This window comes from Prunus mume, linkage group LG8, assembly GCF_029339155.1.
Source record: "Prunus mume cultivar Tortuosa linkage group LG8, ASM2933915v1, whole genome shotgun sequence".
NCBI lineage: Eukaryota > Viridiplantae > Streptophyta > Magnoliopsida > Rosales > Rosaceae > Prunus > Prunus mume.
The window spans coordinates 16,973,055-17,117,233 of record NC_142705.1 but is presented as its reverse complement, the minus strand read 5'-3'; the positions used below and the strand labels follow the sequence as shown (position 1 = coordinate 17,117,233).

The 144,179-nt window shown below is 37.0% G+C and overlaps 7 protein-coding genes, 1 long non-coding RNA gene and 1 pseudogene across 14 annotated transcripts; 5 read left to right on the top strand and 4 right to left on the bottom strand.

Moving 5' to 3' along the window:
- The first annotated feature begins 8,597 nt into the window (after window positions 1-8,597).
- SIB2 (VQ motif-containing protein) lies at window positions 8,598-12,980 on the top strand. 3 transcript variants are annotated; one of them, XM_089043635.1, is made up of 3 exons: window positions 8,598-9,268; window positions 11,677-11,823; window positions 12,523-12,980. In XM_089043635.1, exon 1 carries the CDS (start codon window positions 8,734-8,736, stop codon window positions 9,199-9,201), a length of 468 nt encoding a protein of 155 aa, XP_088899761.1. In that variant the 5' UTR covers window positions 8,598-8,733; the 3' UTR covers window positions 9,202-9,268; window positions 11,677-11,823; window positions 12,523-12,980. The 3 variants fall into 3 exon arrangements, with proteins under 3 accessions (XP_088899761.1, XP_088899760.1, XP_088899759.1); XM_089043634.1 differs by having other exon boundaries at window positions 11,677-12,656; window positions 12,816-12,980; XM_089043633.1 differs by having other exon boundaries at window positions 11,677-12,980.
- Window positions 12,981-28,790: 15,810 nt separating this feature from the next.
- LOC148914879 (uncharacterized) lies at window positions 28,791-31,400 on the bottom strand. 2 transcript variants are annotated; one of them, XR_016122493.1, is made up of 3 exons: window positions 30,964-31,261; window positions 29,238-29,660; window positions 28,791-29,112 (listed from the first exon to the last, which is right to left on the bottom strand). It is a non-coding gene; the product is annotated as an uncharacterized LOC148914879 (long non-coding RNA). The 2 variants fall into 2 exon arrangements; XR_016122492.1 differs by having other exon boundaries at window positions 28,791-29,660; window positions 30,964-31,400.
- Window positions 31,401-44,080: 12,680 nt separating this feature from the next.
- Window positions 44,081-44,689, bottom strand: LOC148914878 (uncharacterized; annotated as a pseudogene).
- A 2,539-nt stretch (window positions 44,690-47,228) lies between these two features.
- LOC103341385 (nudix hydrolase 16, mitochondrial-like) lies at window positions 47,229-52,645 on the bottom strand. 2 transcript variants are annotated; one of them, XR_001678433.2, is made up of 6 exons: window positions 52,154-52,645; window positions 50,957-51,071; window positions 49,198-49,281; window positions 48,157-48,420; window positions 47,924-48,065; window positions 47,229-47,735 (listed from the first exon to the last, which is right to left on the bottom strand). XR_001678433.2 is itself a non-coding variant. In XM_008244896.2 (5 exons), exons 1-5 carry the CDS (start codon window positions 52,222-52,224, stop codon window positions 48,006-48,008), a joined length of 594 nt encoding a protein of 197 aa, XP_008243118.2. In that variant the 5' UTR covers window positions 52,225-52,644; the 3' UTR covers window positions 47,229-48,005. The 2 variants fall into 2 exon arrangements, 1 of the variants encoding a protein (XP_008243118.2); XM_008244896.2 differs by having other exon boundaries at window positions 47,229-48,065; window positions 52,154-52,644.
- A 10,570-nt stretch (window positions 52,646-63,215) lies between these two features.
- LOC103341386 (Transmembrane amino acid transporter family protein) lies at window positions 63,216-68,524 on the bottom strand. Its single transcript, XM_089043533.1, has 12 exons — window positions 68,164-68,524; window positions 67,037-67,323; window positions 66,580-66,794; window positions 66,231-66,254; window positions 65,956-66,136; window positions 65,626-65,845; window positions 65,400-65,535; window positions 65,293-65,310; window positions 65,031-65,178; window positions 64,720-64,763; window positions 63,911-63,973; window positions 63,216-63,584 (listed from the first exon to the last, which is right to left on the bottom strand). The coding sequence occupies exons 1-12, from the start codon at window positions 68,346-68,348 to the stop codon at window positions 63,492-63,494; spliced, it is 1,614 nt and encodes a 537-aa protein (XP_088899659.1). The 5' UTR covers window positions 68,349-68,524; the 3' UTR covers window positions 63,216-63,491.
- A 1,615-nt stretch (window positions 68,525-70,139) lies between these two features.
- LOC103341387 (uncharacterized) lies at window positions 70,140-72,269 on the top strand. Of its 2 annotated transcripts, XM_008244898.2 has the most exons (5): window positions 70,140-70,282; window positions 70,794-70,920; window positions 71,023-71,095; window positions 71,627-71,692; window positions 71,776-72,269. In XM_008244898.2, exons 1-5 carry the CDS (start codon window positions 70,252-70,254, stop codon window positions 72,025-72,027), a joined length of 549 nt encoding a protein of 182 aa, XP_008243120.1. In that variant the 5' UTR covers window positions 70,140-70,251; the 3' UTR covers window positions 72,028-72,269. The 2 variants fall into 2 exon arrangements, with proteins under 2 accessions (XP_008243120.1, XP_008243121.1); XM_008244899.2 differs by lacking the exon at window positions 71,627-71,692.
- Window positions 72,270-79,304: 7,035 nt separating this feature from the next.
- Window positions 79,305-84,185, top strand: LOC103341388 (coiled-coil protein). Of its 2 annotated transcripts, XM_089043453.1 has the most exons (7): window positions 79,305-79,644; window positions 79,893-79,941; window positions 80,393-80,485; window positions 80,594-80,836; window positions 81,176-81,337; window positions 82,311-82,400; window positions 83,846-84,185. In XM_089043453.1, the coding sequence occupies exons 3-7, from the start codon at window positions 80,398-80,400 to the stop codon at window positions 84,040-84,042; spliced, it is 780 nt and encodes a 259-aa protein (XP_088899579.1). In that variant the 5' UTR covers window positions 79,305-79,644; window positions 79,893-79,941; window positions 80,393-80,397; the 3' UTR covers window positions 84,043-84,185. The 2 variants fall into 2 exon arrangements, with proteins under 2 accessions (XP_088899579.1, XP_008243122.2); XM_008244900.3 differs by lacking the exon at window positions 79,893-79,941 and having other exon boundaries at window positions 79,306-79,644.
- Window positions 84,186-84,322: 137 nt separating this feature from the next.
- On the top strand, window positions 84,323-90,202 carry PIP5K5 (phosphatidylinositol- 4-phosphate 5-kinase 5). The gene is made up of 8 exons (XM_008244901.3): window positions 84,323-87,667; window positions 87,953-88,120; window positions 88,284-88,449; window positions 88,547-88,666; window positions 88,791-88,984; window positions 89,099-89,229; window positions 89,328-89,400; window positions 89,564-90,202. The coding sequence occupies exons 1-8, from the start codon at window positions 86,472-86,474 to the stop codon at window positions 89,853-89,855; spliced, it is 2,340 nt and encodes a 779-aa protein (XP_008243123.2). The 5' UTR covers window positions 84,323-86,471; the 3' UTR covers window positions 89,856-90,202.
- A 4,842-nt stretch (window positions 90,203-95,044) lies between these two features.
- Window positions 95,045-117,736, top strand: GLU2 (glutamate synthase 2). The gene is given in 34 exon segments (XM_089043323.1): window positions 95,045-95,579; window positions 97,162-97,474; window positions 98,994-99,125; window positions 99,128-99,435; window positions 99,539-99,670; window positions 100,826-100,924; window positions 101,659-101,729; window positions 103,012-103,108; window positions 104,051-104,143; window positions 104,880-105,025; window positions 105,899-106,058; window positions 107,474-107,584; window positions 107,722-107,937; window positions 108,339-108,496; window positions 108,956-109,085; window positions 109,490-109,548; window positions 109,736-109,841; window positions 110,637-110,733; window positions 111,016-111,131; window positions 111,260-111,457; window positions 111,583-111,693; window positions 111,968-112,207; window positions 112,301-112,399; window positions 113,159-113,254; window positions 113,359-113,556; window positions 113,873-113,947; window positions 114,151-114,279; window positions 114,368-114,466; window positions 115,482-115,624; window positions 115,726-115,819; window positions 116,210-116,448; window positions 116,546-116,624; window positions 117,374-117,463; window positions 117,572-117,736. Coding segments are annotated over 34 exon segments (4,881 nt in total). The 5' UTR covers window positions 95,045-95,297.
- The last annotated feature ends 26,443 nt before the right edge of the window (window positions 117,737-144,179 follow it).

Below are 144,179 nucleotides of genomic sequence, written 5' to 3'. Positions count from 1 at the left end.
ACTTTCTCCCATTTTAGGGAAATGTATTTATAAATATTCACTTATATTATAACACGTGTATAAGATAAATACATAAGGTGAAAATGGATTCAATGGCAGACCCATAAATTTTTCAGCAAAAGTGCAATTTTTAAAGGCACAAGAGTTGATCAATGAATAAATTTTTATAAGGATTTGGAAATCTCATCCAAAAAAAAAAAAAAAAAAAAAAAAAGAAAGAAAGACTTAGTGTGGCCAAGGACTGACCATGACTGTCAATGGTTTAGTTGGGAGTTGAGGGATATTAGCAAATTGCTGACACTTATCGCACTTCTGGGTGAAGGCTTGGGCATCAGTGTGAAGTGAGGGCCAAAAGTATCCTTGCCTAATGGCCTTGTGCGCTAGTGAGCGAGCGCCTGAGTCATTTCCGCAGATGCCTTCATGAATTTCCCGAATGACATAATTACCTTCTTCTGGGGTCAGGCACCGTAGGAAGGGGAGGCTGAAGCCATGTTTGTATAGGGCCCCATTGATGATCAAGTATTGAGAAGAGCTATAGTGAACACGTCTTACTTCAGCAGGATCCTCGGGTAGTGTTTGGTTCTGTAAGAACTGAGTGATGGGGTCCATCCATGTAGGGTTATGATCAATGGCACATATAAGTGGTGTTTGTGTGCTGGGCTAATCTAAGAACTTGATGTGGATGTTGCGTCCTATGCCTTGCTCCAAAGCCGAGGCAAGCCTGGCCAATGCATCAGTATGACTGTTCACAGAGCGTGGTACTTGGCTTATAAGATGTGCGTCGAAAGTTGCAAGCAAGTGGTGGGTATGCTGGAGGTAGGCTATCATAGAGATGTCCTTGGCCGTGAAGTCCTGGTTGACTTGATGGACAATGAGCTATAAATCGCTGAATGTCCTGGATTTGCTTGAGCCCATTTTCTTGGCGAGCCAAGGTCGACTAAAAGTGCTTCGTATTCGCCTCATTATTGAATGCGTGGAATTTGAAGCGGAGAGCGTACTCAAGAACAACCTTGTCTGGGGAGATGAGAACGAGGTCGGCCCTACATCCTTGGGCATTGGAGGAGCCATCTACCTATAAGGTCCATAAGGGTTGGGTCAAGTCTAGGGTGCCATTGCTGGCGGCGTTGTCCTGGCTTGAAAAAAGATTAGGTTCGGTTATGATCCTGGGTAGTAGCCAAACTTGTCAATGAATTCTGAAATGAAGTCAACAATGGCCTGGCCCTTTGTAGCTGGGTGGGGTTTGTAGTGGATATCAAACTAGTTCAATGGCCCATTTAACCAACCTCCCAGAAGTCTCTGGTTTCTGCAACATTTGCCTGAATGGTTGGTTGGTTAAGACATGGATGGTGTGAGCTTGGAAGTATGGTCTGAGGCGTCTAGCCGAAACTATAAGGGCGAATGCTAGTTTCTCAATGTCTGGGTATCTGAACCTTGGCATCTTGTAATGTTTTGCTAACATAATGTACTGGGTGCTCAGACTTTCCTTCGGCCTGATGAGCACAGAGCTAATCGTCGAGCGAGATAGAGAGATACATTGTGAGGTGTCTCCAAGCTCAGGGTTGATAAATAAAGGGTCTGCTCATATACTCCTTGAGCTCGTTGAAAGCCTTGTCACATTCAGCAGTCCTGTAATGCTTTTCTTGCTACCCTTAAGTGTTTTGAAGAATAGGGTGCAGCGATCATGGCCTTATAGATAATCTGGTCGGCTACAACGCGCCCAAAGACTCTGGATGTCATTGACTATCTTAGGTATGGTCATATCTAAGATGACTTGGATCTTCTCTGGATTGGCTTCAATACCTCTCTAGTTGATCATAAAATCAAGGAATTTTCCTAAAGCCATGCCAAAGGCACATTTTGTGGGATTGAGCCTCATCTTATACTGCTTCAGGATGGTGAACATAGCGGATAGGTTGAAGATGTGCTAGCCAGCAATGCGACTCTTGACTAGCATGTCATCAACATAAACTTCCATGGTGCTGCAATTAGTAAGGCAAAGATGCTGCTCACCAAACGCTTATACGTAGCCCCAGCGTTCTTGAGGCCAAAGGGCATAACTTTGTAGCAGTAAAGGCCATGGTTAGTGATGAAGGATGTATGAGCTTGGCCATCAAAGTGCATGAAGATCTGATTGTATCTCGAGTAAAGCATCCATGAAGCTGAGGAGGGCGTGGCGGCCAGGCATCAACAAGCTGGTCGATTCATGGTAAAGGGAAGCTATCCTTCAGACAAGCTCGATTGAGGTTAGGGTAGTCCACGCACATGCGCAACCTTTCTTGAGTTTACGGACCATCACCACATTGGCTAGCCAGGTGGGTAGTCCACCTCTTTGATGAATCCAATGCTACTCAACTTATCCACCTCCGCCTTTATGGCCTCATACCTCTCTAGGTCATAGGCACAACACTTGTGCCGAACGGGTCGGATGACAGAATTAATGCTTAGCTTATGGAAGATGATATCAGGTGATATGCCGCATATCGCTGTAAGACTGTGCAAAGACCTCGAGTTGAGGCGAGGAAGGCCATGAGGTCGAGCGAAGCTCCTATGAGATGGGGTGCCGATTCGACCTGCCGATCCGGGATGTCATCCCGAGGTCGACAAGCTCAAGATCTTCCATAGGTTCGGCCTGCTAGGTGACAAATTCTTCCTTAGGGTATTCAGTCATTCAAGCCAGCGAGGAGGGTTGGAGCCTTGGTTACTACGAGGGCCTTACCCTTTGTTGTCGATTGGTGGATTTCACTGCTGAAGCATAGCAATGGGCACTAAGTTGGTCGCCGCAAGACCATGCTTTGTGGGGTTGGGAACTTCAAAGAGAACATATGTCTGGAAATGAAGACCTTCATTTGTGCAATGGTTAGGCACCCAAGGATGACATTGTAGGTGTGGGACAATCAACAAGGAAGTGAGTGGTGACCGTCGCCCGCTAAGGCACTGCTCCAATAGAGATGAGGAGATGGATGCTTCCAATAGGCTAGACAACCTCACCAGAGAAGCTCACAAGGGGTGTGATGCTTCGGTCGAGCAAGTGAGACGGACCTTGAGCTAGTTAAAGCATCAGCAAACATCACACTAGTCGAGCTGCTAGTGTCCACCTGAATACTCCCAACATCAAAGTTAGAGATGTCCGCATGGATAATGAGTGGGTCATCATGAGGGAGAATGACACCACGTTCTTCCTCCTGCAGAAGGTAATGGGGCCCAATCTGATTTTTGCATCTTCGACAAGCGTCCCTGCTCGGTAAGACCTAGTGTGCATAGGTGGAGTGGACATAATGTTTGATGGAGTTGTTGGAGGTTCCAGCCATTGTAGGACCTCCATTGATGGTTGAGATCATTTTGATCTGCTGTTGGTGAGGGTTAGGTGGAGGGGGTGGGAGATGGGGCACATATTTCTCCAGCTGTTCTCACGGATGAGGCCTTCAATAATGTTGTAAGGCAACACAAAATTCGTATCGTGGCCACCAAACTGATGAAAGCTATAGAAGACACTGTGTTGGGCATAGGCTTGCTGCCTGGTCTCTTGAGAGGAGATTTGGGTATGATAGGTGCTTCATGCACTAGACATTCTAATATGTGGTGTTAAGAGTGGTGAAGACCTCGAACTTAGGCTTGGGTGTGAAGGGAAGTGGGGCCCGATCACTTGTCATGGGAAGGTTGCTTCCACTAGACTGTGGTCTGCCTGCTTGTTATTACCGGCTATGCCGTAGTTATTATTCTTTTTATTGCGGGTACCTGGTGCTTAAGGTGGAAGAATCGAGATGGGGCTAGGTGCATCAAGGTGGAGAATCAAGGTGCTACGCACGGTGGCTAGGCCACGCTTGAAATTGAAGTATTCACCTTGGTGAATCGTCGCTTATTAGCTCTACATATATGTTCCAACTGCTGCTATGAACTAGGTAGCGGAAGTTGACTCATGGAGGCCACTCTTGAAAGCACCAAAGGCGGCGATCGCCGATGTCCGGGCAGCGGAGTACTTGTGGCTGAACCGGCCACATACTCGAATGAGTTCGCCTCGCCTTGCCGGCATGTACAGTCGCTCATGAGTATAGGCGATCGGTCCAATCATGAAGTGATCTAGAAGGTCCGTCAAACTCAAATGAGTTGATGGTGCGGGGTTTAGCTCAGATAACCAATTCGTGGTCATGCCACCGAGAATGGAAGGGAAGAAGAGGCACGCCATCATCACTAAGGCCATTGCACCCGAGGGCAAACCGAAGGAGTGGAATGTGGGTGAGAGGATCCTCTATGCCGCAGAAGGCTATACGAGAGGCCGGATGTCCTTCTCCCGTGATAATTGAGGATGCGTTCGATAAAGGGCCCAGGTCGTGGCTTTGCCAAATGGGGGGTGGCTACGCCATCGCCGCTCTCCAGCGCGAACCTTCTCGAAGAGAAGCCTCATGGCGCAGGTAGGCATGAGGGAGAGTCTCGAGTGCAAAGGCCCGAGGGTGGGGAACAGAGCTGGGAAGGTTCTCGTTCTTCAAACGCTTGTGATAAAATTCTCAATCTTCAGGTCATAGAAGTCCCTTATCCGAGTCCCCTACACCTTCTCCACTTGGTAGGTGTGTGGGCTTCAATAAGGGACCTAGTGTGTCACCCTTGGGTTCCTAAGTTTAACAGGATAGGTATATGTTCTGTCTGATGGTCCAAGAGACGGTCCCTACAATCCTTGTAGACCTTCGTCGGTTCATGGGGCTGGTCCTTCGGTGGAGTGATGTGAAAGAGCCGCGGCTTAGTTGTCTCTGGGTAAAGAGGGCCTTTACCCTTGCTGAGCCTAGATTGGACCGGGCGCTATGGTGATAGGGCACGGGCTGGTTCGGTTGGATATGCTCCACATCTTGGGTAACGCCATGCTAGGAGCCTTGGGCCTAAGACTTTTCCCTAGTTATGCTTCAAGGTGCGGTAGTCATGCTTCACTCAACGCTCCGTATGAAGATGTTCATATTTCTGACATCTTGGCGACACTAGCTCGAGGCGCTCTACCGCCTAAAGATTGATATCACAAGGTTTCTTTTGGGAGGTGTCCCGCAGGGGTATGGTGATGAGTATCTTGGCTATCCTGGTCGGCATAGCCGAGCGTGGGGTGAAGAAGAGGCGAAGGGCTTGATTGGAGAATGAGCCGAATTTGGTAGAGAGAAATAAGATTTAAGTATCGATTCCACAGACGGACGCCAAACTGTTGATGCTCCTTTTGAAAGGTCAACTTAGAAAGCAAGTGGATTGTCTTTAGCAGTGGAGAAGGTTTAGGGTTTAGGTTTAGAGTTAATATGCTATATGCTCGATTGATTATGGTAAACATTATATTGCCGCTTGTGTCTTGTCTTTGATATATATATATATATATATCCATTAATTTTATTTGAGGTACCTACAATCTTTTTAATGATCCAAACTATCTTCTTTAGGTATTCATTCATAGATCATCCTTACAAAAATTAGACATCCAATTGTGTCCTACAAAATCAATGAACACGCTTCAAGAAAGATTAAAATTTCTATAACTCAATTGAGTGATTAAATGATATCGGATTTAGTGATTTTTTGTAGAAATGATCTTTGAATGAATATCTATAAAATATATCTATGATCCTCAATTGATATATATATATATATATATATATATATATATATCTTCTATTGAGGGATTCTTCAAATAATTTATAAAGTTTTTTATTTATTTATTTATAAAAATCAACAATTACATATTTTTGTTATTTTTAAAGTGGTTTATAATTTTTAAAAATTATTTTTATAAACTTTGTGAAATATAGTGATTAAATTAGCTAAATTTGAAACGCAATGATAAACTATATTTCGGGCATAAAGACATTGACCAAAAAGGTATTGAACTCACCCAAAAAACACAGCCAAGAGTATGGCTGCAGATATTTGAAATTTGACTTGAGGCTCATAATATTCAGGTGGTCATTTCATTTGGTACTCAATGAAATTATTATGGGGAGTGAGGACCATGCACAAGTGGCGGACACCGAGCAAAGTGGTAGGGGAAGAAGCTGCACTTGAACTAAGGGAAAACTCGTTTGGCTTTTTCTAGGAAAAATACAAGATTTGGAAACCCCCCAAAAGCCATGGATTTTAACGTTTTCTGCTTTTTCACATTCATATATAACTCTTTTAGGGGGCATTTCCTATAAATAGAACTTTCATATTGTGTTCCATGTATGTTGTCAAATTCATTAGTGCAGTATAACTAAAAAAGCATATTGTACAGTAATGCAGTGATTTTTACACTCCACGTTTATTCTCATGCACTCTTTCTTCCTTTTAAAAGTATTTTTATATCATTTTCTTGTTTACATTCTCATTTATGCTTTTTAAAAAAAAAAATTTAAACTAATCATTTTTACGTTGATTGGGTTATTGCAGTGAGATGTGAGACTACCATCGGACTCAGGGTGTGGTTGGGTAATTTTTATGCAGTCACAAGTAGAGTGCATAAGGATAACATAGGAGTGTACCAATGAGGTATTAGTTGGATTGGGCAATGCCTTTGGTTTGATCCCAAATGGATGAGAAAAACTCTCATAGAACGAGAATAGCACTTTTTGCTATATTTGGCCAATAACGCAATAACACGTAGGATAACTTTTCCACATATCATTGTGTCATTAGCCGAGGATAGCAATATAGTGTTATCCCTATTATAGGTAAGTTTTTTCCCAAGTGGACGTTGGTTCAAGTCCCTATGGTACCCGTGCATACGGCTTTCTCCTCACATTCCTAACTTTGACCTCAAAAAAAGAAAGTAAAATGATAACAAAATTAAAGGATAAAATTGGTAAGACAAGCTACAAAAACAATTAATTCGAGTTTGGTGGTCTTAGGGGAGTCTTCATTTATTAACATTATCTGGCTAGAAAAAAGAAAATTTGAGTTTGTAGAAATTGATAATTAGATAAATTTATTTTGAAAGTGAACTTTATTGTATCTCAAAATTAGAAATTATGGGATTGGCTAAATTAATGAAGTGTCAAAGTTTTTTTTTTTTTTTTTTTTTTTTCCATTGGAGCTTGGCTAAAGTTGAGCATTGTGGATGAGAAACCATCTCATTCATTGCATTTGCAAGCCTAGGACGAGTTAGGAGGTTCAGGAGGTCCCCCACCCTCCTTGTCGCCCATGCTTTCTTGGTATTTAATTCCTTCTACCATACGGCAGATGATATCTTTTTACTGTAGAGCGGCGGCTTTTTAGTCTGTCTCTGCAACTTGGCTTCACACTCAATAATGAAACATCACTTTAAAAAATGAAAAAGAAAAGCCAACTCTAAATAATTATGTTTAATATATATCCATCAACAGTCACAGTCATTTCACATCAAGGGCGAAGCCATAGAAGTGCAAGGAGGTGCAATACAGCTGCATTCTTTACTCATCCAAAAAACCCTTGGAGGTGTCAGAATTTGCTCCTTTGCTAGTGCCTACTAACTGTTCGAGTAAACGCCTCATCAAACATCTTCTTTTGTTGCTCACAATACGAGATCCCTCAAATAAGTGAGGGACACCCTTATAGGCGCTCACTCCACATTGTATTTTACTAATCCAAACTATCTACTTTTTAGATCATTTCTGTAAAAAACAAAAAAAAAAATCATTTGAATTCGATATCATTTAACCACTCAATTGATTTATTGAAATTTTAGTACTTTCTTGAAATACCGTGTTCATTAATTTTGTAGCATATAATTGAATGTATAAAAGATTTTCGATTTGTCTAATTTTTTGCGAAGATGATCTATGAATATAGATTTAAAAAATAGATTATTTGGATTATTGATATTTTTTTTGTAGGGGACCTTAAATGGTGTTTCCTCAAATAAACACTATTTGAGAGATTGGGAGCTCAGCCGTTGGATCTCGAGGTATGATCAATTATGATTTGTTTGTTTAATTGATAATTTGATATGCATTTTGATTAAATTAATTGATATTAATTTTCGTTAGATGAATTGATATTGATTTTTGTTACATTGAAAATCCTTAAATGAGGGGCGCGGTATACACACACACCCATACAACCTGTGGATCCGCCATTGCTTCACACAAGCTCTTGGCTTAATGGTGAAAAATGGTCGAAGCTCGAATTTTCGTTTTTCAATAAAAAATTATAATAATAAGTAAAGAAAACACCAAAAATTTGAAATCACATGACGAACTTTGGATCAGTACCTCGAGCCAACTCGGCAAGTTCTGGAAGCCGAGCCGAGTGAAGCCGACGGACCAGTGCAAAATCTGCTGGTTATTAACTCTCACTCATGTGACGTCATCGTGTCAGGAGTCGATGAGGTCACGACATCTAACCGGGGACTTGGATGATGCCACGTGGTCGAATTATTGGCACACTTATGGCACCGAAATCCCGCGCAAGTGAACGTTTCCCACGCTCTCCTAAGCGCGTGTTGTTGTTACATTTTCCAAGGCATCTGTGAGAAAATTGTTTCAAACGCGCATGGGGCGATTGGGGCAAGTACCAATTTGGCACCCCCTATGATTTTTTGGTTAGTTTCCAATTGAATACGTCCATCAAAACGTCCACTTGATTTTTATTTTAATTTTCCTTTTAATTGTCCTTCACTTTCTCTCTATTTATCCATCCAAACACTTTCTTTCCGGGAAAGTCCAGGAAAATAATAACCTACTTAACCCCTCTCATCATAATCACCAACTTATACACACACAAAACTCTTTTTAGCTGAAGCCCTTTTGTCCACTAGAAATGAACAACAATTCTACCCAACAAAGCAATGGCCATGGCCACCAAATTTCCAAGCCCAAAAAAAAAGGCAAAACCAAGAAGCAGGGGATCAAAGTGGTTTACATCTCCAACCCAATGAAGGTGAGGACGAGTGCCTCAGAATTCAGGGCTCTGGTTCAAGAGCTCACTGGCCAAGACTCTGAGCTCCCGGACCCAGCTAGGTTTTTGGAGCACTCATCTGCAGAAGACAACAATTCGACGGCCCAGATTGTTGGACATCATCATCTTCTTCGTCATCATGATGCATTGGATCTAGTGGTGGCTGATGCTGCTTCTCCTCCTGCCCAAGAGCAGCCTGCTGAGAGTTCAAGCTCAAATGTGAACACCCAATACCCTGATGATGAGCTTTATGATGATCTTTTTGTGCCTGAAATGATGGATAGCTTTGGGGGGTTTTTGCCCTCCAGTGTCTTGTATGGATCCTCTTAACTGCTCCTTTTGCTTAATGTTGATGTGTGTGCTTCAAAATTAAGCCACCCATATGCAATGTAATTTGGTAAGTTTTTCTTTTTCTTTTTCTTTTTCTTTCTCTTTTATTAAGCTTATTTATAACTCTTGTGCTGTTTGTTGAATCTTAATTCTGCTAATTAATTATTTAATTGTCTCTCATATATATATATCTATAGTTCTACCTGTCTTTTTTTTTAATTGAATCTAAATATATCCATGTATATGTTGATAATGATAGTTTGTGGGTTTTTGTTAGAATTTAAACAAAAGAACTAGGGGTTCAATAAATCACTTAGCTAGGTCTCAAATAAAAGTTTCACAGCCCTTCCAGTGCTGGCATGAAGATCAACGCTGGAACTCACTCACTCAGATATACATACATGTATACATATACACACACACATATATATATATATATATATATATATATAATATTGCAGTGCTTGGCTACTTGCATTCGTGTGGTGATGGGTATAAAGGTACTACTAGCCTGTGAGTTTACGATATATATTTGTCCTTTACATATACTTTCCAAGGGTTCCTTTTCTACTTTTGGCTTGTTGTGTGATGATATGGTTTATCAGCCTTAATCAGTGCTTTTAATTTATGTACTATAAGGATGTTTTACATCATGAGCAGGAACCATGAAATTGATGCACCAACGCACACGCATGAAAGAAAATGTCTCTCTAATTAATCAGCAGAAAAGACAACTAATTTTGATTTCAGTTCATAGATTAGAAACCACAGATTAGGATGTAAATGGTCAAAAAGGATAAAAAAATCAAAAACATCATGCCCAAAAAGTATCAAAAATTCAAGTCTGAGGGTAACCATCGCGATAATTAGATGAGAGTCGTGTCTGATGTGACTATGAGACAAAATCAAACACATCATGCCCAAAAAAAGTATAAAAAATTCCTCTTCATCATGCCTTTTATCTGCACATTTTTCACCTCTTTGTAGTGATCCAGCCGAGTTCATAGAAAGTAAAACATGAGGAGAGAGAGAGGTCGTTCTGTATCTTGTGCCCCAAGATGCAAATATATAAGATTCTGCCCTAGGGAGGATATTATTAACACAGAGATTTCTCCATTGGATGGAAGCGTAAGCAACTTGAATTTCAAGTAATAATGGTAATTCTCCTAAAGGTAAAAAGGATTTATTTAATCTTTATTCTCACTTTCATGGAAGTTTTGCACATATCAATAACGAACTATATGAGTTTCTCCAATTGCATTTTCTTTTAAAAAAACTGAATCCAACTATTAGAAGACAAATTGATTACAGAAGGCTGAGGCGGTTTACATGGTATTAGATAATTTACTTTCTATTTCTGTTAGAATAATTTGGTTTACTAATGCAAAGCCTTGGGTCGTCGTTTTATAGCGAGCATAGATTGGTGTTATCAGCATTGATCTATACTAATCATATATGTTGCAGGATTTTTCTAAGCTTAAACCTATGTAGATCCTAGAAAGGAATGCTTAAAATAGAGAATGGACGCAAGCATGAGAGAGAGAGAGAGAGAGAGAGAGAGAGAGAGAGAGAGCTTTTCAAATCCTAGGGGAAACAATGTTCTTTGATTTTTGGTAGATCTATGTCAATCTGCTCATGTTCATTATTAAAGAGAACTCCATCAACTTAAAAAAAAAGGCACATACTGAAATAAACCAGAAATATCTCTAAGAATGTGATAATAAACCAAAAAATTAGCGCAATATTTCCTCTTCGCCTCCCAAGGCATCTCGTCCTATTCGACTTAAGAGTGCAACTATGCTCATTTTAGGGCATTTACGTCATTTTTGAGGTCCGTCGTCATTTTGATTTTGGACTTTATCTGCATTTCTTTTGGGCTCTAGCTCTCAAACTTTGGACCCTTATGAGTACTGTCTTAGGGAGAGTTTATTCAAGCAAATATTTCTTCAATACGTAAGAGTTAGGTTATTCTTGTAAACTCTTTGTGAATTGAACATCCAAGACTTTTTACCTAAATTGACCTTGGTGCCTTCATGAATTCATGTCATATGTAAAAATTTGTTTTATGTAAAAATATTGGCAAGTATAAAAAAATGGTTTTTCGGAACAATCATTTTCTCAAGTTAATTTTTGGCTGCTTTTATTCCTTGCAGATAAAAAAAGAAAACTTGATTTTATGAGATTTTAGTATGAAGTATATATTGACTTAATGGGCCATAAATTTTAGCCTAAATCGCATTTTGCGCTAAAACCGATTTTTCATATTTTGATTTGGTGAGAATTTGATTTTCTAGTATTTTTATTTGAATCCAATTTTTTTTTGGGGGGGGGGGGGTATACTTCCTTATTTACCTTATTTAACTTAAGTAAATGGAGTAATATATAAATAAATGAAAGTAAAAAGACAAAGACATTTACTTAAATGCTGAAAATGGAAATAAGGTAATCTGTACAATGTCGTTGTCTTGACATCAGGAAAACAAAAACAAAGGAAGCACTGAGCGAAAGCAGCCCGCACCTGCCTGTTGTGCTACGCCCTCTGGAGCATTTCATCAAGCAATTTGTGGGCAATTTGCAGGGGTCAACATCTTCGCCTCCAAAGGTGGATTTGGGTCTTGAAAGGTCAATTAACCCCTCGTGCCTCTATGTGGATTTGCCACTGCACACACACACACACACACACACACACACACAATATATATATATATATACACACACATACATGTGAAAAAAGTTTGGGGGCCATGTGCCACTCACACCCCAGGGTTGGGAGAAACACTTGTGTGGAACTAGGATAACACTATTTTGCTATTCCTAGCCAATTATCGTGTCGAATGAAAAAATTATCACTCATTACATGTCTTGATTGATCGTATTTGGCTAGGGAAAAGAAAATCCGAGTTTGTAGAAATTGATAATTAGATAAATTTGTTTTGAGCGTGAACTTTGTTGTATCTCATAATTAGAAATTATAGAAATGATGGGATCCGCTAAATTAATGAAGTGTCTGTATATTTAATTTTGTACCATTGGAGCATTGTGGATGAGAAACCATCTCATTCATTGCAATTGCAAGCCTTAGGACGAGTTAGGAGGCCCCCCACCCTTCTTGTCGCCCGTGCCTTCTTGGTATTTAGTTCCTTCCACTATACGGCAGATGATATCTTTTTTCTGTAGAGCGGCGGCTTCTTAGTCTGTCTATGCAACTTGGCTTCACACACAATATTGAAACATCACTTAAAAAATGAAAAAGAAGAACCAACTCTGAATAATTTGCTTCCCTCTAATGTTAATTTATGTTTAATTTATATCCATCAATAGTCACAATCACTTCACACCAATGGCGAAGCCATAGACGTGCAAGGACGTGCAATGTAGTTGCACTCTCTCTTCGTTGAAAAAAGCTTTGGAGGTGTCGGAATTTGCTCCTCCATTAGTGCCCGCCAATTGTTCGAGTAAACACCTCATCAAACATCTTCTTTTGTTGTGCAAAACGCGCTTATATATATAGGGAGCCTCAGTTTAGGGATCCCTCAAATAAGCTTATTTGAGGAACACCCTTATAAGGCTCACTCCGTATTATATTTCACTAATCCAAATTGTCTATTTTGTAGGACCACTCAATTGAATTATTGAAAATTTAGTACTTTCTTGAAGTACCGTGTTCATTGATTTTGGAGGATACAATTGGATATCGAAACGGTTTCCAATTTGTCTAGTTTTTTGTGAGGACGATATATGAATGTAGACTTATAAAATAGATGATTTGGATTGTTGAATTTTTGTTTGTAAGGGACCCTTAAGGGTGTCCTTTAAATAAAATTATTTGAGGGATCCCTCAAATAGTGTTATTTGAGGAATGGAGCTCTCAATCATTGGATCTTGAGGTATGATTAATTATGATTTATTTGTTTAATTGATAATTTTATATGAATTTTGATTAGATTAATTCATATTAATTTTCGTTAGATGAATTTATATTGATTTTCGTTATATTGAAAATCCTTAAATGAAGGGGGCGATAAACTCACACACAAATGCACATACTAGGCTTCGAATCCAAGACCAACTTGGGGGGAGTCAATTGCCCCAAATCACTACATTAATGAGGCACCGATTAGCCCTTTTCAATTTGGCCTTATCCTAAAAAAGTTGTGGATCCGCCATTGCTTCACACTCTTGGCTTAATGGTGAAAAATGGTCGAAGCTCGAATTTTTATTTTCTCAATAAAAAAATTATAATAATAAGTAAAGAAAACACTGAAATTATGAAATCACATGATGAACATTGGATTAGTACCAGGGGGAAAACAATGTTCTTTGATTTTTGCCGGATCTATGTCAATTTGCTCTTCTTTGGCAGTTGTTTTTTCTCTGCCACTAATCTGGGCTGGTTTTGATTGTGCCTCATTTTGTTGTTGTTTGGTTATGGTATATTTACTATTCATTAGTGCATTGGGGCCATGGAATAAATAGGTAGCACTCTCTATGTCACGTCATTGAGAAAGATTAGAGGCGGTTGTTATTCATTTTGTTTAGTTTTTTAGTTTTGGTCTAGTTTGTTCAGTCAAGTCTAGAAATTTTATGAGTTATTTGTATTTTTTTTCTTTCATAATTCCAGAAACTTGGTTAAGTTTGTTGAGTGTTAGTAGTCTCTTTAAGAGAGTCATGCCGATTAGTGATCGGTTTATCCTTGATGTAATTGGACTAAATATGGGGAAACTGCGGCAGATGTGAACCTTGAGTCCAACAATAGAAAAGGGGTATAGAAAAGTTATTTTTTAGAGTGATTCTCTCCAAATCATTTCAGTTGTTGACTTAGGTCACTTGGAAAGGTTTTACATATGTTCACTATATAGTAAATGAGATAGCTCCCTTTACAATCTTTGTCATTTGTACTATTTTTTCCTGTTGATCAAATGAATTTTTCTCGCCTTTTCTCTCACCTTTATAAATAAAATAAAATAAAAATAAAAAGCAAAGTTGCAGCTATCTACGGGTATACTAGGAAGTATGTTGCGCATTTAACAAATATATATATATATATATATATGTGAAAACAGTTTGGGGACCTGTGTTGTGGCATCACTCACAACTCGTGCTAGGAGAAATACTTGTGTGGAACGAGGATAGTACTGTTTTGCTATTCTTGGCCAATTACGATGCGAAGTAGAAAAATTATCACTCGTAGCATACCGTGATTGACCGAAGACAGCAAAATAGTACCATCCTCATCTTACACAAGTATATATAGGCTAGGTGGTAGCCATATTTCTCTTTAAAGAAAGATGCCTCAAGTTTTAGTTTCCCTATAATACTTAACTAATCATTATATAAACAATACTTAACTAATCATTATATAAACAACAAAAACTGACAAATTGTATTCGATAAATTCAAGGTTTGACATGATGAAAACCCATTAAATCAAATTAGATATCCTAAAAGAGAAGGGTTAAATCCTAAAACTTATGATTGAACAAAAAAAAGAGTATTTTTTTTTAAGTTTTAATGTAGTGTTCAGATCGATGGAGGAACCAAACCATGTCACGTTTGGATGAAGTATATGTATCACCCATGTTTGCAATAGTTTTTTCTTCTTATTATTTTCTAAGCTGTCCACGCAGATCAAATTTCTATATTCATGTTTGTTGTTCTATACGATTATAGAGACACATAATAGAGGTGTTTTTATGTTATTTTGTTTGGGAGGTGCAGTGGTACTCTTTTTCCTAGACTGAATTTTCCTCCTATGGGCATTTTTTATGACAAAATTTGAACAAGGCCAAATTGTCGGCCTCCATTTGTTGTAAACACTTCTTGTTTGTAGTTGACAATTATGAATGAAAGCCTTCTATTTTCATTATATATAAAAAATTAGTAGTTGTTTAGCATATATGTCAAGTCACGATTTATTAAGGGGGATGTATACAAATTAGTAGTTCTTTAGAATAACAAATTAAGGGGAATGTATTTAATTAAGATTTTAAATGATTTCAAATGAGTTATAAAGTTTATGGAGTTTAATTGAGTTTGACCGTATTTCATAAACTCCACATAAATTTTGACTGAATTCGTGTATAAATTTTAATTCAGTTTTTTAGACTAGTATTATTGATTTTAATGGAGTTTATAGCATTCAAAAAATAAAATATTTGTAAAACAAATAATGCAATTATTTAAGGAAAAAAAAAAAAACTTGGTGACAACGGCGGTAGTGGTGGTGGCGGGGAGGGTGGTGGTGGAGCTAGTGGCGCTAGGGGTGGGGGCGGTGGTGGTGGCAATGTCAATTGTGGTGGAGGTGGTTGTGACGATGGTATAGTGGTGGTGGTGACATTGGTGAGGGTGGTGGTGCTGGTGGTTGTGGCTGTGGCGGTGGTGGTAGTAGAGGTGGTGAAATAATATTTTGACAATAACAATAATATATCTATCAAAATCTCTTCGGGGAAACAAAGATTTATCATGACCTAAAATTAGTTTAGAATCAAACGAAATCCGCCACTTTTTGTATTTCCTTAAAAATCAATGAGTTTTTGCATACACTAAAACTTTTATTGAGTCTTTTAAAATCATGATTGAATACATAAAAATTTGGATGAAGTTTAAAATGTCTAAATTGAATACACCTATAACTTTTTAGACTTTTATAAAATCGTGATTGAATACATCTCGACTTTTAAATTTCGTTAAAATGTTTTAAACTTTCAATTGAATACACCCCCTAAATTTATGTTCTAAAACATATTTTTTCCTTAGTAAAAGTACCAATAGTTCTTCAATCTTCTCTAATTAGATTTTATTTTGTATGTAAATTACTTTACCTATATATATTTTAAAAAATATAAAATCTAACACATCAATTTTGTTAAACAAATTTACTTAGGTGGATCCTAGTCATCAAACTTAAACTAAAAAAAATAAATGATTCATATGGGTATGGACTTCCCATGTAGAGGAAATTTCATACTCTTGAATAAGGCTAACCGTTTTAGACAGAAAAACGGCCAAACCGGCTATAGCAGATTCGAACCCACATCCTCCAACTTCTCAACTCTTCAACATATCGCTACAGTAAGACATTTACTCGTGTTATGGTTTTCTGATTAACATATTCATTGCTTCTCCCCTAAACTTTTCAAAAATTATTAGCAGCCGCCCACTCTCTCTCTCTCTCTCTCTCTCTCTCTCTCTCTCTCTCTCTCTCTCCCCGCACGCTTTATCTTCATCTTTTCTCATTATTTCCTCTGCACTCGCTCCTACCCTTTCCTTCTCATGCGGCTCTCCTTTTCCTCCTTTTTTCCTCATCTCTCCCTTAGCTCTCAGATCAGTGGCGGATCTAGAACTCTCAAGTAATAGGGTCATAGTGTAAAAATGTCGAAATTTTTTTAGGACAAATTGTTGAGGCATTTTTTTAGGACAAAAGAGTCATTTCCTATCCAATTATTTAAAACTAATGTAAAACTAATAATAATTTTTTTTTTTAAAATACAGGCAAACACGCACATTAATACTCTACCATCAATCCCAACCTACCCTAGAAACCCTCTATCTAATACCCGAAAGAAGAAGGGGTTTTGAAGACTTTATGCATATTTGCTGGGATTTCATTGTGCATATTTACAGCTTGCACGGAGGTAGAACAGGTGTGAAAACTAGAGTGTGGAAACAAAATATTTTTCATGTGTTGTTTCCTGATTTGAAGAAGGAGTAGGGGATAAATTCAAATATGTTGAAGCTTCATGAATCGATGGGAACTCCATTTTTGATTGATTTATGCTTATGTTTTCTCTCTAGTTTGCTTTTATTTTCAGATTGAAGGACATCCTGGTTTAAATGGTAAGGAAAGCATCAGACAACGTCCTTGAATAATGAAAGCATGTTGGGATCTCATCCCTTGTTCCTCGCACCCATGTTTTCTAGCTTTCCACTTCGAGCCACTTAATTATAAAAAAAGAAAGAAAAAAGAAAGAAGAAAAAGAAAGAAAAAAGAAAAATATAACAATATCAATTAACAACAATAAAAATATAACAAATTTTTTTTTGGGGGGTTTTAGAAGATACGTTAGGCATTTGTTGTTTTGTTTTGTTTTTTCAAACTTGACCAAAAACGACGTGTTTTGGCCAGGTCATTTTAAAAAATTTCCCTTGCTTTGAAAAAAAAAAAAAAAGGACAGCGCTATGCTGCGCACAGACCTTCTCCTTTAGCCAATTCATCGAGCACTTGGTATACTGCTTCAAGAGGTCGCACCAGCAGCTCAAGGGACCTCCAAGCCTATTTCCATGGCTTCCAAGAGGTTGTGCAACCCCACCGTGGCTCTGCCACTTCCCAGATATGCTCAATGGTGAGAAAGCGTTGCCGCCAAGATTGCGTGGCTAGATCTTACGATCTACTCTCACTCCTCTCCTTATCATTCTCTCTATGTCTGGTGCGAAGCTATCAACATCCAAAACAGGAATCGAGCCGCACCGAACTATTCGTTTGGTGAACCGGCGGCCTCGCTTTGAGGCGTGGTGGTTCGACATCGGCTTTGAGTTTCCCTCTACCGAGGAGATCAATTCAGCATACGATTTTTGCTCAAGACCAAACCAAACCAAATGAGCCCACCCATACTTGGCTCACCTTCGGAAATTTTTTCCCCCCACTTGGGAAAACATTTAATGCAGTTTGTTTTTAACTAACTTAACCATGTTATTATTTTTAAATATCACTTTTGACCCTTAAAAAACTTTTCATGCTAATAATTTTAATAATAATAAAACAAGGGTATTGCTAAAAAAAATTGAACTTTTCATTCCTAATACTGCAGTAACCAAATGGGAGAAAATAACATTTCCTAGTCTTCATTTCTGAGTGTTTCCAAACATGAGAATAAATATATCCTTCATTCCCATATCATAGGATTAGAAATGGGAAGTTTATTCCCAAGAAGTTCAATCCGCGAACTAAACATACTAGTGCATATAAGAAATAAAGAAGAGAAAACTCGCAAAAGGCTTGTAGCTTAAGTGATCAAGAACATTTATCCATACATCCTAGATTCTATGTTTAATTTCCCCATCCCAATGTCGCTTTGTATAAATAAACAAATAAAACTCAAATTTTCTCTCTTAATATGAGGATCCCAAGGAGCATTAAAGAAACTTCTCTCTTTCTCTTAATATTTGGATCTCAAGTGAATCTCAGTCCAGTACTAATTAACTCTGGTACGTTTGAATTCAGAAATCCACCCAATTGTGTATTTATTTGTCCATTTAATAAATTGTCAGAAAAACCTAACAACAAAACTAAAGCTGGCTATAAAGCTGTTGCCTTATGTCTTGTTCTGGGCTTTAACCCCCTTTGGTTTAACACACTCGTTTATTCAACGACAACAAAAAGTACAGCTGACATCAGCCGAAAAAAAAATAATGTCAGCAGTATGAAAAGTACTCTAATAGCAGTGGCTGCGAATTGGAACCACACCTTAGGTTTGGGCTTGTGTAATAAGCTTTTTATCACAAAAACGTTCTTAAGGTCTGTGAAATTATCAGATTACGTTTTTGATATATATATTTTTTTGTGTTATTTATGATCCTTAAGGTTAATATGTGCTCATAAATAGTACTTGTTGTCCTGATCCATCCAAAAATATGTTAAATTAATGACATGGTACACATGTGAGTCTCACATATCTAATAATATAACGCCACGTGGATTAAATACAAAAATATTTTTTGAAAATTATAAACCATTAAAAAAAACTTTAAAGAAAAGAAAAAACATTAAAAAATAAAAATAAAATCACCACATCCTCCATTGCACCAAACCCCCCCATTTACGTGGCATCATATCATTAGATATGTGAGACTTATATGTGTGTTACATCATTATTTTAACAAATTTTTTAGATGGAACCTGATGACAATGACTATTTGTGAGCACACATGTTAACCTAAAGACCACAACAAATGATTAAAAAAAACATAAAAGACCCAACGCAATAATTTCACAAACCTCAAAAATATTTTGTGATAAATAGCTTATGTGATATGATATTATATGAGATGCTTTCTTTGTCTTTGATATTTTAAATGGATTGCTTCTTTTGTCCATAACCATCTTCTTCAGGAACAGTTTTGACGTGACCCAAATCCAATTACAATATAAGTCACTATCTATACATAAATTATTTAATTGGAAAAAAAAAAAAACACAAATTAGCTAACACGTGACACGTCTACTGGTGGGAATTTGATCTGATGAAAAAACTCTGTACGTACGGACTATACCGAACAGATTATTTGGTTTGATTTCGTCAAATTATTTTTTTTTAATTAAATTTTTTTCCAATACATACCAAACAAAAATTTAAAAATAAGGTTAAATATTTTTTTGGTTACTAAGAAAAAAATTTAGCCAAATTAGTCACTATGTTTTCCAAAATTTAGAATTTATAGACATTCTGGTAAGTATAGTTTTTATTTTAATTTTTTTAGGAAGCACGTTCAATTTCTTCCTCCCTCTAACTTAATGAGTTAGGGTATTGTGCTATTAGGGTTTAACAAATTAGGGGAAATCTTATGTTGAAATCAAAATTGTAAGGTATAATGTTACATATTGGATGCTATATTGAAGCCTAAATCGATCGAGTAAGAACCATATTGTGGCTTCGGATGGTAAGGAGACGTAATCAAGGTGATAGAGCACCAAAATATGTTGGTAATTTGTTGATTTCATTTTAAATTGGTTTGGCTTTTTGATTTCGTACAATTTTTTAGGCCATAATAGCACAATATACTCTAATTCGTTGAGTTAGAAGAAGACTGAAGATGCTTTCTATAAAAATAAAAATAAAAACTGTACTTAAGAAAAAATAACGAAATGTCTATAAATTGTAAACTTTGGGAAACAAAGTGACTAATTTGGCTAAAATTTTTTCTCAGTGACCAAATTGAATTTTTGGGTGAAACCCTGTGACAAAAAAAAAAGTATTTAACACTAAACAAATATGGTAAATACCTTTTTGGTCACTGCGTTTTACACGACAATTCAATTTGGTCACTAAGAAATTTTTTTAGCAAAATTTGTCACTATATTACCCAAAGTTTACAATTTATAGACATTCTATTATCTTCCGTTAACTTCTTTTAAGTGCAGTTTTTATTTTTTATGTTTTTATGAGGTGGGGTATATTGTGTTTTATGGTTTAACATATTGGGGAAAATTTTGGGTTGAAATAAGAATTGTGAGGTACAAGGTCATAGATTGGATGCTATATTGAAACTTGAATCAATTGAGTGAAAAGTATATTGTGACTTCATATGGCAATGAGACGTAATCAAGGTGATAGAGCACCAAAATATATTGGAAAGTTGTTGATTTCATTTTAATTTGATTAGCCCTTTTTATTTTCCTTATACCTCAAAATTTCAATTTCAACCCAAGATTTCTCTCAATATTTTAACCCCTAATAGCACAATATACCCTAACTCGTTGAGTTAGAGGAAGAAATCTAAAGGTGCTTCATAAAAAAATAAAAATAAAAACTATATTTAACGGAAGATAATGGAATGTCTATAAATTGTAAACTTTGGAAAACAGTCACTAATGAGAGATAAATGTTTTTCTCGGTGACCTAATTGAATTTCCATGTAAAACTCATAGACCAAAAAAATATTTAACCCTTAAAAAAATATTATATTTTTAATTTTAGTATATGTGTCAACATATTTAATTGGTTGCACGAGGAGCCATTAGTGGGCCATAACACAAAAGATTATCCCACAACCCTCCTTGTCCCTTTTTTCTATCACATAAATAAGTACTTAATATGTTTTTTTTTCTCCTTTTGACAAACGAAAGGGAGATTGCATTCATAAATCATGCCACAAAGGCAACACAAATACAATAACCACAATGACCCGGACAACTACCCACAAAGGGTTTCAACCAATACAGATATATTCAATGACAAAATTGAACTCATATGGCAACCTTAACTTAGGGTTATAACCAATAACCAATACAGAGGGATCCAACAGCAATATCAAACTCATACGGTATATCTCCACTCAAAGTCACACATAACCAAAGACAGGAGTTAATGCACTTATTACAACACAAACAACTCCCACCCTCACAAGTCTAGTCAAAAAATAGAGAAGGGTAGAAATAATTAATGCACTTATTTTTATAAGAGAAGTTTATTTGAACTCATTTTTCAGCCCCTTATTTATTACACACTATACGCGGGATTTCTACTCTATCTCGGAGGGCATGACCGCACTTCACAGGTCGTGGTTATTAACGGATATGTTTTGCACATCATGTTGTTTTAGTGCTTTTATTATTAAATTACTCATCATAACCAAAATTAGTCTTATTCAACCAATAAATAAAATTTTAAAAAATGGGCTGGTAAAAATTCTATACCCCTAATAAAAATATAAGGGTGTTGAGGCCCAAAATATTCACGGTTCGGCCCAAATAAATTCTCGGCCCAATGCGATGCTTTACCAAGAAGAAACCCAATTTGGGCATGTGAAAGTTCATCATATGCGCTTGCACACATGCCACGCCAAACGACACACCACGCTAAGCAAGGAATTATCATTCCGCACCTAATCATGCCACAAGCTTAAGTGGGCCCCAACCCACTCAAATACCCGGGGCTTGCTTGAGTAGGTTGTGGTATGAATGGTAATAAATTGTCATGAGGCCCATTGATGGACCAAGAAGTGGAGGTTCCGGGTTACTTGGGAGCCTCGGAACCCAAGCCCATTTCTTAGGCCCAAACATGTGGGTGAGCACAAAAGAGAAAGTAGCCCAACCAAAATAGCCCATTACTCCAACCAAAATAGCCCATCACTTCAACCAAACTAGCCCAATACTTGATGAAGTTAGCCCATGTACTTGATAAACCAACTTATTGTCATAGAAGGCCCAAGCAACCCAAAAAAATATATCTGCAAATCTTCAGCACCTAGCTGAAAACAAAAGCCACGTTGAAAGCCAAAATATCCATGTGTGAAAGCTGCTGGAAAGCTCCAGCACATGGGAGAAACAAGTTTCAAGCAAAAACTTCCAAATTACCAAGGGATATTGGAGCGCAGATCACCATTTGAACCAGCATGCATACCCATTCCTTCCCTCATCAGACCTAGCCTTGGAAAAGGAGAGAAAAGAAGGAAGAAAGATGGCTGAAAATAGAAGTCTGAAACAGCCGCAGGAAAGAGGGCTTTGAGGTCCCAAAAATCCCTGATTTTATGCAAATGGGTAGAGTGGATTTCACCAAAAAGGGATGATTGAAGAGATGAAGGGAGAAAGGAAGGAAAAGCTTAGCCAAAATGGGTAGAAGCCATTAGGTTTTCTTGGAAAATATCAGCTTCCAGCGGCTATAAATTAGGGCCTCTTCTACCCAATAAAGATCATCCACAACTAGAGAGCAAGCTTCCTCTCATACTTGCAAAAACCAGCAATTTCGTGCACTGTTCATCTTCCTCCATTTTCTTCTTCTGACAAGCTGCCAGAAGAACATAGTTCTTCCCTTTTCTCTTCCTAGCCACATATGCTTGAAAACCTCTTCTTCCTCACCTTAAACACTCCCTTTTCTCCCTAGGAAGCCATATTTCCTTTTTGGTGCTCAACTCATGCTAATTTTGCTCCCATGCCACAAGCCCCTCATGCCAAACTCAAAAGTTTATCTGTAAGCATGAAGAAATTACCTGTAAGCTGCCATTATTTTGGTTGGTGAAGATAACCAAAATACTTCCTAAGGCTCTACTGCCTTTTCGAGGTATTTTGGGGCTTAATTTTCGAACTCAGGCTCAAGGGGCAATTTCTTCCATTTTGCCCTTTACGGCAGTCAGGCCCATAGTAGCTGCCGGAAGAAAAAAACCCTACATAAATTGGCGACTCTGCTGGGATTAAGCCACTATCTGCACTAATGCCTCCAAAGAAGAATACTGAAGAAACCGGAGGAAATAAAGAGATAAGAGCATTCCCTCTTTCTTTTTCTTTTTCCTTTCGTTGGCTATCTACTTTGTAGAACAAACATAATATAGATTACTCACATGCTCCCTTTGCTTGTGTCTTAGATCTCCATTCTCAAGCAAAACAAGATCTTGTAAGAGGACTGGGGGCTTCAGCCAACGTGCAAGCCGCTGACCACCGTCGTCAATTGTTGAGGCTAGCTCTGCCGTTCACCTCTCCGCCATGATACATCATCAACAAGTCTAGCCATCACCGTAAATCACTTTCATAGCAGCCCTCACCTCTCTAGAGTTGTGAAAACACGGTGAGAGAGGGAGAAGGAACACTTGCTCAATGCTCTCAGCCTCATCTCTGCGAATGGCTTCACCAAGATAAGATTTTTATTATCATGCCTTGTTGATCTCAATATAGTATATATATTTGTTTGTTGTTTTAAGATATCCATAAAATTTATGTTTCATTGAACAATCTCAAGCATGGACAAAGGCATGTGCATTCAAGTCCAAAAAAAAAAGATTGGTTGATTTGTTGTTATTCATATGGTACACCAGCTTGCATCATTTTCTTGTTATGTATTAAACCACCTTTCAATTTTGCATCTCCAACAAAATTTCTCAAGGCCTTATTCCACGCACTATTCACTTATCTTACTTCTTATCATTTCGTATCGATCCACCTTTGTGTTAATCAATCCAAGTTACACATTGCAATGTAGATGCCAACTATGCATGCTCAGTACTAAAATCATACCTGCCCAGCATGCTTATGTCAATTATGTTAGTCATTTGCAAGCTACAATGCTTATATTATTTTTATGCTTTGGTCATGCAGCATTATATCGGTCATGTGCAAGGGAACCAAGCCTCCAAACAACAAACAAGAAAACAAATGCTTTCATGTTTCCTACCCAACATCTCAACACACTGTCATTATCATCTATTCCTTAGACAAATCTCTCTCTATACTTCCAGTCATAGAGGTTCAAGCACCACTGAAAGAGCCGCTAGAAGGGTGGAAGAAGAACAAAGCCAGTCAAAATCCAAACACCACTGCTGGAAGAGTCGCTGCCAGAAGCACATGCTACCACCGAATCATGCCAAACTGTCACCGTTGCAACAAAGGGATATCCCAAGTTCATCATGCCATGCAATAACCCAAACAAATACTAAGAAGGCCATGTTGCAAGAGTTTTTGTAGCCTATGCCCATCAAATCCTTTTCTTATGATTATGGTGCACTTGGGGGCTGAGGAAGGAATTCATTGCAATCACCACAGCAGTGATTCCAAAACCCCAAATGAGCTTAAAAATCCATTATTACCAAAACCACTATTCCCAGACCAAAAATCTCCTTGAAATCCCAATTATGTTACTATGACCTCCTAAGTTCGCCATCACTTGTTGTTGTAACCCAACACATTTGCTGCAGTGACCACATACAAAGCTCAAGCTTCAATAGCCAAGTCCAAGCTTTTGGTTCCTAAAACATGTTCACAATAGCTGCAACAAACAATACCTAAGTTGCCATAACTGATATGCTTCAATGCCTCAAGCACTTTCTAAGCCTTGACCATTCCAATGACCAAGTTTAGGAGTCAAAACCAAAAGGCTATCGGGATGTCTCAATTGCCACAATTCCATAATCAAGCATCATCAAGCCCCGAGCCTTAGTCAAGAAATCCAAGCACTATGCTTTACTCAAGAAGGAAAACATCTCAATTCATGGCAAATGAAAGGAAAATATTGTGAAGGTAGTAATATGATACTGCTGGAAGAACCTAAATGCTGTCAAGATGAAGTTTATTTTACCAAGCAATTAGAATTTTTGAAGCGATGTCAAGCTTTCAAGGAAAGGGGTGCTGGAAGCGTATTTTCCTATATTCATCCATTCTTCACTTGCAACATCTACCACTGCTTGCCATACTCTAAGGAAGATCTTACACGCCAAGATACATGACAAAACTCTAAGAGGCAAGCTATTGACAATGACCCCTTGCCAAAACGAAGGGGAAAGTAGATGGCTACTGTCATTACGTGCTTTGATGACTTGCTCGACGACGACGTATTGTGCCACCTGTGGAAGAATGACCCAAAGCCACCGGAGGCTATGTGGGAACCTTGTGGAAATATGAAGAAGGCCAACTTGAGCAAATATTCAAAATCTGCAAGCTATAACACCCCATGGCTACTTGCTAATTGATGGGAGAATGGTTCCAGCAAGCGAAGTATTCACATTGGACATGCTGGAAGAAAGCCATTCGGAGGCTTCATTTGGTCATCAAGATTATCAAGAAGCAGCTGTTGTAACCTCTCATAACTTCACAGAGGTTGAAGAAAGTACAATGGGTTAGGAGCTGCAAATCACTCTTTGATTAGTTGGGTTATGAGCTACAGGCAAGCAAAGCAGCAACTGTGGCTCTGTTAAATATCTCTACAGAGCATGGCATCTTAGTACAACACATGCCAAATACATACCAACCTAAGCCACAAGCTTTCATGCTATTGCAAGTCATGCACAACCTTGGGCCCTTTCATATTTGGGGGCTTGATTTGATTGGAGTATTCATCAATGCAAAGTGGCTTAAGGTCTTATTATTGCTGAATTGCTTTTGCACCTATCATTTTGTTTTTGGCTTTTCAAATTTATTTCAAAAATGAACTCCTTATGTATTTTCACCCTATGCTTTCACAACTTTTTTAAAATGCACCACCATTATAGCATGCCGAGTGTAAGACAATATTTGCAATGAGAATGGAGTATTTTGGAAGAGGAAAAAGCCTCTAGAATTCTTCCTTGCTTTTACCTTATTCTGTTTTACAAAACATGTTCTTTAAAAAAAAAATTAGACAAACAAACTTTTCATTAAAAGGCTAAGCCTCTCAGCAGTAACTATACCAAGCAAAGCCACTTAGATGGGGTCCCGAACTGAAACAAGCATCAAGCCTAAGCAAAACGATGTGGGGTATGCAAAGTCAAGCTATTACAAAGAAACAAGCAGTAAAAGTGTATTTTGAGGCGCTAGAATAACGAAACCGTTGACTCCCAATCGGAATGCTTAAAAAACTTCACAACATCAGGCAATTCTTACAGGAGCCTTCGTGCATGCATACAGTGGCCTGACCCTTTTTAAGGCACGGAAAGAGGGTGCATTTTAGGCCAAATGAGTAGACGAGCCTTGCAAAAGTTTTAAAGAGCAATGCATCGAAGATTTAGCTTAAAGGTCCTGTCAAAATTTTGGGCAGCATATACCTTGTTTTTAAGGCTTGCCAACTCGTCAGAAAATTTCAAGAAGTTCACAAGAGCAAGTTCTCCCAACCAAGCAATATATATATAAGATGTACGAATTACAACATGCCTCAAGCATTCAGAAATTAATGCAAGTTCCAGTGGTTCAGTAGTACATTACAAAGTCATAATGACATAGTCGTTAGATTATTTGAAAAGTACACAGCCATCACAAAAACAAGGTTACACATGCTGGAGATTAGTACATCCTATGGTATCAAGAAAGATGGAAGCTGTGCACCGAGCCAATCTGACCCCAAGCCAAAGAAAACAACTGTGAAATAAAAAGAGCGACGCTGGAAGATGCAAGGCGCCGTAGCTATGCCGCATGTTCGAGAAGAGGATGAGTAGGAGGCAGCACTACCGGAAGGTGCAGGCGCGGCAGCTATGTTGGATGTTCCGAGAAGAGGAGAAGTAGAAGGCAGCACTGGAATATGCAAGGCAGCGCCGGCAGCTATGTCGCATGTTACGAGAAGAGGATGAGTAGGAGGCAAGATCGCGGAAGGTGCAGGCGCGCGGCAGCTATGTTGGATGTTCGAGAAGAGGAGAAGTAGAAGGCAGCACGTTGGAAGATGCAAGGCAGCGCCGGCAGCTATGTCGCATGTTACGAGAAGAGAATGAGTAGGAGGCAGATCTTCTTTGGAAGGTGCAGGCGGCAGCTATGTTGGATGTTCAGAAAAGGATGAGTATGAGGCAGACTTTGCTAGAAGGAGCAAGGCATTGTGTACCCCTACATGGGATGTCCCAAGAACATGGGGGCTATGGGAATCATGCCGCCATCCGCTATTGCTAAAGCCAAGGAGAACACCTGCGCATGCAGACAATCTTGGGAAAAGTCACAGAGCAGTAATTTCCCGAGCCATAATGATACAAACGCAGAAGACGACACTGGCTCTTCGCCTACTGCAACATCTTCACAAGCATTCTTGAGAAATGGAGGGGCCTTCCCCTCTTCAATTTATCATCCGTTGAATAAAGGTGGCCACTAATAATTGACGACGGGTTAGTGGATGCCATGGCAAGTCTTGACAAGCGATGAATCCCTGCAAGAATTGCCAACAAAGAATACCTGAAAAAACGGCAAAGCATAAAGCTAGTTCTCTATGTTAAAGCCAAGCAATCTCCACACTAGCATGCAAGCCATATGAACTTTACAAGCCAAGCAAAGCAAGCTATCTCATGCCAAGCGAAATGCATAAACAAAAAAAATATTTTTGAAGTATCATGCAATCTATTACTCGAGCTCATGATAAGCAAATTTCCCATTCCATGCTCAATCAATCATTCCAGCAGACCCTTTTTCACAAAGCAAGTGCTACAAACTGAGCACTATTTACCTCATAGTAACCTTTTTCACAAAAACAAAATACCTACGAGTTACACAGCATCCTTGCAAACCCATCATACACATGTTTATGTCTATCCCTATAAAGCCAAAAAAATAAAAAGTTATCCATGACCAAATTCTAAGCTCATAAAGAAAAAAAAAAACCAATGGTGCTTTTCTCAAAGCTTTCAATAGCCTATAATCCTATGCATTAATCATACGATTACAAGCATGCGCTCGTGATGCATATAGTTCAACAACGAAAAAGCGGGTCAAGAACGCAGCACACGCAAAATATACGCCAAGCAGGGCAAGTCAAGCTCAGGCCAAAGGAAACACTTAAGCAAATACCCAAGCAGCATACAATTTATCCATGGCAAGCGAAATTTTCAAGCAATTCCCATGACAAGCAAATTCTTCCTCAAAATGCAAAAGGATTCAAGCATTGCAGAGCATGCACTCTATCAATTTCTATTTCCACAACATGGGAGAAAAGTCCAAATTTATTCAAGCATGCGAAAAACAAGCCTAGGCCAAGATATCAGTCTATATCTATTCCTACAGAGTTAAAAAGAAGGACCTGAGATTCCAGTGAACGAGCAAAGCCCATGGGCATGAAGAGCCCATCAAGCCCCTCGATAGATTCAAGAAATTGCAATGAGGAAAGGGCATACCTTATCAATCACCTCAAAGGACGACCTCAAATGCACCAAGAAAGAAGGGAGGTTGGTGCTGGAAGAAGGGTAGTAGGTGCCGGGAGAAGGGTAGTTGGTGCTAAAAGAATATCGTATCTTCTTTTCACATTACCATCTCCTTCATCACCATTGTTGATCTCATTATTTATGCAACCAGCTGACCCATCATTGCAATTGTCCCCATGTTTTTCTGCGCAGACTTTGGCACCATCATTATTTTCAGGCATACTTAAGAATTGGTCTTTCTGAAGATGGATACTTCGGCAACTAATACTTGCAAGAACTTCTTCTCATGGCTATACGACAACTCCTGAAAAATCACAAGCTTTATTCATGCAATTGCACTACAGCAAAATTTAAAGCTTTTCAGACAAAACATCTTGCGAAAGGCTTATGGGGGCTTAAGAGAATCCATCATAGCAAATAGCACATGCAAACTCCAAATGACTTGGGAGCTTCATGCCAAGCAAAAGAGAGAGACAAGAATCCTGAAGCTGTTGTAAATTTCAGTTTTCCTCTTGGAGGAAAGTAAACTGTTTGTTACTTATCTGGAGGAAAACAAGCTGTATGAATCTCTTCCAGCAACTCGCTTAGCCTCTTCCTTCTCATCTTCAGTCTACTTCTTCCAAAGATCTTCTTTGAAGCAAGTTGCCAAAAAAATAAAAAAATAAAAAATTTTACAAGCAGGCCTCTACTTTGTTTCTCGACCCTGAGTAAGCCAAAGAGAATATAACCCAACTCTGCAACCAATTGCTGACCTCAACAAGCTGACTTGAGGGCTTCATGCCAAGCAAATTCAAGGAAGTACACCATGCCATTCAAACAAGCAAACCCATCTACCTTTTTTCCACACAGTATAAATCATCTCTTTGATTACAACAAGCCTAGATAATCTTGCATTATGGTGAGAAACAGTTTTCTATTTCCCCTTTTTGAAACAAGCCAAGTTACATTCTTCTAGCACCTACTCCATAAGCAAAGAATTTTTATCACCTACCCTATTTCAAACATCCTTCCAGTACATGCCTAATTTCAAACATTCTGCCAGTTTCAAATCTTCCAAAAGCCTTCATATCGCAAGTCAAGGTGCAAGCAACCAAAACTCACCTTCATGCTACCAAATTCCTTGCAAATTAGTAAGAAGATGGCATTTCTCATGCTGTGGAATCTCTCAATCAAGCCTGAAAAATAAATAAGAGAGTACGTTGGTCAGATCAGGTGCTGGAAGGAACTTGTAAACAGAAAGGGGGTGCCGGAAGTAGAATCGCTATTAAAGCATAATGTTTTCCAAAGACAAGTTGCAAGAGACCAAGACTCACTTTCATGCTATCAAATTAGACTTCTCATGCTTTATCATGCTTTCGAGCTTTTAAAACAAGAGAATATGTTAGCCGAAATCAGACACCGGAAAGGTACTCATACACAAACGGATGTGCCGGAAGCATAATTTTCTCAAAGTGCAAGCAAACTCATCTATCAAGCATTTGACAAAATTCACAAGGTGTGATACCAATTCACATGCCAAGAAATTTCATTTCATTCAAGCATTTCAAGCAATTCGGGCATCTCAAAGCAAATTGAAGAATTCATGCTCTTACAACAATACCATTCCACTTCAAGCTCTCACGACAATATTGCTCAAGAACATGCTTTAGCAATACTCAGATCGGCACTCAATGCCAACAGAAAAGACATGCTAAATTCCCAAGCAAAAGCAACATGCCAAGCAAAACTTATACACAAGCTTTCCAACCATCCCAGCTAGAATATCCCACCTTTAGAAAATCACTATAAATCAAGATTACAACCAACAAATCCCAGACTTTCCAGATTAGAACTAGACATATCAAGCTTCATTTTCCCAAAATTTCGTTGCATTTCGAGCTAGGGAAGCATGTCAAACAGATTTCTAAACAGCCCATGCAGCAGAAACTGTACAGCTCCAGCACCTTAACCCTTACTTTGAAATTCCACCGAAAATTCATTTTTTCTTCAAGTGATGCAAGACCAATTCCAACATAACCATTGAGAAGTCCATTTTTATGTCTCAAAAGCTCCAACTCAGATTCGAAAAGAAACATTTCAAAAGTTCAAAAAACAGCCAGCAAGCTACTTTGAGATATTTTGACAAACACTTGGCATGCATACCCAAGTGAGCTTGTATAACTCTTGTTTATTACCAAGCTAGAGTCCTAAATCAAAAGCTCAACCTTAGAATTCGATTTCTAGTTCACAAATTCTGGGAAATACAGAGGAACTCAAGCATTCAAGCATAGAAGACAAGCATGCAACAAAGGCATCAACATCAACTCATGAACATACTTTAGAAAAATGGAGGCAGAGAGCACCAGAATGGGTGGATGATCCTCAATTTTGGATTTGTTATAAACAACATAATTTCAAGCAAATTTCGTGAAGCAAGTGCAATCATACGAGCATCATAAGTTAAAGACACATGCAGAAGAAAAATCTGCAAAAACTCACCAACCATGGATGAATGCAGAAGTTGCAAACCAGCTTTGAGGTATCAGAAAAATTCAAAAAATTCTGAAAAGTTTACTGGCTATAGTAATCGAGCAGATGAACAACTTTGATCAAGGAAGTTTTCTGATCCGAGCTTCCGAAATATGACTTATGTACTGATGCACAATACCCACGGGTTTGGGTCTTGAAGAAGAAGAAAGAAGAGAATGAGAGAAAATCATACAATAAAGCATGCCATGCCAAATGAAAGGAAAAGAGGGTAGACACTTGCAAATAATAAAAAATTCAAAGGGAAGGGGCAACAAAATTTTGCTCATCTGAAGGCCAAGCCAGCAAGGAGACAACGTGCCCAGCTCTCTTATGCTCTCTCAAACTCATATCTCTTCTTCCACCCATCAATACAAGCATTTGTGAATCAATCCACGCAAACCATGCAACTCAAGCATTTCACTTAGATGCAATCATTTCAAGCAAACTAAACCAAATATCACAATATCAAGCTTTTCAAGCAATACAGTCATCATAAAAATGGCAATGTTAGAACTTGGCAGTTCTAGTTGTTGGAAGCGCATAGAAGAAGTCATGCTATCATGCCAAATTGTCCTCATTGCAACAAAGGGGTATCGTTTTTCCAAAACACCAATATTCATGCTACCGGAAGAGTGAACCCTCATGCCAGATCAAGCTATATCTTGATTCAACTCAACCATTAGATTATCCAAGTCCAAGCTAATCATGCCAAGCCAAGTCACATTTTTTCCAGCACTTGTTATATTCCAAATATCCTTCCAGCACATACCCTATTTCAAACATTCTACCAGCACATGCCCTATTTCAAATATCCTTCCAGCACTTGTTATATTTCAAATATCCTTCCAGCACATGCCCTATTTCAAACATCCTTCCAGCACATGCCCTATTTAAAGCATTCTTCCAATATCTAGCCATCATGTCGCACGATATCACCTTCATTGAAGTTTTGTCCTCTAAATTCAAAGTGTTCGGAGGCTAGTGCTGTAAAATCAAACACAATGGTGAATCCAAGCTTATTGCATCCGCAACTCTAAGATTGGATCCCCACTATCCACTAGCACGTCCGGCTACTGTCAAATGACATCCACCATGCTAAATGTCCCAAAAGCCATATTAAACCATGCTACCTTAGCCAAAACCAAGCATCCAAGCATGCAAGCCAAAATCAAGCATACACGCCAATACCAAGTATTAAGCCAAAATCAAGCATACATGCCAATGCTAAGCATCAAGCCAAATACCAAATATACAAGTCAAAGCAAAACATGCAAGCCAAAATCAAGCATACATAACTAATATTAGATACACAAGTCAATGCAACTCTTGCAAACCACAATCATGCAAAATCAAGCCTCTCTAGTCACTCAAGCAAATAAATCATGCGAGCTAAGTAGTTATCTTGAGCTAATCCACCAAGCATTTTCTTCTATATCATGCCACAAAATAAGGTCAACTCTTGGTAACTCTAGCAAGTGACCTCCAAAATTACAGTGTCTAGGAAAGTTCTTCAAGGAAACACCCTCGGTGTTTAAGAAGGATTGGGTTTTAAGCGGGACCATTGTGACCCCTCCAACCTTCCCGGAAAAGACCTGGCTGTAATTTCAGAGACTCTTAAGCTGTTATCCTTGAGTTGCTCCTAAACCCATGCCATGCCATGTCACGGTAATTTATTTTGGGCTGAAAATTGATTATTCGGACCATTTCAATACACATTCATGGCCCCAATAATCAAGGGGGCTAATGTTGGGGCCCAAAATATTCACGGTTCGGCCCAAATAAATTCTCGGCCCAATGCGATGCTTTACCAAGAAGAAACCCAATTTGGGCATGCGAAAGTTCATCATATGCGCTTGCACACATGCCACGCCAAATGACACGCCACGCTAAGCAAGGAATTATCATTCCGCACCTAATCACGCCACAAGCTTAAGTGGGCCCCAACCCACTCAAATACCCGGGGCTTGCTTGAGTGGGTTGTGGTATGGATGGTAATAAATTGTCATGAGGCCCATTGATGGACCAAGAAGTGGAGGTTCCGGGTTACTTGGGAGCCTCGGAACCCAAGCTCATTTCTTAGGCCCAAACATGTGGGTGAGCACAAAAGAGAAAGTAGCCCAACCAAAATAGCCCATCACTTCAAACAAACTAGCCCAATACTTGATGAAGTTAGCCCATGTACTTGATAAACCAACTTATTGTCATAGAAGGCCCAAGCAACCCAAAAAAATATATCTGCAAATCTTCAGCACCTAGCTGAAAACAAAAGCCACGTTGAAAGCCAAAATATCCATGTGTGAAAGCTGCTGGAAAGCTCCAGCACATGGGAGAAACAAGTTTCAAGCAAAAACTTCCAAATTACCAAGGGATATTGGAGCGCAGATCACCATTTGAACCAGCATGCATACCCATTCCTTCCCTCATCAGACCTAGCCTTGGAAAAGGAGAGAAAAGAAGGAAGAAAGATGGCTGAAAATAGAAGTCTGAAACAGCCGCAGGAAAGAGGGCTTTGAGGTCCCAAAAATCCCTGATTTTATGCAAATGGGTAGAGTGGATTTCACCAAAAAGGGATGATTGAAAAGATGAAGGGAGAAAGGAAGGAAAAGCTTAGCCAAAATGGGTAGAAGCCATTAGGTTTTCTTGGAAAATATCAGCTTCCAGCGGCTATAAATTAGGGCATCTTCTACCCAACAAAGATCATCCACAACTAGAGAGCAAGCTTCCTCTCATACTTGCAAAAACCAGCAATTTCGTGCACTGTTCATCTTCCTCCATTTTCTTCTTCTGACAAGCTGCCAGAAGAACATAGTTCTTCCCTTTTCTCTTCCTAGCCACATATGCTTGAAAACCTCTTCTTCCTCACCTTAAACACTCCCTTTTCTCCCTAGGAAGCCATATTTCCTTTTTGGTGCTCAACTCATGCTAATTTTGCTCCCATGCCACAAGCCCCTCATGCCAAACTCAAAAGTTTATCTGTAAGCATGAAGAAATTACCTGTAAGCTGCCATTATTTTGGTTGGTGAAGATAACCAAAATACTTCCTAAGGCTCTACTGCATTTTCGAGGTATTTTGGGGCTTAATTTTCGAACTCAGGCTCAAGGGGCAATTTCTTCCATTTTGCCCTTTACGGCAATCAGGCCCGTAGTAGCTGCCGGAAGAAAAAAAACCCCTACAAAGGGTAATGCTAGGAACACCAAATTCGTGCACCAAATTATGTGTATGCACCAAATTTGGATCCCAAATTATGTGGCATCATATTCCGCCTCATCAAATAGGCAAAGTATGAAAGTACCATTGAATATTATGGTCGAATTTTCTCTTGTGGTTTTACACTGATAGAATTTTCTCTCTCCGATAAAGCTTTCTAACTCTTAGATTTCTCTCTCTCTTTTCTCTTCAGATTAGTTTGTCTCAAAGCCTGAAGATTGTCTCTATTTATAGGCAGATGATATATGATTTACAACCAGAGCATTCACTCTACAACATTAACTCATAATTGTTTCTTACTATTTGTAAATAGTGACTAAGCCTATAAGTCTTCAACTCTCCGTAAAACATGGTATTTCACTCAATATTTCTCCTCATTTTCAACATGTGGGTCATCCATCATTCACAACACTCCCCCTTGGATGTCTACAAGTCTCTTGATTGGTTGCCTCATTAAATCCTTGCTCGGAAAAACTCAGTGGGAAAAAACCTAAGCGAAGGGAAAAGAGTACAACTTCATTTGAGACATTAGAACTATGTTGAATGCACTCATGTTGCCTCATTAAAACCTTGCTAGGAAAACCAAGTGGGAAAAATCCTAGTCAAAAGAAAAAGATTACAACGCGCATATGTCCTGTGTTAGAGGACTCTCGAATGCTCCCCTTGATTTTGCATGCTTCAATTTGGTTGCTTGCAGAGTCGACGTAATCTGATACCATGTGCTAGCTTTTGGATATACATTTAGGCAAAGATTTGGTGAATAGGTCTGCTAGGTATCGCTTGAACGGATTTTTCTGACTTTGATTTCTTGACTCTTTTGAAGCTCGTGTGTGTAGAAAAACTTTAGTGATATGTGCTTGGTCTTGTCACCCTTGATGTATCCTCTTTTTATCTAAGCAATGCAAGTTGCATTGTCTTCATTCAGGATGGTTGGAGTCTCTATTGCTGAAGGTAGGGCAGATGTGCTCTAGATGTAATGGATCACTGACCTTAACCAAACATATTCACGACTGACTTCATGGAAGGCAAGTATTTCTGAGTGATTGGAAGATGTAGGGACCAACGTTTGTTTTATTGAGCGCCATGAGATTGCAGTACCTCCACATATAAACACATACCTAGTTTGTGAGCGACCTTTATGCTAATCAAAGAGGTATCCTGCATCAACATATCCAACAAAACTCGGGGTATTGGTCCATTCACTGGAATATAATAAGCCCATGTTTGTTGTCCCATGAAGATATCGTAGAATATGTTTGATGCCTTTCCAATGTCGGCTTATTAGGACGGAGTTGTATCTTGCAAACAAATTTATTGAAAATGATATGTCTAGTCTGGTACATTGTGCTAAGTACAATAAAGCACCTATTGCACTAAGGTATGGCACTTCTGGACTAAGGACTATTTCATCATCCCCTTTTGGAAGATATGGATCTTTCTTAGTGTCAAGGGACCGAACGACCATTAGAGTGCTAAGTGGATGAGCCTTGTCCATGCCAAATCACTTCAATACTTTTTTAGTATAAGTTGATTGATGGACCAAAATCCCACTAGCACTATGCTCAATCTGCAAGCCGAGACAATATTTTGTCTTCCCAAGGTCTTTCATCTCAAATTTACATTTGATATAATCAGTAGTTTTTTGGAGCTCTTCAAGAGTTCCGGCTAGATTCATGTCAGCGACATATACTACCATCATCGCAAATTCAGACTTTGATTTCTTAATAAACACACATGGGCAAATAGGATCATTTTCGTATCCTTCCTTAAGTAAATATTTACTGAGATGATTATACCACTGTGGGGGGTCTTTTTGTTCCAGCAGCCTGACGAATGGGCTTGGGCTGCCGTAAGAAGAAAACGAACAGAAATTCCCCAAGTATCTGAGTTCAGAAACCAAGCTCCTGAAAGAGTTTTTGAAAGTTTTGATGAAACCTTAGAAAAATACCCTCAGGTTCTTTTCACCAATAGCCAAATAAACATGATAGATTGATTAATGGCTTAGCATGAGGAGCTTGTGGCATGGGAGCAAAACCATCATGAGTTTAGCATGAACAGAGAGAGATAAGCATGACTTTCTTACAGTGAACAAAGGGTTAAAGTGGAACAGAGGAAGATTAGACAGATTTCTTTCCCAAGGGGGAAGAGAACGAACGAAGAAGAGAATTGGGTGGCTTGAGTAAAATTTCCAGTTTGCTTGACAAAGCGTGCTCAGGCCTTGGATGAGTTTGTTTTCTGGGTAGCTGAGGCTCTCTTTTATAGCCACAAAGAACCCTAATTTCATCTTAACTTTTCCTCCCCTTTTTCATTGCTCATTTCCACTTTATCTTCTTTGGTGAATTTCTCTCATCCAAGGAGCATGGGTAAGGAACCCTTTGTGGTTCCAAGAGTTTGACGCAGCTAGACCTTCCCATAAGGGGGAGCTTTCCTTATGGGTTTTCAAGATGGAGCTTGCAGAGGAAAGGAGAGATGGAGGGAGTTCTTTGTCCGATGGGTACTCGTCCTTCACGTCACGGATTTTCGGTTCCTGCCATGGCTCTTTGTTTGACTGTCTTGGAGTCCTAATCAGAATAGAGCACGACGCCAGGCTTTTCATAAGGCTTTGGGCTGGGCTTGTATGTACAATGTTGGGTCTTTAGCTTGTTACTTCTATCGTTTGAGGTTTTCGTCAAGCTGGAAGCAGTTTGCTGTTGCATTTTTAACAAAGTATTTGGATGCTCTAACTAACATAGGGTTTCCTAAGCAAACTACTGTATTCTCTAAGGCATTGGGTCATGTTCTCTCTCTCATGCTAGCCCATGTGTTTGAGCTCAAGAAATGGGCTTGAGTTTTGGGGCTCCCAAGCAGCCCAAAATTTCCATTTCTTGGCTCATTAATGAGCCTCATGAAAACTTGTTACCATCCATAACACAATCCACTCAAGCAAGCCCCGGGCATTTGCCTGGCTTGGGCCCACTTAAACTTATAGCATGGTTGGGTGTGAAATAATAATTTCCTGCTTAGCATGACATGTCAATCGATGTGTCTTAATTTTATCATCCTTAAATAGAGGCATGATGCTTGACGAGGTAATTAGCATGGGCTCGTAGAGTTAGTGCTTATTTCAACTCTTAGCATGAGAGATTGCATATTTATTTGGCATGGCATGTGGTCGTGGCTTGTGCAAGCATAAATGTGGAATTTTGCATGCTCTGAACTGAGCCTTTTTCTTAATAAGGCATTATGTTGGGCCGAGAATTTATTTGGGCCCAACCCTGGATTTTTGGGCCTCAACAACCACATTCCCAGATTGCTTTAGCCCATACAATGATCGTCTCAATTTAATTGAGAACATGCCTCGTGGTTTATTCCTCGCTGCTTTAGGTAACTTAAGTCCTTCTACTTTCATGTATATATCTGTATCCAATTCTCCATACAGATATGCAGTAATGAAATCCATAAGTCTCATGTCAAGTTTGTTGATGCTCTTTTTGGGAGGTCAACTTAGAGAGAAGTGGATAGTCTTCAGCAGGGGAGAAGGTAAGAACCTTCAGCAAGGAAAGAGCCTGCATAAGATAAAGTAGGACAAGCAGTCATTAAGCTTCGGACACCGGTGTGGTGCCGACCGAAGACTCTCCAATGCTTAAGTCAGTTATGAGTGGTAAAATTGGTAGAGTAACAGTAAGAGAGATGGAGAGGTTACCCTTTTTACTTGGGTACTATTCCCTATTTATAGGGAAGTGAAAGTGAGAGTTTTGCACAAAGTTTCGATGTGGGACTTTGTGCGAGTCGCTATGGTGGTGACACGTATCTTGGAGATTAGGTTCGGCAATCGGGAGCTTCGCAGTGTCCGCACCTTGGAAGAGTGTCTTCCTTTGGCAGTGAAGAAGGCGTGTTTGCCTTGGTGTTAGTCGCTTTGAGGCTGGATATGCTTAGTTGATTATGGTGTAAACAGTAGTCCCTCAAGTTCGCGGTCGAGAAGTAACTTCCAGTTTGGAAACTTGTAAGTTTTTTGTGCAATCATGACTGAGCATTCCAGATTCGGTGGAAGTCGTAGGGCATTCCCTAATCCCCCAAGTTGGTAAGCTAGAAGTTACGTTAATACTTGGAAGGTATGGCCTAGGTGCTAGGTTGAGCGAGAATCGCAGAGGTCATGCCACTTAACTAGGCTTCTGGTAAGAAGGAAGAAGGATGTGTAAGCTTCTAGGACCTTTCTGTAGTTGAGCACTTGGGCATTTGGCAAGGTGGCTAGGTCTATGATCTATGCTTGGCTTGGAAGAAGGAGAAGACCCAAGGAGAGTCGGTGTGGCCCTTGCCATTTGGCAAGGGTGACGTGGAAAAGATTCCTCTCGAGCCTTCTTGTTTCGGCAACACAGGCCTTGCTTTTTGGCAGGGCTGATCATGGGTATATTTGTGAGCCCGCTTTCCTCTTTTATGGGCCTTATTGTTCGGTGAGGCACCCTTCTTTTGTTTTTTTTTTTGGGCACGTTTTGGGGAGCAAGAGTTGCATATGAGTGCCTGGGATAAATCGGCATGACCCTTGCCGTTCGGCAAGGGGTTGAGAACCTCACTTTTTGGGCTTGGCTCTTCGCCCTGGTCCTCTTTATGTAGAACCTAAGATGTTTCGGCCCAGTGCTTGTCTTCGGTGAGGACTGGTTTTGGGCCTTCGGCATGGTGGGCTTTAGCAATTGTAAAGTGCTATGGTTTTTAGAGGAAGCTAAAAATTCGGCCAATATGCTTGGGAAACTATAACTTGCGCCGTCTACAGCTTCGGTAGGTTGGTGGCATCGGGTTCTGGTATTTGAGAAAGGGACTTGGCGTGCATTCATGCATTCCTAACTGGTTTTGAAAGAGGCATCTGTGTATTCCCGTTTCAGCAAGGTCTTTGCCGATCGGTAAAGATGTAGGGGGTTTTGTGAGCTTGGGAAGCTTTCGGTTAGGTTGGTCCGCAAGCTTTCAATTTTTTCAGCTCAGCCCTTGCCGTTCGACAAGGGTGAGTTTTTCTTGAGGGAGGGCTTTTTACCGATTAGCAAGTTTTCAGAAGGGGCTCATTGGAGACTTGGTGCTCGGTGAGGGAGAATTGAGCATGGGCCCGTAACGGCAAGGATAAATCTTGGCATCGGCAAATAGTGGGTCTAGGTACCTGGTTCTCGCGATGACTTAGAGCTGGGTCCTTGGCGTCGTGATCTCGTGGATTTCCCTATTAGGCAAGGGTGATTGGAGGTTATGAGAGGTCCAGTGGTGTCTTTTGTGAGCACAAGAAGAGTATGAATGACATCGTACAATTATTGACATTTGGTAGGGGTTGAACAAGTCGTTGTTTGAGGTCTCGGAGAGTGAAGCTATGTTCGCCAAGAGTGGAGCCGGGGCTAGATCGGTTATGGTAGCACCGCTTCGAGTTCGCTCGATTTCAACAGGTATTTTCATGATCCCAAATTTTTTTTGGGCCTTGCCGTTCTGCAAGGCCTACTTGTGCGTTTGGTATGATGATGATAATGATGATGTGGTTGCATAAACCTTCAACACGATTTTTTCACAAGTTAGGCTCCACGAGTTGGCCATTCGGTGTGGTTCTCTAGTGGTACGGCTGAAGCAGAGTTTTGTGGTGAGCCCCCTCAAAAAAAAAATTCATGGGCCTTGCCGTTCGACAAGGCCAACTTGTGTATGCCAAAATGATAATAACTCTTTTTGTGGCCGTTAGGAACTGGGTTTCAGAGCTAAGCCTTCGGCAAAGTTGGGTTTTGGGAGCTGGACCATCTTGAATCTTTCGGCAAGATTGGTTTGTTATCTTTGTTGCCTATTTTATTTTTTTAGCCAGGAACTTGAGCTGGGTTCGGCAAGACGACAAGGAAGCAGGGATTGGAGCCGGGTTTTGTGAAAGTAAGGAGGAAATAAGTTTATGAGCCTCCAAAATAAGTTTATGTGTCGAACCTTCTCAAAGAGAAGCCTCATGGCCGAGTTGGCATGAGGGAGGGTCTTGGGTGTTGAAGGCTCGGGGTGTGGATTGGCAGGGGCTGAGTAAGTTTCCCAATCCTCTAACACCTCGGTGTGATAATTTTCCCAGTCTTCAATGATAATTTTCCCGTCCAATCCCTACACATTCTCCAATGGGTAGCCGGGTAGGCTTCGATGGGGCCTAGGTGTGTCACCCTTGGGTCTTGGAGGTTAACGGGGATAGGAATAGGGTCTCGCTGACGGTCCAAGAGACAATCTTTGCAATCTTTGTAGACCTTCATCGTTCATGGGGCCGGTCCTTGGTGGGGAGATATGAAGGAGCCGCACTTAGTCGTCTCCGGACGGAGAGGGCCTTTACCCTTCTTGAGCCTAGATCGGACTGAGGCACTATGCTTGGAGTGCCCTGCTAGTTTGGTTGGGTATGCTCAGATCCCGGTAAAGTCACGTTGGGAGCCCCAGGCCCGAGTCCTCTCGATTATGCTTGAGTCTTTGTAGTCATGCTCGACTTGATGTTTTTGGTATGGAGATGTTCGTATTTATCGGACATCTTGGAGACAGCGCAAAGAAGCTCTACCTCTGCACAAGATTAGCATCTGAAGGTTTCTTCGGGAGGTACCTCGGCGGGGGTATGATATCGAGTATCGTGGCTATCCTCGATCAGCATAGTAGAGTGCGGGGTGTAGAAGAGGCAATAAGGCCTGATGGGAGAAGGAGGGGTGGTAGAGAAAAATGGGATTGATGAGTCGATTCCCACTGCGACACCAAACTGTTGATGCTCTTTTTGGGAGGTCAACTTAGAGAGAAGTTGATAGTCTTCAACAGGGGAGAAGGTGAGGACCTTCAGCAAGGAAAGAGCCTGCATAAGACAAAGTAGGAGAAGCAGTCGTTAAGCTTCGGACACCAGTGTGGTGCCGGCCGAAGGCTCTCCGATGCTTAAGTCAGCTATGAGTGGTAAAATTGGCAGAGTAACAATAAGAGAGATGGAGAGGTTACCATCTTTACTTGGGTACCATTCCCTATTTATAGGGAAGTGAAAGTGAAAGGTTTGCACAAAATTTTGATGTGGGACTTTGTGCGAGTCGCTGTGGTGGTGACACGTGTCTTGGAGATTAGGTTCGGCAGCTGGTAGCTTCGGCAAGTGTCTGGCATCTTGAAAGACTATCTTCCTTCGGCAGTGGAGCAGGCGTGTTTGCCTTGGTGTTAGTCGCTTTGAGGCTGGATATGCTTGGTTGATTATGGTGTAAACAAAGTTTTTTTAAAACCGCCAAACTTATTAAGTAACGAATGTAATTGCATCCATTACAGGAGAGTATGTTTCTTCATAATCCATCTTAGGACTTTGTGAAAAACTTTACTCAAAGCGTCGCACTTTATACCTTGCGATCTCATTTTTCTCATTGCCCTTCTTGTAAATACCCATTTGTAACCTATAGGGTTCACATTGGGTGGAGTTGTTGCAATAGGTCCAAAAACACTCATTTTTTCAAAAGAATTAATTCTGCCTGGATTGCATCTTTCCACTTGGGCCAATCTTGTCTCTGTATACATTCATCAACAGAGCGAGGCTTAATATCGCCATCTTTTGTGATCTTAGTAGCCATTGAGAATGAAAATATATCATCAATGGTCATCTCATTTCTATTCCACAATTCATTAGTTGATGTATAATTTATGGAGATTTCTTGACTTTCAGGTACCACTTCAGCTTCAAAAGCATTTGTCTCACCAAAGACATTTTCCTTTTCAGGAAGTACCTATGCCTCTTCGGGGGCATTTGAATCATGAATTGTGGGTTCTCCATTCATTTCATTTGAATTCAATTTGGCCATCGAGTTCCTCTTTTGAGGAATTGAATCCTTTGACCTAGTGGCCTGCCACGCTTTAGGCGTGCGATAGATGAATCATTTGCTGGCACATTGTTTTGCCCATTATGGACATCAATCCTTGCAAGTGCATTTATAGTTGGGATATGTGATTTTGTCACTAATGCATTTGGCATTTGATTGGCAATACTTTGAAGATGAACGATCCTCCTCACTTTGTTTTCGCATTGAGCGATACGAGGATCGAGATGAGACAAAGTGGGTATATCCCACGATAATTCACATCGTTCTTCAGGAATGAATTTGCCTTGTTGTTCTTCAAAAGCATATTTTTCTTCCCCTAATGGTGGGAAAATGGTCTAATCAAAATAACATTCAGCAAACCGTACAGTAAATATATCACCATTCAGGGGCTCCAGATATCGAATGATAGATGGTGAATTAAAACCAACGTAAATTCCCAATTTGCGTTCAGGACCCATCTTAGTATGTTGTGGTGGTACAATAGGCACATAAACCGCACAACCAAAAACTCTTAAATGTGAAATGTTTGGTTGATTATCAAACACGAGTTGTACTGGAGAATATTGATTGTAGGGAATGGACCTCAATTGCACCAATGATGCTGCATGTAAAATGACATATCCCCAAATAGAAATTGGCAACTTTGTCTTCATGAGCAAAGTGCGAGTTATCAATTGAAGACGCTTAGTCAAAGCTTCTACCAAACTATTTTGAATATGAACATGAGGAATAGGATGTTCAATGTCATTGTCTATTGACATGAAGTAGTCATCAAAAGTCTGAGATGTAAATTCACCAGCATTATTGAGTTGAATTGACTTAGTGGGATAATTTGGAAATTGGGCTTGTAATTTAATTATCTAAGCCAAGAGCCTAGCAAATGCCATATTCCGAGTGGACAAAAGGAAAACATGTGATCATCGTATAGATGCATCAGCCAAGACCATAATGTACCGAAATGGTCCACAAGGAGGATGAGTAGGCCCACAAATGTCCCCTTGGATACTTTGTAAAAATTATGGGGATTCAACATCAATCTTTCGTTGAGATGACCGGATTACCAAATTCCTTTGTGAACAAGCTTGGCAAGAGATATCACTTGACAACATCATGTGTTTAGTCAACAATGGATGTCCTTTAGAATTGATAATTATCCTACGCATCATGGTGGATCCAAGATAACCCAACCGGTCATGCCAAAGCTTAAAAGCATTTGAGTTAATGAACTTCTAGTCCATGACATTATGTGCCTCAATTGTCCGTATGGTTGTATAGTACAACCCTGATGAGAGTGCACAAAGCTTTTCCAATATACGCTTCTAGGTATCATTGGAGGTAATGCAAAGATATTCCACATTTCTCTTTTTTTTTTCTTTTTTTTTTCAATGTGGTAGCCATTCAAACTTATATCTTTAAAACTCAATAGATTCCTTTTGGAGTTAGATGAATATAAAACATCTTGAATGAACAATACTGTTCCATTGGTAACATAACTTGGGTTGTTCCTGAGCCTTCAATCAGATTTGTAAGGTCTGATATGGTTGTTACCTTTGCTTTTGTAAGCATCAAGTTTGAGAAATACTTTCTATCTCAAAGGATCATGTGAGTAGTTGCACTATCTGCAAGACAAATATCTTTGCTAGTGTTCTCATTTTGGGAACATCCATAATTTATATCCATGCCTTTAAATAAATAAAATAAGGTGAATCAATAAACAATTATTCAATGTAAAGGAAAAACACTGCCACTTTTATTAGGGGATTTAATCTAATTTCGACCCATAAACTTCATTCCCCCTTTTAATGATAAAGTCGGAAATATCCAGATGCATCATGTCTAACTGATGCGATATTTCCAATGGGTCATGTGTGGTTGGTGGATCTGATATATTCATTGAATCAACATGATCAATATAATTTGTCTCCACTTTCTTATCCTTCGACGTACTACAGGTACACGCCCAATGTCACTTCAAGCCACATATGTGACAAGTGCCCTTAACATTTCTAGGCATACAGCTTGTCTGAGCTTTCTAAGCTTTCCCCTTATTCCAGGATGCAAATGGACACCATGGTATTTTATATTCCCTTGACAGCAGTCACGCCTGTCCTCGCCCATGTATGTCACGAGAGGAGGTGGCATTCACTTTAGAGAATGGTGTTGAGCCTATTGGGCGACATTGGTGATTTTTCAAAAGAAACTCATTATTTTGCTTGGCCAATAAGAGGCAAGATACCAATTTTGAGTACTTAGTAAAACCACTATGTCTATATTGCTGTTGCATGAGCACATTTGAGGTATGAAAATTACTGAGGATTTTTTCAACCATTTCCTCCTCAGATATATTCTCCCCACATAACTTCATTAGGGAGGTAATTATGTGCATCACGGATTTGTACTCAGACACTAACTTGAAATCTTGGAATCTCAAATGTGTCCACTCATATCTGGCTCTTGGGAGGATCACCGTCTTTTGATGATTGTACCTTTCGCATAAGGCTTTCCATAAAACCAGTGGGTTATCAACCGCCATGTATTCGCTTTTTAGCGCTTCATGGATGTGACGGCGAAGAAAGATCATGGTCTTTGCGTTTTCTTCTGGGGATGCATCACTTTCATCCACAATGGTTTTTCCAAGGCTATTGGCCTACAAATGGATCTTGGCATCTAGGACCCATGATAGATAGTTGTTCCCAGATATGTCCATTCCAGCTTTGCTAAGTTTGCCATCTTCAAAAGAAAATGTGATGTATCAGAATTTGCAATGATCTGTTTGCACTTTGTTAGAACTTTAGGTTCTCAACAAGATTTTATTTTTGAATTTTATGCCAAAAATATTTTTGATTTAACCGAAACTTCAGGTCAGAGATATGGGACATTAAGCCATTTCTTAACAAGAACTTCAGGTCCTTTAATTGTTTGAGGAACTTCAAACCCCCATTGTTCATATATATTAACTAACGAATTTTTTTTCCATAAAAATAAAGTATAGTAAAATAAAATAAAAAATGGCATATTAATAAAATATTGTATATTGGGTTTACCACATCACGCATTGGTATTTACAAACGCTTAATTGCATCATCCAAGTTGAGTATATCATTGTGGCATTTATATATTTAGTAAAGAATAAGTTATATATTATGGGCACTATAATTGCGCCACTAAGATATAATAAGATAGGTTTTAAAATCACCACTCTTTTTATTACAATAATATATGTTACAACGTGATGGGGAATGGAACTACACCACCATAAAATACTAGAATGGGGGATAAAACAGCGCCGTTCCAAATTACAGTACGAAAAAATAAATTAAACAAACATGAATGAAACAACATAAAAATTGTGTGAATACAAAAAAGAAAGTTTACATGTTCTCGTAGTAGTAAAGTGAGAGTAGACATATGACAGAGAGGAGACAGAGAAATAACCACATAGTGTTTAGCTGGAAAAATTTAGAGGTAAAGAAAAGAGACTATTGTGCTAATAACGTGTTGTAAAATAGGCAGAGTATGAAAATACCAATGAATATTAGGATGGAATTGTATTTGCTCTTTTGGTTTTACATTGATAGAATTTTCTCTTTCATATAAAGCTTTCTAACTCTCAAATCTCTCTCTCTCTTTTTTCTTCGAATTGGTGTGTCTCAAAGCCTGAAAATTGCCACTATTTATAGACAAATGATATATGCTTTACAAGCAAAGCATTTACTCTACAACATTAACTCATAATTGCTTCTTACTATTTGTAAATAATGACTAAGCCTAAGTCTTCAACTTTCGGTAAAACATGGAATTTCATTCAATGTTGCTCCTCATTTTCAACATGTGGGCCATCTATCATTTACAACAGAATCTAATTAGTTAATTTATTTTATGGACAAAATAAAAAAACTTAAAACTTAAACAGAAAAAATAAAAGGCTTATTATCACAAAAAGTCTCTAAGGTTTACGAAACTATCGTATTGCATCCTTAATGTTTTTTTGTGTCACTTATGGCCCTCAAGGTAAGTATGTGCAATCACAAATGGTCCTCGCCGTTAGGTTCACAAAACTCATTAGTTTTGACGTGACATACATATATATCACAAAATATCCCTGAGGTTTACACACTTGTCACAAATAGTCCCTACGAATTTTTTTTTAATTTTTTAATTTAAAATTCATAAAATTTTGGTTTTCTTTTTAAAATTATTTATAAATGAAAAAACCATTTATAGAAGGATTTTAATCTTGAGGACCATTTATGAACCCTAAACCTTCAGTTTTTTTTAATTTTTTAATTTTATGAATTTTAAATAATTTTTTAAAAACTTCATTAGTTTGTTGATGTGGCATATATATGGAGCCCATATCTACAATAATATAGTGTCACATATATTTAAAATTTAATACATATTTTAAAATAATTATAATTCATAAAATTTTAAAAAGAAAACAAACATTTTATGAATTTTAAATTTAAAAATTTTAAAAATTTCGTAAGGACCATTTGTGATAGGTGTGTGAACCTCAATGATGTTTTATGATATATATATATATATATATATGCCACGTTAGCAAACTAGTGGAGTTTTTTACTGAACCTAACGGCAGGAATTATTTGTGATCATGCATACTAACCTCGAGGACCACGAATGACCAAAAAAAAAAACATTAAGGATGCAATCTAATAGTTTCGTAAACTTTAGGAACGTTTTGTGATAATAAGCCAAAAGATAAAAATTTGCAGTCCCGTTCTTGAAACCATTGCCGTCGTCATACTCACACCGACATACAACAGCCAAAGCTTTGCGTCTTTTGCTTGGGATTATTTTCAGGCTAAAGCACAGCAACCAAAGTTCTTCGTACAGCAGCCAAAGCTCTTCGCTGGGACTATTTACGTCTTCTCCTTCTCCTCCTGGAAATTTATTATTTCTTTCTGAAAAAATCAACTTAGGCTCAAGAAACGACTCATTAATTCTTTCTGGAAATTTATTCTATGTTTTTGCAGTCAGATCGTACTATTTCTTCTCTGTTTTTGCCATTGGATTGCACCATGTTCTCCCTTATCCTTGAAGGAGAAAGAGAAGATGCAAATAATCCCAAAGAAGAGCTTTGGCTGCTGTAGTTTTGGGTGTTGTACATGGGTATGATGACGGCTAGGGTTTCAAGAACGTGGCTGCAGATTTTAATTTTTTTTACGGTTTAAATTTTAAGTTTTTTTTTTTTTTTCAATTTTGCCCGTAAAATAAATTAACTAATTAGAATCCAAGTTGGAATAAGTTCATTAATTATTGATAAGGTCGCATATGCCACATCATTCAGAATCCAAGTTTGGTGCACAAATTTAGTGTCCCTAGTATTATTAAAAATAAACAAATCAAAAATTGGCCAACGCATGGGGTACATGAAAACCTTACCCCTTAAAAAAACAAATAAAAAATACTTCAACCAAAAACCAGACAACTGAAAACTCAACGAAGGCACTCCGAAGTTGGCCAACGCATCAACCACTCTATTACCCCCACGATAGATATAAGAGAACACAGAATCTAATATGCCACAAGCAATGCAGAATAAATCTCTAACCAAATATCGTGCCACTCCCGGATCTAAGCAACCCAAACTGCCTCAATCACGGCTAGGACCTCAACAGCCACAGAGCTTGGCAAATTACAGCAAAAGCACCCAAAACAAAACCAGCATAGTCTTGATGAGTTTACCAAAACCCACCCCCAAAGTGCTCCCAAGAACCGTCCATATTGACCTGGATCCAACACAGCATGGGAGGATGCCATGTCACTTTGGGATAAATTCAGGAGATGATGCCAAAAGGGGGGAGATACCCCACAAAGAAAAAATAGGCCACAAAGAAGGTGGGCGGGAAGGAAACAGAGAGGTAGATTCCCTAAAACAAGATTAAGTAGAAACCGAGTCAAATGCGAAAATTCTTACTATCACACCAAACTGCTAGCTGGTTTCCAATCTCTTTTTTCGCATATTAGTAGGACATGTACATTTGCTAGTCGAGCTTGTATTAGCTCCTCCGACTTGTTTCTCTAAGGTGGCCGTCAAAGCTTTGGGGTATGCCTGAACCCTGAAAACGGAAAGGAAACGGCACTGAAATCAGTTTCAGTCAGGTGACTTCATAGTTAATCCTGGTGTGCAGATGTGTCAGGCGAAATTACATGGTTCTCTTTCTTTGGGTTGCTCAGCATCTGATCTGCATACCACCTTGAGAAGGCCTCAAGAGCCTCTTTCATCCATTGATGCCTGCAAAGTCCTAAAGCCTCAGGAATAGTAAGCCAACTTCTTTGACGAGTATTCTGTTCTGGCCAAAACTGGAGCTCTTCCTTCACAAGCAAAGGGAACATGGCAGCTTTGCACAAACCTTCAGGACTCAACTCGTCTTGCAGAGTCTTGCTTTTAAAAAAGTAGTGCCCCAAAAAATCCTGAAACAGACAAATAATCAAAGATTGAAAGATAAGGAACTGTTGTCAGAAAGAAGTCCCTTTCTGACCATAAGGCATAAAGTCATCTTTGCAAGCAATAATTATATTCAGTCCAGAAGCAGTTTTGGGAGTGGGAAGGGAAAGGGCAATCAAAATCAGAGAACAAATTTTCATATATCTTCCAAAGACACCCAAGAAAAAATGTTTAGCCCAATATCTATCTCACAATACTTTGTTGGCCATTACTTACTAGGAATGGTGGCAGGAAGAAAGGAATCCAGTATTACACTTTCAAAAGTCAGAAAAGCAGGGAAATAATACTGAAGAGTAAATAACACTTTCAAAACTCATGCTATGCTAGTCTATCTTCAAAAAATCTACATGCGCATAGATAAACCTATTTATTAATTTAGAAACAGTACATGCTAAACTTGGACAATAAAATGGCATCAATCACATCGAGCTCATAATTCTATCCATGATCATTTCTTCATTGACTGCGTGGTCATATTTCCATGAATACAATAGCTCATTACATTGTTTATCATCTATTTCATCCATTATAGACATCGTAATGATCATATAAAGTCTTTGCTCAATCAAGAAAGTGAATGCAAAACTGACAAACACATAACTGAAACATTCATGGTGTTCGATGACTTTACTGGCAGTACTAACATTAACTCATACTCACAGACAGGACAACACTATCCAATAACAAATATCCACACGGAAGAACTTAACCATGCACATATGAAAGAAAGAGGCAGTTCTTACCATTATATCCCCTCGTACACCAGCTTCTTCTACAGCTTCACGTATTGCTGCTTCCTCAACGGTTTCATCATTTTCCCATCCACCCTATGATTTAAAATATATGTCATAATTGCAGGTATGACATATATAAATGATAGCTGATTCAAGTATTACCACTCATGCATCAAAATTGAACTCAATAGCAACCCTAGATTTCAGGCTTTGAATATATCACTGATGTCAGTGACATAATTTAAAAGGACAAAACCTGTGCACAGCAGCAGAAAAATAAATTTTAGCCTATATTAAACAGAAGAAAACTGAAGTTACATGATAAATTGTTATGTAGGTGAGAAACAGAGATGCCTTTTAGATCAGAGTTGGATGGAGCTTTTCCATTATCAACAAATGGTAGGGAGAAGAGAAGGCCTTATCACGTGAAGTCACTCAAAAAGTAAATGCAGGCTAGCATTGAATTGGTTTCTTTTGGAATGAATTATGTGTGGATTCACTCTAAACGGAAGGTATAGTTTTAAGATTTGTAAGTAATGGCTTCCTTTAAAGAATTTAAAGTGTGTAGCAGATAAAATTGAGGAGTCATACAAATTCACAAATTATAATACATCTAAGAAATTTCAATCATTAATCGATGGCAGCTAAAAAAATGTTGGAAAGGTATCTTGGGAGAGCAGTTCAAAGTGGTAATACATCTGAGATAGCTAGTTTTCCTTAACATCTTTGATTTGAAGTCTTTTTTCTGGGCAGGAGCCAGAAGGGACTGGAAAATGGAAATTCCAACGAAACAAATCACAGGTTTCACAGCTTTTTTTTTTCCTAGGTGACTCATTTCACATGGAAAGCTCTAATGAAAAATACTCATCCTAGATTTCCATGCTTGAGAAAATATAGAAAATTTCTATAGTCATTTATATCCTTATCCACAGCAATTAAGACTCGTGTTTTTACAATTTTGGTGCTAGTTGGGTATGAAAATGAGTAAGCAGAAATTCGCATTTTCCCTGCCCCATACAAGAAAAAGTTCTTACACATTTCCAGTCATCTATAATAGAGAGAGAGCGAGAGAGAGAGAGAGAGAGAGAGAGAGAGAGAGAGATCAAATCTAAATGTTTTTTTTGAAGTTTCTTGTAGAAAGAGAAATGAAAGAAGGATCCTAGTGTTTCTTTCACTAAGGTTGTTAGCATTTTTAAGTGCTTCTAGGTACTGGCATTGTTACCTTTTGGGGCGGTCTTCATTTTCTACATCAGATGTAGTGGGGTTCCTTCATTTTTAAGTAAGATAAAACATTACTGCTGAAGGAGACATGTTGTGAGTTAAATTCCATCTTCTGTGCATTCACAACAGCTGAATGGAAACTCCAAAATAAAAACAGAAATATGGCAGTCATACAGTCAAGAGTGGTCAAATATTATTGTTTTAAATTAAACAGCCATACAGTTAAGAGTGGTCATATATTATTGTTTTATATGCCTTTTACACATTCGATAGCCTTGAATATCGTATTAAGCTAGTAAATTTGTTCATAGATATTTGTGGCCAATATGGTTCCAGATCTATTTAATATGTGTGACACGCACACATAAATATAGATGAGAAACACATAAATATACGTATAGATGAGAAACACATAAATATAAGTACAGATGAGAAACACATAAATATAGATGAGAAACAAAGGACACCTCTTTAGCATGAAGTTATTAATATGTTTACACAAATTGTATATGTAAAAGAATTAACAATGAAAGGAAATAAATTCTACCTTTGGAAAGACTAGCCCAGGTCCACTAGTTGAGTTGATCATTAGAACTTTGACAACCTTCTCATGTGTCCCATCACTATTTTCAACAAGATTTGTATACTTGAAGGGAATACACCTGTAAACAACTGAAATTAGATGAAGAGACATAAATAAACATATGCTCTCGATATAATTTGTGATATATGCTTGGCAGGGTAAGTTCTAAAAGAAATACATAAATGTATATGACAAGATACAAAAGTTTGTCAACTCTTAAAGTAGCATAATCTGATATAGAATAGTTCTGAAAAAAGCTGATGCACAAAATAACTAGTTGTTAGCAACAAATTATGTACAGTACAGACACTGGCAAGGTCAACTGCAGTAACAATTACATACAGTACAGAAAGCATACATTTACCAACTCAGAACTCACCAAGTCCCAGCATTTGAGGGTCTGTAAGCATCAACCGTCTACAGAATGACAGATGATTGTGGCATGATCCAGTGTTGTTTAAAGATAATTGTGACATTTGAGAGTCTCTCTTTTCCTTTAGTTAGACAAATAACAAAAAAAATAAAAATCTCTCAACGGGCGCTAAGGTTCTCATAAATTAACGATCCAGTCTCGTCTAAAGACTAATTCAAAATTTTGCGAAAAACCCACAAGCCAACCATAAGTGGTTTAATAGAACTGCAATCCCTGGTTCTAAATTAGGAAAAATACCACTTTTCTTTTTAGTTTTATAAGTAAAAAATTTGATAACACGTTAAGGAATAAGCAGAGTTCCAGGAGCAGCAGTGATGCTTCTTATTAACAACAACCCAGTCTCACACTCACTCTCACTGTTATGAAATTTGGTTTTTATGGGTAAGAAATTTGGCAACGGGTGGAGGAATGAGCAGAGTTAGAAAGACCAGAATGCCTAATCTATAAAGGCTAGAATGCATATATCTATATATATATATATATATATATATATATATATATATATATCGAACACCCTAACAAAAGCAACACCTTGGAACTTAGCAGCTGCGAATTGAAACATAAAATACACACAAACTCAGAACAACGAGACAGGAAGAGGCAGTGGTTACAATGCCATTGTCATCACAATCTTGGGTTTTCCAAACCCAACCAAGAAGACAGGCATAAAATTACATTACCATGTTCACAAAAATTACCAGCATCAGTGAATCTAACGAGAAACATACCCCGAAACGAGGCGGTGACCGCCCTCGTACCGCTGCTGATGGCGGCCAGTGCGAGCCACCAAGGCTGACATTTGGCGCCCTCAAAAAGCCCAATTCGCTTCTGCTTGGGTTCTGGTGGTTGCGTGTGGCTATGGGGTTCGAGGTGCTTGGTGCTATAACCATAAGCTTCCAATTCCAAGCTGCAATTGAACCATTGTTGTTTTGTGTGTTGGGCTGATATTCCTATGCCACCAAATCCAAATATGCAAAAATGCCCAGCGAATGCCTTGCTGTCTTTCTGTCTTTATCTTTTTTTTCTTGAATAAATCTGCTGAGATATGTGAATGATGATGTGCTGTGGTTTCTCTCTACTTCTTCTCTTGTTCTTCAACCGCATCATCATCACTCTGCCATTGCACCGCCGTCAACCGACATAGACCCTCTTTTTCCTATTTATGTCGGTTGTTTTTGGGTCGCTTGGAGCTAGTCGGTTAAAAAGAGGCTCTATTTCTCTCTCGATTTCTCTCGTACAAATAACCGCTTAATTACACCAATGTAACCTAAAATTCGATTAAATCTCACTTTACTCTTTCAAACTAAAATTTGTCGACTTTCATCCTTTTACCTAGATTTGGTTACCTACTTTGCCCCTGTCGTCAACTTCATCTAAAAATCTGTTAACTTTGATGACATGACTAAGGTATTTGTGTAATAGGAGCTTTACTAATATATCCAAAATAGGAGCTGAATTTATAATAAAAAATTCATATAGAATGCACTTTAGAAACACACCCAAAATCCATTTACTATATAACAAATTGGTGTTGAAGTTCCTATAAATTATAGGACTGCAACTGATCAAGCCCAACAGAAAAAAAAAAACAAAAAAACAAAACTCAAAAAGCACCCAAAACAACCCCATCCCATTTTTATAAAAAAACCCAAACATTATTTTTTTTCGGTTACAAAAAGCCCAAACATTTTACCATATCGAGAATCGTAACTTAACTTCAAGCAAGCGGCTTCATTAAACCCTCTGTTCATTTCACCGTCTTCATCAAAGCGTCTTCAGCATCTATGCAGACCGAAACTCCATAACCACCACCAAGCTTGATGTACTTTCAAAAACAAACATCACATACTGATCTCCACCTACAAAACCAACACAAAATTTCAGAGAACAATTTCAACAAGAAAACACTTCAAAGGTAAGACATTTACAAACCAAACCTTAACTGTAATGTTGATTAATAGCTATAAAATTCCAATTTAGGGTAATAACAGTATTTTAGATTCAAATCAAGGATAAAATCTTGAAACTATATTGAATTTTCACTATTGGACTGACTGCATAGGACCATAAAATAGTCGGTTTTCAGCAACTCAAAAAAGAAAGAGATATTTAGTCATATATCCATTCTTACCACTGCTAGTTTATTATCATGTTGATTAATGGTTGTAAAGTTTCAGTATAAGTTAATAACACTGCTTGTTTCCTATGAAATTTTATTTCTAATGCATGTCTATCGCTATAAAGTTACAGTCTAGGGTAATTACAGTATTTTAGATTCGAATCCATGACAAAATCTTGAAACTATAATGGATTTTCACTATTGGACTGATTGCATAGGACTATAAAATAGTCGGCTTTCAACAACTCAAAAAAGCAAGAGATACTTAGTCATATACCCATTTTTACCACTGCTAGTTTACTGTCATGTTGATTAATGACTATAAAGTTCCAGTATATAGTAACAACACTGATTGTTTCCTATGAAATTCTATTTCTGATGCATGTCTACCACTGTGAAGTTCCAGTATAGGGTAATAACATTGCTAGATTCCTATGAAATCTTATTTCTAATGCATGTCTATCACTATAAAGTTACAGTCTAGGGTAATTACAGTATTTTAGATTCGAATCCATGACAAAATCTTGAAACTATAATGGATTTTCACTATTGGACTAATTGCATAGGACTATAAAATAGTCGGCTTTCAACAACTCAAAAAAGAAAGAGATACTTAGTCATATACTCATTCTTACCACTGCTAGTTTACTGTCATGTTGATTAATGACTATAAAGTTCCAGTATATAGTAATAACACTGATTGTTTCCTATGAAATCCTATTTCTGATGCATGTCTACCACTGTGAAGTTCCAGTATAGGGTAATAACACTGCTAGATTCCTATGAAATCCTATTTCTAATGCATGTCTACCCCCTATAAAGTTCCAGTATAAGGTCATAACATTGCTAGTTCCCTATGAATCCTATTTCTAATGCATTTCTACCACTGTAAAGTTCCAGTATAGGGTATTAACACTACTACTTTATTGTCGTGTCGATTCATGGCTGTCATGTTGCTATTTCTAATGCAGGTATACCAAAGAAATGATGAAGAAAAAACAAACCAGACCAATCTCCAAACCAAAAGACAAATAGTCATCATCCAAAACAAAAACAAACAAGAAGCCAAACAAATGGGATGGCTCAAACTATGTGCAGATCAAGAGCAATGTGCTCACTTTTGCAATAACAATTGACAACATCAGAGACAGAGAGACAGACTTGAACAACAGAACAATGTCTTGACACTGCTATCGAAGACACCTTTTTGGACACTAATAGAAGCATATATCCAGAAAAGGTTAACAAAGGTAGAATGCATGAAGTCTAATTATGACATTGTGAGACTCATACAAGACTATGACACAAAGACGAGGAAGTTCAAGTTTAATGATGGTGACAGTGAGATGAAAAGCCAAGATGTGGCTGAAATTTTTGGCTTGCCAAACAGAGGCAAGAAGCTACCAAGCACTACAACCTCGACAAGGCTGGATTTGCATTTTGTAAAGAAATACTTTATAGGTTCTAAGAAGATAACGAAGACTTCAATTGATAAGTGCTTGAACTTAGCACTTGAAGATGAAACAAAAGAGGGTCCTATGGATAACAAGATTGATAATCCTACAACTCTTCATGACCAATCTCTTCTGCAACTCTGATTGTACACTTGCTTGGACATATACAACCACAATAGACACCTTAGAAGAGATAGGGAAATATAATTGGGCTTAAGGAGTTTTGGACTACATGTATTTTGGATTAGAACAAGCAAAGAAGAACAAGAAGGACAAAAAAAAAAAAAAAGCAGCCAAGCGTGAGTGGATGCCTAATCCTAATACCGGTAAGAACACAAATCTCCAAACTGCAAATTTGTAGCATTATTCTAATGATATGAATAGACATGTGATATTGCAATAAAATAAAATAAAATAAAATTGTGCAGTATTGGTTGTGTTAAAGATCTAACCTGCTCACTCTAATTCCTGGAAGAGAACAAATGACACCAGGGGCTGTCAAATGGAGTCTTCAACAGCTGAGTGCGAAGCTTCATCATCTAAAGAACAACCACATAAAGGTACTCTTCCTTTCAAATAATATGCAGCTGATATGACAACATTGTTAACAATATGTCATAGATGTACATTCTTAATACCATGTCATAGAAGTAAATTATTAATATCATGTCATAGAAGTAAACTATTAATACCATTTCATAGAAGTACACTATTAATACCATGTCATAAAAGTACACACTTAATACCATGTCATAGAAGTACACTCTTAATACTAACTCTAATTAACAAACAGATAAAAAAACACTAAAGTTCAAGAGGAGGAGGATGCTGCTGAAGAAGTGAATGAAGAGCATGATGATGCTGCTGAAGAAGAAAATGAAGAAGAGGATGATGCCTTCATTATCACACTTAAAAATTGGGTAAGATAACCTATGATGATCTAATATTTATAGTTGAAAACTGAATTGAGGGTGTACAAAAACACACACACACACACACACACATATATATACATGTATATAAATTTGCTAATCTTATGTTTTCTAATATTTCCTTTCTAATATTGTGGAAAACATAACACTGTTATTATCCAAAAAAAGAGGCTCAACGTCACTGATAAAGGAGAGAGTGAATACCTTTCTACGTAGCAAAAGGAGCAAGAGCACCAAGAGAACCAAGAACATAAAGTCCAACAACACCACCAGCTACAAGATGACCTCCAAACTGAAATCCCATAATACAAGAATTCAACGTTGTTTGAATAAATTGTTAGATCAATCCCGAAATACAAGGAGGATGAAATAGAGCTTACAAAAGAGTATATAATGGGGATCAATAATGTTGTTGAATATTGGACAAAGAAAGGAGAGCATCAAAAGATCCATGATGCAATAGCATCCTACATAAAAAAGAATAAACTGATTCATATGCTATATAATGAAAAAGAAGAATTAAGGAAGAAGCAGCAGCAATTGCAGAAGCTGGTTAAGGAAGAAGCATATCACAATAATTTCATACAACTTGATGTTTATAAGGAAAAATCCTACAAGACAAAGCTGCATTTAGAAAATGATCAACTTCTTGCAGAGAAGATTTCCTACTTGGAGATTATAAATGAAAACGAAGTTGTCATTGCCTTGCTGAGAGATAAAAAATTAGCACAGAAATTGCAGAGTGAAGAGGATAAAGGAGAAAAGCAAGAATGTGAAGCAAAAGAGATAAAATCAAGAAACTTGCATCCGATGGCCAAAAAAATCAAAGATACAACATCTCAAAAGATCGGAAACCAAACTAGATTCCTCATTCCCTAAAACAAAGACGAGAGCACAAAAGAGAAATGCACCCAAAAAAAAAAATCAAGAACTAGCCAAATCAAAGAAGAGGGCCAAAGGTTCATTCCTGCAATGGAATACATATAAGGTCTACAACATGCTGGATGAACTTTCAAAAGAAAAGCTGAAAAATTACTGAAAAGATTCAGTTGATGGGTAAGGCAATGTGTTTCATTCATTTTCAATGGAAGACACTATTATGGAACAGTTCTTTCACTTTTACTGACATTTTTTCTAACTACAAATACTATTGTAGCACTGCTTTTTGACAAAAGGAAAGCATTTTGTTCAAAGATGACATACAAGGCTTATTAAGGCCCCGTTTGAGTTTGCTTTTTTTTTTCTTTGCCAAAAACCTGTTTCACTTTAAAGTTAAGTAGTTTAAGGTATTTGATAAAAATAAAATATCCCGATTATTTTAAAAGCAATGGCCTTTTGACAGTATCTTTTAAAAACAGGCGCGAGGTTGCTTTTCAAAGCTGCTTTCAAAAGAAGCAGAGATAAACTTTTATTGAATTTTTTTAATTCCCAAAATACCATCATTCATTTTAAAAAATGACACCACCTCCACTTCCACATCTCACTCCACCACTTGCACCCCACATTCACTATCTCCACAACCACCGCCACCATCACCACATCCTCCTCCCCCTCATCCTCCTCCACCACCATCATAACCATCACCACAACTACCACCTCCTCCAAAACCTCCACATCCACCACCACCTCCACAACCAACACCACCACTATCACCACCACCTCCACAACCGCCATCCCCAGCACCACCACTACCACAACAACCAACTCCACCTTCATCACCACCACCACCTCCACTCCATCACCACCATTACCACCACATGATTAGTTTATAATACTTTTAACATCATGTCTATTTTAGTCATTATTTGCAGTTACAATAGTTTTATATTAAAATTTACCAAATAGTTTTGACACTGCTTTTTGTGCTAACATCACTTTAAAAATATTGTTTACCAAATATGGAGCTACTTTACTTTATAACTAATTATTTTCAAAGCACAGCATAAGTAACTATTTTTAAAAGTGACAGCAATCCCAAACTGGGACTAAGAGATACTGAAATTTTTGGACAAATCATAGATGCAGATGAGGAGATACTTCATCATGATGAAAAGAAGGATCGTAAAAGACAACAGAATGCATATATCACGTGCTACAATTACGTAAGATCATAGCTATCTCATTACTTCTAGTAAATATCACAAATTATTTATCTTCCTATACTTTTCACATTCTTTCTAATGCCAAAACTATTTATCTTGCAAAGGTATCTCACAGGTAAAATGCACACAAGAACATTCGATGAATATTTTGTCAAACTCCACAAATGCATAGGGAAAACTTCAAAGGTATTTATACTAATAACGGATGGCGGCCATTATACCCTACTTGTCTTTGACATTAATTCATTGCAATGGACGCACTACAACTCATTGAGGGGGGAAAATTGTGCAAACCATTGAATACTACAACAACAAAAAACAGTAATTTTGGTAAGACAGAATCCTACTGTAAACTGTTAATACAAGGCATCAACAAAACAGTTAAACAAAAATCAATGAAGCTAACAACATACTTGCCTACAATGCAGACAGATGCATCAAATGTCTTCCTCAATAGAGTTGAGGAATGTGCTCCAACAATTTAAAAAATAAAAAAAAACAGCTTCACACTTCTTGAGTTCAAGAGTCTATAATAAAGAATTCACTAAAGAGATTGCAAAACTTCTTCCAAACCTGAAAGTTACACCATGAATTGCTTAAACAATACAATATCTTATGAAACATGATCCCACCAAATTCAACTTTAAAGAGGGCAAGGAATGCGCCCAACAACCCAAAAGTTCGTGTCACAATAACACTTTTCTTCCCCTGATTCAAATTAAACTATGATTCACTAAATATTGCATATATGTGTGTGAATTTGCAGAAAAGATTGTGGTGTATTTTTCATGTACTACATGCAACAGTTGTCACAAGGAAAAAAAATTGAAGAAAGCTTGAGTACAGAGTAAGTGTGTGAAATGAGAAAATAAGTTTTATTGAAGACAATGGAAAGTGAAAAAAGTTGGTATTTCACAAAAGGGAATAAAGGATGAAAGCATGGATTTCACAGATTTTAGAACTGTCAAATAGTAAATGTTCAGCTTCTAACTTCCAAATGTCAAATTGTTAATATGTATTTTCTAAACAAAATGTTTTGCTGCTTCTTAACTTTCAAGTGTCAAATAGTTACAATGTAGTGACATTCAAATGTAAAAAATTGTTACTATGTAGCTTTTAATTTTCAAACTTTTTAATAGTGAGTTTCAAAATGTGCATTAACAGTGACTTTCAAAAAGCCCAGCCCAAGTTGAGAAAAACAAGGTTAGAAACGAAATAAAGCCCAAAAAAATAAAACAAGCCATCACAAAATACAGGGAAAAAAAAAAAGCCCAGTCTAATTTGAGCAAAAAAAACCCAAATAACTAAAACATGCTAATGCAAAAACAAAAAACCAAAAAAACAAAAAAACAAAAATCACAAAATGTCTCATAAAAAATTTAAAAAAAATCCCAGAAAACTCAACAAACCCTGCTAGAAAAGAATTTTTAAAAATAGCCAAAACAGCCCAATTTGACCAAGCCCATCGAAAAAGCAATCTAAAAATCAAGACACGCGACCCAAATAGCGGAAAACCAACTCATCTCTCACTCCCCAATCTCTGTGACACTAAGTCCAAAAGCAGGCTACAAACTCCATAACCACCAATCAGGCGACAAACTTCATAACCACCGATCATGCAACAAACTATATAACGACAAAGCCGACAACTCGAAGTTACAATCTGCCATAGCCACAGGTCTTCAAAATTGACACTAGAAAAATCCTAAAAAAGCAATTCAGCACAAGGACAACCCAGGAAAAAAGGAAGAAAATTTCATCCATAAAGATCGACTGAAGGTACAATCTCAAAAACCCACATTCATTTTCCACTTTCGTCTTAAGATTCAGCTAACTAATGCAAGGGTACCACGTTTCATACAAGTAACCGACGAAAAGATCCAACAATGACAGAATCAAAGACCCAATCTGCAAAAATCACTGACCAACAACCAGAAACAAACACTCAAGCTGCAAAAAGCACAGAAGACCGTCAGAAATCAAACAAATAAGCTTAAGAAATGACTGACAAAACATCAGTATCAAACTCCAAGGTATTACAAAATCTCTAACTTCAAAGTCCAATAGCAATGTTTTGACATGTTTTGAAGAGAAGCATGTTTTGACTGCAATGTATATATTGCACAACTATTAAATACTGTCAAAGAAGTAGACTGTTAATACTATATCATAGAACTTGAACTGTTAATACTAGGTCATATTAATTATGCTAATTAAATTCTCATATAATTAGCCTACTAATGGGCCTAAAAAAAGATAATACCTCCACAAATCAAATGGATATTATCTCCACAAATCAAGAAATCCTCATTGCACTAAATCTCCAAGATATCCTCCATCTCCTTGAGAAAAGATGAATTATTCCTGTTATTATTCTAAAGATGGCGCAAGATAATTCTCCTATTTACATCCCAAGAAACACACCAAACAAGGTAATTCCAAAATCCGAATATTATTGGAAAATTGGGAAGAGCAACCCTAACCTTAGGCTCTCTCTCTCTCTCTCTCTCTCTCTCTCTCTCTCTCTAAGAAAATTCTCATGTTCCTTTTAGAAAAATACCTATCTCCTTAAGATTATATTTTTGACTTAGGCATCGAAGGGCCCTTGGCCAACATCACACTCATGTTTATCCAATTGATCTTTATTATTTTGCACGGAATTTTCAAACAAACATTTAAAATAGAGTGAAGATCTTCCACAAATCCACCTAGGAGGAAATTTGCTACCACATACACTACTGATTAGATTGACGACTTCGCCTTTATTCCTAGAGAGGCTAGTCTAATCCTCCCAGCTAGGGATGGAGCCACCTTAGGACCTATCATGGCCTCGCCGCCTCCCCCCCAAAAAAACAATTGTTCCCATACATACTGGATTATATAGCTGAGGCTAACATTTTGAAGAATAACATACTATATAGCCATTGTAATGGCCCCCTAATGCAAGTATTATTGGGTGGTTGGAAGCAAACCCTATACTTCATAATAATTTCATTGACAATTATATATTACATGTGTTTTTTTTAGTAGAGAAAATCGTATTGCATTCAACCCCAAGAGAATATTACATGGTAAGAATGAGTATGTTAGCGGTGGCCTCGTTAAAACCTTCCCCTGGAAAACCACAAGAGATAAAACCCTGGGGTAGAAAAGAGCACCACCCATGCTAATGACTAAACAGAAGAGTCAACACCCATATTACAAAGTCAAACAAAATGAGACCAATCCTCCCTAACGCCATCTAGGAGCCAGGGAGGTCCATCACCCAACCAATAACAAAGCTCCTTTGCTCAAAGACTATAACTCGCAATACTATGAGCCACAATGTTGGCAGTATGGGGGACAAAATGAACACAAGAGGATAACGCTAGAAGAAGACGCCGAATTTCAATCACAAGCACTCCCTCAGGAGCTAAACATTCTTCCTCCTTTGATAGCAACTGCACTACAGCCAGGGAGTCGGATTCAACTACCAAGGGAAAAAGTGATGCATCTAAGGCAAAAGAGAGACTCACTTTGAGAGCGTAAAGCTCGGTAGCCAACACAGACAGGAGACTAGGTGCCCTCATTACCACCGCCCCTATAAGAACACCGTGTGAGTCCCGAACAATCAGACCTACATCCCAAAAACCATCTCGCAAATCCAAAGCACCATCGACATTGAGCTTAAAATAACCAACCTAAGGAGGACACCAATGTTTGTCCGAAATGGGCAAAGAAATACATTTATGAAGTAGTAACTAAGATTGATGATATTCCGCAATATAGTTCTTTGCACGGAAAAGAAGATGCTCCGCAGACATAGTATCAAAACCAAAAATGACAGCTTTCCAACCATTCCACAATATCCACAACACAGGAAGAAAAAAAAAAAAGGTTGTTGAGCAATTGGGATTAAATCCCATGCTGCCAACACCAAATAACAACGTCATCCGAGTCAAACCAAGAAAAACTGTCTACAGTTCCGAAGACTCCCATATGAGACGAATAGCTAGGCAATCTCGTAGGGCATGAACTGATGGTTCGCAGCCAGTGGAGCAACGAAAACAAGTCGCATCCATGGCGATCTTACGATGAAAAAGGACAGTTTTTGTCAGGATGCCATTCTGAGCGAAACACCAAAGAAAGTGCTGTATTTTCATCGGCACTTTCATTTTCCAAATATGCTTCCATAATTTTTGTGACGGATTAGAACCAGTACCAATGCTAGTGTGACTGAGAGCAAAATTCTGATATTCTAAAGCAACCTAGTATCCACTCTTCACAGTATGTCGCTCATGTGTAGTAAAGTGCCAAATTCTACAATCGACGTTATCACATACCAAAGGTATAGACAAGATAGTCTCCGCTTCCATGAAAGTAAATAAACTATAAACCTTGGGAACATCCCACCACCCACTTGCCTAAATCAGGGTGCTAACCTTAGTATCCATAGCGATGCGTGGAGCAGTTTGAGTCGTGAATATCCAGCATGAATATATTACATGTTTATAGTCCCACTTTACACAATTAATATAGAGTAAAGAAAGGAAAGTAAAGCCATAGCCAATTAATCCTCCAATAATACTCAAAATCAATGCCCTTTTCATAGTCTATTATTTACTGTTGCAGGATTGAATTTTTCTATTAAAAACTTGTGTTATGGTTTGGGGCCCCCACACATACAATCCTAGCTCCTCCCTGCTCCCGGCCTGAGTACACTTTGTTCCATATTTGGAATAAAATTATATTGCCTACTGTAAAAAAAAAAAAAAGTTCAAAATTTTAGATGCCAACTGAGGTGACAATTTTTTTTTGTTCATATCTGAATCCTCTCTAAATCTAATTTATTTTTAGTGCTCGTGGGTCGCCTATAACATCATTTGTGACTAAAATTTGAGAAAACTTATGCTTCTAGTTGTTGGGAGAGTTTATCCTACGTTTGAAAAGTTAAGAGACTTAGCCTGATTTTATAAGGAATTCGGCTAATCCCCCTTATTGCCAATTGATTTTAAGATGGAACCTCAACTTTCTTCCTTAGTATATTATTACATATAAATTATTTTGCCGTGGAAAAGAAAAGCTCAAAAAACAAATCATAGGTGATTTACATGCAAAGCACAAGCCTAGAGAATGTTCGTAATTGAAAAGGTAAGACCCATTAAATTTTGCTACTTGCCCTAGTTCAAGCAAGAGTGATGAGATTGTTCAATTAATCAATTTGAATTACTCAAGTAATCTGGAATGAGAAGGAAGAAGTTAGTAAGATACAAGCCACTGTATAATAAAAGTCTTCACCTTATGCCCAATCTCCAACCACAATTAATCCATTCAAGACCAAAAAGGAAAAAGGAAAAAAAAAAAAAAAAGGGTATAATACCTATAAGGCTGTCTAAAATTATAGGAAGAATGCATATATGTGGCGCAGGAGCAGCAAAGCAATGCACCGGTATTATTAACTGTCGAACCACTTGAATATTTCAATAGCTCTTCACAATTTTTGAGACTGAAGAATATGTACCAAGGGTTGCGGCAATTATGCCCAAAGCAGCAACTGTGGTACTAGAAACAACCTAAATAACCACAAAAGAAAAGCATTAAGAAGCTTATCTCATGCATTTTGTTCTCTGTTGGTGGCTCGGCTTGAACTATATTAGAGTCAGGTTCAAATCAATTTTTATGAATTCCACCTATCTAGATGAGACTTGTATAAGACATAATATGTTGGATTGTTGTCCATTTTAATAAGTTCAATCACAAAATTTATAAGTTCACTACATAGCGGTTAGGATACTTGTTCAATTTAATTAAAATAATCCAGTCCAATCCGAGCCACCAAATGAGCTAAAGAAAATGCAAGATGCTTTGAGTAAAAAATTAAGGTGTAGAGTTCCCTTACCTGTACCGTTGTAGCTTTCCTTCCTGCTATTTTCAGAAAGCATAGCGACGGCACTATTACTGACTGCACCAAAGCCACACATATCAGATTGATTATTATTATTTTTATATGTATTTTCAAATATTTAATATCAACACCAAAAGAAAACGAAAAGGAACAAACCGAAGATAAGAGATGCTAGCCAAAAAAAAAACACAAAAACTCATGCTGTCATAATAATGAACCCATATCACAATTTTCAGTCTATCAACAGACCATTTCAATTTGCACAAACTATTTCTCAATCAAAACTAGTCTGAGGAAGAAGAATCCAGAGAAAGAAAGAAAATAAGACATAAGATCAGAAATCTTTCCTTACTTGTCTCCATTGCTGAGGATGTAAGGCATAATGACCATGTTTGGTGACTGGGATAAAATGGAATTATGATGTAGAAGTGGATCGCACTAAATTACATTGGATTGGAGATGATAACAGTAATCCAGCGATGCGTTTGGTACTATTTATGATTAAGGCGCTCGATTAACTGCAATATGCTATTACACGGCCTAGCAGGATTAGACATAATCCAATCCAACTTAATCCCAACCTTTGGGCCTAGTAAGATTACGGTTTAGCTCCTAGCTAGCTAACATATTGATGATTAACACTTAACAGAGGAAACCTCACCTAACATGTACAGAGTAGCCTGGTTTTAGTTCTAAGATTAGATTTCATAATTGGTTATGGCACTGTTGACTTCAATTACTTACAGTTTGTGTCATTTTATGAACTGCAGCTATGTAATTGCTGAACAGAGGTGTAAGCTTACCACAAGAATACTGAGTAGAGAGCCTATCAAAGACATCACAAGACCTGAAATAAGAAAAATACAACTGAGGTAATTAGGTTTACAAAATTTGACTGGCGCAGGAAATAAATGCATAAAAGATAGCAGTGGAATACTTTCAACATTTTTGTTTGAATTATAAGGTTTTGAACAGTTCATTGTCGGACTAGGGGAGAGCGAGTAGACATCGAATGATTAATGTCTATTTTTCGTTAGCGTGGAATTCGTCTAAGTTCTACAGTGACCTAGCTGAAAGGTTTGAATTGAAGTGAGTGCTTGAAGCCAAAACTTACCAAAGAAAGGTATAAGAAAGGCAGCACCAACAGAAGAAATGACAAGTGCTGTTCTTAAAACAATGAAACACCAGGTACTATTAGAAAGTCCAACTGGCAGCAGCTCCTCAATACCCCTTGCTAATGGGTTCATCAACAGGGCATATTTGCTCAATGTTAAGGAAGCAAATAAAAGCTAACCACAGAATTATCAGATTATATCCACTAATATAATATTCGCAAGTAACGCACACATTCACATATACAGTCTAAAAGGATATTTACTCAATGGGTTGATAACCTGTGAAAAAAAAAAAGCAACAAAAATGAGCTCAGAATGCACATATTTTCACCAAATATGAAGTGAGAATCCACAAATCTCAGACTTACTGTTGTCCAGAGTGCAACTTTGGACAGAAAAGCATGTGGTGGCATGTTTAAAGTTATCTGGGACAATGTTTGTTGACCAAACATGAGATATCCCATGACTGCAACACTCCCATATAAGAGCACACATAATATAAAACTGCACAAGAGAAAAGGTGCAAGGCATATAAGAAAGAAGGCCAAGAAATGTGTGTGTACGAAAAGGAGCAAAGCATTACAGGTTTTAAACCATATTATGATCGCCTTGCTAAATTGTCGTCTGTCTGCCATGGATTGATAAATGTTTGGAAACACAGTATGCCCGGCAAAGCAAAATCCATACACACCAATTACAAATGGAATTCCATTCCAGTTCACTGCTTGAGCATTGTGATGAAATCCAATCCCACCAGCGGTACCGAGTAAAATTACACACAGAACAATCAAAAGTGTGACAATCACCCCACCAGCTGCCAAAAGAAAACAGCTAAGAGTTGAGTTGATTGCATCGGAAATGAAATGATTCATATTTTCGAAGCTTGGAAACAATGCGGCATTTGACAGAAGAAGTTTGCAAAACCTGAAAGGAAGGAAATCAAACGAAGATCCCTCAACCAAACACTTGGTAGAACAATGAGGGCAGTTACTATTCCAAATAAGTGCAAGGAGTCCAGCTGAAAACCAGCCCAATTTAAGGATGTTCCTGGGAATAGCCTGCTGAGATTATCTCCTTCCAAAATAATGAATTCTACACAATAAGACTGCATATATGGAAAAGAAATATTTTTTAGTATAAACAACTTATGGTTCAAAACTTCAACCACAATGTAAAACTAGAATCAATGTTTCACTTACATATAGTTCTGCGTACAAAACAATCTGCACCGTTATCAGAAGACGCAATGATATCAGAAAATATTGAATACAAAAGTAATTGGCATGGAAGTTCTAACAAAATCATGCAGAAAATAAAGCAAATTTATAGATCCAATACAATTCAATGACACAAATCATCCTCTATGAGGTTGACTTGGCCAAATTAGACTGTAAAGTGCTTCAAATAAATTTCTGTATCTTAAAATTGACCAGAAGAAAGATAAGCATTGGTATGTCAGCAAGCAATAACAAACATATTGAACTAGCCTGCCCAACTCTTCATTGCTAATAGTCGAGCCATATATAGTGCCAATAAGTTGCAACTTACGGATATGAAAAGACGCCCATATCTTCCAAAGGCAGCTTCTCCTAAATCTGGATAAGTTGTGATGCCTTCTTTGTCCTCAAAACAGTATCTCATGAGTACCCCCGTGTAACAACACACAACTGCAAAAAGAAGTAGCACCACCAGACCTGCCCAGCCAGCTTCTTTCACTGTAGAAGGTGTTGAAAGAAGCCCAACTCCAGCTATTACATTAATTCCTGTCCAGAAAGACGTGACACAATGTAACTACTGATGTAGCCTTTGTTTGCAAATGCTACATTTATTTAGTAAGCAGAATCATATCAAACCATAAATAAGTATATGAAAATTTTCTCACACAAACATTAGTTCTCATATTAGGGTTTTGATGTTTTTAAAATCACTACGAACATCAATACCAAATATCATACAAAAACTAAGCAAATCATATCACACAAAAACAATTAAATCAAAAGTATACCATTGAAGATGGTTTGAGTGAAGCTACAGCCATGACCAATAGGTAGTTCTCCCGTCTGCTGCTTATGCAGAGTAGATTTTTCTGACAATAATGATTGGGTTATTGATATCCTATCCAAATCAGCCTTTTGAGGAGCAGATTCATTGGTAGACAGGAATGAAGACTTTGTAATCAGGTCTAAAATTCCTTTTGAATAATTGTGAATGCTTGCATAGCTACTAGTTGGAACAAATCCAAGATTTGCAATATTTGGTGATGCTGCGATTGAGTAAGAATCGATTGTCTCCCTGTCAAAAAATAACATAAAATACAATGTGATGAAAAATGCGTCTAAGAAATCATTATATAACAACTACTCTGGAAAAGAAATCAAAATTACAATGATGCATAATGTACTAGATATTTAACTTATCCAACTGAGGCAAGACGATCCATACATGATCAGCCTATTTTAGCTCCCATAGTTGACTGATTTAGTTTATCTTACAATGAAGTGATTTAGTTCTTGTTGAGCCAACATCCACTCACAAGTCACGCTACTACAGATTAGTTCAGTTGATGTACCTCATTGAGAACTGAATGGGGTGCCTACAAGGGACGGTATAAAGAGGCACATCAACTGAACTGGTTTCTGCTATTCTTTAGTACCTTTGGTAGGCGCCTACGAAGGACCGTATAAAAGAAGGTATGTGCAATAAGATAAATGTCTTCTTTGATACAATCTCATGTGGAAAAATAAGCTCTAAATGATGAATTGGAATATGTTAAGTCTTTTGAATTGGTTTCTGCTATTCTTTGGTACAATCTCCTTCTCAAACACTTGAACTAAAACATTTGTTTCTTGGTGGACCATATTTTTCTTTTCTCCCATCTTCTGCATTAGTTTTCCGCACAGCATACAGAACATCTTCTTGCTGATTAAAAATTATGCATAATTGAAACAGAGATGGAATTCTTATCACACAATTGGTACAAAATTAACTTAAATTTTAATCCACATAATCTGTTATGACAAAAACAAATCAAATGGCAGGAGATTTCTACAGTGTACATCTCTTGATATCAAAATGGAACCAATTAAGAATGACCCAATAAGTTATCAAAAGGGGTGAAAGGAAGATGCATACTTGTAACTCTGAGGCCATTTCTGAGAAGTAAAACTAACAGGAGAGGAAACCTCAGCATGGTCACCACCATGGCTGCTACTAGAACTGCTCCCACTCTCAGTCTTGTTCTCCTCAATATCATCGTCTTCATCTTCACTCTCATACAGAAACGGATCCGTTTCTTTCTCCTTATCCTTCTCGGCCATGGTTGGTCAGCAAAACACAAAAAAGAAGACACAGAAACAGAAACAGAGGAGGTGAAAGAATTATTACTAGTACCCTTTGTTCGTTAGATTTTATAAAATGTGACAATGAGAGATGAAGAAGAGTGTAAGAGTGTCTTGTCTTTGTGGGTAGATTAATATGGTAGTGTGTTTTTATGCGTGGCTGAGAATGACAGTCCAGAATGTTACAGAAGGCTAGCTCATAAAATCATGCAATGTATGTGTGGGAGGTTTTCTAGGAATTCGGGTACATATTCAAGCAAGTACATAGAACCGAATCGGTAATCACGTGATAGTAGGTGATTTTTGGATACTTTATTAGGAAAATACTTTATGCCCAATTTTTAGTTATTTTTTAATTACAATGCATAAGAAAAAATTGTCCTATTTGTAGAACCTATAAAATAGTGCCACATTGCCATTAAAATTATACGGACAATAACATTATCGTCTTATAATTATTAGTTTCATTCGTTATGTGTCGTTCAAATAACAGCTGCTTACACAAAGAATGTTTAAAAGAAGATTAAATTATAAAGAAGAGAAGGTTTCTCACACACATACACACACTACTAAGTAGTGGTGGAGCCAGAAAATATATCAAGAGGGATCAATCTCAAATGACAAGAATTAAAACAAAATTGAAAAAAATCATATAATAATAAAATCCTTTGTATTATTAAGTTATTACAACTAAAGAAATAATTAAAAAGGTAAGTAGCATAAGTAGGGACATGCGAGACAAAAAATTTCATCTTTTGTAAATCAACATTCTACTTTTGTAGTTTTTTCAAAAGGTGAGATGGTGAGAAGGGTCACTTCACCATTTAGAGCCTTTATTAGCTTCACCCCTGCTAGTAAGATACAATGAATGTTCGAATCTGAGACAATTAATCTGTCATGAAGGAGAAACTAAGCAGGTACATATGATGACGTGATGATGTTGCCATGCTTAATTATTTCGTTGACATGCGGAATGTACATACGAATCTCTCCTCCGTAACAAACAAACGCATAACCAATCCAACAAATGTCACATGTCATAGTTTTGTGGGCTAGTAAATTAATGTCTACAATCAGACAAAGTATGCCAAGTTTTATGGCTACAATGTGTCCCTTTGTGCCGTCCACAAAAAAAAAAAAAAAAAGGTGTCTCTTTGTAGCAGCACTGACATATAAGTAATTTTTGTGATGAGAGTAATATTATAGCATATGTATATTTATTAATATTGTATTTTATGGCAGTCATCTTCTATCGGAAGATTTCTCAAATTTATGTGGAGCACACTTTGTGGTGTCCATTATAAATTTATTTCCATGATATGTATCGTCTACTTTACAAGTCTTCATTTATGGTTTCATAAATCATCTTTACGAAAAATTGCACAAATTAAAGATTATTAAACATCTATTTGTAACCAACAAAATCAACGAGCATATACTGAAATAACAACAATTTAATTGACTAGTCAAATAATTTCGAATTCAAATGACTTTTTTGTAGAGATGATCGTTTAAGGATACATAGAAATACATGATTGAGATCATTAAAATACAATGTAGAGTCAATAAACCTCACACAAGGTGTTCATCAAATAAATATATTTGAAAAATCTCTCAATTAAAGCTCTCCATACATCAACATAACCATGAGTTGGCATTATGCATCGGTGGCCCAAATTAGGCAATTGCAATATGCGTTGCTTAATGCCTATTCCATATGTCTCCTGTACATGTTGTATTCTCTAAGGTTTTGCTTCCTCTTCCAAAAGATGCATATATTCTTTTCCACTTCGCAAGTCACTATATTGAGGCTTGGATCATATTAAAGCACATCAAGCTCTCCCCTTTATTTCTTCACCATCTCCTGAAGAAAATATAGAAGATGGGCCAAACTCTGAAGAAATTAGCTCCTGGTATGCTCTCTCTCTCTCTCTCTCTCTCTCTCTCTCTCTCTCTCTCTCCAATGGGCATTTCACCAAAAATATATTGCTCTCTTATGAAATGATATAAAGTCAACGTTTTTCTTTTAGTTGTATTATATAACATTCAAATTCAATAACATCGCATTGCTAGCCTCTCAACATACGCTTCCTTTCTTTTCAGGCGTCATAAAGATTTTTTTGGTTTATCTTGTGCTTGAGGAATTTTTTCTTAATCACACATTTTAATTTATTTTTAGTTTATATGCGGATGTCTTTATCTTTTATGGACATATTTATCATAATGGTTCTTGATAAATCGTGTGACACCATAGATTTCGGCCTGACTTTATAATAGTAGAGATGTGTAATAGAATTCTCTAGTATTTGAGGATTATACTAGTGAACTCTATTATACATAAACAATATTAATAATCTAAATAATTAAAGTCTATGATTATACTAATAAATGTCACCCTGAAATTACCCTTATATTTATGCGCAGGAACGGAGGAGAACCAGATTAAGGAAATTAGACCCATAATAGAGAAGTGCTATGAAACCCATTTTGCAGGCACCTTTGAGGAACCAACCTTAACTGACTTTTACCGAGCAATATGCGAAACTGTCGAGTATAAATCATTTACTGAGCAGTAATTAATTAATTAATTAATTTTTTTTTTTTTTTGGGGCCATGAACATATGTGCTAACCTTCCTCCCATATTTTTGGTAGAGAAATCAACAAGCAGCTTGGTAACACACAATTTTGCTTGCCAACGGAAAGCAAACTCAGGCAAGCATACGAAGTAAGCATTTCTAAGGATCCATCTGGTAATGTCTTCTAAAAAGTGTTTTTGGAAAATAAAAACGAGAAAAGAATTTGTATTTTCAAGATCCACGAATATGCTTAATTAGAAAACAGTTTCAAAAAAGAAAAAGAGTGGTGAAAACTTGTATGGTGGTACAATGTGAGAATAACGTAAACAATTTATGTGTCACTTCCTTCAACCTTAATTTTCCATTAAAATGCATCATGTATACATGATACTAGTCATTTTTCAAAGTCATCTGCATTGCCAAAATGTAGGGCACCATTTATATTGTTCGGATATGTAACCTAGATTCATAGTTTGACAACGTAACTACTTATAACATAATTTTGATAAAAGAACACTATACTAAGTATACGAAACTTTCTTGCCAAATTGTGCATGTGTTGTCATATTGTAAATTTGAACATTTAATTAGGTTGATGTTTTCCAAATTCATACTATAACAACATAAGTTTTTATTTGACAACATTAATTTTTAACACTACCCAAATCATACGTATATAGGAGAATTTTCCAGTAAGGATGCCCAACGTCAATCAGATGGGTCTATATTTTAGAATGGGCATGAAGGTAAAGGTTATAATAATGTGAACAACAAAATTATAATATTTTATAATGTGAAAAAAAAAATATTAATTCATATATAATTGTAGAACCACCACCAAGGCAAAGGAAGATCATTGACAAGGGAAGAGTTTCAAAGGATTTTCCAAGATGTGATTTTGGGTACAGGATTTACTGGTGTAGGAGGAGCCAAGGACACACTGATTTACATCTTTGGTGTTCCACTCACTGCCTTGTTTGTCAAGCAACGACTGATGCCACGTGTCATTCCTAATGAGATTTTCATTCCATGCGTCACCTCTGCCACTGTCTTCGTACTTGCTAAGCTCAACAAGATATGAGCAATGGAGCACTTGCCAACTGAGGGTTTTCCATAAATGATACATTGTCCAAGATTTAAATCAACAATAATTAATTATTTTAGTATAATTAATGTATTAAATTGTTGATAATCTGTTTACATCTTTTTAAATTTGTCTGAATTGTTTGTTTTCTACAATCAGATTTTTCGTGAAAAAATTGTTACAATTGGATCCATATAGAACTTTCCTTTTTCAAAAAATAAAATTCTAATTTTGTTGAATTTTTTAATCAATTGAATTTTATTTATAAAAAAAATCCTTGATTATAATTCATGCATTAATATATCAATTATGCATACTTTTTCTAACTTATCCTGTTAGAATGTGTTTTTGGTTTTTGTTTTTGAAAAAACATTTTGCTGATGCGTGAAAGTTGCGCAACTAATTAGAACGTAAGACTCAGTCAGCCCTCTCTTTCCATATCTGACAAAGGTTCCTTGAGGGTGTTCTTTAGCTGACAAAGGTGTTATGCATTCTAAATATACTTGGAGTGTCCAAGTAAGGATGAAACTCCAGTTGTCAATCCCTGTAAGAATACAAGGAATGGTCACTGAAAAGTGAGAGTGGGCACTCTCGGTCTCCGATACTTAAGCATGGAGGAAGTGCATATTACATTTTAGGTGAAAAAGTACGCTTGTTTTTTTATACTAGGGGAGTCGACTTCCCTTTTGTGTTGTTTCAATGTGAGACTGTAGGTTAGTTAATGACATGGCACCTTCTGGGTGGTTAGTCAGTCGGACTGACGTGTATCTCTCCTTATTGGGGAATTGGGTGTCATTGGAATATTCATGGATTGATTGGTCCTTGCAAGTGAACAACATGTGGGCTTCTAGGTAAACACTCAAGTGTTGGGCTAGCCGAGGGCGATGTGGTCCATGTGTCGTCCTCTTAGGCGTGTATAAAGGGTTCTTCGACACGCACTTTTGCCCTTTTGCGTCCCATCACTAACAAGTCACAAATCAAAACAACATTGAATTTTGGATCAAAAAGTAAGAATGAAAAACAAGTTATGATATTTTCCAAGAACATCAACAATGTTCTTCATGACTTCAAGAACGTCTCAATATTCTCATCACTCAAAATACACATATTTATAAGAAACTCATAGATTTTTACATGACATGACTCACTAACCTCATGACATTCACATATATGCAAGTCAACATTTAACAAACACAAGAACACCAAAAACACCCCATGCCACTACCCCTCTATGCATTTCTCAAAATCTTAACTTTTCATGCCTTTCAATCCTAACTATCTAGTTCATATGGCTTTTCAAATCCTCAAATGCAATCTTTTCCCAACTACATAACTCAACCCCTCTTTGTCTCCCACTTCTCCTCGTTCCCACCGTCTAATCAAACTCCATCATAGACCAACCCCTAATCTCATATGATGTAGAGGTCAGATCCGATGGTGACAGCGTAGTCGACATCGGCAATGATTTTGGTGCGAGGAGGAAGGCAATGAAGTAATGGAGGTCGAGCACCTCGCAGAATCCATAAAAATCAAGATGATCTAGAGCCTTCAAAATCAATCTACGACCTGAAGAAAAAGGGAGAGGGAGGTCTTCTGAGTCGGTGAAGGGGAGAGAGAGAGAGAGAGAGAGAAATTGTGGGGTTGGGGGAGGGACGTCTGAGAGAGCTCCTACACTGGATTTTGGAGTAACGCCTAAGTAGGTGGAATTTGTGTCACGTCCCAATCCACGTATTTACATAACCATGGGTTAAGACATGATTCACACCTCAATTATAGAATTTAATAAAAACTATAACTAAAATGTGAAGAAATATTTAAATAAATAAAATAAAGGACAAACTACAGTAAACCCCCCAACCTGGTCATTTACGAGTTTATACCCAATTTTGGAGATATTTACGAATACATACTCAACGTCGCTAAAAACCTACAATTTGCCCCCTCCGTTAGCGAGATAGTCAGAAAATCCGTTATCTGCCTATGTGGCATTTATGAGACCTATTTTTTAATTGACGTGGACTTACAGGTGGACAAATAAATAATAAAAAATTATATACATGTTAAAAATAATTTTTAAATAATATTAAAATCATTAAAAATGAAAGGCTTTTTATCACAAATGGTCTTTCATGTTTACGAAATTATCACAAATGGTCCTTGAGGTTTTTTTGTAACACTAATAGTCCTTAACGTTTGGGCTTTTTATCACCAATGGTCCCTGCCGTTATAAATTCTGTTAAGTGTGACGTGGAAGATAGGTAGAGCCCACATATCCAATCACATTATGACACGTGGATAAAAAATAATTAAATATTTTTAAATAAAAATTCCATTTTTTTCTGCAACTTTTCATCCCCCTTCCTTACTCCGTCTCTCTCCCCCTCTGCCCTCGCTCTCCACCCTTTACTCTCCATCTCTTCTCATCTCTCTTCTCCAACCCAGCCAACCACCTTGATGACCTTGCCCACCCCTTCCCAGCCCCCTCTCCGTCTCTACCCCACCCCCCTCTCTGTCGCAGCCATCATCTTGCCCAATTGCTTATAATCCCTCTGTTTCGTTATTGTGCAAACCAAAGTTCGTGAATCTAACACTCAGAACCTATTTGATTCTTCCAAAAAGATGAAACCCCAAGTTCAGCTCGGTCTAATTCCACTACCCATATCCAAAATGAAGCATTTGAATGAGTATACAAAACACATCACAAAGTGCAAATGACTGGATTTCATCACAATTTTAAAGAAAAACCATTTGTTCTGTTTCATTCAACCAAAACATACACTCAAATCTACTTTCTCAGCATCCAAACAAAGCTAGAAAGCAAGAAAAGAAGGGCAACCCATTAAAACCCATTACTTTCTAGGCGAGTTTTGCAAAACTTTGAAATATGGGTTTGAGAGGATCCATGGTTTCTCAGAAGCCCCAAAATGGAGTTTGCATTTTCTAGGGACTACAACTTGATCCCATGAGATCTGGGTTTGAGAGAATCCATGGTTTCTCAGAAGCACCAAAACGAAGTCTGAGTTTTTTAAGGATTGCAACTTGATCCCTTTGGAAGTTGGCGATCATAAGGTCTCCGAGGGAAGCAAGAGGAAGAGGCAGTTGATGAAGATAGAGATCTTGCCCTTGGTTCTATCCAACGACAACGAGGTCAGTGGCGATGACTTTGAAGGCGGTGTGCAACGGAGGAAGGGTGGGTCGGTGGGGGTGTGGGAAGAGGCAATCAATTTGGGTGGGGTGAGGGGGGGCTAGGAAGAGAAAGAGACAAAGAAAAATTGTTTTCTTTTGATTTTTGATTTTTAATTTAATTGAATAATATTATTTACTTGTTTATAATTATTTTTAAATAATATAGAATTTTTTTAGTATTTATTTGTCCACTTGTAAATACACCTCATTAACAGATTCATTAACGGTTTGGCTAACGGAGGGGGCAATTATAGGTTTTCTGCGACATTGAGTATGTACTCGTAAATGTCCCCAAAATCGGGTATGAACTCGTAAATGACCCTATAGGTTGGGGGGTTTACTGTAGTTTGTCCTCAAATAAATATTTCACATAGAATATTCAGCGGAAACGACAACATATGAAATCTAAAAATAATATATATAGAAAAACATTATTTTACAAGTTAGAACTATTTGAGAATTCACTAAAAGAGTAGCTCATTATTCATCCACAAGCTATGTACACAATACACTCTCTAGATATGCCAAAATCGTCACAAGCTCTAGAGTTCAGGTTCGGTACCTGCAACATATATTAGAGGGTGAGCGAAACCACAGCTTAGTAGAGACATAAATCTTTTTACAGGAAATTGATATAACTAAATTAAGTAACATACAATCACACAGCCAAATATCACATTATTATTAATAATTAATGCATGAATGCTCTTCTTTTGAATCCCGTTAATTCATATAACTGGACAAGCATACCTACATGTCCCATACCATGCTTATACCACTTGGTCTCGAATACCCATTTATATGAACTAACCCCCATCTCAATCATCCAATAAATCCCATTTTGTTAGTCATCTTGTCTAACTCCCTGTCACCAGCCCCGTATCACCCAATAAAAACCATGTGCACTATGGGATCCCTGAGATCTAATACCTGCCAAGAGTTAGACTCAACTAAACAAAAAATTATTTCCATTACCCTCTTTTTTCATTATTTTCTCAATCCAACAATTCCAACCAATTTTCATTACATGATGTAGTTATGCCTTTCACATATTCTATATATCTCACAACAATGTAACCATTTTAAATATCACCAATGTATATATAATTATGTCAACATTGTTCAAATAGTTAAAGAATATGTAAACACCTAATACAAGAAACGTCAATCAAACTGTAATACCATACATAAAATAATGCTCACAAAATTTAATTAAATCAATCTCTGTAAAAGGCCCACAAGAAACCCCTACCTTTACACCAAAGCTTTTGCTAGAAATGTAATGTGTTTCCCAATTTTCCACTGCATTCACAAACTCAATCTCCCACTCTATCTTCTTTTCTCTCTCACTTTCTCGTCTTTCGTTTTTTTTTCTCTCTTCTCATGCACAACCATGCATGAAATCAAGTAATGAAGGTCCTATTTATAGTAAGAAGAGGCGGCAACAATCCTATGCTTTCATTGGCTACATGTTGATTTACTTCAAGTATAGATAACTATTTCTACAATTACAACAGCTCATGGTAATATTGCTTAGTCACAATGACACATGTAAGCCTTAGTGTGCTGCAAGTAAGTGTAAATATCTTCCACGTTGATTAATTAGTATGCAAAGAATATAAGGTTGCCAACTACAACAATTAATAGCAAGAGGTGTTGCATGCAAGAGATGAAGTGATTAAGTTTCCTAGTGCCCAATTCTAATAAGACCATAAATTAAAACTACTATTAGACTTTAGCTACTTAACACATAGAAGGTAAATAACACAATTCTAAGAATTGAATATTATTATAAATAAATACAATTAAATACCCAAGAAATATCTAAGGTTACCCATTTAGAGAAAAACAAATAATAAATATATAATTTATAGTTATTCAAATGAACATATATATATTTACTAAATACAAATAATTATTAGAATAGTACTGTAGACGTAAAACGATACATATATATATATATATATATATATAAATGTTTAATCTTCTTTTTAAAAACTTTTAAGAATACAGATTCTCACAATTTGGAAATGGGACTTTGGGTGTTCCAAGTTCCTTCCCAAAATCCCGCATAGTTTCATAAGTTCCATTTTAAAACAAGCCAAACAGGGTAATTGAAGATTGGGATTTGTAAATCCCACATAATCCCAAGTTCCACATCTAATTCCTTCATCCAAACACAACTTGAGTATATCTACTACCAAACTATTTATTGAGTTACTAATTTACTTTAATATAAAATGACCAAAAAATATATATTGAATTATAAAACAAATGTAATTTTAATAAATACATCATACCCACCATACTCAACCATAATCAAACATAAGCGAAAAACCCTACTTTCAAAAACCTTAGGGTTGTGTTTGGATGAGGGATTTAGACAAGGAACTTGGGATTATGTGGGATTTACAAATCCCAATCTTCAATTACCCCGTTTGGCAAGTTTTAAAATGGAACTTCTGAAATTCTGTGGTATTTTAGGCGCTACTCCAAAATCCAGCATAAGAACTCTGCATCGTCTAAGATTAGGGGTTGGTCTATGATGGAGTTTGAACGGATGGTGGGGAAGGGAAGAAGTGGGAGATGGAGAGGGGTTGAATTATGTAGTTGGGAAAGGATTGCATTTGAGGATTTGAAAAGCCATACGAACCATGAGAAATTATACAATACTACTGTAGCACCAGCTGGCATTGCTAATTGGTACTATAGTCCAACAAAATTCGGACATCTGTACAACTTATACACATCAACAAAACCGTCGTTAGCATCAACGTTAACCAAACAGAGGTTATCAGACCCAAAAAAAAAAAAACCACAAAGATTAATTACCAACCTTAAGACTCTGTGACGGCCTTGCCAAAAGCTTGAAGTCATCCGACGGTGGCTTTAGATCATAATTGCTTCAGTGCTTCAGTCTTAGATCGACAAATTTGTGTGCAATTTTATTATTTGACTTTGGGTCATAACCCCAAATAAATAAGCTTCAGGCACTGATTCATGGCCAGTGAGAGGCACAAGGGGTTGGTTGGGTACCTCACCACCAACAAGCCGTCAATTTTCATGGGAAATATGCCATCGCAATATATAATTGTAGCCAACCCCACTGTTGTTTTTTAATTTGTCAACCACCGCTCATGGGAGAATATGGAAAAAAAATTAAATTAGTGAGAGCTTATCAGAGATGATAGCGGAGGCCGATGGAACCTATCCTAACCTTTTGAATTGAGGCCCAAAATCGATAAGGAATAGGGCAAGTGACTTGATAAACTCCCAAGTCTGCGATGGTTCTTTCTTTTTCTTTTTGGCGGTGAGTCTTTGATGGGCAACGACGAGTTTGGGCATTGGTTAAAGCCACCATAGGGACGTCGTCACTCTCAGGTGGCGCTGCCCCAAAGAAAGTAGTAGTGTCGAGTATTTCTCATTTGCAACAATGGTGGTTAACGAGTGTTTTTACTTTCCAGTGGTTACGGGATGTTAACGGCAATACATTAAGTTGGTTGCTAATGTGTATAAGTTGTACACATGTCCGAATTTTATTGGACCGTAGTACCAATTAGCAATGCCAGCTGGTGCTACAGTAGTATTGTATAATTTCTCACGAACTAGAGAGTAGAGAAGAAGAAAAGAAATAGTTGTGGGGCCCATTATAGATCTAACACAGAAATAGTTGTGGTATTTTCAGATTATTTAGATTTTATTATTTATTTAGTTGTGATTACAGTTTAGATTTTTTAGCTAAACAGCAAAAAAAAAAAAAAGAAGAAACATATTTATAAAAAAATTACCCAATGAAATCCCACCAACGCTTGTTTGGGAGTGATTCTAGATAGACCAAAAAGTACTTCTATGGAGAATTACTTCTCCAAATAATCACCTTAAGCAGTTTTAAGTGATTTTATGAGAAGCACATGGGAGGTCTTCTGCTAATAATCACTTAAAATCATTTAAAGTGATTATATGGAGAATCACATGAGAGGTGGTTCTCCCTAGAAGTGATTCTGGCTTATCTAGAATCACTCCCAAACGAGAATAATTAACCAAACAAAAAACTTTGTTAATCCCATTACTTGAAATCCCCTCATTTCAAAATACCTCATCCAAATTCCAAACGCGACTTCAGTTAATTTTGAGATTCACTTAACAGCACCCAAAAAATTTCAATGCCTAAAGCGTTATCTATAGTTGCTTCTCTAACAAGCACTTCCAATTGATAATTACGGTCGGAAAACCACTGGAACTCTGCAACTTACTCGTTCTCTATAGCTGCTCTTTCTGTCGTTCCGCCACCGTCGACTTCTGTCTTCCTTTCCCTCTCCAGCGTCTCTCTCTCTCTTCGACCATACCAAAACTCCCAAATCCCTTCTTCAGTGATACATTCAAACCCTAAACACCGTCATTCAGTCTCAAGCGAAACCATCTGCACAGGTAATATTGTTTTCAATTTTCTCAAATTTTTAGTTTCTCTTTGAATTTCCGACTACATTCATTTGATTTTAGTCCCACTTTTGGGTTGATCTTTCTGGTCGCCCTCAGATTAAAAAATTGTGGGGGGTTTTTTTTTTCTTTTCATTTTTCTTTTGTTGGTGTGTGATTTATGAAATTTTGATCGACTCTTGTTTCTTTTTTTATATTTTGTTTTATCAGCCTGCATGTTAATTTTCTATTTCTTTTAGGTTGCATTTGTGTTTTTTCGTCTGTGTGAGCATCCTTCTGTGCAAAAAGGTAGAATTTTCTTTTAATTCTTCTCTTCAATCCTCTTAGTTACTTTTAGGTTTCTGTTACTTTCTTGTGTTGGGTTTTATTTCTGATAGGGTTGTTAATTTTGATTTGTTTGATTATGTTTCTTAATTGCAATTTTCATTTTTCCTTTAAATCCGTAGTATAGAGAACTATTTTGTGCTGGTGGTTGTAACCCATAACAGAGCTCTACCAGATCAGTGATATGAAGCTAATTGCTACATTTGGGCTTTCAATTATTGTATCCTCAACTCTGTGTTATGTGCGTTACTTGATCTACTATTAGTGAATGAAACTAAACCTCTGTCTTATGTTTATAAAATTTATCACTACCATAACGACATCTGCACATGAGTAGAAATGTTAGCAATAAATGGAGATGGTGAAATTTGCATTTAGATGATTTAGTAATATTATTTATTCATTCTCATGGCAGGAGACATGAGTGATTTCTCAAGGGAAGCCACTGATCTGACAAGAGATGGCGAGACACAGCTGCCGCTGCAGGCGGACATGTCAATAGAAGAAGGCCTGTTTTATATCAGTGGCTAGCATTGCTTATGATTGTAGTGCATATTGCTTCTTCCTATTTCCAAGTTATTATAGCATAATTATGATATACTTGTTATAAATACAGATTGGGAAGCTATTGCAGACCGCGAACCTGATGAATTACTCTCCTCACAAGTCTTGCCTGAAGTATCGAAACTTTCTTTGGAAGATACCAAAGGTCAAACCCCTAAGCGACGTGGAAGAGGAACATTTTCATATAAGAAAGATGAACTTTACAGTGATCAAATACCTGATAAGTTAATTATTGATACGCGAGAGGATGAAGATGTGTGCCATAATTTAGAGGGAGATCCAAAAATAAGAAATTGTAAGTTTTATCTTTTCCATGTTTGAAGTTCGATGCTGTCAATATGCTTGGTTTGTATAGTCATATATAGATTCTCCATATAGTAAAACGTACTTAGATGTTTCTTGGCTTTCAAACTGTTAATGCTTTTGACCCAGGAAAGAAAATGTTGATTCCATACAAAAGTCTGCACATTGGCTGAACATGAAATAACTTCTCAATTAAATTAGTTTGTTAGAAGATCTTGCTATTTTTTATTTTTAAGCATTGTCAAATAGCATCTAGATGTTTCCAGTCTTTAGGTTTGAATTTTATCTCAGGCAGCATACGGGATCTAAGGATTTGTTGTTGTGAATTCAGCAAAATTTGGTACACAACATGTTCTTGTTCTGGCTGACTTTCCACCAAGTACTACGACAATAGAGTTGGAGAAGCTTTTTCAGGACTTTGGAGATCGTGGAGTTGTTATTCGCTGGGTCAATGATACGGTTGCACTAGCAGTTTTCCAAACACCATCAATTGGTAACATATTTACTCAGTTTTTCAACCTAATCATTTTGGAATATATGAGATTAATTAAATTTAGATAACTTTTTCCAAATTACATGTCATTTGACATGCTAGAGTTGTTATTCATTTATGCTGCTCATGCCCTATTAGGATGATATATCATGGCTGCCCAAAAACAGTTGTAGATTGTACTTAATGGACAACCGATCACTTTGTTTTGTTGTTTTTGGCTAAGTAAGAACCTTAAAACCCCTAGATTTAGGCAGAGTGTTTACCATTCGAGCGGCATGGCTGTGTGTGGTTTGATTCCACCTTGGCCATCTCTGTATTTTTATTGTTTATTGCAAAAAAATTTGTTTCCTTTTCAAAAATAAATAAAAAATTATTTTTTATTATATTTATATAATATATCATATTTTTATTTTCTTGGAATAAAAAAATTATGAATTTGTTGACACCACTTGCAGTCAGTCATGCACATGGTAAAACATACCATGGCAACAGGTCTAGAATCCTTCAAAAAATGCTCAAGATGTTCCTTACTGTTGGAAATTTGAGCTACAGGGTGATATAGAGTTGTAAAATGCAATTACTAAACTGTTAGAATCATTTTTCAAAGCGGGGCATTGAGGGGAGGTATTCTATGTCTCGCAAGCCGATGTAATAACTAAAAGTAAGTATATAGATAATTAGCAGTCTATCTATATCTATATAAAGGGAGAAGGCCACACTAAGCTAAAAAGTTTAAAGTAAAGTTAGAAAGTTAGAAAGAAAAAAAGACGGCAGTTAATTACTCCTCAGTTTGTCATTTTGTTCCTAGTAGGTTGCTGTAGACTGGGAGTTCCTTTTTTTGTTTAGCAGTGGAGCTGCCTTTCAAGCCTTAGTTTCTGATCTTATTTAATCATAATTGTGATTCATTGTATTGATTTGAGTTTCCGCTTCAGAATCATTTTAATCAATTGACGATCTCTAATATTTGATGCAGCACTTGAAGCTCGTAATTGCATTCGATGTGCAATGAAAGTGCGAGTGCTTGATGAGAATGATACCCTTTTGAGTTCAATTTCACCCAAAGGTAAAATAAGAAACATGTATTTTTTACCTTGTACTCTTCAATATTCTCATGCAACATACAGCCACAGAGCCCAATAGCGTTGGTTCTCCACATCTGGAAATGCTGTTTGCCTGGTCGGACAGAAATTGAATAGGAGAGATTCAAATATGTTCTTCCTCCATCTCTATGAACTAGTGTTTAAAATTTTGTACAATTAGCCAAAGAATTTTACCCTATAATATCAATTTCACCCAAAGGTAAAATAAGCAAATAAGTTTTTCTTCCACTTTGGTTGCTTGACATGACCTGAAAGGCTTAGTGCATTTTAGGTCACATGAATGGTACAAGACGGTTGACCCAAATTGTTACATATTTTTGCTGTGACTGAGGAGTATGGGGAGCAGTAGTATTGGATACCTTACTTCATCTACGTATTGTAGTCATGTAGATAATCAAGAATTGAACAGTGGGTGCTCGCAAGTAGCTAATAAGAGAGGAGGTTGCTAATGAAATGTCTCCTGTTTAAGAAACAATCTCCTTCAGCAGTTTAGACCCAGTTTCATCTAATCTTTCTTGTGTGAACTAAGAAATTTAAAAAATTAGAGCATGAATGAGATCATCAGTACATAAACAGACTCAAAAGGCTACAAAGGTTGAGGTAGTGCTCTAGGGCTGTATGGACTGAGGAAAATAGAAGAATTCAAAAGAGAAAAAGAGGAGAAGGATACTAGGAGAGAGAACAATAGGCAGCTCAAATCCAATGAGGAAATAGAGACACCAATGAAACGTTAATAATAATAGGAAAATATACCCTAAAAGTAGTAGAAATCCCTGTTAAATTTGGCAAGTTTAAGATATGATATAATTGCAAAAATAAAATGAAATATTAAAATATCTCTGTTTAATCTCCATCCCTAGCCTCTAGGTACTGCCCATTAGAGTTCGACTAATACTCTTTAACTATCAAAGGGGGTCTGTCTAGGTTAGCGTTCTAATGTGGAGGATCCATGAATAACTGGGACCAAAGAGCATATTTCCACTGCCTCTAGAAAAGAAAGATTAGAAAAAATATAGACATAAATGAAGTGTGCAAGAAATTAATTCAAATGTCCATTGCTCTGGTACCCATTATTTCATAGAAATGGTGCAACTACAATAAGAGAGAGGAAGGAGGAAGAATAGCAATGATGATAAAAACAGAGTTTTGATATTAACGAGGTAGGTAGATATGTCCTATTTTGAATTTGCTACTAATTAGGGATCCAAGTTTAAATTGAGTGATCTCCCACAGTACTAGGTAGCATTATCCCCTGAATTCATGATATCCTTCCTCAGCAGTTTGAGGTACTTTGTACTCCTCTATGCTTAAGTTTCTATTGTGAAGATGTAATGGATACGAATGAAAATTTGTCTGTAATGGCTGCCAGATGATATACTCATACTTTCATTGTATTATTCATTGTTAGATCTGGAACCGCCACGGCAAAGGCCACAGACATCAGTAAGAACTGCCCAGAGGCTCATTGCGCATGGAATGGGACTGAAACTGCCTTCCACAGCCTTTGGGTCCGAGGATTTGAAGAAACAGGAAGATGATCGAAAAAGCCGCATAGTCATGAGGCAAAAGTTGAAAGATGATGCTTGGGGTACAGATGAAAACTAAGATTTTTTCATTATGGTAATTGTCTTTCCATTTCTTTCCTCCCTCTGTATATGACTCTATAGCTTAAAAGATCTCTGTATTTGGCCTTTCAAGCACATACGATCAATTTCAATGCTAGAAAAATGTGAGTTGCTTGGTTTTTAGCCTTGAGCAACTTCTTAGATATATATTAGATGCATGGTGGACTTAACTTGAGGTATAGCATCTCAACCATTGGATCAAATATAGATGGATAAATAAGGGTAGCGTGCATCTCTACTATCGTAGAATTATGTAGTGAGGGCCTTATCTAAGGCCCTTAAATGAGGCTCTATCTTTAACCATTGGATCAAATTAGTTAGTCGCGGTTAAGATATATGGCCTCATTTAAAGGGCCTTAGATAAGGCCCCCACTATTAATGACTCCTCCACTATTATCATGTAATCAGTTCACATTTAGCTAATGGTCTCTTGTCAAATAATTGGATATGTTGTATCACTATATCGCCATTTAGAAGATTATGTAAATGTTTGGTTGTAATTAACAGTTCAATAACATTATCTAGTAAGAGAACATGATCCCTAATTTGCACGTCTAGAATTTGCGTTGCACTTGCTTTTAAAAAATGAGTAAATGTTTTATTTCTAAAGTTTTTGACTTAACTACATGCCCTTTCTTGTATTTGCTTAATTATTTGTTCAGTTATTCCAAAATAATAATTTTAATTTTAATTTTAATTTCAACGAATTTATCCTTATAAATTTCTAAAATTACAATGCATCTAAAAACATTTTGGTCATTAATTTTTGTGGCCTGGTTATCAGATTAATTTAAGCAAAATACCTTCTCTTTTTTTCATCTGTCACAATATTTGTTTATGTTTTCTTTCAACTATTGTGAAAGGATATGTAAATGAATAATACTAGTCTTATCACATTTTTTATACCACAATTTTATACCACATGATGTGGCAGCTGATGTGTATATATCACATTATGTAAAATACTAGTTTTTGTTTTTCTAATTTTATTTATTAAAATACACTTTATTCATTTAATTGATGTGACATATGATATGGATATGCCACATCATGTAGTATAGAAATGTGGGATAATAATGTGGTAAGTATAAGCATTACTCTATGTAAATTTAAGCCACATTGAAAATGCTACCCATAATGTTGGGATAACTCCAACTACTCCAACCCACTAACCCCGAACCCGAGACCTGTGTCCAGGACCCTATCGATTGAGATGGATCCGGAAGTCTAGCGCCCTAATCCTTGACACCATTGACCTCGGCGCGAGGCGGGACCCGAAAATTTGAGTTGGATACCAAAATCAAACACAAAACAACATTATGTAATTAATCCAACTTTTAAATGTTATGTTTGAATATCTTGCACACTAAGGGTGGCTTTTCGAGTTTAACTCAAGGTGGAGAACTTGGCTTAAGGCCACGTAGGCAGCCATTAGAGCAACAAGAAAAGGGGACATTTGTATAAAGTTGGATTAAAGCGATGATTACTGAAAGCATTAAGATTCTAAACTAGATTTCTCTTTCCCTTTAATTTCCCAGATATATGTCAAAAGAAAACTCCGAGAGAATGCCAGAATGGAAACCATCACATTGACCCTGCCAGTGTCTCCAATTTTGTTATGGCTCTTAGAGCTTGTAGGAAATGAACGAGACTCTCTCTCAACCACAAAGCAACAACAAACTTAGGAAAAGAGGTTGAATGCAACCACCAACCAACAAGCACCAACAAAATCTTTTTTCTTTTTTCTTTTTTTTTGGTTTTGTTCTTTTCATATATAAAAGGAAAATAATAAAACCAAAGGTGTGTAATTTTAAGGTATTTTCGACAAAATTAGACGCAACAACATAATCTGATATTTTGGTTTTGTGGAAACAACATAATCTGATAGGAAAAAAGAAATATATAACAACATAAGCATTTTTGTGTTGACAAACAAACATAACTACATAACCATTTAGATGCATTTTAGCAGCCATGTTGCCCAAATTACTTACTTCCCTTGCGATAACCCCGCCGGATTTTAGTGTTGGTTTTAGGGGAAATAAGTTCACCACTTGTCAAGATTTTGAAACTCAGACAGACACTTCTTGATCTGGTTCAGAAAGAAAAGGCACCTCTTTTGTTTCAATCGCTCTTTTCGCTTTCTTCACAAAAACAAAGAATATCATCACCAAAAAATTAAAAATTAAAAATTCTTTGAATGAAACATTCAAAATTTCCTTGTTTTCATCATTAGTTCTTGCTGCATTGTCGATTTCATTCGTTTTCTTCATGATCTGGCATTGACTCATGTTTTCTCTTGTACAAGAATGATTTGATTTTGGTTGTTGTTCATTTTGCAAAATTTCATTGTAGAAAGATTGTATATATGCATATGGAAACGTGAAAATATAAAGAGTTGGTGCAGCGATGAGCAAAGAAAGCAGTAGCAGTGTGTATAAGGCATGGGAGGCTACGGTGCGCAAAACGCAGGCTGCAAGGAAGCGTGCTAATAGCATTTTTGGAATTTCAGTGGACCATGCAGACGAGGATGATCATGATCATAGCAGTGACGAAAGTGATTGTGGCCCTGAAGAAATGATATATAATGCAGATAGGATTCTTCCCAATGGAGACTACTACACCGGTTTTTGGTGCGAAAATTTCCCTCATGGCCAAGGCAAGTACTTGTGGACCGACGGGTGTATGTACGTTGGAGAGTGGTTCAAAGGCAAAACCATGGGGAAAGGCAGGTTCAGTTGGCCTTCTGGAGCTACATATGAGGGCGAATTTAAAAGTGGGTACATGGATGGAAATGGTACATATACAGGGACAAATGGTGACACTTACAAGGGACAATGGGTTATGAATTTGAAACATGGACACGGTACTAAGCATTATTCAAATGGGGATTGGTATGAAGGCGAATGGAGACGCGGGTTGCAAGAAGGTCATGGGAGGTATCAATGGAAGGATGGGGATAATTATACTGGGGAATGGAAGAATGGAGTGATTTGTGGAAAGGGGTCATTTATTTGGAGTAATGGGAATATGTATGATGGAAATTGGGAAGATTCGGTGCCTAAAGGGAATGGGACTTTCAGATGGCCTGATGGGAGTCTTTATGTAGGGAATTGGAGTAAGGATCCAAGTGAGCAAAATGGGACTTATTATCCATCCCAGTCATCTCCAGATGCCAATCTTGAATGGAACCCTCAAGATGTGTACAATGTTGACTTGAAGGATTGTAAAATATGTCCCGGGGAGAAGGTTTCGATTTTGCCATCGCAAAAGAAGCTTGCGGTGTGGAGATCAGCAAAGGGTGAAAGTGTTAAGCCAAGAAGAATGTCGGTGGACGGAAGGGTAAGTGTAGGGTTGGATAGACCACTTGATAGGCTGCAAATGTGGGATGGTGGTGATCATGATTCACCTTGTAATGCTGGTGATCATAGGCCTTCTACTGTGGGGGGAGAATTGGTTGAAGATTTGATGGGTTTACATTTGGAAGATGGGAGTCAAAGGGGACTGGCAATGAAGGTATCTAAGACGGCTAGGAGACAAGGGGAAACAATCAGCAAGGGGCACAAAAATTATGAACTCATGCTCAATTTGCAGCTAGGAATCAGGTTTTGATAAACTATTAACTGGGATTTTATTCCTTTTTCCTTTTACTTTTCATTTCACCTATTTCTTTTCTTTTTCATATTATCTTGGTTAAACTTTTTTCTATGATACACTAATTATATCCATCTTCACACAACAAAAATATGTAGTATTGTTTCCTTCTTTTTTTATTATTATTTATGAATCAAGGATCATTACAGCAGTGAATCTGTTTGATGCTGTTATGGATTTGATTCCTGTAGTGTTATGCCAGTCATTTGATGTATGTGGAATAATTCCATGCACAGGCATTCTGTTGGAAGACCAGGTCCATCTGGATCCCTTGACCTGAAGCCTTCGGCTTTCGACCCCAGGGAAAAATATTGGACAAGATTTCCTCCAGAAGGCTCCAAATATACTCCACCACACCAGTCCTGTGAATTTAAATGGAAGGATTACTGCCCTTTAGTCTTCAGGTCTGCCCTTGTATAAAGAGCATGCACATAGATTGTTGTTGCTTGTTTCTTTAACATTTAGACAAAGAACAGGATATGTTAAATTGGTACTCGATCATCGCTTGATGTACATTGTTAGTTCATTTTCTAACAGCTTATACCATGTGAAATTTGTTCTCTTCAGGACTCTTAGGAAGTTGTTCAAGGTCGATGCAGCTGACTACATGTTATCAATCTGTGGGAATGATGCTCTTCGGGAACTCTCTTCTCCTGGTAAAAGTGGCAGCTTCTTTTACTTGACCAATGACGACCGCTATATGATCAAAACTATGAAGAAGGCAGAAGTAAAAGTGAGCTCTATTTCTACTCCCCTCATATATTTTCTGTTACAAATCAACATTGGTTCTAACTAAGTACTTGGCTAATTTGTGTTTCATGATGAACTAGGTGCTTATGAGGATGCTTTCGGCCTATTATAACCATGTTCGGGCATACGAGAACACTCTAGTGACTAAATTTTATGGTCTGCACTGTGTAAAACTAACTGGCCAACCTATTCAAAAGAAGGTATTTGTCCACCTGTAACTAGTTTGAGTTTATGTGTCTGTCATTCGGAGAAAGATGGCCATTAATGTTAATATATCCTTCAAATAGATTAAGCATTCAATTGTATGATTATTTTATGATCCAGGTGCGGTTCATCATTATGGGGAACCTTTTCTGTTCTGAATACACGATTCATAGGCGTTTTGACTTGAAGGGGTCTTCCCTTGGTCGAACAACAGATAAGCCTTTGACAGAGATTGATGAAATGACTATCCTTAAAGACCTTGATCTTAACTTTATATTCCGGCTTCAGAAGTCATGGTTTCAAGAGTTTTGCAGGTGAATTGCTCTTCTTTTCTTTTGCTTTCCATTCTTTTGTTTTCTTCTTGTCAACTCAATGAAACATTAATTCCTTTTCTGTTTTTTTTTCCCGTTGTTGGCCTTGTTTTGCAGGCAAATTGATAGAGATTGTGAGTTTCTTGAACAGGAGAGAATAATGGATTATAGTCTGCTGGTTGGACTTCATTTCAGAAATACATCAGCTGCTGGGGATCTGATTCCTTCTGGAGCCCTCACTCCTACTGGTTATTGATTTTTATGTGCTCTCTTTTGTTTTTCTTCTCCACTTTGGATTAACAATGTGCTCACCATACAAGATGCTGCTATGTTTTCTTACTCACAGCTGAAAATGAGAGAGATGGAACCCCCCGCCTTTCAAGAGCAGACATGGATCAGCTTCTTTTAGACCCATCGAGGTGAAATCTCTCTCTAATTAAATCATTACTTGCTGCTTAAGTAATTTCAACATGTTATTCCAAGTAATCTGGTTTTATCTTTTATGTGATTATAACAAAGCTAGAGGCCGAAAATGATAAATTTAACTGGAAATTTTGTTTTGAAAAAATATTGCTATTGCAGGTGGGCTAGTATTAAACTGGGGCTGAATATGCCGGCAAGAGTTGAAAAGACTGAGAGAAAAAGTGATTGTGAGTTTCAGCTTGTGGGTGACCCAACAGGGGAGTTTTATGAAGTGATAATGTTCTTTGGGATCATAGACATACTTCAAGACTATGACATTAGCAAGAAGCTGGAGCATGCATACAAATCCATCCAATATGACCCAACTTCGATCTCAGCTGTTGATCCAAGACAATATTCAAGGCGTTTTCGTGATTTCATATATAAAGTATTTGCTGAAGAGACTACTTGAAACCAATTTCTTGTATCTTCAGCCATGTAGATTATATTGTGTGCACAAACTTTCATCCCTTGAAGAAAGCTTCTGTCCTTTGCAATTTTTTTTTTTTTTTTTTTACCATATATTAATTATACATACAAGGCCATAGGTAGATGTATTAAATATTTCCTTTAAATTATAGAAAGAAGCTGTGAGCAGGAGCAGCAGTAGTGCATTGTAAATTGTATCAGAATGTAAAATTTTCTGATCAATCTATTCCTTTTGTCTCTTTCTTTGAGCTTGAGAGACAGAGGTTTCTGGGACTTGTAGCCTCTGTATTGTATCCAATTGTATACAGGAAAAATGAAATGAGATTCTGATGTTTGTTATTTCTGAACACTACCCCAGTTCATCACATCAGTTGAGTTCTTCTAGCTCCCCCCAATTGTGACTTCAACCAATTTTCTCACAAGCATTTTCTTTCTTTATTCACCAATGTATATATATATATATATATATATATATATATATTGGTGAATAAGATTCTGCTACTGGGGCAAATCTTAAAATCAGTGGCCAAGTATCACGCAATTTAAGAGGAGGAGTGTGACATGATATTGCGGGAAGTGGGATTCGAACACAGGACCTCAGATGCAGGACATTGCTCTTAACCACTTAAGCTACAAGCTCCTTGCAAAGAGTGTGATATGTTTACTTAGGGGAAGTCAAGAATTGAGGAGAGAATGAATGGGTATGAGATCAATCTAATTCTTGGTTTTCACTTGTGAAGACCATACTTTTAAGTAAGGTTTTTGAAAATCTAAAGAAAATTTTATGCATCCCCACTTTGTCACGTTCATATGAATATCAAAAAAATGAGAACCAAGTTTCTTAATACATTTTAAGTTACATTATCTTATGAGAATACTATCAAATGCGGACACATCAAGAACCAGACAAAGCTTTCGTTGTTTCCTATTCTATATTGAGGAAATAAAATCAACGATGGGAGTGCATTTTACAAAACCAATTAACATCTAATTCAAAACCATATTCATAATACAATAAAGAACCCAACATATTAACATTTGAGGTTATATTCATATTTGGATTGGTGCACTAGGTGTGGTCATATTTAAGGAGTCATTGAGTTATTGAGGTTTGATAAGAGTTTAAATTAGGTTGTACTTTGCCGCTCAAAACCTTGTGAATTAATGAAAGTTTTGGAGCCAATTAAAGGGGTTCTAATTACTTCCTTTTGTGTGAACTGTTGCTTGATGGGCCTAGAGTGTTAGTCAAGCCAAGCCTCGGTGATGAGTAGAGATGACTTGATCTAGCCCTATATAAGTTTAAGAACTTGCTCTCATTAGATACGTTCTCTAACCCTAATCTCATTATAAAGAGAGAATTAAAACAGTTTTTGAGAGAGGAGAAGTCTTAAGCCGTTCGTCCCTTGCTTGCATTGCTATTGTTGTTGAATGAGTTCTGAGACCATGTACTCTAGAAAGAATGGCGTGAGGTATGAGTTATATGCATTTCAAATTTGAGTGAAAGATCTTAGACACTATAGAATCTAACATTTGATTCAAAACATATTCGTAATATCACAACAATCACACAACTCATTCGCATTTGAATCTAAAAACCAATTGAGATCACCTATATACATTTGACCCATTCACATAACGCCACCGAGTTGCAACCAAAAGACATGCATAGAGGAAGTGTATAATTTTTTTTGCCGAATTTTAAATACATCATATATGCAATTCTATCAAATATATATACATATCTATAGTTCTTTATTTCATGTAACATTTGCATATATGTCTTCAGCATTTTCCATTTTGGCTTTTCCATCAACCAAGAGAATTAACAACAATTAAATACTGAACGGTCAATGTCCTATATTATATGGAATCAGATTTTCATGCAAATTTAAAGCTCGGTTGGAACCGAAAATAACCGGATTGAACCAGATCAAATTGGACTGGATGAGTAGTACCACTTACTGTTTCAGTTTAAAGTGAGAACCAGGCCGAATCAGACCTTACCCACCACTATCCATATGTCCAATTCGAATTTTAAATTGATGGCAAAATCACGTTTATCCCTTCATTTGGCATTGAATCTAATGAGCATCATTTGAAGCTCAGTTTCTCTGTGTTCTTCATCTCTTACATTCCATTCTAATTTTTAATGATTTCCAACCCAATTTTTTCATTTCAATTTGAGATTGTACTAAGATGGTCAGTAATTGGATCGATTTTACTTTAGGTGATGTGGATATCATTGTTTTGAAGTAAGTGATTTTGTTTCAATTTCTTTAAATTTCTATTCTTCCAATATGGATTCATATCTCGTTTTTTATTTTATTGATATTTTGAAATTGAAATCTTGTTTCTGAACCTGTTTTTGGTTGTTATTTTCAAAGATTTTGAGTTTTGGTTGGTTTTCGATTCACGATTTTGAGTTTCGAAGGAAAGATAGAACTTAAGCAAATCACCGAAGCAATTTAGAAGAAAATAAAACACAAAACATTATGTCTTGAACCCGGTTTTGTTCTCTTTATTGGCAATCTAATAGTCATATGGATCTTATTTTCACTACAATTTACTCTTATTTTCATAATATTAGTTTTTATAAAAACTTTCACATATACCATTTCAATAGACCAAATTACCCTCAGAATAAAAAACTTTCACACATGCAATTCTCTTTCTCTGTACCTTGAGTTGTTGAAGCTTGAAATCTGGATTACTCCACCGGGCCAGTCCAAACCTGGTTAACTCACTATGATGTAATGAAAACTTCACCTGAGGATCGTCAATCCATACATCCATGGTCCCCCACACCAAGCTTTGTCGCAGCAACATGACATCCTCAGTTCACACAGACTTTTACAAACCCACCCTCAACAAGTTTTTGCCGCAAAGCTTCTTAGATTGACTTTGCAATCCACCTAGTTTCCAACAATTATAAAATACCCAATGTTTATCTATATTTCCCCAGAAAATATGAGTATTTATTTCCCCATGTCTCCAAAAGTTAGTTCCTTAACCACTTAGTTGAGGGCGGCTAAGCCCATCATAGTTTTCTCTCCTTCTGCCGCAAGTCTGGAACAAAGTTTTTCTTTTTAGAAAGTGGGTGTTAGTCCTAAGGGCATTTGAATCTTTTCAGGTGAGTTTTTGGTTACTTTTGAAAGTTTTTATAAAAACTGATATTTATGAAAAAACAGATTTTTGTAGAAATGTCACATGAACTTATATCGTAATTTCAATTTGTCATCTTAAAGAAAAATTTAAGAAAAGTGTATCTTAATTTTTCAAAATCCATGATTTATCATATGACTTTAACATCATCTAATTTTTCATTCATTTTTAAGGGTATTTTAGTCTTTACACTTTCAAGTGTATTTTGGGTGTATTCAATTCTAACTTTTAATGACTTTTAATGAGTTTAAAAGTCTGAAGGTATTCAATTGTAACTTTTAAATAGTCTTTAAAAGTTTAGTTGTATTCAATTGTGAGTTTTAAAGAGTATTTAAAAGTTTTGAGGTATCCAAAATGTTAATGACTTTTAAAAACTTTGTTAAATAAATGACTTTTCAATACTTTTAAAGGTAATTCTTACTACCAAAAGTCTTGCTAATTTACACCAGACTTTATAAAAATATTGGGAAGCTGAGAAGATAGAACCAAAACGTCTCCAAACGTCTCCAATTCCTTTTTCCTTTGTTATATCAAGCATCATGCAGATGGATCTTTTTTCTTCATGGTTAGGGCTCCACTTTGGTATCCCATTGTCATCCACTTCCTTCAGGTTAGTAAAAAAATATTGAATGTTTTTCTTCTCTTCTCATCCACACGTTTCTGTTGATGAATATCTCTTCTCATCCACTTCCTTCAGCTATGTTTGCATATAAATATTTTATTATATTGATTGTCTCATATGCTATGTTTGCATGGCTAAGCTTTTTTAAAAACTGAATCATGGCTAGTTGAATGCCAATTATTTCCTTATGGTACATTTTCAAATGTACTTTGTCATTTTTATCATTTTCTAATGTTAAGGAGAACTATTCTTTGCTTTTATGTAATTGTATCCAATTGTTTTTTTCCCTAATTTTTTGTTCAATATATGCCGACTAGTTCATTCAACATAAAAGATAAATGCTATTTGTAAAATAAATATAAAAATAAGTATTTAAAAGTCTATAAAACTCTATGACAAAAAGTATATGAAAGTTTGTCACTTAACTTTATAAAGTATGTAAAAGTCATTAAGAATTTGTCTACTCTAGAAAAGTCATTCACTTAAAAAAAGTATTTAAAAGTTAGAATTGGATACACCCCCCTTAGTATTTCCATTTTCAAGGGTATTTTAAAAATGGAAAAATCATTATAAAAAAATTGTATATCTTTTAAACAAGAAAGAGGATGGATTTTGAGAAGGAAGCAATTGTATATCTTTTAAACAAGAAAGGGTCCTGTGTGATGCGTTTTGGGGGCGAGTGGGGTTGGGGAGAGAGGTCTCTTTTTTTCTCTTTTTCTTTCTTTGAAAATAGAAAGACTAAAATACCCTTAAAAATGGATGAAAAATTGGATGATGTTAAAGTCAGATGGCAAATCATGGATTTTGAAAAATTAAGGTGACATTACTCTTAAATTTTTCTTTAATATGACAAATTGAAACTAAAGTATAAATTCAGGTGACATTTTTACAAAAATCCCTTATAAAAATGGGAAGTAAATTTTGGCTATTTTTAATAAAAACCCTTTGTTTAACCATATAGTACTTCACGCACAAGGAAGTCTGGCGGGCCATGTCTGGGTTTGACCCCTAACTCGTTTAGAGATGACCCAATCAGCTGCCTGTCGCACAAGCATATGTAATTAAACCTACAACTCGTCCTCGATGCCGCATATGACCAAAGCAAGTCCAAATTCATTTGTCTCTTTTTTCTTTCTCACTTGATAATTAATTATTATTGTTTTTCATAACAAAACGAACTGACCACTACAAAAACAGAGAAAAAAGAGAGCCCTTTTCTGATCACTCCCACGTAGTGGGATTTGGGAGCACCCAAGGGGCAAAATGACGAAGGGCGAGGACGCAGCGTAAGACGGGTGCACCGAGGCGCAGGAGATAGAGGCTGCGGAGGGGGAGGCCCAGTTAACAAAATGAAAGAAAGAAAATCGAACGTAGACGAAGTAGACGCCAGAGGTGAGGTGAGGTGAGGTGAGGTGAGACGCGGGTGGTTGGTTTTGGTTCTCCGAGCCTCTCTCTCTCTATCTCTCTCTCTCTCTCTCTCTCTCTCTCTCCCCCTTTTATCTTCAACTCTCATCCACACCACACCACACCACACCACGTTTCTCATTCTCCACGAACTCCTCTCTCACTCACTCTTTCGCTCTCCTCCTTCCCTCCCTCTCTCTCTCTCTGTACCTTCTTTCTTCTTCTTCGTTTTCAATAATGGCTTTGCAGTCATTGGCTCCGATTCCTCAGCTGGTTCATTGCTCCAATAATGGCCGCTCGCCCGCCCAGCCTCTTCGGAACGGGCGCTTCGTCGTCGATTTCGTCGGGCTCTACTGTAAATCGAAGCGGACCCGCAGGAAAGTCAGAGCCTCCGAGCATCGGTCCTTCCCTCAATTCGTTTCCAGGAGCTACTCGGTCAACGCTGTTCTTGACCTTGGACGTAGCGATGCTGCTTTGGATCAATCAGCTGCTTCTCCTCCTTCGGATTTGAAGCCAAAGGTATGCTTTTAGACTTAGAGAGGAGGAGGTGTTTGGTTCCGATCCTAACAAACGGTTTTCCCGGGAAAATAGAAAATGGGATTTAAGAACAGAGTCAAACGTGTTCCTTGTGTTGTTTTCATTGCCCTTGTTTGGTGTTTGCGAGCTTCTTTTATTTGATATGCAGTTGTTCTTCAAGGTCTTAAGGCACTGTTTGTTTGGGCTTTTGGAAGTATCTATTTTTCATTGCTTTGAAGCGTTAAAGTTTTTCTGACTTTTGCTAAACGCAAGATGAATGATTTCAGTTACAAATAGAGAACTAATGTAGTAAAAGAAATGCTCAGGGATGTTTCCTTAGTACCACGCTATAATTCATGTCCGCTAGTTGGATATGCTTGTTCATAACTGAAGGCAGTATTGTGATTATTTGAGTCTTTCTCCACTGATTACATCAACCATATTAATAAAAGAGACAAATATCATAGGCATGTCCTGGTATGCTACCCAGTGGCATGGCATATTAATCAAATAGCATAGACGTGTATGGAATGTCTGTATATATGTTTTACCCTGACAGGTGTCCTTCCTTTGTCAAACAATTGTGATGACATACCTGGAGGAGATTTTGTGCTTCCTAGATTTATCTATACTAGAGTAAAATTTAAGGTGTCAAATTAATTACGAACATGATGATCATACGAAAGATCAAAATAGAATTTCTCACTAAACTATCCTCTTAAGCAATATCTTCATCTTATCATAAACTAAGTAAAAACTTCTGTCTACTTTTCATTTCAATATACAAGATATGATGCAGTCTACTTTTGACAATCTTCATTACTGAAAATTCTTGCTGGAACACATACATATGAGATAATATGCTACCAAATTACAGGTTGCCTCCTTACCTAATATAGTCGATAAGTATTATAGAAGAGCTTAGAAGTTCTTTCCAGTGATACCCTTCAGTTCAAGTTTTGGTGTTTTCCATTGATTAATTCTTAAAAATAGTTTTTAGTACTTTGATGAAACATATGTGATACACCTTTAGTAGAGTTTCTAATACACAATAGGGTGGTTATTTAGTTTCTATGCATGAATATGTGTTAATTGAAACTCTACAGCTGTAATATGAAATATTAGTTCTAAAAGTAAACCATATATAAAGTTTGCAGGATATTACCCACTAATATGCCAGAAATTTAGTCGTCCTAAGGTTGTACACGTCTCAATTTATATGCTGTATAAGAGTTTTGTATGAGTAGAATTTGTGAAAGAGACAATTATCCCATAGTTGGTGTGTCAAGGGAATTTTGAAATCTTGGGTTGGGAGGAAAGGGGGAGGCATGACCCCCTTCAGCCTGAACTATGTTCCACCAGTGGTTGTGCAGGATAGCTGTCAATCATTTCCATTGTCTTGAGGACCAAGCAAGAGAGAGACTTATTTCATGAAAGTTTATTGTCTTTCATGAAAATTTGTTAGAAACTTTGACCCTCTGTTCTCTTCCACTTTCTTTCTTTTCTGGCGCAGTAGTTGTTTATGCATTTGGAATGAGTTATTGCAAGCACTTATTTCTAGAAAATCGAATTCCATGCTCAACAGGTTGCAGACTTGCATGATATTATAGCAGAAAGGGGAGCTTGTGGAGTTGGATTCATTGCCAATTTGGAAAACAAAGCATCCCATGGGATTATTCAAGATGCTCTAACAGCTCTTGGCTGCATGGAACATCGAGGTGGCTGTGGAGCAGATAATGACTCTGGTGATGGTTCAGGATTGATGAGTTCAATCCCATGGGATCTATTTGACAATTGGGCTAACAAGCAAGGGATTTCTTCCTTTGACAAGTTGCACACTGGTGTTGGAATGGTTTTCCTCCCAAAAGATGACGACCTTATGAAAGAAGCCAAAAAAGGTGATTTTTTTATAATCCTTGAATTAAGTGTGTCACAATAATTTATTTCTGTTTTCACTGATAGAATATGTGCATAATTCTTGAATTTTGGTTAAGGTCTGCATGAGTTATGTTTAAAGCAAGTCAACCCTCCTCCTCACCCATCAAGATGATTTTTTATCTTATTTTCGGTCTGAAGATGGTTTAGGTATTATCTCTTAAATTCTCTGGCAAAGGTATCCAGAGAGAAGCTAAAAATTTATTCCTATTCAAAAGAAGATCATATCTCTTCTTGTAAAAAATCTATGTTTTTTTTTTCTTCAACCAAATAATCCACAAAAGAACCAAAATCAAGCACCGCAATGAGTGGTTGCCTTTTTGTTGGCCTCTAAATGCAATAACCTTTCTACCAACAAGGAAAAGCCCATACCAGTCCAGACATATCTAATAACTTGGCCTAAATTTGCTGTGTAATATTGCAATGCGAGAAAACATTAACATCACCCTCTCCCTCCATTCTACACAAAGCGGACCAGTGTTGAGATTAACATACTTAAGGGCTTGTTTGAATCATATCACAAGTATTTAACTTCGCATGAACCACCACCCAGGTAAGGCCTTGTATTTTAGTGGGTACTACACCAACCTTATAAATTCAATAACTTGTCCTCCATATTATTATTGTTAGTCTTTTGCAATCCTATTTTTCTATACTAGTTAACGAGTTTGGACAGTCTATTTGCTTCAAAGCTAGCTAATCCAGTCATTTGGTCAGTATTTTGTGTCTGGTTTCTGCCCTCACATTGAATAAGCATGACTCGTGATCAGGGATCTTTCCAGATTCCTTAGATGCTGCAGAAGAAACTGAAACAAACTATAATGCTGATCTTCAAGAAATGGAGAAAGAAATGAAGACACTCTGTCAACCTGAAAAGAGTCCACTCTAAACCCACCAATAGTTTGGCTATCAAGGTTTCCTTGAGGGTTGATGAAATATTTTCAGAACCTTTTGAGACTTATAGAGTGCAGATGTATTCTCTAGGTTGTGTAAGGTGTAATGGTTAGGTTACATCTCATGATTTCCACAGCCATTTGAGGTTTTTATTTTCACATACCTCAGTTATAAAATAAAATTGATTTGATTAGATTTAAAGCTTTTTTGTTTCTCAATGTAAGTTTCTTGATGAACTGACCAATATTGATTTATGAATAAATAGCAGCAAAATAGTAGATGGGAGATAAGAAACGGGTCCTCATTCTTTCTTATAATTTATTCGTAGCAATGAATAATCTTTGTTGATTACTAGAAGAAATATAAATTTATATGATCGAGTTCTTATTTCTTTCAACAATAATGCTAATTCAATTTTGAAGCATACGTACTTATCTCTATCTCTGTCTAGCTTTTCTACATTCATCTCTCAACCATCTGTCTATTTATCTACCAGTTTCTGTCAGTTCTGTTTGCCATAATTTCTGAGTTAAGTTCAGTCCGTTAATATAATCTGTTGTTTGACTGTAAATTCTGTTTTCTTTGTAGTTATTGTGAATATTTTTAGACAAGAGGGTCTTGAAGTGCTCGGATGGAGACCTGTTCCTGTGAATGCTTCTGTAGTTGGTTACTATGCAAAAGAAACAATGCCCAACATACAACAGGTATTCGTCAAAGTTGTTAAGAGGAAAATGTTGAGGACATTGAACGAGAACTGTACATATGCCGGAAGTTAATCGAGAAAGCAGCAAGCTCAGAAAGTTGGGGAAATGAGCTTTATTTCTGTTCTTTGTCCAATCAAACAATAGTTTACAAGGGAATGCTCCGCTCAGAAATTCTTGGTTTATTTTATTCTGACCTCCAAAGTGACCTGTATAAATCCCCTTTTGCCATCTATCATCGGAGGTATAGCACAAATACCACTCCCAGATGGCCCCTTGCACAACCAATGAGGTTACTTGGTCACAACGGAGAGATTAATACCATACAGGTTTTCATTTATTTTTCTTTTTTTGAAAAGTTTTCTAGATAATTTCTAAATTGGTTGTATGAGTTACAGTTTCATTTTAAGTTGACACCACATTTATGTTCAGGGAAACTTGAACTGGATGCAATCTCGTGAAGCTTCATTGAAATCACCTGTATGGAATGGTCGTGAAAATGAAATTCGGCCATACGGCAATCCGAAGGCATCTGACTCTGCAAATCTTGATAGTGCAGCTGAAGTATGGAATTAACATATGTAGCTCTTATTTATAATTTTATAGAGAGTTCTGTTTTGATGACTCACAGGAAATAAATAAATTAAACGTAAAATTAACCTATCTCCAAGTGGGTTTTGTAAAATCGGTTTTCTTTCTCTCTTCAAGTGGGTCCAATATTTTGATGATATTGCAGCATGTCTTCACAAAACTGAAGTAGAGCCAATCACACTTTACTTATAGCTTTCTGGATGCTTTCTGGGCATCACTTGCTTTGAGGATAAAACCAAGTTAATGTGTTCAGTTCAGAGAATTTTTTTGCATTATGAGTATGATGTTTCGGTGCAATATCTTTTAGCCTAATTGTATTTTCATCATGTTTTGTTTAATAGCGAAAGTTATAATTAGGTGCTATTTGTTTCCACATCATTATAGATATGGAAAGGGTTGCCATGCCTGAAGCCTTTTCATTTTTGTTGTTAAATTCTGACGTTCATGTCTTTATTTATTAAGTACACTGACAGTCTGTCAATTCCTACTGATCCTCCACATTTTTGGTTCTTAATAAATGGTATTTTGTCTCAAAACTAATGAAATATAAAGTCATTGGGAAACTCTTTGATTTATTCTGCAAATTGATATTTCTTTGATCCTCTCCTTTACTGTTTCAATGGCAGTCCAAAATGTATTTAGGTTGTTAAAATACTTACCTATAATACATGCTGCCATGTTTCCAAGGAAGTTTATAGTACAAAAAATATCTTCTGAAATTTAATAAGAAGTAAAACAGTTTGTGGACTTGTGTTGCTTTATTAAATTTTTTTTTCTGTAGATTTTTGTGAAATAAAAAGCTGATTTCACTTCTGAACTATCCATGTAACTTTATGCTAATCTGCCTGTTCCTGATTAGTATCTGCTCGAGCTTGGTTTCGAAGCTGATTCATGATGAGTTGTTCATCTTCATTTCTGTGTTTTGAGTGATGTGCCTGTTTTCATGATAGTTGGTCTACATTTATATGCTGCCCTTATACTTCTTCCAAACTTTCGAGTTTTTGATTTTTGGAACACACATTCTTTCATGGTTGACTAGAACTTATTATGCTTCTATTTTATTTCGAATAATTATTTTCCCCTCGAGTTGACTTGTTGCCTTTCATCCTCTTCTTTATGTGTGCTTAGTTATTACTAAGAAGTGGCCGCAGTGCTGAGGAGGCTCTAATGATTCTTGTCCCAGAGGGATACAAAAATCACCCAACTTTGTCGATAAAATATCCTGAGGTAATCTTAGTTGATATCTCAACTTTTGGTTTAAAGCATGAATATGCATGTGGTTGCGTTATAGTTTGCCTTTCTTTTCTTACATATGTTTTGTGGCTCATTTTTTATATATAGATTTAATCTGGTTTGTGTCCATTTGTTTAACCTTTTCGGTGAATCCATAATTAAATGAAGCCTTAGATTCTGAATGGGGCTTAGATTCATTAATCCGCTTTAACTATCCTTTTGTTCTTTACGTCTTAAGGTGTGTTTAATTTTAAAAAAAATTCGTTTCTCAATGCCTCAATCCACACACTCTCACCTGTCTTTACTTTAGAAAGCCTTCATGTTGATTTAATTGCTAGTTGAATCGTTGTACTTAGTCTTGGAACTTTCTACCCTTTAAATTCTGCGAAGTGATATAGTCATATTACAAGCGTGCCATTTGTCGACTTGTTTCTTTGGCAGGTTATTGTTGTTTGTTGTTTTGGCTCTGAGTTCCTTTAGTTATTTTGCAAGGGTATTTTAGGCTTCTCTGTTTTATTTGTTTATCCTGTAGATATGGCATGCAAAAGAATTTGAGAATACAGGAACAGGAAAAACTCTCTCTTTTTCTCTAATATCTGGATTTTCTTAATCTATCATTTTCCACTACTCTTGTAGTCTGAGCTAAACCTGAACCAAATTGGTAAATCCTTAAGTTATCCTACATATTGGTTATGCTATAGTTATACTTAATTTGTTTCTGTTTTTAGGTGGTTGATTTTTTTGACTATTACAAGGGTCAGATGGAGCCTTGGGATGGACCTGCTTTACTGTTATTCAGGTAAAGCTTCCGAAGTCAATGCATGCGATATTAAAGAACAAGTAGATGCCTTGTTAGGGTCTGCATAACTAAAAGCATATGAAAACGTGAAGGTAAAGAGTGCATTGATTAAAATGAGGCATTGTCTCATTTGTTTTGTTTAGTGAAAAGCTATTTCATTGTACGGCCTAAGAACAATATAACAGTATCCATGTTTTTAGTTTTCCATATGGTTAGGTACCTCTTCAAAGAGTGTTTTGTTTCTTTAATTGTATGAGATTTCTTATTAAATACCTTTAGATTTGCAGCTAGTGGCAATTGATCCAATTTGATTTTGATGTGCATGGCAAGAGCTTTAGGGTATCAGAGATTGTCTAGGAGACACATTGTCTTTTAGTTTTAGTGTTGGTTTGAGAATTATATTCTATTCTCACCAGAATGAAAATATGGGCCTATATTTCGGGGTTTTTTCTTTTGAGAGCACGACCACGGAAAATAGCGTTGAAAGTGTATCCTTCCACAATTGTGTCTAAATTTCTGTCTTGGTGGAAATTGAGGATTTCTACCTCTTTCCCTAGAAATACTTAGAGTTTCCACTAACACCAGAATTCCAGCGGAACTTTTTTTTTATGTGCAAATTCCACCAACAGCTTGATTTGAAGGAAGCAGCTGCTAAAAGCAGCTAACTCTGCTGCTAAAGCCACATGAACTATTTCTTGTCTGTCCTGAGTTATGACATGGGCTGCAGCTACATCTCATATATTTATAAAGATTTATTGATTATGCTATTTTATGAATTTCACATGTATAACTCGTTCATTAGTCTGGTGTAGCTCAAACTTTTGTTCAATATTTTCATGCTTATAAGAAAACTTCCACTGTTTTCATAATTTTTACAGATATTTTCATTGAAAATTTCATAAAATCCAGAAGACTATTGATGTTTATGTGAATCTGGATACTGGATCAATTTTGCATGGACACCTATACTTTCATCCTTGGGTAGTAGACTACCAAAAATGAGGTGTGAAAGTAGGTCTTTTCTTTGTTTCCCTAAAAGGTTTGAAAAAACTAGTTTGTGATGAAATTTTATCTTGTGTAAAGTAGTATACTTGTGTGACAGATATATGGCTCTGGATCAATGATGTTTACACACCATATTGCTTTGTGATCTTTGTACAGTAGTATAGTTTTGTGACCTGAAAATTGTTCTTTGCTGAGTCACGTTTGCATTTTGAATAGTATCCTTTTTTAATGTACAATTATTCTTTCTGACTGTTGCTTTCTAACTTATATGGTACAGTGATGGAAAAACAGTTGGGGCCTGTCTTGATCGCAATGGACTTCGCCCGGCTAGGTATTGGCGGACATCTGATAATGTTGTATATGTTGCATCTGAGGTGCGCTCTGTTTCCTTTATTACTTCAAAATTCTTAATGTTTGGGAAAGCTTGAGTGCTTGGATGGATGGAGGACAACTTTGGTTCGTGCAACTGGCTTTCTGCTGATGATTGAGATAATTAATAAAGCTCTGTGTTTTGTGGGATAATAAACATAACTATTCAATAAAAATAAAACAGTTCAAAGATAGGGTATATTCATTTTGTCTAGTTACTAATGATAGTCTAAGAGTCAGTCATTAATAGTAGTCAATCAGTGAGGGTTCAGAATCTGCAAGAAGTATTAGTGATAGAACCTGTAAGAAGTATTAGTGATGTCTAGAAGTACTAAATGATTAACTGGGAAAGAGAAAATGTTATTAGTTCTGTTTGGAATACTACTTCTTAAGGAGTAGATGGATCTTCTAACGTATGAAATATGAGAGTCCAGCACCTGGCCTGTTGTATTTAGTTCTGTAGTAATTTTGCAGTACTTTTCAGTGTGCTTACCCTCAATCGGTGTCCTATGTGCTGCAGTGTCTTTTTGAGTGCTGGCAATTCTTTTGGTGGTTTGGTCTGAAAGAAACAGTTTCATCTTTTAGAGTAAAGATAGAGAGGCGGTGGATATCTTTTGTGACAAGATAGATTCTGGGTCTTGCTTTGGGTGTCAGTCACTTCCTAATTCAAAGACTGTCCTTTCTTCAGTGAACATGGATTGGGATGCCACTGTCTCTTAGGATGTTGTGTGTCTGTGTGTATGTTTTTTGTTTTTAATTTTTTAAATTTGCTTGTTTGCTCGGCCAGACTGTCATTTCTATGTAATCACTATTATGAAAATTATACAGTGATGAATTATTAACGTCTTATCTTCATAATGTGTTTGATGTGAATAAACATTAGAAGCTGTTGACTCTGGTTTACGATCAATGTACTAAAAGATATTCGGTGTGCTTATCTTGTTCAGGTTGGTGTTCTACCTGTGGATGATTCAAAAATTACAATGAAAGGCCGTCTAGGTCCTGGAATGATGATAGCTGCTGATTTAATAAGTGGTCAGGTTTGTAGAGCACTTAGTTTTTTATTTTTATTTTCTGTTGCTTTGTCTCTGTATAAGATTACTGCTTTGGATTTGTTTGTGATGAACATTTAGTCCCAACAATGGTAGTAACTGGGGATTCATTGACAGGCCAAGTTTGTACAACATTCTTTTGGTTTTCCTTGGTGCTATATATAGATGGATGGTTTTGAAGTAACTATGATGATTATTGTTATATATATATATTTTAATGTTCTTTGTTCCTGTTTGTGTACTTCTTTTGTTTATTCGTTAATAAAATCGTTTATCTTAAAAATAAAAATAAAAAGATTATTGTTTTTTTTTTCTGAGTAGTTTTCCCTTTATTACCTAGAAGTTTACCGAGTTTCAGCACTTAGTACCTAAAGTTTTTTCCTTTGCACTCTTGTACCCAAACTTATGTTTCACAGTAGATTCACCCTCCATCAGTTTGTGTCGAGGTTTGTTAAATGATGATGGTGCAGTAAGAAAAATGAAATTATTACTGGCTTGCGTATGTAATGTTTCTCTATGGTCATGGTTTAACCTGAGCATTTCATATTGTTTGGTCATGAGAGTACATAGGTTGATGTATGCGTTTCTTGTTCTTTTTTCTTTTCAAATCAGGCATATTTTCATCAAAATTTAACCTTTCTTTTTATTTTTCAGCTTTGCTACCCATTATCTAGGCTTCCTTGCCTTAAAGCTTATTTTAAATCTTAAGCATTTCAAATTGCAGGTTTATGAGAACACAGAAGTTAAAAAGCGAGTAGCCTTGTCACATCCATATGGAAAGTGGGTCCAGGAAAACATGCGATCCTTGAAAGCTGTGAACTTCCTTTCAGGCACTGTTGCAGAAAATGATGCAATCCTAAGGCGGCAACAGTGAGTTATCTATTTCATTGGCCATTCGTTAATGCAAAGATATGGTAGCAATCTCATATAAGTTCTTATCAGTATTATAATCATGATTTTCTGCTGTACCCACATGATTGATGTTCCTACTTAATTTCTGTGATATGCATACTATTTTGCTGATATATAGCAAAAGTAATATTCAGTTTTTGATTGTTGTGGTATAAGATATCATGTACTGTGGTTTAGCATACCAATGTGCTCTCATAAAAAATCCTGTTAGATATTATCCCTTCTATGGTGTACATTTTTTATTGTTCCACAAGAAGAAAATCTCCCTGGCTGTGGGGTTTCTCTTCCTGAAATTGTCAAAGCCAAATATATGTAGCAGTAAACATACTTACTCTTTTGGTTTCTTTCTTCTTCCCAAGGAAAAGTTGCTTTTCTGATCACACCTTTTGTTGAGGTTTGGAACTGTTTTGTCTTCTATTTCCCATCTTATTGCATTGTAAGCTGCAGAGCAAGTATTTAGCCAGATGTATTTCCATTTAAAAAGTAATACTAAAGGGTATATAAAATGTAATAATTAAAGTCTGATAAATTTGTCGAATTGAATATTTGTGCAAAAACCTCAAAGCAAATGCATGGCTTTGATTTCTATGAACTGTAGAGAATAGAAACTAAGTGGATGGTACTGAATTAATGACAATGGAATGGATAAGTTGATTTCTATCTAAAGTATCGTATTGGTGTCTCAGGCTGACTGCATTACTTGATTTAGTCCATCTATTTTATTGACGTTTCCAGTCTTTTTGTGATGGTCATGGTTTTACTTTGAGTATGGTTATTACATAAGTACTTTCTTGAATGGGGCTTATTTATTGTAAACTTCTATCGGAGCAGGGCATTTGGCTACTCCAGTGAGGATGTCCAAATGGTTATTGAGACTATGGCTTCGCAAGGGAAGGAGCCAACATTTTGCATGGGAGATGATATCCCATTGGCAATATTATCTCAGAGGCCACATATGCTTTATGACTATTTCAAGCAACGGTTTGCACAGGTCTGTTACTTACAGTTTTTATTGAACTTGTGAGTGGATGCCTAGATTACCTATACTATAACAATTTCCATCTTATTATTTTATATGCCAAAATTAGATGATTGATCTACCAAACATTTGAGTTTCTCTTTGATTATATTCTTTTAAACAGAGTATTAAGAGAGTAGAACAGAATCAGTTATCCACTGCTGTATGGGTTGTATATGCATAATTGTTAAAATGACTCTTGGTCTCTTTACATCAGTATGGATGCACTTATCAGCACCAAAGAATAATTGCTGTTTTGTTGGCTCCAATACCCAAATAATTTTTCACCCGTAAGCAATAGCAATTCCATGGCCAAATCCCCACCAGTTCAAACAAATGCAACATAACCCAGATCGTGTTATGAAGGTCCAATTCAAAAGATAATATTTATTCTTTTTTGTCAATGCAAGAGGAAATATGATCTGCAATTTCCCGTGCCCCTTTGCACAAAACACACTGTTGTGGAGATAGACAAGTATAGGGTCTTCTCTTTTGGATCATGTCAGAAGTATTTGTTTTTGCATGAACAGCCAACGAACTAAATTTGCTGTCTTGAGGGTATTTTGTCCCAAATCATGTGGACGGAAACAATATAAAACAGTACAATGATTGAGAATCATTAATCTTGTTGCACTTTATCGATAATTGATCTTCTTGTTCCTCATAACATGACACAGGGCCTAGTCTCATTTCAACTAGGGTGAAGCTCTTATTTTTAGTTGTATTTCCATAAGGGTAGAAGTTCTTACGTTTTTATTTTGTACTTTTTGAAATGTCTCTTAAAACTAAGGTTCTACCCTAGTGGAACTGAAACTGAGCCTTTTGTCATGTTGTCATATATCTGCATAAGGAACTTCATTAGTTCACACTGGAAATGTCCTAAAAGATGTTAAGGAATCAAGTCTCAACCACATCATACAATTATTCTTCATGTTATGGTCTGTATGTTCTTTCTGTAAATCTATTGATGTTGATGTAAAATGTGGCTTTTGTTAAATTCTGGGCAGCTATATGGGCTTCTGTCACTTCAGATTTCAAAGACCGTTCTTACTCCCACTATTTTGAGGGATATGGCTGCTGCTGTGATGTGAAGTGTTTTTTTTGTGACTTGTTCTCTTTGGGTCTTTCTGGTGTAGCAGTCTCTGTGTAGTTTGGCTGGTGTCTTTGTTTTTTTAGTCTGTTTTTCTGTTGTTGCTCGTTTGTCTTGTGGATGCCTTATCCGCTTGTGTGTTCCTCTTCATTTTCTTTCAATAAATTTTGTTTCTATTAAAAATAAATGCAAAATTTGGCTTTTGATTTTATAGTTTATTTATTTTTGTAAGTAAGAGTTTTATTATGTTAATATCATATTTGTTTTGCCTATTGGTTATTCATTTTCTTCTTTGCAGGTTACAAATCCAGCCATTGATCCTCTTAGAGAAGGTTTGGTTATGTCTCTTGAAGTCAACATTGGAAAAAGACAAAATATTTTGGAGGTTGGACCTGAAAATGCATCACAGGTTTGTTAGCGTGTACCACTCTGCCTCAGATATATGTGATGGCAACTATAATGTCGTTGAAATGAAGATTATGTTTTAGTTTTTTCTCTTTTAATATAGATCTGATGAATTAAAATTTGTATAATTTTCTGGACCAGGTTATCTTGTCTAGTCCTGTGCTGAATGAAGGGGAACTTGACTTGCTGCTAAAGGACGATCAGTTGAAACCCCAAGTTTTACCTACATTTTTTGATATCCATAAAGGGGTTGATGGTTCCTTGGAAAAGACACTATATAGGCTTTGTGAAGCTGCTGATGAAGCTGTTCAAAATGGATGCCAATTGCTTGTGCTCTCTGATCGGTCTGATGAGCTGGTAAGGATTCAATTGAGCTTCTCTCTATTCATGCAAAACTTGTGTTTCTTTGTTCAACCATTTTTGAACTTGATATAAGATCGGCCTGTACAATGAGAATAAGTTGAGTCATTTTCTTACTGTTATTCTTTTATTTTCTACGTAGCACTTTGCTCGGTTCTTTTTTAGCTTGTAGGGTTTAACACCTTGCTGTAATTTGGAAGTCTTGCTTTGAATGTCAAAACCAATGGTATGAATTTCTCTATTGTCTAAAACATGGTAATCAATGCTAAAGATTTTACGACTCATTCTTTGCTACTTTATTTCCATTGGTTTTATCAGATTAGCCTTGTTCTCTGTAGATGATAGAAGTTTTAACAATTCAGTCATGCCTTTTCCGTTTTTTCTCCTCTGTACTTCAGGAAGCAACTCGCCCTGCAATTCCAATCCTTCTTGCTGTTGGTGCTGTTCATCAGCATCTTATTCAAAATGGCTTGCGAATGTCAGCTTCTATCATAGTGGATACTGCTCAGTGCTTTAGCACACATCAGTTTGCCTGCTTGATTGGATATGGTGCAAGGTCAATTCTCAATCACACAAGTTATTTTTCAAAGAATCCTTGGGTGTTTTTCTACTTTTCTTTGTTGCTGCTTTGTGTCAATAAACATATAATAGTAATTGCCATTAAAGTTGTGTACTTTTATTATGTGTGTAGTGTAGAAACATTTTCTTCATCTTAGGTTCACCACCTGGTACTTTACCATATTATTCAATTTATATTACATCTTGACTATAAGAAAAGCTTGTACCAGAAAACCAAAACAGATTATAATGCATCATTTACAAATGCTGGGAGTTTTCTGATTAATTGTATGAGTAACTCTTCCATATTTGAAACAACATATTAAAATGTTAAGGGTCCCCATATTCATTTGTTATGTTCATTGCATGAATTTCACAAAATGTATAGACCTACTTCCTAACAATTTTGTATCTGTTTCAAAATGCATAACATTATATTTTTAATTGGTCTTTGCAGTGCTGTGTGCCCATACTTGGCATTGGAGACGTGTCGGCAATGGCGTCTGAGTACTAAAACAGTAAATTTAATGCGGAATGGGAAGATGCCCACTGTAACGATTGAACAAGCTCAAAAGAATTTCTGCAAGGTCAGTACAATAGTACAACTGTATAAGAAGTAAAATTCCTGTTTGGTAATTTGATTCCTGTTTTTAATGGATTATTATGTATGCAATAACTTTTGCAACCCATATTTTGGGAAAATTGGTTAAATCTTGAAAGTAGCTTCTTTTCTTTTATATGTTTTTCCTTAGAGTGGTGGTATAATACATGCTAAGCATTATCCAACAACTGAGCAGGAGCAAATAAGTAGTTTTGTATTATGGATCTCCTGGTTGAAAATGTAATTAATAAAATGAGCCATGATTCTTTTTCGTTCTTGGAACTTGCGTTTGTCAATACTATTTAATAATGATGGACAAGGTTTACTACTCGTCCACTGCACACATTGAATACATAATACTGGGAAACTGATTGTTTCTAACTATTTCAGGCTGTTAAGGCTGGTCTTCTTAAAATTCTTTCCAAAATGGGCATCTCGTTGCTTTCAAGGTACAAATGCTGATTCATTATCTTTTAAATTTTAAATTTATCTTTCTTTGTATCTTTCTTTCTAAGCTATGAATTCTGATTTAATATTCATGCTCTTTAACACATTTTTATCTTTAGTAAATTTGTTTTGTCCCTCACTTTATCCGGTTAATTGACAAATCCTTTTTACCTCTTTCCCCGGACATAGTTATTGCGGTGCACAGATATTTGAGATTTATGGATTAGGGAAGGAGGTTGTTGATCTCGCATTTTGTGGGAGTATATCAAGTGTTGGTGGATTAACTTTTGATGAGGTAAGAATCATGGAAAACTTGAAAATTATGGTTGCAGATTGAACAGCAGTACCATCATCATGCATATAAATATTATGTATATCTGAACATATATATGTAGTGTATATATTTTCAATGATCCAAACCATCTATTTTTTAAGTCGACATTCATAGATCATCCTTGCAAAAAATGAGAGAAATCGAAAATCGTTTCGACATCCAATTGTGCCCTACAAAATCAATGAACAAAGTACTTCAAGAAAGTACTAAAATTTCAATAATTCAATTGAGTGGTCAAATGATGTCGGATTCAAATGATTTTGTGTAGAGATGATCTTTGAATGAATATCTACAAAATAGACTTTTGGATTAGTAAAATATAATACGGAGTGGGCTCTATAAGGGTGTCCCTCAAATAAGCTTATTTGAGGGATCCCTCCATGGAAGCACTCTGTATATTTGTATATATATATATTTTTATGTTTCAGTTAAATGTAGATTAATAAATTATGTTATATATATATTTAATTCAAATCGCACATATTGACTCGTCTCCATGTTTATAGTTTAGGTCTGGTAATTGATAATATGATGCAAGAAAAACAGAAAGAGCAACGGTGTTGTGAAAATATATAATTTTAAACCACTGCTACTGTCGATATGCACACAGGTTGCATTTACTAATAATATTGTGCAGCCAATCTTAGGTTGTTAGGAGACTGTCATAACAATATTGTGTTTAAAATATCACGCTCTCCTGACTCACATATCCAGTGAATTTATTTTTTGGTTATTTTAATTATTTTTCTTTCACAGCTTGCAAGGGAGACTTTGTCTTTCTGGGTGAAGGCTTTCTCTGAGGATACAGCTAAAAGACTTGAAAATTTTGGATTTATACAATTCAGACCAGGAGGTAACTGTTATTATCAAACATTTATCTTCAGGGACTGGTGCCCATACCTTGCTGCAGTGTCCATACTTCCATAAATAAATCAACTGTAAAATTTGGGTAACAAGAATACCAGCTGGAAGCAAATCTATATGCTGGCTTTAGTTGTGTAAAATGAAAATTATTTCGAACTCAGCTGAAGTATATATTTGATCAAATTATTTGATACCTGATGTCATTGCTTGATCAAATTAATTTTTTCCTCAAAAGTTCTTAAGAAACCCTTGTTTGTTTCTTTATTATAAGGTGAGTATCATGGAAACAACCCAGAGATGTCAAAACTGCTCCACAAAGCTATTCGCCAAAAAAATGAAAATGCTTTTTCAGTTTATCAGCAGCATTTAGCTAACCGGCCTGTGAATGTGAGTGCTCAAGTCATTTATTTCTTTTTCCTGTTTATTTTCCAATAATTCATGATAGATTTTATAGGAAAATTCCAGAATTGGATTATCTTTGATTTTGACCTTTACATTGTTAATTCAAACCTTAGGTGCTCCGCGATCTCGTTGAGTTCAAAAGTGACCGTGCTCCAATTCCTGTGGGAAAGGTTGAACCTGCTGTATCCATTGTTCAACGGTTCTGCACCGGTGGGATGTCACTTGGAGCTATTTCAAGAGAAACTCATGAGGCTATAGCCATTGCAATGAATAGAATAGGTGGAAAGTCAAATTCTGGAGAAGGTGGCGAGGTAAAGCTTTTACCTCCAACTTTTTTATGTGCATATACAGTTATCTTTTAATGCATTATTTCATCAGTTCAGTGTTTCAATGATGATTATATTTATAAAATTTAGATTGTGCAACCATTCTTCAGGATCCTATTCGTTGGAAACCACTTACAGATGTCGTTGATGGGTACTCTCCGACCCTTCCACATCTCAAAGGTCTTCAAAATGGAGATACTGCTACAAGTGCCATCAAGCAGGTAACAACATTGAACATTTTTCTTTAATTTAATGTGGACTCCCCAATGCATATTTATAAGAAATCCGTTGTGGCACTAGCTGCAAACAGCTTTTACTACCTTGTCTCAGTAGTAATAGCATATACGAAAATATTTGAGAAGTGAAGTTGAAAGTAGCCTTCTTTCAATCTTTAAGTATTAGGGTGTCCTTTGTCTATATAATGATAACTGAAATGGATTTGATTATGCATTTCCTATAACCAATATATCACAAAAATCTTTGATATATCTTCAGGTGGCTTCAGGACGTTTTGGTGTCACTCCAACCTTCTTGGTCAATGCCGATCAGCTGGAAATCAAAATTGCCCAAGGTGCGAAGCCTGGGGAAGGTGGCCAATTGCCTGGTAAAAAAGTTAGTGCATATATTGCAAGGTTGAGAAATTCTAAACCTGGGGTTCCACTCATATCTCCACCTCCACACCATGACATTTATTCCATAGAGGATCTTGCACAATTGATCTATGATCTGCACCAGGTGATTGTTTGATGCAAATTTGGTATGCTTAATTTCTTACTGAAATATCACAAGATTGCTGATAAAAGATACCAATGTCCACTGAATGAATAGGTGAACCCTAAAGCTAAGGTGTCAGTAAAGCTTGTGGCAGAAGCTGGAATTGGCACTGTTGCTTCTGGTGTTGCAAAGGGTAATGCTGATATCATACAGGTATTCATCCTAAACCTTGAATGGGCACTGAATGATTATGTTAATCATTTGTCTTATTTTTAAAATATACATCTCTTATGTACTGGGTAGGATGCTCATTTTGATGGTCTAGCTTCTGTGTCTCTTTATGTTGCTGTCAACATCATGAATTTAAGTTTCTTTGGGTAACAGTGAAGAGAATACTTTTAGCCATCATTTATCATTTTCTTTCCTAAATGTTATCCACTTTGTTTCTTGGAATGAAAGGAAAAAAAGAAAAATCCTACATCTGCATTTTCTGCTGTCTGGTAAGTTGAAAGCAGTTTATTAAGTTGTAATGTAATACCCATAGTATATGTTATAAAAAAGAAACAATGAGTCCTCTGCTACACGGATATCCCAAAAACGAACTGCTCCCTGTATTTATAACAAATTATTAAAAAAATACCTCTCATGAGATGTCTTTTCTTTATTTTTATTGGCTAAGTTATAACAAACATTGCTTTAAGGCATTAATAAATACTTTCTTTTCTGTTCTGCCTGCAAGTTGTAATTTATAGTTATGGTTTTTATCACCAAATGCATCCGGGTTCACGTTTAAAACTTTATTAATATTATTTTATGATAACATATCTTTCATACTAGTTTACTTGTTTTCGAAGTGCTTGCATAGTTGCAGTATTAGTGTGATAGGAAAGCAACTGTCAGAAGTTGTGACTAATATCTCTATTATTTGTTTCTCATTTTTCTGAGACAAAAACCTCTTTTTATAATGTGCAGATATCAGGCCATGATGGTGGAACTGGAGCCAGTCCTATAAGTTCCATCAAGCATGCTGGTGGTCCCTGGGAACTAGGACTCACAGAAACACACCAGGTAATTCAATGAAACTTAAGAACTAGATAGGGTGACTTCTTCTTTTGATTTGATGTCTTTGAATATGCTTTAAGTGTTATTCGGCATTTGGAAAATTTTGATAGACACTCCTTTCAAATGGACTGAGAGAACGAGTCATTTTAAGAGTTGATGGCGGCTTTAAAAGTGGAGTTGATGTCCTAATGGCTGCAGCAATGGGGGCCGATGAATATGGATTTGGTTCTGTGGCAATGATTGCTACGGGATGTGTTATGGCCCGCATTTGCCATACAAATAATTGTCCAGTTGGCGTAGCCAGTCAGGTATCAGAGATTGATTTTCTTATATTTTATTATGAGTAATGATACACTTAAGAATCTTATAGACTTGGGCTACTCCATGACATGGAACGACATGTGGCTTGCCATTTGGTTTCCTGCTACACGTGATATAAGCATGGGGTGGGTGTGAGCGATAAACATGTCAAGCAACATCAATAGCCACGTTCTGAAAAATTAATTTAAAGAATTGTCAGGGGAGTATGTTTAGCATTTTCCATTTTTTTATTGTTTCATCTTTTTTCTTTCTAATGGAAACTGGGTTGCATTATTTCGTTCCCTTTTATCAATTTATTTTTAGAGAGAAGAACTGCGTGCTCGATTTCCTGGAGTTCCTGGTGATCTTGTCAACTTTTTCTTATATGTTGCTGAGGAGGTAACCTTCCGTCTGTTTTGTTTTTTTGTTTTGTTTTTAATTTTCATATATGAACAGGATTCGTGCTTAAATTTCTCATCTGCTGTTTTATTTTTTGTTTATTTGTGTACAATTGTACTTTTGAAAAATCCATACGGGTCATTCTGTCAAAGTTGATCTTCCTTATATGATATTGTTTCTTTCTTGATTATTGTTTTCCCCAGGTAAGAGGTATGTTGGCACAGTTGGGATATGAGAAGTTAGACGATATAATTGGGAGGACAAATTTACTTAGGCCGCGAGATATATCTCTAGTGAAAACACAACATCTTGATCTCAGTTATCTTCTCTCAGTATGTATTTGAATAATTCATTTTGTTTCTTGCCCCTGCATTTAATATTCTTGACATGATTTTTTCTTATAACTTGCTTTGATTCCAGAACGTTGGATTACCAAAATGGAGCAGTACCATGATCAGGAATCAAGATGTTCACACTAATGGACCCGTTCTAGATGATATTTTACTAGCAGATCCAGAGGTAACACTTGGACTGATGCTTGCTTGTTTAGCTAAATAAACGCTGTTTGTACTTTCTGATAACTCTCTAGCTTCAGATTCTCTAAACCAACAGCTTTATGGGCATCCAGATAGGAAGATGGGATTTTACTATAGGTTTGATCTGCATGTTTGAAGTACTTAATGTTCCATTGTACTAGTAAGTGAAGGAAAAGAGATTTATTAGGTCTATTGTGACATAGCTAATGATCACAGGGAATCTAATTGTGTCGCGTGTATGTCTATTTTTTTTTTCTTCGTTACGGTTATATATATAAGCTTTAAAATGTTGACACTCAGTGTAATTATTTCCTGTTTGTTGGTTTACATTTTCTTACATAACCCATATCTTTGAAAGGCCAATTTTCAGAAATTGAAAAACCCTCAATTTGTTAAATAACCTAAATGATACATAAAATATTTCCTGTTTGCTGGCTGCATATTTTTGTTTTGTTGATTTTCTATGAACTTATCAGACATTTTCGAATTTGGGTGTTTGATGTATGTTGTTGTGGATGAGAATCTTGAAGATATGTTAGTAGGACATGTACATATTCATGATAGGCAGTTTTGGGAGGATGGATAATGGAGAGAACTGCTTTTTCCATTAGTTTGTGATTTTAAAGTGGGAAATGTTGTTGCTATTATATCTTTGGCTGTTGAGTCCAAAATTTTCTGAATTTAATGATTTTATGAAATTTGGTTTTAATTTGATACTAGAAGATGTCTTGTTGTTAAGCATTAAGTATTATATATTACAATGAGGGAACAAGAGTAGGTATTTTGTGTTAGTGATAGTTAAAAGTTAGCAACCAATTCCTTTCTTTGAAATTGTTCAAACATGTATGTATGGAAAGAAAAGGAAGAAAATTGATACTGGCTTCTAAATGAAAAACTAACTTGACGATCAAGAAAATGAATATAAAACAGAGCTCAGAGAGTCATGCATTTTCCTGCTGTTGCAAAAACTTGAGGAAATATTATTTGTATTTTTACAGATATCAGATGCAATTGAGAATGAAAAGGTGGTCTATAAGACCATAAAGATATACAATGTTGACCGTGCAGTTTGTGGGCGTATAGCAGGAGTGGTTGCCAAAAAGTATGGTGACACTGGTTTTGCTGGGCAGCTGAACATAACGTAAGATGGAGCATGGTCATGTCATATATAGATATATTCTCAGGTCTGGTCAGCATATATTTTTGGGATGAAAGCTAATGAGTTTTCTCCATTGTATTCAGCTTTACAGGGAGTGCTGGACAGTCATTTGGGTGCTTCTTGACACCTGGGATGAACATTCGGCTTGTTGGAGAGGCAAATGATTATGTCGGAAAGGTATCTTTCATTTGATGCAATCTTCAAGATCTCAAAGGTTCAAGTAAACTAGAGACTTGGCTTAACTTTATTTAAGTTCGTTAGTTGAATATTCTCCATTGTTATGAGTCTGTCAAGTAGAGGAGTTGCTTGTTAACTATGATGTATTAGCTTTGTGGTTGTCATTGAAAGTGATTATCATGTTCAAGAGGTGCATTTTGTTGCAGGAATCATGTTTTCATTTGGGTTTTATAATGTTGAAACTAAAATTGGGTTATATCAAGTTTGGCTAATTTGATTTGCCAACTCTACTGTCCAACTATTTCTCTATTCTAAATTTTGAGCAGTTACTGAATACTTTAATCAGTTTTACTCATGAGAGTCTGAAATTGGAAAAATTATTTCTGCAAGAGTATTTCTGGCGGCGAGTTGGTTGTGACTCCAGTTGAGAATACTGGGTTTTGCCCTGAGGATGCAACTATTGTAGGGAATACCTGCTTGTATGGAGCCACTGGGGGTCAAATCTTCATTAGAGGGAAAGCTGGGGAACGATTTGCTGTAAGAAACTCACTTGCGCAAGCAGTGGTTGAAGGCACCGGAGACCACTGTTGTGAATACATGACTGGCGGTTGTGTAGTTGTACTTGGAAAGTGAGTAGCATCTCTTTACATAGCATATTTTTTGTGACATGAAAATACGAATTATGTAGAGTTAATGTTCAAGCTACTTCTGTTTGATTTCTGACAGAGTGGGTAGAAATGTTGCTGCTGGAATGACTGGAGGTTTGGCATACATTCTTGATGAGGACAATACTTTCATCCCGAAGGTTTGTGGTTATTGCCTTTTCTTTTCAGTTTTGTTGGCTGTCCTCCTTGGACATTATATTCTTTATTACTATATGATATCTAATAAATTAATCAATAAAAAGCATTGATATGGTTTACAAATATTATCTTGGTCTTTATTGCACGGCTGTGTATTTTTCTTCATAAGTTTGGAGACCTTTTTATATCTATCTTCATTGCACTGCATGGCTTTGGTAATCCATTTTATCACTTGTTCCCAACTAAATTATTGGTTTAAGTCCGTCAAAATGTGTGAAGCTCAAAAACCACCTCTTTTGTTTTCGCATGCTTTTATGATTACAACAATTGTCGATAGTCATCATTGATCATAATTATAGCACTTAATAATTCGTGTACATGTCTATTTAATTAGCAGGTAATATTTGGGGCGCCTTAGGAAAGAATGTCCTGTTTTATAGACATAAGTAATAGAAAGGGAAAGCTAGTAATAAAAACTTGCTTATGGTGAATTTTCATGCAATATAAACAGTAATTTATTGCCTTAGATTATGGTGGTGATTCTCATTTTCTGCAAATGTATCGATTGAAGGGTGGCACATCCACTTTCATTACTTGAAACAGAGCACTAAAGTAATTCTTGACTCTTAACATTTTGACTACATATCTTCGTCACAATTGCAACACCATTTTTACAACTATTATGGTTGATTTCTTTCCATTTCTGTACACATACTTCAGCTTGGATAATTTATTGTAAACCTATGAACAGGTAAATAGGGAGATTGTGAAAATCCAAAGAGTAAATGCTCCTGTGGGGCAGATGCAGCTGAAGAGCCTTATTGAAGCCCATGTTGTAAGTGCATGAATCAAAGATCAAACAGTATGAAAATGTATTATTATAATGTCCATGTGAATCACCAATACTCAAAGAATAAGATTCAAAATTCACTAATTTTTTTGGTTTAAGGAAAAAACTGGAAGCGGCAAGGGCTCTGCGATCCTGAAGGAGTGGGACAAATATTTACCACTGTTTTACCAGCTGGTTCCACCTAGTGAAGAAGACACTCCAGAGGCATGTGCAGACTATGAGCAAACAGCTGCTGTCGATGTGACTTTGCAGTCCACCGCATAGACTAATATTGGCACTGTACAATGAAACCCAACATAAAAGACCCAGAAGTTTCCAACCTACCTTGTATAGATCGTAGAGAAACGTGACTGTTATACTGGAAAACTCGGTGCTAATATATGGGATTTCGAAGGGCCTTTGCACCATTGCGGACAACAAGCTACAAGTAGAAGAACATCACTGCCTGGAGTCTAAGAATCTGATCATAACATTCTTCCACTAGTGCAGATGTATAGTGAGTGCTTGAGGTAGAAATTGTAAATTCAAGCTTGTTCATATAGTTCTAGTCTTATCAAAACTGCTGCTGTTGAGACTGCAAGCCAGTTCAGAGCTCCACTCTTGTGAAAGCTTTGGTGACAGTACATTTGCTTGCCATTCTTGTTCCGTTTGCGCCTAATGAAATGAAAATCACCTTTGAGCTTTTATTTAGATTACCAAATTTCATATTATCCTTACCCGTTGCATTTATTTTGTTGTAGTTTACAAATGTGAATCCATGTATTTTTGGGATTTGAAAAGTTTCCACTGAATGAAACCAATTTTCCACTTGTGTTTGAATCCTGCCATTGTATTGATAAAATTTAAAAGTACTCTTGCGAAAGACTTGGATTCTCATTGTTCCACAGATTATTCTGCCTATTGTGTCTTAAACATCAACATTCCTTTTTTCCTTTTCTTTTTTCTTTTTTATTTTTTATTTGTTGTACAAGCGATATTGGGGGAGGGGTAATCGAACTTTGGACCTCAAGTGTAGTGGTAAATGCTCTTAACCACTTGAGCCACAAGCCCTTGCACATCATCATTCCTTAGAGTTTGAAATATGTATAAACAAACTAGGGAATGATGTTTAAACCTGCCCTATTGTGTCTCAAGTACCTGCCCCTATTTATTCTGAAGAAATTGATTCCCATCTCAGTTTTAGGTAGTCTTTAAAAAAAAAAAACTTTTAGTTTTATTAAAGGGGTTGGGGGACGAATCAAATTAATGACTTAAATTCTTCTTTCTATATTTTCTTTAATAAATTGATATTGGGGCAAGGGAAGTTTGAACTCAAGATATGGAGTGTAGAAGTACACGGAGTTACAACAAGATCCAACAAAGAAAGAGAAAATAAAGTTGATAACATTTCAAAATGGTCATATGAAAATTAGATTTAGGTTCCTTAGAAATTTTTTAATGTAAAAGAAAGAATGGAATAGAATTCAACCAGACAAAGTAAGAGAGACGACGATAATCGGTCTAATTTGGTTGGACATAACTTGGTCAAATTTAGATTAGTACTTCAATCCAATGAATGCCAACAAAATTCATAGAATTTCCATTGCCATTCTTCCTTGTATGGTAAGGTAACTGCAGTTTAGCCTCCCTACTAGGACTGCAGTTTGAAGCAGGCAAAGTGCAGAGGCCATTGTTATGGTCAAGGATGATCAAATTTGAATAGAGTAAATTAAAACAACAGTGTTCAAAATAGGTTGCTCATCAATTAGGTACTAGGTAGGTAGGGACGTAGGTAGGCATGGCAGGCGGCTAGAGAAGCTGCCTCGGGATTTCCTTAACTGCAAGAAACTTCCTTAATTTACGACAAAAAATGAAAAATAAAATGGGAAGTTTCTTCTTAGTCAAGTTAATTAGCAGACAAATTTTCTGTCAGTGTTATTTCTTAGCGTTTATGCATTGTACTTGAACTGTATATGTTTTCTATGTCATGTTAATTGCGTGCTAAAATGGTTTACTGACCACAATTGCATTTTCCATGTGCTTTTGATTTAATTAAATGAGGTGGTGCATATTGCTAACTGATCCATCAGACAAGTCGATTTCCCAACCCTCAAACTCTGGGGTCTACTTCAAATTGGCATCCAATCATGTAAGACCCTGCAAAATCATCATACGCAAACTTACGAAAAATCTAGAACATAGTGATGTCCCACTTGTGACATCAATCACATATTCATGTAAGCAAAAATAAAGATCCACTGCATTTCACGCAAAAAAAAAAACTAGTGGTTAATTGACGGTTTGACAAAAAGAGTTGCTAATAATGTCACAACTTACAAATTTGAAGTTACAATGGCGATGGGTTTTGAATTGAACTGGTTCCAACCTTTTGGAAATTTTTGAAAGATAGTGACCAACTGTTACGTCTCACAAACCACAAAGATACAAAATATATACATCCCAACCCAACATAACAACTTGCATGGTTAGGACAAATCGCATTCTCCCTCTCCCTGGCTGAATTCTAAAAGATACATTCATGCACCATCACTTGAATTGAGCCAAGAGTTGTTTATCTATTCTTTCCACAGTATTACCTCAAGGCCCCCTTTTTGCATCAGATTCGTAGAATCGGTGCCTCTTTCTATATATATATATATATATATATATATGTGAGAGAGAGAGAGAGGGAGAGAGAGAGGGAGAGAGCCAGTTGAACCTGCCCCATTGTTAAGAGCTCAACTTGTCGTTGTACGAAAAGCAGGGTTTGCTGGTATGCCAATGGGACCAAAAGGCTGCCCTGCCTACTTAGACATAATGGCGATGGGTTTTGAATTGAACTAGTTATAATAATGGGTGGTTGATGTGCAGCAGGCCAAGTTGGGATGTTGTCAAAACAAGAGGCCTTCAAATTCTTCTGTCTCCATCATTTATTTTTCTCCAACTTGAAGCCAATATAAAATTTTATAGATTTCCCCAACTTGGTGGCATACTAGGTATTACTGAGATGAGACACATTAGATCGACTAATCAATATTATATCATAACAAAATATCATATCCTCACAAATACTTTTTAATTTTTTATTCGTCAAGCATCAAAATGTTGAAAAATATTATGATAACAAACCTTCACAAAGGAAAAGGATGTAATTTAGTGGATTTACTTTTAGGTAGCCTACTATTGATTGAGCAATTTTTGTTTTTATTTTTGCTGTGTGAAATTCTTTTCTTGAAAGTAAATATATGTTTAAAATAAATAAGATAGCCAATGACATGAATTGCCATATAATATGTCATATGTGTTAGTATCAAAGAGTTGGTAAATAAGGTGGTGCATGTAGTGCTATTAATAGATGCAATGGCGGAAGCTAGCAATTTTTCAACAGGTGGACTAATTAAAGTTCTTTTCTTAATACTTGAAGCGCGTTCATAGACATAACTATGATTAACTTTTTTACTTTGATATATTTAACCATCGTTATACTCACGTGTCAAGTATTGAGAAGAATAATGAGCATATTAAATTAAAATGGTGAATAAAAATGCTCCTTAAGTATACCCATAATATCTATTTAGAAAGATCATTGTTTTTTTGTTGTTGGTAATTTGTTGACACTTCCCAAATTTTGATCGCCTATATTTTTGATATAATATTGTCAAAATAACAGACAACCACCAAAACCAGAAGCAAAAAAACATGAGGTTATGATAATCCACGGAGAAATATACAATATTATTATATGTTGCCCATGGTTTAAACTTTAAAGTTAAACATACTTTTTGTCTTAACTCCTAAATTAAGCAAAATGAGTCCACGTGGATGCATGCATGTCGGCTTGAATTAAGCAAAACGAGGAAATGAAATATATATATATCTCTCTCTCTCCCCTCGTTCTCTTCTGTTCTCAGTGTCTTCCTCGTGCTCTCCCCCCCTGGGTGCTGGCTTTAACTCTTCCCCCTTTGACTCTCTCTTTTTGGTCTCAAGTTTTTGTTAATTTATTATTTAATTAAAATACCTACCTCTTCATTTTTATAAATAATTTATAAGGTCATTCTAGGCAGATAGATTTTCTAAGTTTCCCAACATAGGACGCGTTTGGTTTCAAGGGCTAGATTCTCGGTGTTTGGATTAGTACCATCCCCCCTTCTCTTTACCTCTTGCTTTATTTTATGAATACTTAACTACCCAATACGGCAATTGCGCTTTGTTTTTGGTATTAAAATAAGACTGCACCCCAAACCTACCAGTGGGTTCCAACCTTCCACATCTTAAAATAGCAATGTGACTTTTTTTTTTTTTTTTTTTTATGAGCAAAGGTTAGAAGGAGATTGGGTACTCTCACTACCAGCATCAGGGCATATCTACAAGAGTAAGAAGAACTTATGTGTAGCACCCAACTATCAGCCGCCACCGGTATAGATTTATGTAGAAAATTACAGATCACGCACAAATGAGGACTGCTGACAGCGGGATTAAACATTGGTAGAGCTGCACACAATATAGAGACCTTACGAACGGAACCGACCCTCGTTGTTAAAATAGCAATGTGACTTGTACATCTCAAATCTTAGCAATTTGAATGTGAATGTTTATTGTGAGTAGGATATTATGATGTATACGCCTATCTTGTACAATAAACAATATCACTATATATATATAATGAAATTCTCATAATAACAATATAGACAAATCTCTCACCAATGTCACTAAATGATATATAACACAAATCTCTCACAATAACAATGTGACCATTTGATATCACAAATCTGTCACAATAACAATGTTACTATATCACGTCAATATCAGGGTCGCTCTCTTGTTTCATGTGAGGAGAGCCTTGAAGACTAGGAGTTAGGGTTTTTCTAGTTTTCTTTACTCATTCTCTGTGCAATCTCTCTCAGTCTTCTTTGATTGTCTCTCTGGATTCTTCTTGGTGTATTGGGTACGACTTTTTTTGCTATTTTGTTCTCTGTGGGGTAGCTGCACCGACTTTCTTTCTGGGTTCCCAAGGAGGTAGTCACTGGTGAGGGATCTCCCACATCCTTTTTTGCTAATTCTTACTATGTAATGTTCCTTTCGGTTTAATGTAACATCCCACATCAACCAACAAAAAAGGGGTGATGTGCTTTATATGTACATGCCCATCTTCATCTAGCACGAGGTCTTTTGGGAGCTCATTGGCTTGAGTCATGGAAACTCCGAGTTAAGCGAGTTGGGGCTAGAGCAATCCCAGGATGGGTGACCCACTGGGAAATTGCTCGTGAGTTCCATAAACAAAACCGTGAGAGCAGAGAGAGAGGCCTAAAGCGGACAATATCGTGCTATGTCGAAGTTGATCTCGGGATGTGACATTTAATGAAATACAATATTTTCTCAAACAAAAAAAAACAAACAAACAAACAAATAAACAATATGACTATATGATATCCAAGATATATACGACAAATCTCTCACAATAACAATATGACGTACCATATGATATCTGTAAGATATATACAACAAATCTCTCACAATAATAACGTTACCCTGTATACAAACAGTCCTTCACAATAATAACATGACCGTATGGTGTAGTACAATACATCGAATCTCTCGCAATTGTATCCAACGAATCTCGACAAAATTGATAATAAGTTAAATGAACATGACCAGGGGACTATTGTATATTTTGGGTAATTTTGTACTGCCAGAATCATGACTAGTCTCTGTGCCATTATGAGTAATTCCCAACAACAGATGTTACAGTGCCAGATCACCATGGAAATGGATCTGCTAAATTCCCTTTTTTATTTTTATTTTTTATAATTAATAATCCAACTACAGAAAAATAAAATTTGATGCTCCTTCTCGATTTTCCCACAAATTAAAATAAAGACAGAGAAAAAAGAAAGAAAAAAGAAACCGATATATTTATATCAACAGGAAACCTCTACATTACTTCCATTGATTCTACATGTCCTTCATTGATATTCATAATCAAGATCTAAGAACAAAAGGAGAGAAAGAACAAGACCTACCAAAAAAATAAATAAAAAAATACAGACAGACAGAGTAGAGGAGGAGCTAGCATATTTTTCTTTTTAGGGTTATTATATTTTTTATCAGACGATGGGAGGGAGGTGATCAATGTCGGGCAACTGCACCACGGAGGGCGAGAGGGCCAGCAAAAAGAGGAGGAGGAGAATGATGACTGGAACCAAAAGCAGAGCGAATGGCGGCGGCGGCAGCGGAGGCAGCACCAGCGGCAGCACCAGAAGGGTCACTGCGAACACCACCATTAACATCCCTGAAACCGCACTGAAAAACTGGACCATGCAACAACGAAACCCTAAAAATTCTCTCTCTCTGACCCGGAACCTGCTTTCTGTAGGTTGATATGACTAATCCGCCCCCACCCTCATCTCTTTCAGCATTTTGCCTTTTTTTTTTTCCGCGTCTCTTTCGTTCTTCTTTTCTGCTCTTGGAAGGAGGTGGCGGTTGGTGTGAATGTCAAAGCTGGTAGAAGCTTTTTATATGTAGAAGGAGAGGTTGTGAGAGTTGTGGGTCCCACGGGGTGATTGAGGAAAGTTGTGTTACGCGTCTGAATGAGTGTAACAGATTATTTACACTAACACCACTGCACCAACGCCCTAAAATGACAATGTTAACATCAGATATTAGATTGCACATACATAGCTCAAGTCTAATCCTCGAGGTTATTTGCTCTTTGAAGAATTTCTTTTTTTTAAATGAAATCTTCAAATTTTTCGACGGAAAATTAAATTAAAGATTTTTGTAAAAACAATTTGAAACCTCAAAACGACATATCTCCAGTCGTGTAAATAACACATATGTTTAGGGTTTAAATTGGTAGGGGACGGGAGGTTCAGAAGGGTAGAATGGTAAATTACCGGTCAGCTTCAGGAGGGGAGATGTGGTCATCATTCAACCAACCGCAACGTACGTGCACGCATCATATTTATTCTGGGTTAGGAGAGTAATCAGTAATCAGCGTTGGCTATTAATGCCCCTCCAGGCCTATTTTTGTAATTGCACTAATGGTTTTCTTTTTTTTTGCTTTTATTTTCATTTCTATTGTAATAGGCACGTGTTGTTGAGATATTGAGAAAAGAAAAATAAAAAAAACGTTTCAACAACATTGAAGAGAATTTCGTTTGAATTTATTATGGTGTAATCACTCCTGTAGTCCAAGAGATGAGGATTGTATTTTAAATGTGTGCATAACTATGTACTCATGCCAAATAGTAAATTGGACACCGCGTCTGCATTTTTGTTGAGGGTATGCAAATTGTTTCTTTATTTACAAATAACTCCTACATTTAATGTGATGAAAATTATAATACGGATTTAAAAAAAATGATATGAGAGCGAAGAAAGTGCTAAAATACAGATATAAATTTAAACCTCATGATCGGTTTGGTTTAAGGTCTAGGAGCTTGAGAACGGAATATAAGAAATTCAATCCACGAACCAAATGAGCCCTTAATGGATGTAATCTAATGAATGGTGTTGCTCACAAACTTGTTATATAAGCCTTATTTGTTCTCTTAATCTCTTCAACTATAAGGCTCTTATTTTGAAGAGTGGATTAAGGTGAACTTTATTTGATTCAGACCTATTTGGAGGATAATTATGATAAGGGTCAGGTGTGTTGTGTTAAGATGAAGAGAAATTGAAGAACAGAGTAAAGAAACAGTAGAAGCAGAGAGAATTTTAGAGAAGGAATTGTAGGTTTCTGTAGATAGTAGTCTTATAGGGCCCGTTAGTACAACAAGGTTATTTCCTTATTTCTCGATTAAGATGACAATTGGTAAGCTTGTGCAGTTGGATTGCAAATACCAGAAACCTTTGGTTTTCGACCGATATTTCTGGTCATGAACCGACACACACGATGAAGGCGACGTCGCATTGAAGGAGAAGAGGGATGTGTCGGTCTAATGCAAAGATGAGTTAAAACCCCTTGATTTTTTTATTTTTTTTATTTTTAAGGTTTAATAGGCCTTAACAATGTTAAGGCTCTATTAAGTTCAAAGATAGATGTTACTAAATTAGAGAGGGAATATAGAGGAGACATGCATTTTAGGGACAGAGAATCTGGACTCCTCAACCTTGGCCTCATATAAAACACAGAACCATTAAGAGCACTTCCACCGATGAGGAGGATCCTTGGCAAGAGGGGGCCCAAGCAACCGAAGGCAGCTCCAACGCAATAGTTCCAGCCCTAGCCAATAGTAGGCCCCAGCAACCTAGGCAAGCCCACAGGCAAGTTTAGTCCGAGCAACTGCCTGGGCAAAATGACACAATGCTAACGTTATAATGACGTTAGCAATAAAAAAAAAAAACAAAAAATTTTGAATTTTTTATATACATAAATACCCAGTCATATTCTTTACTTCCCACACCAAAAATTCTATACAAATTCATCTCATTATATCTCATGTGAATAGTAATTACCCTTGCCCTAGCCCTAGCCCATAGGGGTGGCAACCCTTGCCTTGCCATTGCATTACCCTTACCCATACGGGTGGAAGTGCTCTAAGGAATGTTAGTATTAAAAACAGACACCAAACTTAAAAATATATACCCAATTACGAAGTACGACTCGTGTTTGGACAAATAATATTAAAACTCTCTCTCTCTCTCCTCAAATTTGAAATCTTTGACAAGTTACTGTGATTCATAAGAAATCAAACAATCCAAACCTTCATTTTGATTATAAAAAATAAATAAATTTGTTTCAAGGGAAGAAAATCTTACGTCATCGAATTCAATGTACTAAAAAGAAAAAACTCAATGTAAGAGATTTGACACAGGATCAAGAATATTAAAAAAGAAAGGGACAAAAAAATGTCAAGATCTAACTCCTTTATTTATACAACTCCCTCGTTCAACCTTCGACTAGTGGATTGTTAGAACTAATTCTCATCTTATGCCCATTTAAGATCACTTGTTCCATGCGATCTAAGATCCTATGAGAGTATAGAAAACGTACCTTAAGGTCAAGTTAGTATATTGACCTAGCAATCCAATAAATCTAAAAGCACTTATTTCCTTTCAATTAAGTCTTTGTTTCTTTGTTGATTCAAAGAGGGCTTGAGAGATCAATTGACAACCGAGCACGCCGTGACAGAGCACGACAGTCTACCCAGCACAACGCAACACAAGTAGATTGGTTACCAAGGCTAAGGACCCAACAACTGAGGAAACGTTCCTAACTCGGCCTAAGTCATTTGACGAAGTCAGATCTATAAGCGCACCCCACCATACCACCCTCTTAGCTATCACGGCCGCCAACGACCGTGATAGCTAGCATGCCGGGCAAAGAACTCACATGAAAGAATGATGACTTTACTCCTAAATACAATTGGTTGTTGATTATTTTATTTTGAGATAATTCGTGTGATTGGCCAAAAGAATTTTGAAGCCAACAAAATTCACATACGTAAATCAAGAATACGAAAAAGAAGGTTTGAATTTATATTACTTTTTTACTGTTGATTCCATTTACATTAATTTCTATATTTAGAAAAAAGAAAAAGAAATTAAGGGTGAGGGGTTCTAAGTTTTCTAACATCGGCAAACCTCCAGACAAATGAAAAGTTGAAGAAAACTAGTTGATCCATACTAATCTCAAACAGGAGTGACAACCATATCTGGAAATTGAGACAATGGAGAAAACGCCAGTAAAATGAGGACGGCCATGATCAGTACAGGAACAAAGAGAAGCACCAACGGCGGCGGTGGCAGTGGCGGCAAAAGCAGCGGTAGTACCACCAAAAACACAGTCAAAATTGTCAAAACCATGATTGATATGACGCTAAAGTTGCTCAACATCAAAGCCCTGCGCACACAAATGTTGTTGAGTCTGTTTGAGGAACGTATACCACCCATGAGCCCAATTCATGCAGCGTCCACACCCATCCATAATTGCAGCATCGAAACGTATGATCCGCTTCAAAACCAAAGTAAACAACACGAAGAAATAACAGATTTCGATAGAATTAGAGCACTCAACTCAAAATCAAGTAACAATAGATGCACAAGTACCAAATCTTATATACTGTGTGTCTGTGCTGCAAGGCTTGACTTCTCCGATGTGGGAAAATGCTCTCTATAAATAGAGCAAGAGATGGCGTGATTTATATGTATGAGATAGGAAGACCAGAATATAAGTGAAAGGGAAATGGGAAATGGGAAGGAAAATGATATAAATAGTTGAGTACGGAAGATAGAATTAGGTTAGGTGGGGCTAGAGCTAGCCTTTGTCTCCGTCAAACCCCAATCTTTTTCTCTTATGTCTTGGTTCAGCCAACCAAAGCTTATTTTACATCTAAATTCTAATGAATAAGGACTATTTTTGGGTTCATTGTGCGGGGTCATATATTTGACACTTTGTATTTTTCTTTTTCTTTTTCTATGTTTCTCTTCTTGTCTTTGTCTTCTGGCTTGCATAGCCAAAAAGATAACTACATACATCTAATGTTATCTCTTTATATATAGGTACATCTGATGTCCAAATATTGATATTTCTTTAATTTAATTTCTATGTTTGTTTCTCATTTTAAAATTCAAAGAATGACTAACTGTTTATCTAGTGATATTTTTCTTCTGAATATTCCACAATTTGAATCAAATGGTAGAGAAAGCATAAACCGAGGAAGGACACGTGCACTGGTGGACCCATTAAGTTTTTAGCGGATGTGCAATTTTGAAATGTTGAAAGCTTTATATAAAAAAAATTGGCAATCAAATATCCTTAAAATTTAAACAATACCAATGTCATTCATAAGTCATAAAAAAAATATAGCATTACAAATAATCTACAATTGTTATAAAAGAAAGAAAGTCTTGTTGTTAAAAGCCTTTTGTCCTTTTATATGCAGCCCCTAGATAGAAATAGGTTAAAGTCAATGAAATGGCAGCCCTACAATAGCTTTTTCGGCAAAAAGAGGTGCATTTGCACCTCCTTACGTCTTAATAAGTCCGTCAATGAACATGTGCCCCCTTCTTATTTAATACCGTGATTTTTTGTTTTTTTTTGTTTTTTGTTTTTAAGTGTGGCGTTCCTTGTTTAAATTCCTAGCTGCTGATTTGAATTCCCTCCCATCGCACGTTGATAAAAGAATATATTCAAAGAATGAAGATCTCCAAAAGCATTTCGATCCTCTGTGTAAACCATGTGATTAAGGCGTTGGCTTAAGTGCTGGTTTTGAATTAAAGGTCAAATTAGAATATAATTCTTGTTTCGACCCAATTATTCAAACACGAGAAAAACATGAGTAAAATTCTATTTGGTTCCACAACAAAACATATACAAAGCTCGCCGTCATTCTATTTGTCAAAATGTTGACGTACCTTAATTCCCCCATCTCAAAAAAATTAAAATAAAAGGTTACTAACTTTAAGCATCTCCCCATCCGAACCAAAAAAAAGTCTTTCACTATTCATATATATCTAAATCATTTGTCATAAATGATGTCGCAATCTTTCATTCATTTCAAGTTTGAGCCAACAAATATGTAAGATATAAACATATGTAGGGGCACATTAATTGATGAGCAAATTTAGTTCACACATTATCAAGGGCTACTTTTAGGAGTTCACCCAAGACTTCCAAAACCCTAGGACCAATGCCTATCCACCGTAATAAGGTTTATATTAAGCACAATGGGATTTTCCCAAATGCATATATTAATCCATGAGGTTTTATATTTTTATTTTAAGACAAAAATGATAGACTGCATTCATAATTTAGACCTAAAATTTATGTTATAAGGACCAATACAAATATAAATAACCACATACAATTAATACAAATACAAAATCATAGTAACCATGAGTGGTTAATCTAAATACGGAAGAGTCCACCAGCAACAGTAAGCGCACAAGGTGTACCTTCACTTAGCCACACATAAATTCCAGCTAAAAAGCTGGAATTAGTGGCGGATCTAGGAATTTAAAAGTTAAGTAGGTGAAGCTTGCATTAAAAACTCGATGATACGAATGAATTTCATTAATAAACGTAAAAAGATACACCTAATCACGGGTGCTGTAATGAGCCTTACCCTCAAATATGCATCTTTATACATAAATAACAGCTCAACCAAAAAAAACAAAACAAAAAACAAAAACAACAAGTAAATGTAATGCAACAAAACAACACAATTTAAATTTAAACTGGTCTCTCTTAAATTCAATAGGGTTGCTCTGCTTCTTTTGTTTTCTTTAAGTATAAGTGGGCATGGGCGGGGAATGTCGACTGGGCCAATAGGGACTTATATTGTTTTCTATTGTGTTTTTTAAGGAGAAAGTTTGAGTGGGCTTGGCTCACATTACACATGTCGCATGTGGGTTGAATTTGGATAGGCATAAGTTTGTTTGTATATGGGTAATTTTTGTTTTGGATAAAATTGGAGTATGCAACTGCCTGCTCTGCCCAAGGCGTACGACTGCCACTGGTCACAAGCCTGGAAAGACCAGACATATAACTCAACGCACCAAACTACAACTGAAGCTACAACTTTTTAACTGTTATAAGTAGAAAATATAAGTATAGAAGAAACCCGCAACAAACTCCTACACTTATTATAGCTCTAAAAACTACAACACAAAACAAGTAAATACAAGCTGATCTACCACCACATCACAAAGACAGCCAAGCAGCCACCAAACTCAGCCAAGACAGAGGGATTGGCGGGGATAGGCGAGGAGCAGAAGTGGAGAGGGGAGGGGAAGGTCTGGGAGGGTAAGAAGTGGAGGAAAGTGAAAGAGGAGAGGGATGGAGGCCACCGACCCCAAGAGGAGCGGCAGTTAAAACTTTTCTCACTTTTCTCTCCTAGAGATCACTCAAGTGGTGTGTTACATTCATGATTGAAATGGTATTATGAGCCAGCCAAACAAAAAATGTTGAATAACATATCATGGAACCAACTAGCACTTGGTCATCTCTAAGTTGAAAGCGTCCTATAAATTTATTAATTAAAAAAAGAAAAAACATACCAAGCACTCAGTTAAAATAAATGACGACAACATAGTTGTCATGTCGCTTCAGTGGGCTGCAAGTGAAGAAGACAAACTCTTCCCCATGGTGAGGATTAAAACACCACCACAATACTCAACTCTTAGATTTAAATTTCAGCCATTCGTATTTTCAACGAAAATGCGAAACAAAAAACAATGAAAATACAAATTGGCACGCCTCTGCGTGATTAGATCCTAAGACAAGTAATTGTTCTCTGTTTCCATGTTTGAAATTCTCTGGCTGAACCAGTGGATCTTTGAAATTCCATCTTCATCTCAATTATTTTAGATTCTGCATTTGTATGGAGAGTTGACAAGGTGGCTTTTAAATCAAAATGAACGAGAGTTGTTATTGGCACTTCAAAAAAAATATATTATCTAGCGCTCCTCGCATGCGAAAACATCGAACAGAAATTATACCCTCGAGCAGCCAATGATGTATTTGTTTTACTTTTTGAATTACCAATAGCAGCTCCTTGAAAGCTTAAAGATTCACAAGATATTTCGTTGCATGCGCTGAATAAGTAGACTAATAATGAGTTACATTACATGCATGCATTCATCCCTAAACCTCATCTAAAGTTATTTTGTTTTTATGTTTCTAAAGGTTTGCAGTTCATTGAATCAAAACTGAACAAGTAACAGGGAAGACTCAAGCTGGTCCCTCCTCGACGAAAGAGCCATTTACTCTACAATACTCATTAAAGTTTTAATTACATAAGGAATATTGTAGAAGCTTCCTGATAATCTCTAGCTTTTTCGCGGGCTTTGGAATTTAGGGTGAAGACGGATTGCGGTTCCTTCTAATTGCTTTCTGCGCGAGGAAGGTAGGGTACTTGATTATAGCCCCACCACTAAATACTTATGTATAGAGTTGTTAGCTTAATCATGTCTGAAATTTTGTACTGTGAAATTTCTCCTCAATCATATTATATCACTGTAGTTAGTCCCTGTGTTAAATTGATAAAATTTTGCATATGCTGCTTTTTTTTCAGTAAATACCACGAGGTGTCCCAATATTTGAAAGGTGGGATTAATCCTTGTTGGGGATTTGGCTTATCTTTGACCACAAAGTGCTTCCAACGAATTTCAAATTTTTACTATTGAGACACCATGTAACTCGCCAACTGAAAGTGTCAGTTTACTAACTGCAACACACCTTGTGGTTTCATATGCTACTTTAACTGCAATGATAATGAACCAAGTTGACAATTGACATATATAACACTTTCCTACAACATACAATGCATCTCTCTCTCTCCTCTCTCTCTCTCTCTCTCTCTCTCTCGTCCACAAATATATAACTATCAGCCCTACTCTTACGTAAAGTATGAGAAAAGGGAATGATTCTAACCATATCCTTTCGTTTTCTGTCCCTACAAACATATACCTTTTCTTTAATTATAATAACCACTTTGATATACAACATAATTTTTGTTCTACTGAGTACGCAGGCTCATCCGTGTCTTACATACTTGTCTCCATCTTCCCGCGGTGCTGGGGCAAACAATGTTCTAATAATAATGGCAGTTTTTGAAATTTATGCTATTTTATAATATGGTTTTTTTTATTAGTCTCATTCGTACACTACAATATGGTTTTCTACGCTCACATCATACCTTATCACAATCTCTACCATGCATGTCTTTTCCACCGCATGTACTCATTACTGTAATCTTTGAAAAAAAATCCAATTGGCGCATGGCCCCCTGTGGCCTTTGGAAATGGGTTGGGCCATTTCGGTCTGATACCTTTTGTATAATGACCAATAGCCTCGTCCAAAAGTGCCAGCTGAATTTGAGTTGCTTATAGGACGGACTTACCTAAGTGCTCCTGTTTGGCATTTTACTCAAAAAAGAAAACTAAAAAATTATGATTTTTTTTTTTAAAACATGGAATTCTTAAATCTATTTTTAAAATTCAAAAACTTGTTTGGTATGCAACTTAAAAACTGTTTTCAAATCTTAAAAATTTGAGAACTTGTAGGTTGTTAGAAAAAAACACTGAAAAAACAGATATTTTTAATTTTTAATAATTGGGGTGTTGTTTTAGTTGTTCTTGAGTTTGAGTTTTTAAAAATAGGGTTACCAAACATGTTTTTTTTTTTTTTTTTTTTGGACTCAAATTCTGTTTTTGAATTTAAAAAGTTGGATTCAAGTTGAATACCAAACATGCTCTAAATCTTCCCATCGCATTTTCTCTGTGGGATTTGTGGTATCACAATGCCTATGTTTTTTTATTCAGGTTCAATCGAGTCCAATCAACCACCTCGTTATGATATCATGTTAAAATTTCAAAGGGAAGGACACACGACCTACTATTACAAATATTAAGAGTTTCTCTATTTAAACCTCACACTTTTTTTTGTTCACCCAAATACTTAAATCATTAAGCTCTTAAGTTTTATTATTATGTAAAAGGACAAAAAAGGTCATCCAACTTAATACTTAATCCTAGTACATCTATACAGACACCCCACCACTTGTGGATCGTCAATTAAGGTATATAATGTGAGATTATTTCTTGATTTGGGACTCCTCTCAGAATTATTGAGAATATGATGAAATACTTTTATTCGGTAGTGATCGTGTGAGTTATAGGCAAATATTGCTCGTAGTTCTCCAAGTCTTGGTCATAGGTCTCACATTTCATCCAGGAACCCACTATGACCCCAACTCCTACACGATCACCTACTTTGAATTTCTCCACATTCTTCCTAGCTTTGGTCACAACACTAACAATTTCATGCCTAGAAAAGCAATTAAAAATGTTCAACACACACATGCAGTGGCGGAGTCAGGATTTCACATTAGAGGGGTCCTTTCACAAAAAATTAAAAAATAATTCGAATAGGAGTCCTCAAGTGCTAAACGGGTTAACAAGTTAATAATATCATTTCATACTGATTAATAATTTATCCATTTATTACGATCATAATTGTCCTGACTTTTATATTTTAACATGGTTGAATATTAATCTCATCATCTACACTATCAAAGACTCAAAATTTAATAATTTATACTTTAACAGAGAGAAGAAATACAAAAAATGTTCATAAATCCCAATATTAAGATACCCTACTTAGACATGTAAAATAGGGGAAAGGGGAATTCACAAAGCTTAAATTAATCAAAAGAGGAAGAGAAGGAAAGGAAAAAAAAAGTCTTTACTCCAACAAGCAAACATAGAAGTAAAAATATGAGAAAATGAAAAAAATGAGAGAGGGCCTGAGCCCGCCCTGGTCTTTAGGTGGCTCCGCCACTGCACACATGAATGATTTCACAGGAATAATAAAATGATTATTTTTGGTAGGTGCTGCAAAACACACAGAAATACAACCACCAATTCCCACACATGAATGCAATTTTTGATAAGATATTTGATCATATGCAGAGGTAAACAAAATCAAAACCATTTTGAAATGCAAATATTAAAAAAAAAACACTAACATGCATGTTAAGTTTTTGTGGGGTGTGTGAGGTTGATAAGTTTTTTATTTTTTATTTTTTTTTGTAGGTGTGTATTTAGAGATAGTTTGGGAAGATAGTGAGATTTTCTTAGAAATCATGAAAATTTGAATTAGAAGTTGGTGTGAACTTAGAAAATGGGGTGAACTAAGAGACGTGAGGGTTTAAATAGAAAAACTCAATATTAATATTGTCTACAACTTAATCACATGCATGTTTGTCAGGTGTCTATTATGTTGAAGAATATAAATCACACATCGAAAACTTGATTAAATAAAATACAAGATACAATGAATTGTTCCACTACTAATATCACCGAGACCTTTTGTGATAAAACCCCATACCTATTGAGCTTTGTAGGTGGTTAAGTTGGCAACAATATCGGTTAGTGGGCCGATGACCTGTTGTTGAGGCCCAAAAAATTCAGGATTGGACCCAAATAAATTCTTGGCCCAATGTGACGCCTTATTAAGAAAAGACCCAATTTGGAGCATGTGGAATTCATCATGCACGCTTTCACGAGTCACGACCGCGTGCCATGCCAAATAAATATGCAATTTATCACGCTAAGAATTAAAGTGAGCCTATAAAAGGCATTGGCACTACAAGCTCATGCTAATTATTTTGTCAAACATTATGTCTCTTTTCAAAGACTATAAAATTCAAGCACACCAATTGACATGCCATGCCAAGCAGGAAATCATTATTTCACATATGGCCACACTACAAGCTTAAGTGGGCTCAAGCCACGCAAATGCTCGAGGCTTGCTTGAGTAGGTTGTGATATGGATGGTAACGAGCTTTCATGGGGCCCATTGATGAGCCAAGAAATGGAAGTTTTGGGCAACTTGAGAGCTCCAAAACTCAAGCCTATTTCTTGAGCCCAAACACATGGGTTAGCATGAGAGAGGGGAGAAAATGATCCAATGCCTTAAGAGGATATCTAATAGTCTACCATAGCACTTAGACAAAGCCAGCATCAATAAAATGCGCAAAATTAAATAGGTTATTCCCAGCAGCTTGACGAAAACCCATTAAGCGCTGGAAATAACGTGTCGACAGCCCAATATTGCACACAAGCCTAGCCCAGCAACTTGTAGAAAAGCTGTCACTGTGCTCCACCGTTATTAGGTCTCCAAGATGGTCAAATAGGAAGCCATGACAGAGACCAACGGAAACCCATGAGTATAAGAAGAATACTCATCAGACAAAAGCCTCTATCCATCTTCTTTTCCACTGCAAGCTCCATCTTGAAAAACCAGAGGGAAAGCAGGTGGCGCTTCACCCTTATGGAGAAGACCAGTTGTGTCAAAACTTTGGAACCACAAAGGGCTCCTTACCCATGCGCCTTGGATAGGAAAATTGCATTAAATAGGATAAAGTGGGAAAGAGCAACGAAAAGGGAGAAGAAGGTTAGATGAAATTAGGGATTCTTTGTGCCTATAAAAGGGAGCTTCTTCTACCCAGCAAAATCATCATCCAGAGCCTGACCAAGCTTTGTCAAGCAAACTGGAAATTTTACTCAAGCCACTCAATTTTCGCCTCTAGTTGTTTCATCTTTCTGTTAGGAAGAAATCATCCTAATTTTCCTTTGCCCTACTCCAAACCTTCGTTTTCTGTAAGAAATTCGTGCTTCTCTCTCTCTCCCTCTCTCTCTCTCTCTCTCTCTCAAATTGCTAAAGTTGTGAAAGCTTAGCTCTCATGCCACAAGCTTCTCATGCTAAGCCATTAATTAATCTATCATGTTTATTTGGTTATTGGTGAAAAGAATCTGAGGGTATTTTTCTAAGGTTTCATCAAACATTTCAAAAACTCTTTTAGGAGCTTGGTTTCTGAACTCAGATACTTGGGGAATTTCTGTTCGTTTTCTTCTTACGGCACCTCAAGCTCCTTCGTCAGGTTGCTGAAATGAAAAAACCCCCACACCTGTCTCTCTGAATTTAACTTGATATCGGAGCGGGTTGGTTAAGCTGGGCCTGGGCCTTTACTCTTACCCAATATGTGGTGTTCACATGTTGGGCTTAAAATGTTTACCCATACCCTTACCCAATATGTGGTGTTAACGTGTTGGAGAATATTTGACTCGATGTTGACTTGGCTCCATGTGTGGCTCACTATGTAGTGGTCCCACGTGATGGGCATGTTGAATAATATAAGTCTATATTGGAAACTTGACTAAATAAAATACAAGATATAATTAATGGTTCCACTACTAATATAACCGAGGCCTTTTGTGATAAAACTCCACATCTATTGAGCTTTTCAAATGGTTAAATTAAGAACAATATTGGTGTTATTAATAGTGGGCCGATAACCCGTCTCTCTAAATTTAACTATACCACTAGTATTTCATTAATTAATTTGGGTTATCTTCAACAAAATTGACTCCATTGTGCTCGGGAAAGCTGTTGGAAATTTTAATGGGAACCTCTCTCGCTCGGTGATTCGGTAAGAGTGTAGGCCACCTCTTCGTCTTTATTTATTTTTTAATTTTTTTCGTTAATGCTATAGGGAAACATGTGGGGAAAGGAGGGATGAAAAAGAGTGCTGAGATAGAGTAGTGGGAAAGAGGAGAGATAAATGAAGGAGAAATTAATCTATGAAACAAAACTTGGAAAAAATTAATCTGGAGAGGCTCTTGAAACACTTTTCTTCAGTTGTGTGAGATGGAGATATGGACAGGATTCGTGCAGTGGATTTCTTGAGTTTCAACCCCTTTTATCTTTTGGCTTCCTTCCTTCTCACAAAAGAAGAGTGGTACGGAAAAAACTTCCAGAAAGACATGTGATCATCAACCTCTTAAATATGTTTATAACTTTGAATTTAGAGACTTAAACAAAGAGAGACAAGAGTCAGTAGCATTATCATTCAAGAAATCTTCATTGACTGTAATTCACAGGTACAGAATCCACAACCAAAAAAAAGAAAAAAAAGAAGTTCCAATCTCACGTTAATATATTTACAAAAAATAAAAATAAAAAGAGAGAGTAATGGGGGAGCTTGGCCGAACCTCCAGACAAACGAAAAGTTGAAGAAAGCTGCTTCATTAATACTCATATCAAAACAGAAACGGCGGCCATATGACCTGGAACTCGCGGCAAAGGAGAAAGCGCCACTAAAACGAGAACAGCCATGATCAGAACCGGAACAAAAAGAAGTACTAACGGTGGCGGCGGCAGTGGTGGCAAAACCAGAGGCAGTACCACAAGGAACAGAGTCAAAATTGTTAGAATCATGACTGATATGATGCTAAAGTACTTGAACATCAATCTCTGACCACAGCAATACTATCGTTGTTGCTGCATAGTCCAACTCTCAGCCATCGTCCTCGTCATCCATGTTAGCAACATCAAAACATACGCTTTGCATCAAAGCCAAATAAAACACTATCAATGTGTAGCCGTGCAGACGCTGATAGAATTGGAGCATCCAACCCAAATTAATTCGAAATGAAGCCCAAGATCTTATATTCTGATATAGAACAAGAGGATTCAAGAGGAGTGAGCGTGAAGGAAAATGATAGGAAGGGAAATAATATAAATAATGGAGGAGAAATAGTAACCGGGCAGATTTGAAGTAGGTTAGGTGGCTAGATGGAGCTATAGCCGTTGTCTCCGTCAAACCCCACTTTTTGTCTCTGTCTTGATTCACCCAACCAAAACTTATTTTATCGAATTAATACAATGACTATTCATGGGTTCATTGTGCAGGGTCATATATTTGAAACTTTGTCTTTTTTCTATTTTTTATCTTTATCCATCTGGCTTACATAGGCATAGATATTACATATGTAATATATACTCTCCATGTATATCTATGCAATTTTCATCAACCATTGGATTATAGACTTTGTACTTCATGTTTATTAACGGCTAACACTATGCGGTGGCGGATTCAGAATTGTTATCTTATAAGGTTATAGTGTTAAAGTTCTGATTTTTTTTTTAAGAGGAAAACAATGCTAAAAAAATTACAAAAACACACCAAACTTATTACAATTAACAAAAACATTATTCAATAAATCAAGCCCATATATGTATTATGTAAACCATAAATATTATCAAAATAATAACACCAACCCAAATAATAAATACACACACCTAAAAATAACCCAAAAAATAAATAAACCCACCCAAATAATAAAATATCTGGAATATTACAAAAAAAAAGAGCACAATGGGTGTGAACCCTTGACCTAAAGCTCCTTTTCAATTCAAAGGATAAATGATATCTTTACTTTATTTATGTATACTTTTAGTATTTATAGGTCTACTCAACAGAATTATAAAAATATTTAAAAAAACCCTTAACACATCTCTTCCTTTTTTAAATTTTTAATTTTTTTTAAATATATTTGTGTTTGTGCTGTGCCTTCTTTCTTCTCCCTATCAATCACTGTCTTCTTCTTCTTCCTCCCTCTTTCTTCTCCGTCGCAGCTTGCATCTTCTTCTCCATGAGGTCGTCTCCCATGGTTTCCAAGGGCCAACAAGGGACCTCCAAGCCATTTTTAGGGCTGCCATAGGGTCGTCTGACCCCATTGACTCTGCCACTGGCACCATAGTTAAAGTAGGGGAAATTGCACAAATGACACTTGAAAATTTTCACTTTTGTGGATTTACCATCCAAACTGTTAAGAATCCATGGGTAGAACTTGCCCCTAAAAATCAACTTGTAATTGAAGGGTGCCCATGATGTCTTAAATCATTAGTATATGCTATTTTTCCAATGTCGGATCTTGAGTCCTAAAATAAACAAAGAAAAATTACGATAAACCATCTAGACTTATAAACAAGTGATAATGTACACATTCACTTTCCATCCAAAAGGCCATCAAATAAGACCACATGAAATTCTAAAGGTCACTTTACGAGGTCATTTTTATCAGTTCACGTGGTAAACAAATAATATATATTTTTCAAAAATAGTCAAAAATACAAATTTAGAGTGGAGTTTGGTTTTATTTTTTTATTTTTTGTTTTTTGTTTTAACATTTTTCCAAAAAGAAAATTTTGTATATATATATATATATATAATTTATTTATCCACGTGACAAAGCTCACAAGTAATTCAAAAATGAGGCTTACTTGTTCCACGTCAACAAATTAACAGTTTCCTTAACAAAATTGAAGGAAGTGGGATTGTCAAACATGAAAGTTAAGTTCAAGTGAAAAAAAAAAAACATAAAATTCAAAAGCGAACTAGAGATTTGAATGATAGTTCATCAACAACAGTTAAGCCTAAAATAAAAGAAAAATTACTCAGGCTGTCGAGTGGGCTCAAGTGTGCTTGGTGTATTTATAGGCGTGGCTGTGGGAACATATACTTTGGTGATCAATAAGAAGATGACACGTGGGAGAATATTCTGTAGCCAAGTGCACTGTGCCACCACTTTCCACACGCCTCCTTGCGGCCTCGCGACCAGCACCACCTTGCTACAACAAAGGCTAGCAACCGGCTTTAGCAGCCACCTCCCTCATAGCTTTGCGATTGGACTAGGGGCACATCTCGCATGATGTAGCAACTGCCAGTCATAGCCATCTTGGCACCGCTGCAAATTTTGGCTCTGTTGTGGAACAACTACAAACATTCCCTCATTTGCCATCGTGTTTGACCTATGCTCCCACGCACACCTCCAATGAAACCCTAGCCTGCGTGCAATTAGGCTCCACACAATTCTCTCATCTTGATCCATGCAGTATAGCAGACCTCAGTAGTAGATGACCAAAATAACCTGGTTAGATAGCTCCTCAGGCAGATTGACTTAGTCTGAGACCTTGGCCTTGGATCCAATGGTAAGAAAGAAGGACGGAGGAACTCACCAGTAGGCAGTTTGAGAGGTACCAGGTAGGTCGAACAGGAACCAGAAGACTAGGAAGAGGACAAGAACACACTGCCCAGCACGCTGGCATGTCACAAGCATTAGTGAGCTTTAGCCCAAGTAGATCAAATCTCCATTCGAGGCTAGGTCCCAGGACCAATGTGCACGAGAGGTTTGGGCTTATAAAGAAGCATTCATGCGAGATTAGGCTCCCAAGGAGATCAACCTTGCAATCCTTCTCATGAGATACATGAAGAAAGATGCTCACCGGCTCGTTCTGGAAGAGCCAATTCCTGGCAACAAGCCATAAAGAATTCCTGGCAAGCTCAGTCCACCAATACACTGCGTACACAGGACAACCTAGGATATCATCCCCCGAGACCCAATGAGGAGGTCAATCAGAGATGCCAGTGTCATGGAAGACACCAACTTGAGCCACTAGCCTTGCGAATAGAAGATGTCGAGAAGCTCGTGAATGACCGACTTCGAGACTTAAAGGATGGAAGAGACTTTGGGGATGCCCTGCGCAAGGAGATAGACCAAGTGAGTTCCACTCCATTCACTAATGAGATCGAGCAGGCAGTCCCTGCAAGGCGATTCACAACGCCATCTTTCACGCATTCAAAGGGGATTCCAATCCTGAGGACAACCGATATGTATGGTATTTGTAATTACCTTGTGAGGAGTAGCTCAAGACTGGTTCCATACCTTACTGCCTAGGTCAGCCAGCAACTTTAAAAAGTTAGCACTCGTCTTCACAAAGGAGTACACCTCTTACTTGGCGATCTGACCACCTATTCAACCTACGTAAGAAGCATGATGAGTCTCTTCAAGACTATATAAAGAGATTCAAGGTGAAAAAAGCTAACATTGTAGGATGTGACGATCGGATTGCATCTTCTGCTTTCAAGAAGGATTTACTAGCCGAGCACGACCTAAACCGCGAGCTGACCATTTCTCCCAACCAGCCTTTGGCAAAGGTCTTCCTTATTACATAACGCTATACGCTTTGGGATGACTATCGGATCGTAGCTAAAAAAAGTGTGCCAAGCAAGCCAACCAACCACTTATGGAAGCACATGAGGGTGATAAAGCCAGCAACAGGAACCATGAGAGAAAGCGCAACTCGCAACCAGAAGGAAGTGCCCCAACAAATGAGATTTACTCTAAGTTCTCCGTCCCAATACATCAAATCTTGGCCTAAGTGAAAGATAAACCCTAGTAAAAGAGACCACCATCCTTGAAAGGAGATCCAACTAAGAGGGATACCAACAGGTATGGTGCCTTCCATGGGATGCACATGCATTATATAAATGATTGGTATGCCTGGAAAAAGCACCTCGAAGAGATGGTAAGAGAAGGGCCATTGTACGGAGTTTGTGGGAAAGAAGGCTATCCAGTAGATTGAGGACCACAATGCAGTCAAGGAACTAACTCAAAAGGTCATAAGGATTAACACAATCCTAGCCAACTCCAAGGAGTCCGGGCTGACCAACAAGGAAATGAAGAGGAAGATTAAGCATGCAACTATGGTCTCATAACTCTTAACTAGCTGCCCAGCAATAGAAGATTATCTTGTGATCCGCTTATAGAAGAAAGACTTGATTGGGCTTGATCTGCGGCACAATGAGGCCCTCGTCATCAACATCTAGATTTTTTAGGCCGTGATCGAATGACTTCATGTGGACGAGGGAAGCGTAGCCAACATCTTGCAACTTTTGGTTGTCCTACATATGGGCATATAGAATAAGATCAATAAGTTAGCTAGGTCACTGACTGGCTTCAATGGGGAGACCACAGTCACCGTGGGGAAAATAGAGCTTGATCTAAATTCTCCATTTATAATCTACTCATATACATTCATGATCATTGATGAAGTCTCCCCTTACATCAAAAAATCCTCTACCCGATTCCTGGGGGTGGTGTCAGGCAAATTAACAGTGATCAGGCGATGGCGAGAAGATGCTTAGCCCGTGGGATAAAGAAAAGCAAGCAAGCACAATTCATACCGATAAGCCGGACAAACTAAACAGGGGATGAGGTAAATCTCGTTCCTAATAGATGAGCGGATCTGAAAGGAAATGGAATATCCATCCCCAATATGAATCAGTGCGAGGACTAAGACAAGGGAATCAGTCCGAGGCTTTTCCTGAAAAGGATGGAAGTCCGAAGAGGACGTTGAGTTAGTACCCCTTGATTTGGACAAGCCAAAAAGAAAAGCTCAAATCGGCTCGCGCCTAAGCCCAAAAGAAAAGGTGCAGCTAACCACCTTCCTCTAGAGCAACAAAGATGTGTTCGTATGGTCACCGTCTGACATGCCTGGAATAGACTCCTAGATCATTTGCCAAAGGCTACATGTCAACCCAGCCAGCAAACTAGTGGTGCAGAAAAGACACAACTTCACTCACGAGCGATTGCAATCATTGAAGCCGAGATTGACAAGCACCTAGCTGCCGACTTCATTGAAGAAGTCTCATATGCAGAGTAGTTGTCCAATGTTGTTTTGGTGGCAAAGAAAGACCAAGGCAAGTGGAGCGTGTGCCAAAAAGACAACTTTTCATTACCAAGAATTAATCATCTTGTACATTCAACTTATGGTAACCAGTTGCTCAACTTCATGGATGCCTACTCTAGCGACAATCAAATCATGATGCACAAAAATGACAAGGCGAAGATCTTAATAGAAAGAGGTACCTACTGCTATAAAGTGATGTCCTCTAGGCTGAAGAATGTAAGAGCAACCTACCAGAGGCTTGTGAACAAGATTTTCAAGGAGCAGATCGGCAAGACTATGGAGATGACATGCTGGTCAAAGCTCCTCAATGGGTAAATCACATCAAGAACATTTGGAGACTTATCTGGAGGTCTATGTAGTTGACATGCTAGTCAAAGCTCCGCATGAAGTTGAATATGAGTAAGTGCACATTTTGAGTCTGATCTAGCCCATTTTTAGGATACTTAGTTACCCAAAGAGGCATCGAAGTGCATCCCAATCAAATTAAGGTCATCCTCAACATGAAGTTGTCTACCACAATGAAAGAGATACAAAGTCTGGCGGGTCGAGCAACCACTCTCAATCGATTTGTTATAAGATCCATCGACAAGTGCAGACCATTCTTCAAAGCCTTGAAGAAATGATAAAGGGACCGAGTAGGATGAAGAGTGTAAAGCAGCCTTCCAAGACTTGAAAGCATACCTTACTTCACCTCCCCTATTTTCAAAGCCCCTGCTATGAGAGGACCTGTTCGCCTACATGACGATATCCGACTCAGTCGTCAGCTCAGCTCTCATCCGAGAAGAGTTAGGGGCCCAACATCTGGCATTCTACAAGTTAAAAGTTCTCCTCGGTGCAGAGACTTGCTCCCCACAAATAGGGAAGCTCATTTTAGCCTCTGTAGTTTCGACAAGAAAGTTAAGACCCTACTAAGAAGCTCACCAGATCATCCTCATGACAAAATTTCCTTTGAGATTGATTCTTCATAGTCCCGATCTTCTTAGAGACTCATGAAATGGGTTATCGAACTCAGTTAGTATAACCTCCTCTACTGGGTGAAGACTATTATAAAAGTCCAAGCTTTAGCAGATTTCATTGCATAATTCACTTCATCAGTCGAAGAAGGGAAGCTGGTCAAAAAAAATAAAGAAAGTTAGGGAAGCGAGCGAGAATGACAAGTGGCGATTGCGCGTAGACGGAGCGTCAAATCACAATGAAGATGAAGCAGGCATTATCATAATCACCGCGTACGAAACTTTGTTGGAGCAAGCCATCACACTAGGCTTTCCAACCTTAAACAACGAACCAGAGTACCAGGCATTGCTCGTTGGGCTACGCTTAGCAAAAGTCTGTCAATCAAAAGGCTGGCCGTTTATTCGGATTCCAAGTTGATCACGAATCAAGTTTAAGAGGAGTACATGAAGAAACACCTAAGGATGGTCCAATACGTTGACAAAGTCCAAGAGCTTTTCAAGCCATTCCCTACCTTCACCATCCAACAAGTTTGTCGGGCAGAGAAGACTCATGAAGATACAATGACAAGCCTAGGATCAGCGCTGGACACTCAGTTTAGACGTTCAATTCTAGTCGAGCACATTGATTAGCCAAGCATTGATGAGGCAGAGCAGCTGGACCTAAAGCAGGTCGATGAGGACCCTAGTTGGCAAGACCCTATTATCGACTACTTGGTGAACGAAAATTTTCCAAGAGAGAAGTCCAAAGCCAGAAAGATCCAGTAGAAATCCACGACATACTACATGTAGGACAACAACCTTGTTCGCAGAACATATTCTGGTCCTCACCTCATATGCATATAGTACATGCAAACCCTTGAAGTGCTATGCAAAATCCACGATGGGAAATGCGGAAATCACGCTAGGGGTAAGTCACTCACCAGAAGACTCTCAACATAGGCTACTTTTGGCC

Excerpts from the sequence above, each read along its gene's own strand:
- LOC103341387 (XM_008244898.2), top strand. The coding sequence starts at position 70,252 with ATGGGCCAAACTCTGAAGAAATTAGCTCCTG. Across the intron at positions 70,283-70,793 it reads TCTGAAGAAATTAGCTCCTG|GAACGGAGGAGAACCAGATT; the intron begins GTATGCTCTCTC and ends ATTTATGCGCAG. Across the intron at positions 71,096-71,626 it reads AACTCAGGCAAGCATACGAA|GAGAATTTTCCAGTAAGGAT; the intron begins GTAAGCATTTCT and ends ATACGTATATAG.
- LOC103341388 (XM_089043453.1), top strand. The coding sequence starts at position 80,398 with ATGAGTGATTTCTCAAGGGAAGCCACTGATCTGACAAGAGATGGCGAG. Across the intron at positions 80,837-81,175 it reads AGATCCAAAAATAAGAAATT|CAAAATTTGGTACACAACAT; the intron begins GTAAGTTTTATC and ends TTGTGAATTCAG. Across the intron at positions 82,401-83,845 it reads GAGTTCAATTTCACCCAAAG|ATCTGGAACCGCCACGGCAA; the intron begins GTAAAATAAGAA and ends ATTCATTGTTAG.
- LOC103341385 (XM_008244896.2), bottom strand. The coding sequence starts at position 52,224 with ATGTCAGCCTTGGTGGCTCGCACTGGCCGCCATCAGCAGCGGTACGAG. Across the intron at positions 49,282-50,956 it reads CTGGGCTAGTCTTTCCAAAG|GGTGGATGGGAAAATGATGA; the intron begins GTAGAATTTATT and ends TTTAAATCATAG. Across the intron at positions 48,421-49,197 it reads GTGTACGAGGGGATATAATG|GATTTTTTGGGGCACTACTT; the intron begins GTAAGAACTGCC and ends TGTCTGTTTCAG.
- SIB2 (XM_089043635.1), top strand. The coding sequence starts at position 8,734 with ATGAACAACAATTCTACCCAACAAAGCAATGGCCATGGCCACCAAATT.
- PIP5K5 (XM_008244901.3), top strand. The coding sequence starts at position 86,472 with ATGAGCAAAGAAAGCAGTAGCAGTGTGTATAAGGCATGGGAGGCTACG. Across the intron at positions 88,121-88,283 it reads TACTGCCCTTTAGTCTTCAG|GACTCTTAGGAAGTTGTTCA; the intron begins GTCTGCCCTTGT and ends TGTTCTCTTCAG. Across the intron at positions 88,667-88,790 it reads GCCAACCTATTCAAAAGAAG|GTGCGGTTCATCATTATGGG; the intron begins GTATTTGTCCAC and ends TTTATGATCCAG.
- LOC103341386 (XM_089043533.1), bottom strand. The coding sequence starts at position 68,348 with ATGGCCGAGAAGGATAAGGAGAAAGAAACGGATCCGTTTCTGTATGAG. Across the intron at positions 66,137-66,230 it reads TTTTGTACGCAGAACTATAT|TCTTATTGTGTAGAATTCAT; the intron begins GTAAGTGAAACA and ends CCATATATGCAG. Across the intron at positions 64,764-65,030 it reads CTTTCTTATACCTTTCTTTG|GTCTTGTGATGTCTTTGATA; the intron begins GTAAGTTTTGGC and ends TTCTTATTTCAG.